General features: G+C 36.7%; 1 protein-coding gene across 2 annotated transcripts; it reads left to right on the top strand.

The window, feature by feature from the left end:
- Nucleotides 1–9816: 9816 nt before the first annotated feature.
- On the top strand, nt 9817–99947 carry rps6kc1 (ribosomal protein S6 kinase polypeptide 1). Of its 2 annotated transcripts, XM_006626078.3 has the most exons (16): nt 9817–9989; nt 15097–15132; nt 19836–19956; nt 20709–20824; nt 22958–23051; nt 33566–33625; nt 36720–37100; nt 45161–45285; nt 47652–47744; nt 56099–56146; nt 59650–59782; nt 66261–67871; nt 68143–68232; nt 93818–93900; nt 97877–97972; nt 99587–99947. In XM_006626078.3, exons 1-16 carry the CDS (start codon nt 9888–9890, stop codon nt 99686–99688), a joined length of 3291 nt encoding a protein of 1096 aa, XP_006626141.3. In that variant the 5' UTR covers nt 9817–9887; the 3' UTR covers nt 99689–99947. The 2 variants fall into 2 exon arrangements, with proteins under 2 accessions (XP_006626141.3, XP_015207296.2); XM_015351810.2 differs by lacking the exon at nt 36720–37100.
- Nucleotides 99948–107188: the final 7241 nt, after the last annotated feature.

Here is a 107188-nt window from a genome sequence, read left to right as displayed (position 1 = left end):
TGTATTAAATGTTTTAAATTTTGATCATAGCATTTCTAGCCTTAACCCAATGTATGTATTATGTAATTGATACGTGTTGGTTTCTACCCCCAAGTCATGCACACCGAATTGAAATGTTGCTCCTTTCCTAGATGTGTGCTTCGGGACCTTTGGATGAAATTCAGTATTTGCCAAGCGCTTAGCTTACGTTCTTGAAATCCCCTTTTGACAACAAAAGGAATTCAAGTTTTGATAAATACAGGACCTTGATTCCTTTAACGTTATTTAAAATAGAGCGTTAAATTAGGGGGAACCGCAGCGGACCTGCCATTTCACTATTGTAACCGTATAATATACAGCTTGTAACGTAATTAAAATAGTATATGGATATCATAAACCATACTAATATTAAATTATTTTATATAATAATGTAACATTTGCCTGGTGTTAAACGTCTCTTTGACCTTCCACCCGTCACCTTTAGCTCACGTGCTTCTCTATCCCCACCCTGTATAAGGAGGGGAGGCCTCTCTCTATACCTCATGCACTGCTAGCAGAAGCTTCGCTCATTCTCCACACCCAACCCCCTTGTGTTTACAGTTACAGTACCTGTAATCTTTAAGGACAATAAGTCTTAGTGAACCTGCTCTCCTACTGTACTAGCCTACACTGCTGGGGAATTGTCAGTATAGGAGAAATCTCCTCACCTGTCTAAGCAAAGGCATAAAAGACGAATGGAAAGCAGACTCCTGATGCAGGCCAAGAGGGAGACAGGACCTCTCACCAGGGATGAAGCTCGGAGAAACATGCTGGAGATAGGCCAAGTCTTGTCTGGGCAAGAAAAAATGCCAAAAGAAGTGCGAAACCTGTTTAAAGTCTTTAGATGCGTTCATCTCTATGGAAGCGTGGTGACCATGCTGGTGCTACAGACACTACCCGAGTGTTGTGTGTCACAGCCCAGTGAGAATCTTGAGATCTTTGCTGCTGACCTCCACTACCTTGTGCAAATATCCTACCTGTGCCACCCCTGCTTAAAATGTCACTAGAAGTGTCTTTATCATGTAAATCAACAAAGAAAACAGTTATTCAAATGGTTCTTAGGCTGACATTGAGGCAGCTGTCAGGAGAGCTTTGTAGAAAGGAAGAAAGTTTAGAGAATGTCAAAACCCGATAATATTTATTTGAAAAATACCTTTTCAGCAGACAGGGTATACTTCACATTCAGTAATAATTCCCCAATTCCCCAATTTACATTAACCACATTTGCGGGCCCGTCTTTTGGATGATACGTTAAACCGAGGTCCTGATTCTCAGTGGTCATTTAAGATCCCCAGGCATTTCTCAATAAGAGTAGGGAGTTATCCCGGAGTCCGGGCCAGATTTCTGCCCTCTGCCTTTACCGTGGTCTCCAAATTGTCCACATGTATGATTGGCTTGCACTTCCCCTGTGATTGACTGGCGCCCCATCCAGGGTGTACCCTGCCTTGCACATGTTGCTTGCCAGGTAGGCTCCGGCTTCCTATGACATCATATGGTAAAAAGCGGTTTGGCAAATGACGTGACATGACATTTGTAGGCTCCTATTCTCTTTTTGCATGGATCTTTCAACCCTCCACTGGCTTCTCTCCCACACAGAGCCCAAGGGGAAGTTGGCCCACTGGATCACAAAACTACAGTACAACCAACCAGATGAGCACCATCTGAATGGAGATTCCTTATTCTGGAGATCGTGTGCAGAGGAAGGCTTTGCGCACTGAGGAGCAAGAGCTGGGGCGCTACCCTCACCAACCACAAGCTGCCTGAACCCGCTGCCTGATCTCACACCCTCAGGGAACACCAGTCAAGAGGCCAACCCACATACAGTAGCTGGTCTGTCAGTGGCAAAGGCTGAAAGGTGACCTACATACAAGATGGCTAGACAAACTCCTTTAACAAAAGCTCTATGGCCACAGTGCCTGCGTCTTCGGACTCTTCATGGCACTGGGTTCATCCTGGCTCCAGTTTAAGCATGTGGCAGGTTTTGGTTCCTTAACTGCTATGACCCAAGTTGCCACAAGCCCACCTCGTGGAGTAAGCCACTTTTGGGTAACCAAGAATCTCCAACAACTCTAAAATATATTTCTTTATATTTTTCCCTTTTATTCTATTCTCTGTTTATGCATTTTAGTTGCACTCTTCAGTTTTTACCTCCCTATCAAGTTCTTTCCAAATTTTTTTCAACAGAACGTTTAGGTCAGGGGGAATTGTGAAACCAGTACAGCAATTTCACAATTTAATTTTCACGTTCAGTGCAGATTTGCTTTCTTTACTGTTACAAAGTACACAAGGATAGCAAATTCACTTAAAGGCCCAAAGCACAAAGCAAAGCTAAACATGACTTACTATACTCCTGAGCAAAAAACAGCAGGTGTTGCAATCGATACACTGGCATCCCCTGTCCCCTGAACCTTCAAATTGTCTTTTCTGTCTCTCATGGTCTTAAGGTCTTTGCACAATTGCCCCTTCGGCCTGGAATCAGGGTTGGGTCTAAAAGGCAAATGTTTCTGCATTTCTTAGCCCTGGGCCAAGCTCTGAATCCCGGTGAAAGGCCACTGACAGAATAGTCAGTGTAATCATGGTAAGGAGAGGTAAAATGAGGAACTATTGCAGTCTGTATGCTTTCAAAGAAATTCAAAGTCTGCTGTATCAGAAAGACATCAAAAGGTAAAATGATCCTTAAACTTAGTTGACATCTTCTTCCCCACTCAGTGATTTACTTATTTACTTTTCAGATGTTTTGTCTGACATTTGTTACCCAACACACTTGAAGGAGGTTATGCAGCTGAAATATATATATATATTTTACTTTTTACTTCTCCTTCAGCTTTTGTTAATATCACAAATGGCTAGTACGAACAGAAAAACAGAAGAGGTACTGTATATCATAAAGAACATTGCCCCCTCTTGCGTTCTGTGACACTGCCCTGTAACAGGGATTATATGTAAAGTACCTAAGTGTATCATTCTCTTCTTTTTCTATCTTTAATATGGCCAATGCTGACAGATATCACTAAAAACAAGTTAACTGCGAGTTGCCGTCTTGCAATCATTAAATAATACAATAAATAAACCTTGATTACATGAATACATGAAGGTTTACATTTAATGAATCAAGAAATTACAGATAAGTATATCAGTTCAGAAGACTATGACTGTTTTTAATTGTGAGTAATGCGTAGTGTTTAAAAATATATCTATATAGGTTTATTTTACTGAACAAAATATTTTTGTATATAAAGAAGAAAGTTCATAACCAAGATAGGAGCAAAGAGTCAAGAAAGTCACATCAGTTCAAAGGAGTTCTCAGCAAAGGAAACTGAACTGTCTCCTTTGGAAGGCTCCATATCCAACAGGGGTCTCCAACTCAGTTCCTGGAGGACTGAATATCTTCTGTTTTCTGTTCCAACTAGTCTCAGTTACTTAATTGTTCTGATAATGTAATTCACTCCATAATTGTAACACTTCTAACCAGACTCCCACACAGTTATAGCTCCACACAGAGTTATAGCAGCTGACATTTTACAGAACATTTTAGGTGGTTTCAGGTTGTAGGTAAGGATGTGATTTCTGTCGTTCTAACAGGAAGAATAACTGCTAAAAACAAATGGAAATTAGTTTTATAATGGTAAACCAATATAACAAAATTTAAGAACAATTAGACAAAATGTTAATTAAGAATTTAGAATTCAAAATTGTAGTATTTCAGGTGAAACATCAACTCAAACGTTTATACCTGTGTTCTAGAACTAATGCAGATTTGCAGATTTATTTTTTCTGTGTAGAACTTGTGAATTTCCATTACATTACCTCCACCTAGTGGACCACAAGAATATAAAAAAAGGTACCGTTCTGTATGTTTTCTACAGTTGTAAATGACAATTGACAACGTCATACCAGAAGAGCTAATTTAGACAAAAAATAAGTTTTAAAGAAATAACTTAGTGAAGGGTAAGTTATACAGTAGCTTGCCACAATAATTTAACTGGAACACGATAAAAGATACATTTTAAGTACAGTATCTTAAGTAGACATTTTAAGTATACCTTCAGCTGTATTTCAATATATTTGCTGTATTTTCAGCCTGAAAACAGGATTGAAAGAATAGAGGGAAACAACTTTTTACAAAATAATCAGGTTTTTCAGACGTTGTTTGAAGACTATGAAAAGAATTCAACAGACAGACTGCAGCACATTAAAAAGTTTACAATTCTGTATTTCATACATGCATATTACTCTTAATGCTCTGATTAAAATAATTCTTGATTCTTTTTTTCTTAATAACTCAATGGTTAAGTATCTATGAACTGCAGAGGGAAGAGAAGGAGAACATAAGGGGACACCACACCTCCTGCTGCACTGCACACCAATAGAACCTGGATTTGGGGATTATACTGAAGATATTGCAAAAAGCACCAGCTGAACAAACTTAAATCATGTTCTCTGGTTGGGACTGTTAATTCTCTGCCCATGACCATCAATAGACAATCTGTCAATTAGAAAATGCCACTCTTTGATTCCTAAGATTAGGAATTAGTTGTTTCCAACCTTGGAGAGTGAGATGAATTTCACTCTGTTGTGGTTGAATGGGATAGCCGTGGACAGACTATTTGGCTGTTATTTTTTCTTTTCTGGATTCTCTGAGGGGTGGATAGACGGAGGGTCACAACCAAACTTTCTGTTTGGTATTTTTTTTTTCGAGAGTGGCAGAGCACAAAAACACAGCACATTATTCAAATTTTCAGTGGCAGCACAGTAAGGTGTCCATGACCCTAAGCATTAGAGTAAGTATCATACTTATAATATTTCACGATAACTTCTGTTTTTAGGCTTTTTGTAGGACACATTAAGACACTGTACAATCAATGTCCATTTCCCTTTATTTTTATGTACCTCTATAGAATTTGGACCCGAGTTGGTTTGTGGGTTCCCGCCATCCAGGTTAATGGACACATGTCATGGCTCGATCAAACAGGGTGAGGCTCCATTAATCCACAGTCAAACGCTTATTGAAAATCACAATAACTCTGAGCAGGACTGAGTGTTCTGCCAAGATATCCCCAATAGAATAACCCAAGAAGCCACAAAGAACCCAAGAGTAACATCTAAGGAGCATCAGGCCTGTCTGCAGCAAATGTAAGTGTTTATGTCACAACCATCAGAAGAAGAGTGAAATGAGATGATTTTTGTGGGAAAATAGCCAGGAAGAAACCATTGCTGTATTCCAAAAGAAGAACTTCATGCCTGCTGTCAAATATTGTGGCGAGAGTATCTTCTTTTGGGGCTGCTTTGCTGCTTCAGGTCCTGGATGCCATCTCTGACAGAAACATAAATTTAGCATTGTTCACAACTGATAACAGCAGTGTTTTTACTATTACTATTAAATTTGACTATTTACAAGAATTAAATACATTAATTGTATAATAAGAAAACTTATTAACCAGTTTGAAGAACATATAATTGGTTGCAAACAAGAACAAGATGCTCAGATCTACAAGAATAACATGTCCTTTAACATTGAAAGTCATAACTCTCGGGTTCACTTGGGTATGCGCCCTCGCCACTGCCACCTCAGGTTGGCCCCCCCACCGCTGGGGACTCAAACCCGGGCCTCCAGCATCACTCAACAGGGACCCAGCCAGTTGAGCTAAAGGGAAATCTCCTGTCAGCCCGGCGGCTAAGGTACCTGCTGCTCACAGGGAAGGGCGGTGACGTCACCGCGCTGGTAAGCCGGCTCGCACAACCTGCAAAGTCGGCCATATGTATTACAATAGGAACATTTATTACAGTTAATAATAACATTAACAACAATAAATAACGATAAACAAGATCTGTTACTTCAAAATTATAGCAAATCATAACTTAGAAATTACTGCATTGAAACCTTTGCAGAAAGAAATTGTAGAAATAAATATGTAATTAATAAATAAGTGCACTTAATAACAAGGGAGGGGAGATCAGGAAGTCTGAGCAGATGGGAAAAGTTTATAAAAAACGATCAAGAAATCAGTTTGGCTAGATTTCAGAAGGAAAAAACATCAATTACATTTTCATACGATAGTATTGGACTAACTGCGTGATTGATGCTCATGATGGCCAGTTCACTGAGTCGTTCTTATGCCATGCCTGAACTCTGGTTTGTTTCTATCAACTTGAGCTATGAAAAGCTCTCTGCACCCGCTCACTAGGAAAGTCACTGCAACCGGAAGGGGTACTTATTAACCAGTTTGAAGAACACATACTGTAATAGATTTTACAAACCCCTATTTATTAAAAATGAGGATAAACCGCAAAGGAAAACAATGTTTTAATGCAGATTACATATAATGTACTGTACATTTTCCTTCACCGTTTTGTTTGGCCGTGCAGTGTCGATTTTTAGCCAGGACTCTTATACGGGCCATACAGTATGTACAGTACACAATTGTGGGAAATGTGTTAATTTCTAGCGAAACACCGCCAGTAGTCTACGTGTCTTGGTTGAAAATGTGGGTTTTTACCAATCGCTAGTTACATGGACCTGACAGACTCACAATCAAATTTAATACAAATGCATTATTAAAGTGACTTGATTTGGCATATCTCTGTTTTGAGATCTATTCCGCTCTTCCTTTCGCGCTACAGAAGCCTATTACGTACTCGATTATGATTGGTCAGTTTTTCATCGGGCTTTCATTAGGATAACAGCTAAAGAAAGGTAACAGCTAAAGAAAGAGATGCTATAGTGAATTTTTCGTTCATATTTGAACATGGTAGTTTATAAATGTGTTGTACATTGAAGGGGAAGTCAGCAGCTATATCACCCTGCAGCTCTCAACTGGCTACCCACTGAAGCTAAGATGGGTTGAGCCTGGCCAGTACCTGAATGAGAGACCTCCTGGGAAGTTATGGTTGCTGCTGGAAGTGATGTTAGTGGGACCAGCAGAGGGCACTCACCCTGTGGTCTGTGTGGGTCCTAATGCCCCTGTATAGTGGAGGGGACACTATACTGAAAAGGGTGCCGTCTTTCGGATGAGACGTTAAACCGAGGTCCTGATTCTGATTCAGGTCGTTAAAGATCCCCAGGCATTTTTCGTCAGGAGTAGGAAGTTATCCTGCTGTCCTGGCCAAATTTCCCCCCTCGGCCTTTACCATGGCTTCCAAATTGTCCCCATGTATGATTGGCTTGCACTTGCCCTGTGTTGGACTGGCGCCCTGTCCAGGGTGTACCCCGCCTTGCGCTCATTGCTTGCTGGGTAGGCTTCCCATGACGTTGTATGGTATAAAGCGGTTTGACAAACGACATCATGACATGACATTGAGGGGGGCCATTGAGGGGGCCCCCTAGCGGCCTCGGAGCCCTAGGCAGTCAACTAGTTCGCATATACCAGGGGCCAGCCCTGTTGAGGATTGAAGTCTAGGGTTAGGGTTGAAGTGGATAATACTGTAAGATAATGATCCTAAACATACATGCAAATCTACAACAGAATGAAAGAAGACAAAAAATTGCATTTTGGATTGGTCAAGCAAAAGTCCTAAACCACATTGAAATATTTCAACAGGATGTGGAGTGAACTATTCAGACGATGAAGCCCTCAAATATCACCTTGAAGCAGTTCTGTAAGGAAGAATGTGCCATGTGAAAGACTGATGAACAGTTCCAAGAAAGGTCTAATGATATTTGAAGTTGTATTTCTATGTTAAATAGTATAATATATGTTATGTCTTTGTGCTATATGTTTAATCAGGTTATATTTGAATATTACACAAATTGTGTAATTGTGTTTTACTATACAGTATGTCTAATATATAAATATAAGAATAAAGATACATTTTTTTTCTTGGGACCATAGATGCTACTGTGATCTTTGACAAAAATATGTTTACAAATTTGATTATAAATATTATCCTGCTGCTTTTGCTTTTGCTAACAATAAAATATAGGGTGTTGTGGTTATTTTACACAGTAACTCTCCCTTTTAGATTTTGGGTAGTGGGAATATAAGTGAAGGGAGTGCTGCATTTTTGTAAACATACTTATGGGCTAAAATTGCTTTTGTTTCAGGCTCTAATATATTTTTTGAAAATCAATTATACATCTGTACAAAGATTTACACAAATGTTACAGACAGCTAAAGACAGCTACAATTAAAAGTGCAACACTAAAGTGAAAATGATCATTTTTGAAATGTATTGAAATTTACATTTCAGATCAAAAAACAAATATGGCAGTTAACATTACAGAACATCAGCTTTTATTTATTTATATGAGATTTTAGTACATAGATGTTAAACCATGCTAGAACAGTTTTTGTGTTCAGTTCTCCCAATTTCAGGGCAGCATTGGAACAAATTATCTTAAAGTAAATTAAATTAATGTAAAGTTGGTATTTTGTCACATACCTCTTGCATGCAATGACTGCTTTAAAGTGTGTGACCCATCAACATCACCAGACTCTTGATATGTTTCTTTGAAATGGTCTGAGCCACTTTCAGTTGTTGTTTTTGGGTTTTTCTGACTTTAGTTTCCTCTTTAACAGGTAAAAGGCATACTAAATAGTATCCAAATCAGGAGATTGACATGGCCAGTTAAAAATTTCCCACTTCTTCTTCCTCATAAACTCTTTGGTTAAGTGTGTTTTGGGTCGTTGTCTTGTTGCAGGGTGAATTGACATAGAACGTGTTTGGGGGTACTTTTTGCACCTGGGCAGACAATTCAGGAGTCATTCTGCTGCTGCTGCCACCATCAGTTACATTATCAATAAAGATTAGTGAGCCAGTTCCATGACATAACCTCCACCATGCTTCACAGGTGAGGTGTTGTGCTTAGAATCATATGAAGTTCCTCTCCTTCTCCACAACTTTGCCTTTCCATCATTTAGATAAAGGTTTATCTTCATCTCACCTGTCCATTAAAATTCGGTCCAGAAATGTTGTGGCTCATCGTTGTACTTTGCAAATTCTTATCTGGCCTTTCTGCTTTTAGTAATGATGAGAGGTTCATATCTTGCAGTGTAACAGATTGAATTTAAATACTTTCACACCTCTCTGGAAAATATAGCAGTTTTCTTCACAGCCCTAATGGTTTTTCTGTCATAACTTACCGTTTTCTTACTTTGATAACCTAGTTTTGCTGATTTCTTACTTAGTGTTTTTTTTTTTTATTTTCAAGACGTTCCATAGTGTTGATTTTGGAATGCCCAATCTCTCTACATTTGAGACTCTTCACTTCACAGCTCTCTAGTCTTCATCTTGGTTTATGCCTTCTGACTCAAGAGGCAGACCAAAATGTAAACTGCAAAGGCTGGAACCAAGGCCGTACATCAGTTTTTTTTTGTTTTCACTATTAATGCAATATGGAGCACATGCGCAATTTGAAACACCTGTTGTCCCAATACTTATGTAAGTATGTATAAGTATATATATTAGGATCAAATATTCATATAAATAAAATAAATGTTTAAACCATAACCAATCACCAATTGGCATTACATTCTGCCACTGTGCATTGTAAGTACAGTATGCACAGTTCGGTTATTTTTATTAAGCTTGACAGAAATGTTACATTGTTAAGAGTGTAATATAAAGCACATTCATTGGTAATCTGTGAAAAGACAGTATAACATTATCGTTTCACGAAGCAAAATCTTATTTCTGTTTCAGTCTCATCCGCTTTCGTGGGCACTACAGGCCTTTCCGTTGTGCGTCGTCCTGTATAACTGTATTTACACACTAGGCGTTTCCAAGCGGGGTAATTTTTGATAGACCAATAAAAACTCTCCGAGGGCAGGTCCTGGACTATTCCGGAAAACAAAGGGCGGACCTTCCGGTAGTATCTACAGTACCTGATTATCCCAAGTAATAAGAAATGTGATGGCTTTGCTTTAACCAGAATGATATCTCAGAGGGATAAGGGAGACCTCGCTCGATTTTACACTGTAACCGACCCCAAAAAACACCAGAAAGGATACACCGTTTACAAAGTCACAGCACGGGTAAGTGTAGTTCTGCGGCTGAATTTTGATACGAACGCTGAGGCGTGGGGAGCTCCTTTGCAATGTCATTTCAATGTACTGTTGATGTTTTCCACGTAAAAAAATAGGAATAAAATAAAATGTTTTAAGCAAAACGACACTTTTGATATTGTGATTTGGTGAATGATGCAAATTTCGAATTCGAGCTATCAAAGTCTTTTTTTTTTCGCGTTGTCATTTACTGTGATGCTGTTTTTAGTGTCAAGTACCTTGACACGTCCAGGACAATGTATGAAGGATGCTCATTTGTACCCAACTGAAGCTATAGACTTCTTTATTTTTCTCAGAGAAGTATTGAACATGTTTTTGTACGAGACACTGCGTTTTAAATAAAGTAAAGCAAGTAATAACGACGTTTTTCAGTAATACAGAATGTACATTGTAAGTGAGAAAGAAAATAATGTGACAAGAATTAATGAAATACTCAATAAATTCAAATTGAATGTTGCCGTTCTCGGTATGACCAAAAGATGTTTGTGAAACCCGACGAACCAGGAACACAACAACATCTGGTTAAATATGGAAAGAGGGATTCTTGAACCATAGTGTCACAAGTCGTCTAGGTGTAACCCTGCACTGGTTGTTTCGAAGTGAATCTTACAATAATATCACAGGAATTAATGTACAGTAAAAAATACAGGAAAAGATAATCTACTGTGGTGTAATTTACTGTTGAGCCAAAAGAACACAATCATAATATTGATATCAGTAGCAACAGGATACATTTCCTGTTGACTTTTAATGACATTTTTTTGCACCAATAGGAAGTTAAAATTTCTCCAGAATTTTAGTCTGAGGGGTTTCTTATCGAAAATGTCCACTCTGTATGGAAACCTACTAATTCCATCGATCCATCCATTTTCTAACATCTTCATCCAATTCATGTTTGAGGGGGAACCATAGCCTATCCTGCCCAACAGTGGGCGCATGGCAAGACACACTCTGGACGAATCGCCAGGCCAGCACATCACACTCACACCAGGGCCAGTTTTCCCTGAAGCCAATTAACTTACCGGTATGTCTTTGGACTGTGGAAGTATACCATGGTGAAAACCCATGTGAGCAAGGGGAGAACATACAGACTCCACACAGATAGCAGCCCAGGTCCAGAATTGAACCCAGGCCCCTGCATTGTAAGGCAGCAATACTAACTAATGTGTCACTGTGCTCCCCAGACTTACTACGTAAAACATATAATAAAATACTAGCCGAACTTTCGTAAACATTGCTTATATTAAAATCAAACCTGCCGGCCAACAGATCTACGAACAGCTCTGTCCCATGTGTGTAAAACCAGCACTTACAGCACTACTAGGCTTAGATGAAATGTTAACCTTTCTGTTTTGTGGATACCTTGGATATTGTCTGATAATCCCTTGGCATCACTGGTTAAAATTCCCCTGGTGTATTGACGGAAAAAAAAAAAACTACTGTTCATATAAGGTGTCCATTTTAGAGAGACGTGTGATGTGCTGTACTTCTGTAGGTTTTTTAAGTGATTTGCTTTGATGTGTGACTTACAGTTTTAAGAACAGCTACAACATGTATTCTTTCTTTCCATCTTTTAAAAGTACAGTAATTACTTGGCTTCTGCATCAGAATGGGTGTGAGGAGATAGAGATAAACAGAGTTTAATTGCAACATATGGGCTGGTTTTGACTGGTGAGAGAATCTTCATTGTAATCTTGTGTTTTTTTTTCATGTAGCTTTTTGCACAAAACATTGTATCTGACTTTATGGGGGAAAAGGCGTCAGTAAATCAGCTTCTGCAGTGTGCTTTCAACCAATCTGATTCTTGCACTGAAGCTAAATATTTTTTTTTTAATCTGTACATTTTCAAAGCTTTAGTTGGACACATTCCATATAAGTATTCATTAAAATAAAGTAGAGTTCTCACAGCATATTCTTGTTTTTCCTGTGTAGAAAGGGTTAAAAGGGCTAGTGTCTTTTACTACTGTGCAGTTATTAGTGACGTAAGACTTTTGTATTTTGAGTTTAAAAGATTACCAGATGTAGTCAAACCTTTGCTTTTATGGTTTGCAAGGAACGAATTTACACTGCTTAACAGAGTGACCTATTTTTCTGTGTTTTTTTTTGTTAGAATTCGTCTTTCATTTTGGTGACTGTAATAAATCACTAAACAAAATACCAGCACATCCCTAAAAGCAGAAGATATACAAGATATACAGTAATTTTTTCAGCCTGTCACCTCTCTTTTGTCAGAGGTTTTGTACAGCATGGTGAATTTCCTCTCAGATTCAGCAGACACGGGGTTGAATTTGCAAGCTGTATTCTTACCCTGCAATCTCTCATTTTAGTGAAAAGTTACTCTGACTAAAAGGCTAACAGGAGAAGATTTTATCAATGCACACGTAGCATACAGCCTATTCAAACTCAGCGTCCCCTAGCCCCCTAGGTTTGAGGCTTTCATGTCACAGGGTCTTGGCCACTCAGCTCAGATGAGTGTGAAACTGCTGTGCCCGTGGGTCAGTCCTTTAACATGATAGGTGTGAGCCACCTGCGACACGGAGGCGAATGATGCCACTGTTCCATATCGAGTCTGTACTTGTGCACTCCCCTTGCTTTTGATTAGGGCAGTGGCTCTTAACCTTTCTCCAAATATGTTCTCCCTTTTTAAAAAATCGTTGAAGTAGGTAAGTGCTTTCTACCTACGATATATTGTAGCTATACAGTAATAATTTTTTTTTGTTCATTTAAATTTAGAGTACATGGAAAAAATTACATGTTTTTAATGTTTTAATTAAGATACCTAGACTTGATGAAATAAAGTAGTTGCACTTACGTGCATGTGGTTCATTTGTGTTTTTAACGATTTATACCTTCTATTAACATCTGACATTTGGCATCCTCAGGGGGTGCATGCGCCCCAGATTACGAACGACTGGAGAAAACTAATGTATAATTGCAATAATGTCCTGAATGTTATAGCTTTTATAACAAATACAGAAACTGTTGTCTTTAAAGTAATAATATGGTGGAACAAATCTGGGAACAAGACAGTCATTCTGAAATATTAAAAGAAATAGGTATAGAACACTGTTGAAACACTGGCATGTGAAGGTATGCTATTGGCTCAGTAATTTAAAAGTATTAATAAGTAATACTGGGTGGCAGGGTGGTGCAGTGGTTTGTAGTGGTGCTATCTGTGTCGAGTTTGTATGTTATCTCTCTGTTTGTGTGGGTATCCACTGGGTGTCCAGTTTCTTCCCACAGTCCAAAGGCATACTGATAATTGGCTTCCAGGAAAATGTGCCCTGGAGTGAGTGTTGTGTTTGTTTGGGGTCCTGTCCGGTGCGTGTCCTGCCTTGTGTCTGTTGTTTGTTGGATAAAATGGCTAGAAATGGATGGAATGGAATATACTTCTGGTTGAAGTCGTAGACCAAAAAGATCTAAAACACCAATTTTATGAGAAGCCAATACACAAGCCAAACAATCTCCATGTATTGCTCTAAACAATTCAACATTTGTGGGACTTTTAGCCAGTTGCGATAGACCTTGCTGTGGATAGACCTGAACGAAGTAGTAGCAGAGCGTCATGGAGAGGTGAAAAGAACTGAATCTTTTTAATCTTGAGCAGAGAAGACTGCAAGAAGGACTGATTGTAGTACTCAAAATCCTCATAGTGATTGTCATAAAACACAAAATAGGCACAAGTGGAAATAATTGGGAAAAGCAGGTGTTTAGAACAAGTCGATATGCACAGCTCCTGCGAAGTGGTATAGAACCTTGTTTTTAACTAGAGGGTTTTGGAGTTCATTACTTTTCTAAGGGTTTATCTAGTTCCGCTTAATGCCAGCCTTTTCTGGAAAGAATTGTACAATGGACTGGAGAGATGATAGGTGCCATTTGCCATCTTTTGGTAATCTTACGAACTACCCTGTCATTCCATCTCTTCTGCAGTAGTACATTAAATAAAAAAAAAAGGATGGAAAGGCATTACAGTGCCTTAAAATGATACTACTGGTTTATCACCCATCCTAAACTTCACCTACTGTACATAACTGACCTAACTGTGTGTACAGCTAGGTTTATATAACAGTGTTGTCTTAACCTTTTTGATACCAGGGACTGGCTGGCTGCCTTGCAAGACATTTTTGGAGAGCTTAGTTCTCTTAAGTTCCAGTCCTTTTTGGAACATTGCATAACAGCCAGTTTATTATTATTTGCATAGTACACATCTGGGGCTTCATTACGTAATATATTACTGACACATACCTGAACAAACAACAAACATACTGGATGTAAAATTGTCATTTTGTACACTCTTTATAGAGTGCATTAAAAATGAAATGTCTAATTCAGAAAATTAATTTTAGGTATTTCAGGTAAAATACGGTAGAGGCAGATGGATATTGTAATTATGCCTCATGGGATTTGTTTGGCTGCATAATCGAGCAATTCTAGTATTTTACCTTATTCTAAAATAAAGTACATTTGTTCTAAATTACCATATTTTAAAATAAATAAATTATAGTATTGTAATTTGGTTCTTTTTTACTTTTTTTCCCACTCTCTCTTCTTGTTTGCAACATCTTTTGTGGAGCTATCTCTTGTCCATAGCAAAGACACTCTCATTTTAGTCTATATTTTACGTTTATTGGTTTAATTGAACCTAATAACATTACATTTCTTAAACAGAAAGGCCCATCCTGTGTTTTTGTTTTGGAATGGTTAATATGAGCTGAGTATTGTCTGTCTGACCACCTTGGCCTTTAATTGAGCCCTCTATTTTGATGCTACTTTTACTGTTAAATATGAAGTTTGTGTTGGTGCCAACACTTCTCCAAAGACTAGTGAATATCTACTATGTTTAAATAGATATTTAATTTAGCCTGCTTGTGATTGTCTAGAAACTAAGGGGAGTGGAAATAACTTTTGAATTGGCAGGAAGGAGAACGTGTCTGATTACATGAGTGGAATATGTTTCTTCCCTCTATTCTGGGTATGCAGTATTCTCCTTGGAAATGAATGACTTTCTGTGAATTTACATGGGATTTCAGGGCAGCAGCTGTTCCTCACTGATTGCCTTCTCTTTTGTTCTTTCTAGATAATCTCCAGGAGGAACCCTGAAGATGTCCAAGAGGTAATGGATCCTTACACACTGGATTACTTACAATAGTTTTGGGGAAAATGATCTCTGAGATTGAGAAGATTTACACCAGGGTTCTCAAACTAAAATCCCAGAGGGCCTAGTAATTTCTTAGTTAGATATGAAGGATTTTTCTTAGGTTATTTTACAGTTGTTTTTTCAAATCATTCACATCATTAAAGATACATTTACCTGTAAAATGCCTCAGATGCTGTTTAAAAGAATTACAGTTGTGGGGGTGATTATGTAAATTGATTAGTTATGTATGATCTGAGATCTGTGGTGGAACAAAGACCGGTTTCCTGAACTAGATGGGTTTAATGGATTTGTCTCATTTAGTAGATTTATATGACTTCTTGTCTTGAAGATTTATGATATCTTTCAAAAGCGTGGAAACACTTGGTACAGAGAGGCTAGGAGAGAACTATTTTTTATTCTTCATTGCTGTAATTTCTACGTAGTAAAAAATGTTTCAGTAACATCCTGTAAGTTCAGAAACATATTGTAAGACCTTAGTAAACCCAAATCTACAGAATTCTTCAATAATTAAAGGCTTCATAAAGAAGCTAAGGTTAAAAACCCCTGGAATGGATTTCGTTGTCTTTATAGTATAAATGCTGGGAACTGAGAAAGGTTAATGTTTTTGTCCAATGTCGTCTTGTTTAATTTTGGAAATAGCTGCTATTCTGTTTCAGCGCTTCTATCATACATTTTACTATTATTGATGGTTAACATGTGACAATGTCACAGTAATAAGGGTATATAGCCAGGTATGGGGCAGTTAAAGTGTCATCAAAAGGATGTAAAAGAAAATGATAGTAACTTAATGACAATTTAAAACATCATCCTAAGATATTTAACAATTTGTAGCCGTTTTAGGCCGTTTGTCTTCCCTCTGACTGTGTCTCCAGGTAGTAATCTGGAATATTGAATATTGCAGTGTTACTCTATTGATATCTGCTGTTTTTAACAAACATTTGATACAAAGTATATTCAATATCCCAGTATCAGCAGTTCCAGAAAGATGTTACCAAAAATGATGATAAAAGTGAACGTATTTAACCAAAGCTTTTGCCTAGAGTATCGATGATCTTGGACATTGATGCTAAATTTAGCAGTCTTCCGGGATCTGTGGAAACTCTGCTGAGAATTATCTCCGTATTGGTAGACTATAGTTTTGCAGAGCCTTCCTAGTCCAGGTTGTGTTAGACATTGTGAGAGAACAGTGTCCCAAATGCTGCTGAAGAAACTTATGGTAGTAATTTCTGCTTTATAAAGATTTATATAAAGATGTACAATGGAGATTTTCAGGTTTTGCTTTGTTATTTTTTTTTATTTCTTTCTTTAGCTGTAAGTGAAGTTAAATAATCACTTTGATAAGACCATGGAAACCAATGACAGGCATAATCACAAACATGATGTGATGCATTCCTAAGATGATGCTTAATAATTACTAGTTATTCATGCTTTAGACAGCACATTCTATTTGGCATTTTCAAGTCATTCATTACTTTAGGTTTGGGTTTTGTTGTGTGGTGTTATTTAGTGTTTTAAAAGCCAATAAATAAATCCTGAAAAGGTCTGTTCTTCAGTTTTAAACTTTAATCACTGAGGTTAGCCACCATCTATCCTCCTCTGAGAAACAGTCTGAAGAACATAATAAAAACAATGAAACAATTTTTGAGTGCTTTTAAAAAAACAACTCAAAGCATTGTGTAATTGGCCACACTTAGTAGCCATAATCTCTTTTGTGTGTTATTTCCAAGACACACAGGGATACTTTGGGAACTGGACTGAGAAACTGTGTTCTACAATGTGCAGGAAAGAAAAAATAAAACTAAATACTAATTAGTATTTAAAATGTATTAAATAAACTAATAAGTAATAAACTAGGACATGTAGTTAAGTGTAGAATTTGAATCAAGATTAACAGTTCTCGGTGTACTAGTAAAATCTCATTAAGGTATTGCTACTCTAGAGCCAGTCCAAAGAAAATCATTGTGTTTAAGAGCAATTTTATCACTTTTTTTAGCCAAATCTTTTCATACTGTATCTCAGAAATTAAGCAAGGTTGAATCAATACTGGAAGATCTCCAGGAACTGGAAATGAAAAACCTCCAGAGAACACTTACAGCTACCATGTACCTGTAGCTGTGTTTGTCAACCAGTAAGTTGCATACTTCCTCTTCCAGACCAGAACTGCCATACCTGCGCCTCAGTATGGTGACTGGGGACATTGTTCTGTCCTTCATGTGAGATGTTAGGTCAAAATCCTAGTTATGTGTTATTGAAGGTTATATACTGTAGCACCGTTTGTTTGTAAGAGTACGAGGGGTAAACCCGGTACCCTGACTAAGTTCCTTTCTGAAATGGTAAAATCTGGTTACCTAGAAGTTCACAGTTAAATTAAAATGGGAAAAGCAATTTCTCAGTTCTAAAACTGATCTTCTCTGCAGTGGAACTGTCAATATGGTATTATGACTGCTTCTGATCTCCCAGGTGGGTGCTGTTCTTCAGCTGTAGAGGAAATAGGTGGGGACATGTTTTACTGGCGTGGTTTGGGTGCACATATGAGTATGGCACTGTTGATATCCATTTCAAAGCCTTCTCAGTTGTAAGCCTGTTTAGCAGTACAGGGAATGCTCAAAGGTGATCAGAATATGTTGGTGTTTGTACACAGACCCAGGATTAAAATCTCGGAGCTTTCAAACCAGTGTGTGTTTCAGGGGAGCTACATATAATTCTGCATGTGATTATCTATGGGGGCATCTATCAAAAGTTTTCTAGTCTTGCCATACCTAAAAAAAAAAAAGAAGCCATACCTCAATCCATTGCAGTCGGTAATGTTTGCGAATAGAAATAGGTATGTCTGTAACAAGTATAATCTGTGACTGCATCTGTGATGTTTTCTTATTGGGTGTTGCAGGCTATGCAGCCAATTAGCATGCATGAGAAAGTAATACGTCATATGATTTGTATCCTAGCAGCAGTTTTTTTATACATAGCCTGTATAAGTATTTTTATTTTTAATTCATATCTGCACTTTTACATAACTTACATTGTGTAGAAATACACAGAAAAACAGTGAACAGAATGTTCCAAATTGAGGGTAGAAATTAATTCAGAAAGGTTTTTTTTTATTTTGCATATAGGTAATGTTGTCACAATTATGCTTCGGGCTTTTGTGGTTTCCATGAATATGTGCTGTAGAACCTCCAGTTTGTTTTCTACAGATGTATCTATTCTATATCCTTTAATCATTTAAATGTGATATGGGGATGGTGATGAGTTGCTCTGCCAACACAAGTTCTTCTGTCTGTGTAAATGTATTATTTTCTGATTGGTGGGTGGTGCATTGTGACTGTTGCTTGCAGGGATAGGCTCTGGCCCCCCTGTGACCCTGGATTGGATAAAACTGCTTGAAAATGGATGATTGGATGTGTCAGGTGGTAGAAATCTTGGTAAAAATACAATTCGGGAGTCTCCTGAAAGACTCGACTGATAACGGGGATTCTGTGATCTCAGGTTGGAGTCTGGGTTAGGATTAAGATCAAGTCGGTAATTGATTGAGGATTAGTCGCCCGGAATTCTCCCAGCTCTTGACCCCTGCCGTCTCCTGGGGGTTGTAGGCATGTGGTGCTGTCAGTGAGGGATGCATCTCTCCTTCAGTTGGCATTAAAGCGCTGGCAGGGGCTGCACAGCCTGTGACGTGTTACATGAAGACGTATCTCAAAGTGGGGCGGCTTATTAGAGGAGTGTCCTCACACTTCCTCACTTCCTCATTCTTGTTGGTCGTTGTGAGCCGAGACCTGATAAACACACAACTGGCTATCCCCAATCAGGGTAAAACAAAGGTAATGCATGATTCTACATGTAAAGATAGCTCCAGGCTACATATTTTATTCTTGGGTTTCCCATACTTCAGGAACTTAAGACAATTGTTTGAAGATGTTTTTTTTTTAGGTTTACAACAACTAAAATGAATTATGTTTCAAAATAAAACTTACAATTCTATCAAAATGTATGGTACTTCCATCTTAACCTTAAACCTATTAAACATTTATTCTGATTCCAGCTAATAGATTTAACATTTTGCTTTGACCTATTTTAATGCTTTATTAACTTGCTTAGCTTTAGTTTAACAGTACAATAATAGTGTTAACTGTAGTAGTAGTTAACCACAAAATGAAAATTAGTGTTAGAATTAAACCAAACCCACCAAACATAATCATATCACTTGGCAAACTGTAAATCTGCACACATGCTGAAAGTAAATCAGAAAGAGCTGTAAATTTGATGTACAGTTTATTTGAAAGAATTGCAGTCTTAATCTTTTTCTTTTCATTCTTAAGCAAAGATGCTGATGCTGGGAGAAAAAAAAAGCTGAAAATGCTGAAAGCATGATATCAATTACAGCAGTTCACATGGGCAGTTGGTCTTGAAAACACACCACTGTTTTGTTAGGCTCCGTCTTTGCAGTTAAATATCTCAGGCTGATACTGCCTTCAATTTTGAGAAAAAGTACAGTAATTACCTTAGTATCTCTTTGTAACTTAAACTTGGAAGGGGGATGTCTAAGTTAATGCCACATAGCATTCGTGGACAGGGCAGTTGAGTGCAGTTGGAGATCTAGGCAAAGCTACAGTGTGGGGACCCATCTTGGCCTGACAAGAAGGACGTCTCTCTTTCTCTTTCAGATAACTGTATGGAAAAGATACAGCGATTTCAGGAAACTGCACAAGGAGCTCTGGCAGATTCACAAAAATCTCTACAGGCAGTCGGAACTGTTTCCTCCCTTTGCTAAGGCCAAGGTGTTCGGTAAGACTCGGGCTTGGATTTTCTTCTTTTCATGGCTTTGAAACTGCAAAAGCAGGAGGTAGTCAACATTAAAGTGATATATATGCATAATTAATCAAGGAGAGGGAAGCTGCTTCAGCATGTGAGATGCAACGGAGTGAGTAGAGGTTAATTTCTTGCTGACATGGGGAAAAGAAAAACATTTTTGATAATTTTTACTCATTCCTTATGCTGATGTAGTAATACAGTATACTGCAACATTGATTATTTCATTGACAGTATATAATAATAGATATTAAAGTTACTTTTTTGTCTTACAACACACTGGAACAAATATTTTTCCATGACTGTTCTTTTGTTTGTTCATGATCTATCTTGACTTATTGAATGGTTTAGCTCCTGATCACCAAAAGGACATATTTTATGAGTTGTGTGTGCAACTCCGCAACTGTGGAACTCATTGACCAATACAGTATTTTTCAAAAACATTGTAGTTTGCTACAGAGCTTGTTATATTTGAATTAAAGTTAAAAACTGAAGAAGGAGGTGAACAAGCGGACAAAGAGACATGTTACTAATAAAGAGCTGTTGTGGACCACCTTTTAGCTGTCCAAGCTTGTTTGTTGTGCTCCAAATGTGATACTCGGTGATAGAAAAGCTGATCATCTTTTTCTTTTGTTCAGCATGCCACATTAAATATTGGTTGACTCAAGTTTAACTTCTAGTCTTGCCCAGCAGAAAGACCAGATCTTTGCTTTTTTGTCACTTGCCAGGCCGGTTTGATGATTCTGTAATCGAAGAAAGGCGACAGTGTTCTGAAGATCTGCTCCAGTTCTCTGCCAACATCCCCGCTCTCTATAACAGCCAACAGTTTGAAGATTTTTTCAAGGTACTTTCAGACTCCGTTATTGCATATGCGTGCAATAAATACATTTTTAAGTTTTGAATTGCCCAGACTTTTCTAAAGGTTTTAAAAGTGGTTACCTGTCTATTTGTCTTGGTGTTACTGAAATGGCATGTCCCATGCTGTTTGAAACGTAAACTTATCTCGCACATTTATTTAATATGTTTATGGTCTTCCTAATTGAATAAGTAGCTTTATTACCTCGCAACTCACAATTGGCAGCCCACTGAACCTCAGCAGGTGTCAGCCTGGTCAGTACCTGGATGGGGACATCCTGGGAAAGCTAAGGTTGCTGCTTGACGAGGTGTTCCAGTAGGGAGCGCTCACACTGCAGTCTGTGTGTCCTCATGCCCCCATTGTAATAGCTGCACTATACTGTAAAAAAGATGATGACCTTTAGATGTGATGTAATACTTTTCCTATGGTCATTAAAAATCTGGGGGTGTTTCTCGAAAAAAGAAAAGGTGTTACCCCGGTGTCCTGGCCACATTTCCACTTAGCATTTAACAATCATGGCCACCTGTTCTCCTCTACACTGATAACTGATGACTGGTGAGTGTACTGCTGCACTTTGGCTGCCGTCTCATTGTCCAGGTGGAAACTACACATTGGTGGTGGAGGGGAGTTTCCATTGCCTATAAAGTAGTTTGAGTGAAGTGTCCAGAAAAGCGTTATATAAGTGTAACAAATTATTGTTGTTTAAAATATCTTGTCCATGCTTTCCTACATTTTGTTTTATGAGGAATGTTCTTAAAAATGCTCTCCCTATCTTCTACATTACAGGCCCTTTTAATACACTCTCTTTATTAATCATCATTTTACTGTACATAAATGGTATTCCATCATGGTCATGTGTCATTATTAGAGTTTTTATCATAAGGCAAATTTTGAATCCACAGCACTGTCATTCTTAAAAGACACAAAATCACATTTCTCAGGCAAGGCAACAGGCAAGCTGGACAAGAACGGAAACGAATGCATCGACATCAGTGTGTACACAGTTGTGTATGGTGTGATGTGGAAGAAGTGCCTTTTATGTTCTGTGTGGAGAAAGAAAGATGTGTCTTGACATGTTTGCAGCCTAACTTGTTTGGTTACTGGTAGGTAATTAGGATCTCATTGATCTTGGGTATTAATCAGCATTACTTAACCCCTGCTAGTCTGATCTTGTCAGAAGTGCAGTAGGCCTGGACTTGATCAATACTAGGATAGGAGAACTCGAAAGAAAAGTTTCTGTAGGTGGTGCTTTTCTCTCTGGTCTACAAATTTAAAAACATTGGTCTAACATAGTTACAGGGGACGTTGAGCTATAAAAGGTTCTGTCCTTCAGATGAGCTGTTAAACCAATGTCTTGACTACTTGTCATTAAAGAAGAATAAAGACTATTGCACAAAGTGGACACAAGAGACCAACTAATATCTACAACTGGAGACTAATCTTAGAGTTAGCCCAGTACCTTACATCTAGCCTTCTCCACTATATTGGGGAGCTAGGCACTATGTATTTAAATTAGTTTTTAAAAAATAATCATGCACCTGCAGTTGAAACTGCTCTCAAAACTGGTTAGAAATGAAACATCTTTTGTTTCCAAACAAAAAAGCCGAGTTACAGGAAATAATTCTTCCTGATGGATTTAAGAAGAAAACTTGAAATCGTTCTACAAACATATACATTTAGAAAAAGAGGTGAGTATTTCCTTAGTTCCTTAGTTTAGGCAGTACCTCATTTCAGTTTATTGAGGATAAATCCTGTGGTGAACATGGATTATAAAGCTGTCACCCACATACTCCTTTTCAGCTTTAGATCTCCCCTTTTTACTTATGTTATGTCACATGAGCTGTTGGTCATGTTTTAGAAATTCCAACCTATTAAGCAGAGGAGCCATCTGGTCTCTATTGAATTAGAGTTTGCTTATCTAAGTTGATATCCAGGGGATTTGTAGGCAGATTATCTGATCGTGTTCCTCAGTTCCTCAGCTGTCCAAACACCTCAACAGATATCCTGCCTGTCACTAGCCAGTGAGTAGCTCTACAAGATGAGGGACCCTTAATTCCCTAGCCTACACATACATGTGTCAAGTCATGATTTATTTCCCAACGAAATGTCTTTTTGTTTTAGGGCGGAGAAGTACATGATGGATCAGAGCTGATTGGCCCTGCTGAGCCCTTCTCTGATTTTCTTGCAGACAGTTTATCTGACTGCAGTTCTGAAGGTATGCTAACATTTGTGTTTACTCACTACGGAAAATGCACTATTTTGTCCGTTTTACTTTGTCCTCCATAGTATCTATTTTCACTGGACATGATATTTCACTCTGTAATTGAGATGTTGATCTCGCATTCCAATTATTTTGTGCCTGCTGTTACCCATTACAGCAAAGATCTAGTTGTAATGAAGTGAGGATGTGGTTCCCATTTCCCATATAATGTAAGTTGGCTACAATACTGTATTTCAGATTGACAGTACAAAACTAAGCTGAAAATTTCTCTGCTGAAATTAGGTGAAATGATCTCGACTAGCAATTTTCAAAAATATGCATATTGCAGAATCTATTGCTTAGAAGTCAAAATGACAGACAAAAAGACATTTTCTTTCTGAAGTGCAAAGTGGTGCGTAAAAATAGTGCTGTGCTTAAGACAGCCAGCTTGTCTATTTTATTTGTTTGGTTTCTACAGGAACATCAGAAGGGAATCACAAGTCTGGTTATAATATTGCAAATGCTGGTATTGAAATTTTACAAGATTTAAGAAATAAACATAAGTTTAATTCAGACATAGGTTTGCTTTGTCACTTTGAAAGAAATCCTGGTGGTAATCTGGTATATATTTGTATAGAAAATGTTTGATCATAAAGCTGCAGAATGATCTGTTGAGTTTTTCTATTCAAAGTAGTAATATATTCATAAATGAATATTTTTAGTTGCATTTGCTGTAGATTAAAACTTGAATATAACTACTGGTATGACCGCTGCAGCTTATTCTGTTAAGAGGCATCAATGTTTTTGCTTTGCACAAAGTGCTGTGGGGAACCACGATTTTTGAGTGTGATTGCTTAACACTTTAAAATGTTCTTCAGCTTTTAAAATTTATAGAACAGCTGTGATGCATCTGTTTTATAGAAGAACCTCTGTTTTTCTAAAGAGGCACCTCTCCCACTGTGACTGAATAATGTAATGAAGTGCTAATAAAGTTATTTCAAAATGGAAAACCTTTTAGTAGATTATGAAGACATTATCAGTCAATGTTGTTTTAAATAAAACAGGTTGAAGACAGCTAAAAAGTGAGTTTAATTAAGATTGTGTCCAGTCAAAACATGACATAATATTAACAGAGCCCCTGTTGCTCTGCCTTTTCCAGATGAATGTAAGTGTTGATTTTACAAAAGATTTTCAAATCTGTTTTGTGTAGTTTGTGACATTTCTAAACATTTTTCAACCACTTTATCCAGTACAGGGTCACAGTGGACACCAGAGCCTAACCCGGCAAGCAACGGGTGCAAGGCAGGGTACACCCTGGATGTGACACCAGTCCAGCATTGGACACACACACACATACAGACACCCACACTCGCACCAGGACCACATTTCCAGAAGCCATTTAACCTACCAGTACGTCTTTGGACTGGGGGAGGAAACTCAGACCAACACAGGGAGACCATACAAACTCCATGCAGGTAGCACCCCGGGAATTGAACCCAGGACCCTAGCATTGCAAACCAACATTGCTAACTAATGTCCCTAATGTGTCACCCTTACTAGCGAATCTGAGGATATTTGTATATAGAGGATATTCATTTATCATTGCACAGGATGGCAATATACACCATAATGCAAACAGTATAGCACTGTATATTATTATAATTTGCAGACACAAGAATGAAGGAGTTTTTTGCAAACATTTATTTAGGATGGCGTTGTGCAGTTCTTGGACTGTGCTGCCTCCCGTATTGGGTAAATCAGTTTTCAGTGGGTTTTCACATGGATTTGGACCTCATTGAATGGACCTTATGAAAATTATCTATTTTGTGTATGTGATAAGTAACATTATTTTCCCTTGACTCTTCGATGTTTTACTTGCCAGCTCAACCTGTCAGTGGTTTATTGTGTAGCGTCTATAAATGTATTAAACAGGGAAAAATCTTATCCTTTGCATGTACAAAGCAACTGTATAAAAATATTCAGGAAGTAAAACTGGAAAAATATCAAATTGGTGTGAAAATATCTTAGCAAATATCTTTATCTCAATGGGTAATGAGATCAATACACAAACATTAATAGTACCACACTGGACTAGATTTCAATTAAAATATTTCCTTCCATACTGTAACTACATTTATCTGTAGCTTGAGAGCATTGATCATTTTAGTGGAAAACATATGAGCAGCTTCTTTAATTCAGAGCTCAGATGGTGCTGAGAACATAATGTGCATTTCCCAGAGTAGGCCTGCAGGTGTCTCTCCAGAATCATTTATCATTTTACAAATAGATCAATGAGGGATTTCCATGCCTGCATAATCAGACATTCTTTGGCATTTCAGTATTACTTTTGTAGATAGGCTTATGGCCATGCTTTTTAAAATTTCACATTATAAGGCAAAATTGGGGTTAGTTTGTTCATGCAATTGTAGTTAGATGTCATTGTTCTCTGAAACATTCTATTTTGCAAATAGAACCAGACAAAAGCAAATAAATCACACACCTGAAGAAGGCTCCACAGCCGAAACGTTGTGTTCTCTTTCTTCTTTTTTTCAGCATGGAATAAACCTATTACTTGTTCCTTTGCAGCCTACGCATGCTGACGCAGCTACCCACCTGAACTACTAAAAGCAAATAAATACTAATACTAATAAATGCTTTCAATATTTCCTCGGTTTATTTACCGTAAGTGCTATTGCATTTCAACAGATGTGTGTTACTTTCGAATCTGAGGAGGCAAAATTAGGAATATAAAGTGCATTTGTAATCGGTTAGTTGTACTGGAAGGCTGAGTCTGGCTGTCATTTTACGAAATGCAGGATTTCACACATCATTAAAGCCAAATAAATTATTAAAGCCACATCATTAAAGAAATATGTGTTGTAGGACTAACTGTGTAAAGGTGTAATATTACTTGCAAATTATTAGCAAACATACATCTGAATTAAAGTTTGACGTTATTTAAACCAAATGAATATGTATGCAGTAACAAGGTTCAATGTAATAACATCTAGACTAAATTTTAAAAGCTACAGTGTGATACAGTAGCCTGTCTATCTCGACAGTAGCTGCATTCTGTCAGCTCACCTCTCAGATTTCATTCACCACACTTCACTTACTACTTCCTTGCATGCACACAATAACAATAATCAGAATAACAATAATCGATAATTCCTTGCTTTCAGTATGCACCTTTCATAACGAAGTATCCTAAAACACTTGACACAAGAAGGGGAACTATTTCATCCACCACACATTAGTGCTTGATAGAAAATAGAAAAAAAAACGATTTTACATGATTGAAGTGATCCTTTTTATTATCATTCTTCAGATTAAAAGAAGTATTCACAAATCTGCTTGTTGACAATGTAATAGGGCCGCTTCGCTTCACCGGAAGTTGTGTTGCCTCTTTCAGAATGAAAGAAAATTTATGGCACTGTGGGGTTTTGCATACCTGGAAATGTTGTCTATTTTGTGACATAAATCAAAGCTTTTACATGTTTCCGTGTACTTTGTACCTTCACCAATGCCAATTCTTTATCACCTGAAATGTAAAAATAACATTGCAGTTCCCATTTAAGAGTGGCAGAGTGGAATTTACAGGACACTGGGATTGCAAAATCCCACCACCGCTCTTAAAATGGTGCTATGGGGGTCCTTAATGACCCAGTAGTGAGGACCTTGGTTTAACATCTCATCTGAAGCGTGATACCTCCAATAGCAAGCTGTGACCGTTGTCACTATATTGGGATAACAGTTTATAAATTCTGGTTTAGAGGGACAAATGCCTCCTACTGGCCCACCGACACCACTTGGTGTTCAACAAATCTGGAAAGGTCGTTCACTAAAATTAAAATAAAAATGGAAGAGCGGTTAGATTATGGAAAGTAGAAGCAAACTAGTATGGAAAGCACAAATGGGGAGTCGGATTATAATTCTGATGATGCGGGCCTGGTCCTGGCAAAACCCATGAGGATGCCACTTGCTATTTTGATATAAGCCCTCTGTAAACATAAGGCAACAAGAAGATCATCCTCATTTAAAGATGAATCTGGTGATCTCTTCCAGAAAATGTCAAATCGGTTACAAAACGTAATAGCCAATTTTAATGGTTCTAATGCAGGAGCTATAGCAGCATCTTACATAGTAACCTTAAGTGCTGTTCAGACTGGAAGTAGAACTTAGAATAGTGGAGACACTTGTCTCTTGTATTTGGACATTTTTCCTCTAGCAATACCATATCAAGACAAATTGAAGAGTTTTTCAGGTTAAAGAAAGCTAATTGAAAGCATATTGAGTAATAAATACATCTCTATGCAATTAGATGAGCATATGGATGCAAGCACACTACGGAACTACAGTTCACTAAGTCATAGTAGGCAGTGGAACTGTGCTCAACTGCTTTCATATTTGCTCTTTACATCATGTGTGACAGATGAAATATTTGATTTGTAAAGCTTTGACCTCCTATGCTAAAGAAATATTTTAAACAAATAGCAAATTTCATTAGTTTGTGTACTGAATGGGATTGGATCATGAAATGATAAATCTCGAGGTATTTTTGCAAAAGTAAAGTCTCTCCTGATGCCAAATGAATGCACTGCAGTGTACACTGTAAGGCTAATCTTGTATTACATCAAGCTGTCAAATTGCTTACAATTAATTATACTTATTAATCATTTTATAAAGCGATTTCTTTTCCCTTAAATTTTACATAATTGATTTGTTGAACCATTTGGGATGCTGTTTTTAGCTTTTGATTTGCTCACCTTTGGGATAAATGTGTTCTTTCCTTTAAGCAGAATCTGTTTAAACTGTTGCCATCCATCCCTCACTGATTTCGTATCAGTTGTGTCCCATTCTGCTTCTTTTACGCTTTGTCTTGTTCCTTCAAAGTCTCCATTTCTGAAATTGTAAACTTTTGATTTGTACTCAGACTGGACAGTTCCAAAGTATACTTCAAAGCATACTGTGTTATGATCGCACTTCCCTAATGGTTCTCTTACTTTTCTTTCACTCATTCTGTCTTGATTGTTTGAAAACACAAGATCAGTACAAGCACATCCTTTTGTAGATTCACTGACAAACTGAGTAAGAAAGAAGCCATTAATCATGTCTACCGATTCAGCTTCTGACATTCGTAGAGGTGTTTTCTAGTTTTTTGGGGGGAAGGTGGAAGTCTCCCATAAAAATAAATTATTCTTTAAAAATATAATGTTGTAATTATCATACAATATTGTGAATTATTATTAATTATAATCAATATATACCTTTGCTAGTCTGTATATACCTTTAACACTATTGTTTTAAGTTGGGTTTTTGACTAATCTGACTTGTAAAGTATATATTCAGCAACTCTTGATTTCTCTAGATTTAGTTTCTGGATTTGAATACCATTTTCAATATATAGTTTTTCTTCACCCCTTGTTCTGTCTTAACTGTGTTTCTGTGATTGCTATCACACCATGGTTTCCTTTTAACAGGTTAGTTTCTGTCATATATATTGTTTCCAGTACTCCTAACTCCAATTAGATAGAAGCGCTAAATTACCGGTTTCTTTTTTCCCTTTAGCTCTCCTTTTGTCTTTGCTCTCAGTGTAATATCCTTTTGAATTTTCATTGGCTTCTACCTCATTGCATTCTAATTGAAATGCTTCTGGATTTCTTTCTGGATCCTTGTGCCTAGACTATTGATGCCGTCTGATTTAGATGTATTCCATCACATCTATACAGATGTGCTATGCCGTTGAAAGGTTTCCAGTGGCAAAGAAAGCTGAAATCGTCTTCTGCATACCACGTCCTTATCTGTGTATTATGTTAATAGATTAACATATGTAATTGCTCTCCCTTGTTCGCTGCTGGTAGAATTCTTGTTCTTCAGTTTGTTACTAAATTGTTTGAATTTGTTTTTGATGGCCAGTGTGCCCTTATACTGTACCAAATGAAATTGGTATATTATAGCAATTTAAGTTGTGCCCACATGGACAACAGCTGGGTCATCTTGTGTCCTATGTGGGAGCCTGTCAACACTGTGTATCCACCTTACCTCCAGGGAGACAGCAAACTGTCATCTCATGGTCCCTGATGCAAATCCCCGTTGCAGTGTTTTAGAGAATGGAATCTCCCACAACGATCACTTCTCATTTTGCTTTTTTGACGGGACTGGCAGTAATCGTAGTTGAGAGGATATATGTTAACTTGTGCCTTTTTTATGTATAGTGCTACACCCCCATCTCTTCCTTTTTTCCTGCCTTTACTGAATGCTGCATTTGTGCTTGTGTTGTACTCGCCACTCTTTGTTAGCCATGTTTCAGTGACTCCAATTACATCGTAATTGAACGCTAATGCAGTAGCTTTTATTTTTTTGTATTCTGCTCATAATACTCCTGGCATTTAGATATAAGAATTTAATTACCCGATAATGTTTTGTTTTTGACTAGAGTATTTTTGGGGTTTACTCCCCTTGTTTGTATATCCAGATTTTTTCCATAGTTGCTTGCCCCGTGCCGGCTGATACCCATCTCATTTTGATGTGATCCATCGTGTCTGTATCAATAACCTTTGCCCTTGAGAAGGATTCCAGTGACCAAGAACATTTACTTGTTCTTCACCACATCTCATTATCAGCCCTCTTGTGTTTCCAGGTTAACATTTTCAGTTGACATTTATATGGTAACTGAGAGAACCACTCATTTTGTTTTACTCGTTGTATTTATTTCAAGGTTTTGAATTTAATAACGCCTAGAAAATGTGTGTTTTGTTTTCATTGGTGTTTGCTAGGAGCCCAGCCGTTGAATTATGTCTATTAGTGCGTGTATACTAGGTTTTGCATTTTTATGGCCTTTCCATTGTCTGAATTCTACACTTACATTTTGATGGCAAAGCCAGAATTGGAGAGGACTTGCTTTGCACAAAACTATATCTACTATGTACCTTGTCTTTGGCCTACACATACAGAAATAGTTTTAATACAGTACAATACTTTTGTTGCATGTTTTTGAATTATTTTTCATGTCTTTTCAACCTGTTTGTGTTTGATAATCCCAGGATGCCTTTAACATGCTGAGCACATGATTTAGGCGTCCAGCTGAAGTAGATTTCTCTTCTGCAGCTGTGACCAACAAATAAGGACAATGTCATACTTCAGTGACTCCCAGGCTCATATATTAATTGTTCACATTCACTGTTTCATATCTTTTTAATAGAGATTCTCAACAGTCTCCACTTGGGGGCAATGTTGATTGCACCTCGAATAAAATCCTGTTAAAATCACGCATAAAGATAATGGTTTTGAATACTGAATTTTTCTTTCTTGGGAGGAAGACAGCACAAACTATTGACATGTAAAGTATGCATTGCCATTAAAAAGAGATTCTGAATGTTTTGCCTGTTTTTGTACATTTTTCAAAAATACATCGTAGCTTAGCTGTAGGAATTTTTTTTTTTTAGAAAATGAAAGTGGTGCCTGAAATCTCACAACTTTAATGTTTTGCATTTGCAATTCAAGCACAGGGCATCAAAATCAATTTGAAGTGATAAGGTACTTAATTTGCTAAATAGGCTTAATTATACTATTTTCACTCCCCAACACAATTGGCTCTGTAACATGTAATCATATTAAAGTATTTTATTGTAGAATATTTTACAAGAATCTGTTCATTTTCAGTTATCCCGCTGTTCTCCTGAAATACAGTTTAATTAAATACTTAGACAGCTCTGAGATGTTAACTGATTGCAGGTTTCTCTGTGTATACCAGCCCCTGTTAAATTCATGCTAGAAAAAACAATATTCTGCATTCACAACAGGAAACTAAAAATTGAAAGCAATCAACCAAAAGGAAGAAATGGGTTGAAATCTATGATTACAAAAAGCTTACACAAAGCATTTATTTTCAATAAGATTTTTCCTTTATAGAAAAATCTGTTTAACTGTTAAAACATTCATTTGAAACAAAAACATGGATTTATATTTCAGTAGTTTAAATCATTTGTTCTGTATCTGAATTTTTGATATGCTGTTATTCCAGCACCTTCTAGAGGGCAGTCAGACTTAATCGAATGTGTAAAATAAGCTATTAACACTACCTTTTTAAGGCAGTAAATATTATACTACATTATACTACAAGTTAATTATATTACCTTGCTATTTTAATGTTGTTTTCACTGTAACAGTGTAAAAATCACTTCCTTAGCTTTTGGATTCCTAATTGAATCATCTAAACCCGACATGTCTGTGAGGCGAGTGACATTGATTAGATGATTGCTGAGAAAATCAGCAACCTGATTTCAGAAATAGCTTCATATTTGAATCTCAAATGTAGTGAGACCACAGAATCACCTGTATATTCATGCCAAATACGATAATGGCTACACCAAAAGACTGGGTTCTTGCTGTATGAGAGTTTAAGCATGGGGGGGGGTTGAATAGCTAACATTAACAGTAGACATTGTTACTTTTTTTCTTTTTGATATTAGGTAGCTGGATTACACTAATAGCTGACAAATGTTTAGAAGAGCACAAACACATTATTGAAAAAATATTTAGAAGGATACAAGTAACCATAATATCCGTTGTATCACCTGTGACTTAATGATAGAAGGAGACCTCCATCTCTGTCTTGCCCCCTCCTGTGATTCTGCCCTGCACCTTTTCTGTCTTTTTTGTCACATATGTAACTTTAGGTTTTAAAGTTAAAGACCATCCTTCCTTTATCAGAAGGTCTCTTATACCTGTTAAGAGTGAAGCTGGAGCCTATCCTGGAAGCATAGGGGGCTTGGTAGGACTGAACCCTAGAAGGATCTGTTCAAGCACACGGGCAGTTTAGAGGCACCCTCTAACCTACAGAGCATGGCTTTGGAATGTGGGAACATACTAAATCACCAGTAGAAATCTTCCACAGATACAGCGGGCGAAACATGCAAACTCATTTTTGCATGGGGAAAGAGCAAATGTCGGGCAGCGCGGACTTTAAAGTAGCAGTGTTTGTGGCTAAGAATGTAAATGTAGTTCACACAAAAAAACATGTAAATGCACATTAACATTTCAATAACATTGATGCCAGAAGGAATTTGTTTAAAGGTAGAAGCCTTCATAAGAGCACACCACACAAATGCTTCGATACTGTACTTTGGGCCTCTGTATGGTAATTTTCCTTCAAGCACCCCGTCTGTTTTTTTTCCACTGAAATCGGGCATACTCCTTAATAGATGGTTGTATAGATTAGTGATTAGGACTTGATCAAGTTCCTGTTGTGGACACAGCTGTTGTACCGTGAAGTAAAGTACTGTACTTTATTTCAGTTGCTTCAATCCACCTACATTATTTAAATGAGTTCCAGCATTGCTGGGGTTAGACCTGCTAATGGACTAGTATCACATCCAGAGGAGTATTGAGTATTCTCACACCTTGTAATGCTGTGGAAACAAGGATAAGCTCTGGACTGATGGCTTCTAGACTGAAAAAAAAAACACAACAGCCTGTGTGCTTAAGTCCTTTATATGACGTGTAAGTAGGTCTGCTGGTAAAGCAGGTTGTTTTTAAAAAAAAACATGTAAGGCAACTGGCTTCATAACTTAATTTTAAAGTAACCATAACACTAATCATTCCAGGTATGGAGGAAGTTGAAAAATGTTCATTTGCAGGCTTACAGTGAAATGGATTGACAGTAGTACAGCACTATTATACAAGTCGCGATGACTGTCTCTTAAAATGTCAAGAGCTGAAGATGCTTATACCGAAGTGACTTAAGATTTAACTGAGGAGTTACTGTATGTTACCCGCAGAATTTTAAGTTAAATTCTAAGAACCTGAATGTAATTTGAAACTTTGTCAAGTGAAAAGTATTTTAATACCTGTGGTTCAGTCTTTGGAAACATGAATGCATCCATTTTCTATCATTGCTTAATTCAATAGAGGGTCGCATTGAGTCAGAGCCTAACCTGGCTGATATTAAGCACAAGGTAGGATACTCCATAGAGAGGATGCCAGAACTTTTCAGTGCACACACATAGGAAAGTGGAGGCTCCATTTAACCTAGACTTCATGTTTTTTGGACTGTGAAAGGAAACTGGAACACCCAGCGAAAACCCATTAATCTTTGTGGAGAATGTGTACAACTCCTCATAGCGGGTGCTAATGACTGGCATAAAAGACAAAATGTGGAAAACTGCATCCCGAGACCAAAACCTAGGCTCACTGTGTTGTTATAAGGGTCATTATAATTTTCACCTAGCATGTTCCGATATGGATATTTGTCGAACCACTTCAAAGTATTCTGCCCCAGTAAAATTTGGAGACCATTTTTTTTTCAGAACAGAACCCATTTTACAGTACTTCACAAACCTATGTTTAAGTGAAAGCAAGCTTTCCCCCATCTATTCTATCTTTTGCTTTCACACTTATGTTATTTTTTTAAAGTAAGAATAAAATGAGCAAATTCTATTTTGGAATAAAAAGTTTAAAAAACGCTCACCTCTCTGTTAAGTTTTGTTTGTATATGTGTCACTGAATTTTACTTATTTTCACATTTTCAGTTCAGAAAGACCTAATTGGCATTGATGATTTGACATTCACTAGCCAATCTGAATATGGAGGTAAGTTCTTTCATTTGTTATTCTGTTTTTTTCTCCTGTCCTGTGTGTAATTTTTTTTTTCAGAACAGAACCCATTTTACAGTACATCACAAACCTATGTTTAAGTGAAAGCAAGCTTTCCCCCATCTATTCTAGGGAAATTGATGTGTTACAGCAGTCTTGGGCTGGACTGCTGTAACACATCAATTTCCCTACGGGATTAATAAAGTATTATCTATCTATCTAAATATGTAAAGTGTTTTTGGTTTCTCATCATCCGAGATTTGCATTTAAACAACCTTATCCACTATTGTAGGCAAGGTATCATGTGATGTGTTTTCTATCTCTTTATATTAACTAAAGAGAATCTCCTATGTGCATGATGCTATCTGGTACATTATAACTTTGAATATTGCAACTCATACTGTACATTAGAGCATTGTTTGTGATCAGTGTATAGTATGTAAGAACCAAAGTCAATGGTATTTTTTAAATAGCCATCTCATTGTAAGGGTTAATTTAAAAACTACATAAAGTACTTCACACCTCTTTATTTCAACATAGGCTTTTCAGCTTCCTTAAATATTATGTTTCTCCCAAAATGTTGTTATTGTTGTACTGCTCCTTCTACTTCATTGTATCATCAGAGCACGTTTTGTGTACCTGCTTAATATATTAAGCCCTGTTCATTGCTGTTGACCTCCACTTGAATGTTAAAACATAAATAATTGTGTTTGGCATGAGCCTGCATTAAATGGGCCTCGCCCTGAATCCTTGTGCTTTTAATGGATTGTGAAATTTACAAGTGCACACTGGCTTAACGGATATAACATCGTTACGTCGGTAATGTCATGCAGTGTAATCTTCAAGGAAAAAAAAAATCTTGTAGTTATTTGGATTTTCTTGCAGAATTGTTTCTTAAAAATACTGTATATTTGCAGCAAGATAAGCACCACCTGGTTCCAAAAGCCTTTGTCTGTCTCTTTTGCTTTGTAATATTTAAGTCATTGAAACTATTTATCAGAAACCTGTTTGTATATAATGGTCTCTTTGTAAACTGCTTCAACAAGGACATGAAATGTGGGTGAGGGGGTTGGGGCAATCCTATCCATGAGCAGGCTAGAAGAAAATGGTTTGGCAGCAAGTTCGGGATTATAACAAATTATGGACAGAATGTTTATCGTGGTGTTATTTGTAAAGGTTAGGTTAATTCCTAATAGACCTGTCCTAGAGGTCTTGTGAACCCTTTTTGTAATCTGTTAATTTCTTCTTCAGAATAAGGATGCACTGGTAGTAAAAGAAAGCTAAGAATCGGATCAATTAGATTATTTTCTTTTCTCTTAAAATTGTATGATAAAAAAGATTGCATAGAACCATCCAGATTAGTTTATGATCTTTCAGTTTTACTCTGCTGTTTCTCAGCAACTGTATCAAGGTCTGCACTTTTGAATTACCAATATACTGTACATCTCCATTAACTGATTAACCCTGTTTGAAAATTATATTTTTAGATGAGTAATAAAAAGGAGTCACGTGATTGTTTTCCATTTATTTGTGTTAATTTAACGTTTCAGTAGAAACCTTATTGTATCTAGGAATCTGAAACATGATGAAAAAAAAGTTTTTAAACTTTAAGGAAACTTGAAAATTTCAGACTGCATCTTATGATGTATAATATATTTTTAAAATTGGTTCCATGTTTTCTAATCTTAAAGATCAGCAATTCATATATTACAGCTAATGTTAGTGATTTTAAATGTTCTGCAGTTAATCACAGTGGAACCAGTTTCAAGATAAATGCTGTCCATTTCAAGAAAGAAAATAGGTTAGAGGAGATGTGACAACAAAGTGTTAACCAGTTGATCCCAGTCGAACAAGCAAAGTTAGCACTCCTGCCCCAGTAGCATTCAATTTGTCCTTTTTATTGATATTTACAAGACTTTACCTTTTACCCTCAACACTGACAAGACTTTGCTGTCTACTTCAAAACCAGAATTGCCATTCCATACTGCATGCTGAATATTTTTATGGAAGAGTCGGATTGCCCTCAACTGGAGACAAGTCCTTGTGCAAAAATGCAGAACCTTAGTTTGCTCCTCTCCTATCTGTGGAGTGTTCAGTGCCCTTACACTGGCCTCTAGTGGCACAAACTATATCTGACAGGTCAGTTCCAGCTGCTCAGTTACATGTACAGTATAAATATGATGGAACAAGTAAAGGTTTATTCCATGCTGGAAAGAGAAGAAAAGAAACACAACTTCAGGTCCCGAAGAAGGCTCCACAGCTGAAACGTTGTTTCTTTTTTTCTCTTTCCAGCATGGAATAAACCTTTACTTGTTCCTTTACAGCCTACACATGCTGATGCAGCTACCTACTTGAACTACTGTAGTATAAATAGAATGTTACTTTATCCTATTTGATTTGTTAATGGTTAATTATTGAGAAAGCTGTTAAAAATGGTTACAAATATCACTATGCAATATTGAAGCCTGTAAGTTCTTAGCTGCTTTAAGGTTTGGAGCGTACTAACAAAAGGGGGATGTGACTGCAGAACTACAGAGTGAAAACTGATGATATTGTTCTGTGACAGTGTGACAGCACTGGACATAGGCACCACAACTGGGTAAAGGCAGAGAACCAAAGATCAGCACTGTGTATGTATGATATGACTGCACTAACATCAAAGCGTCATAAGTGCACTTGATTTTTGTGTGAGTTATACATGTTCTGACAAGATACCAATAGAACCAAGGCCAGTGGCTCTGACCACAGTTGCCATCCTGATCAAACAAATGGACTTGGAGGGCTGGACTTTGCCCACAGGCCATGCGTTTATCATGCTTGGTGTAGGACATGCCCAGGAACATATCTAGTTGCTCGTTTATGGACAGGTTTCAGAGTAATTTCATTTATAAATCATATAAAAATGAATATTAAAAAAATCAATCATACAGGTATTTGATGTATTGATAAAGTACATTGAACTCTTTCTGTATGATGGTCTGGTATTTGCAAACAAACAGACTATAAAAAAAATCAAGGTGGTGCTCTATTGGCCGTCTTAAAAAAAAAACACAGAGCGTTGCAAGTTTGTGGCTTGCGTTTTGTCCCTCAGGGCTCTCAAGTGAAAGTGATCTGATATCGTTGGTGGTGGACGAAGACTCCCTCACTGAACTCGACGATGGAATGGCTTCAGCCGGGAACTCGCCGAACAAGCTGCTGGGAGGTCTCGGCCCGTCCCCGGAGCCCACGTGGAGGAAGGACTCTGCTGGCCAGGATCCCGAGGCAGCCAGGAACGGTGGTGCGGAGGGGGGAAGCCGAGGAACATTTTTCCCCAGCCCCAGGGACCTAAGACCCAAACAGGGAAAGAAGGACTACCTGGAGAGGGCAGGAGAACAGATCAAGATGGCTGTGCAGAAGGAAACGGAACTGGATTATGAGGCCGCCTTCTCTTTCTACAGAACTGGTGTCGACCTGCTTCTCCAAGGAGTGCAAGGTACTATATTTCTTCAGGCTTTTTCTGTGTAAAGTATAGCCGGATCAAGCCTATTAGAAATAAAATGCTTTTGTGGTTTTGTTTTCATATAGTTCATTAAATGTAAAGAGCTTAACATAAACTGATTTAATTATTTTTTTCTGCTTGCCACTGTTAAAAAAAAAAAAAGGAAATTGCTTGTCCATAGATTTGGGCCATATTGCTTTTGGTTAAATACTGGAGGGTTATTTTCATACTGCATTTGTATTGAAATGAAACATACTTCCTTAGATTTCTCACGGCCATCCCTGAGGATTGCCTTTGGTTATTGTTCTTTTTCTTGTAAATTTATTCTACGTATGTTTTTCCATACACTGGTGTTTTCCACAGCTATTTGCTTACCCTATTATCTGCTTACATTGCTGTAAATTGAATGGTCCTCTCTTCATCTCCGTATTTATGCACTCTTTTGCAAATTTATATGACATTAGCTCTGTATGTATGTCATAGTTGTCGAGGGGGCAAGTAAAGCTAAGAAAGCCTGCAAGAGTAAGATGCGTTATTGTGAAATGCCCTTATCTTCTGCTGTAAGAAAATATGGTAAAAAGACATTCCTCAGATTGTAAATTTGTGAAGTTTAAGAAATACTGCTTCAGAGAAATTGTTACAGTGAGTAATGTGAAACTGGTATATTTACATAATCAGACACCCCCAAAGCCATAAGATGTAGCTTTAGATATTCATTCTTTCTAGACTTAGGCTTCTTGTGTAGATAATAGTACCATATATTAAAAAAAAACCTCTATTTCTCACTTTCTTCTGAAGGCAAACTGTTTTAAAGTGCTTTTTATTTTTTTTAGGCTTCCAAAACTTAAACATTTCACTGCAGGAATATTAATATTATTTAATATTTAAATGTAGCATTACACATACACAGCCATGTTTTAGTGAAGATATTGTTTCTATCTAATTAGTCCAAAGAATATCAACCAGTTAAACTGTTGGGTCAAAGGTATGTTACACTGAAGGAACTGAAGCTTGTTAAGGGACCTGCTCCAAGTATTCAGAATCCTGAACAGCATTACAAATATCCAAAGGACTGTCAGAAAATTGAGTAAACTCCCCAACCATGTTGTTAAAGCAGATACCCTGGCTTTCAAGAAATGAGTGAATGAGATCCTTTTATCAATTAGATACTATCAAATGCGCAACATGTGCTGGGTGGCCTCCTCTTATTTGTAAGTTTTCATCTGTTCTCAGCATTGGGTTCCTGTCTGTGAAATAAAGTATTCCATAGCAGCTATTGTGCATTTTTTTTTAATTAGTTGTCATGTTTAAGGAATAATCAAATGGAAATGGTGGACCACTAGGTGCACTCTTCCTTCTAGACGAGAAGGTTCAAGCCATTGCCTTGGTATTGAGAGTGGGGCCTTTTCATTATAAAAATAATGCATACATGTTTTCACCAATACAGGATATAGGATATAGGAGGTGGTGGAAATAGAAAATAGACTGGAAAGTAGAAATTCTAGGATTTTAATAATAGGTATACTGACAGACTACCTAATGCCGACATGGAGACAAGTATCTTACTGTATGATGAGATCAAGAAATTAGAGCACAAAATATATATACTGAGAGATTTCAACTTTCCATAGATAGTGTTTTGTGATTGGGATAATCAAAGCTGAAATTTATATTGTTGAAATGAACCTCAATGACAAATTAGGGTTTATCATCTTAAAAAACATTTTATGAAGAAATGAGGCAGTTCTTACATGTGGTGAAACAGAATCAGATGGATACTGAGTCGGTAGAAGAAGGATTGTCATACTTAGTAATAGGGCTGCAACAAACAGATATTTTGATCATCGATTATTCAGGCAACTATCACAATGATTAATCGATTTAATCGGTTAAGCTGAGAATTATGGCTTGTAAATGAGAAAGGCGGTGACAAATGATGTTTGGCATTGTTCAGTAGCCATATACATTTATTCAACAAAACAATGAGAAACACAAAACTTTGAAAAAGTTTCAACTTAACTTCATTAACATCTTACTTCTTACTGAATCGTCTTTCACTCTTAAATTTCAAGAAAAAAATCTTCTTTAGTACAAAAATAAAACTCAAAATATTGTTCAGAGTTAAATATAAAAAGTTAAACAAAACAGGATTCAAATAAGTTCAAAGTTAAAAAATAAACTTCACTTGAAATCCAACTGTAAACTAAGAACAGCAGCAAGTAATGTAAATGTTTTGATTGACTGTAGGGTTTGCTAACGTGATCTGTGGTGATAAATAATAAACATGTAGATTATATCTCTCTCGGCTGCAGTATCATTTAACCGGGTTATTACCGTAGTCTATTCTGATCGTATTTTTATTTTACGAGATGAGCAATATATGACGGCAGTTCACAAGACAAGCGATGTATGAATAGGTTTACAGGGTGAGCTATTTGTTTTTAGGCTAAACAATTTTATGTAACCCGATCGATGAAACACTAAGGCAGGGCGAGCTGCTGGTTGTAAAATAAACAATTTTTCAAAGTAACCCACATTTATTTCTGATAGGAGGACAAACTTTATCTGTTTTCTTGTATAGTTCTTTGAAAAGACCATCCGTACGGAGAGGGTTAAGCAAACCGAAAATATGCTGCACTAGCATATTAAGTTGACCTGCAACTTTGCTAACTTTAGGCTAATAGACAAACGAGTGGGAGCTTGTGGTATTTTGCCATTGCTAAATACTTCGAATTATTCAGAAACCTATTCTAATTACTTGTATAATTTGATAGGATATGGTGAGCTTCAGTGATTTTGGTAAGGGTAGCTCATTCTGATAAACTACTCTTGACCGTTCGAACTATGGGTAGCTCATCCTGAGTGGGTAGCTCAGTTTGTCAGAACACCGCCCATGCCACCGAACGCCATGCATTTGCTCAAGCATGCACGTTGTACTGCCATGGAATGCTAAATCAATTTATCTTTTGTTTTAAGAAAATGTTCCCACACTTTGCTTCTTTTTGAACTTTCTGCCATTATTGTTTTTTTTTTCCTTCAACCTGTTTTATAGTTACGATGCTACAGCAGCATGGCTGCCCTCTTCAAGTCATTACCTCGCTGGAGGTTGGAGGCCCATTTGAAAATGTAAACAAAAAATGGACAACAGAAATATTTGTAGACAATTTTTTTTTGTCGATATTGTCGACAATATTGAATAATTGTTTCAGCCCTCCTTCGTAATAACAAAAAAAAGTTTTAATGGTTCAAAATAAATTCATCCCTGAACAGTGAAGTCTCTTTTTTGCAAATAAGGGACTAGATGATTTCATGGACATAATAATAAAAAAAGAATCCCTCATAAAAGCGATTCTTAAATGAAAAACCACAGGAATCCACAGCAATGTATTAACATGGATTGAAATATGCTCAAGGAACAGGAAATGTTGTGTCATTATAAGAAATGGTGTATCTCAGGGGTCCATTTTAGTAACACTTATTTTCCTGATTTACGGTATTGGCAAACTAGCTTGCATACATCTGATTCATAAATTGGGGAATGGCAAACAGATATAGCAGCAGGGGAATTATAAGAGACTTAGAAAGTCATGGATTGGTCAAGCACAATACAAATGTAATCTAAGACTAACAAGTGCAATGTAATCCTCAATGGTATTATGAATTATTCTTAAGTATTACAGTGCATTTCTAAAAGTCTATTCTAGCTTTAAAAAGATTCAAAGATGAACAACCTGAATTATTCCTTGTCTTGGGGATTGTCATAAAGTGAGAAGTTAAGGGAGATACATCTTTTACTTTGAATAAGGGAGACTGAAAGAGCATTTGATTTTAGTATATAATGTGGACCTAATGGGCATAGATAAGGCTACCCCTAGGTCAGTATTTCATACCTGGTAGCAAGGAATGCTGGGATACAATTGAAGACTAAATGGAAATTAATTTATGAGGTATAATAGGACACAAAAGGACATGGATTTCTGGAACAGACTTTCCATCCTGGTCGTTGTGTCCTACACTATGGGCTCTTTTAAATTTAAATTTTATTTAGCAATACATTGCCAAACAAGGCAATTCATCTCATATTGTTGATATTAGTGTACTATTATCATATGACACATCAATTTATCATTAATTCAAATGGCTTACATTACTTTCGCAGCACAGTGGGAATCTCTGAGCAGAGTCAAACTATGATACGTTTAAAAGTCTTTGGAGTCATTTTCCCAGGAGAAGATTTTTAAAACTGGTTTCCATTTTTTATTAATATTGTATATGTATACAGCTTTATATTAATTTAGATCATTAGTAAATAACTAATGAGAGGAGGCCATTGTAGTCCATGGTAACTTGTTTGATAATAGCCATTCAAGGATCTCATCCAGCCATTTATTGCAGTTTCTAATAACCTGGCAGGATAGCTTTCTCCAAACTCCCACAACCCTCATTCCTTCTGTTCTCAGATTTAAGATGGCACTGCCATTTAATTTTAACTTATATTCATTTATTTTACTTGGCTGATCCTTTTATCCACTTTTACAACTTACATTTGTACCCACAACCTTCTAATTACAAGTCCAAAGACCCACAGCTTCACACTGCTTTACGTGTGTCCTCAATTTTGTGCTTTACTGTACATTATGAAAAAGCCTAGTTTTCACTCCTCCTATGTTGGTATCATCTGCAAACTAGTTTGCTAGCTGTATTAAGCCAATGTAACACTACAGGACTAGACACGACTTCTAGTTGGTAAATTCCTTACCAAATTACTTAAAAGTAACTTTCAAAAACCCTCTGAAAATCTACATATTCCTTACCTAATACTTTGTGTGTCCATTACAGCTGTCGCTTGTTCAAAGAACGAATTTGATGACTTTGCTAAGCCAGACCTGCAGTAACTTTTCAGTTTTGGATCAGTTTTGAACTAAATCTTAAACTGGGCTGTTTTAGTTCTAATGTATCAGGTAACCAAGCTTTAACAAAGCTGCGCTTCAGCTAGATGGTAGCAGTCCTGTCCTTATACAGTATGTTTACTGTTTTTTCCCCATAAAAAACAAATGGAGGAATTCTCTAATTTATATTTCATACTTGAAAACTCAGACATATTTGAATGACTGCTAATTTTGATCATATTTAAATAAACCATGTTTAAAGAAACACATCTTGGTGCTGCTAATGGATGTTAGAATTCAGTTTTATTTATTTTTAAATCAGCCCTTTAGACAGAAGGATGCAAATGACTGATCAGCGAATACTGAAGGAAGGCCACTTTTGATCGGTTTAACAAGCATTTGCAATGAAAAATAATGCATCTAAATACATACTTTTGAAATAACCAAATAACCACTTACATGTTACATGAAGCATCATCCAACAAATAATCATTTGCTTAGAAAAAATGTGTTATAATTACAGTTGACGAAGCATAGTCTCCATATAAAATGCATTAGTTTGGCTTGACACATTAATTACCTGTTTTTGCAGATGTTTTCCTGTATTGTTGTGCAAACAGTTTACCGAATAATTACAGGAAAGTGAGACGAAAATAAAATAAGTGGGAGGTTTCTTGCCGCTGTACTTTCATTCATGCAGATCGGTATGAGATGCAGCTGCAGCCCTGCAAATGGATGGGAACGAGGGACAAGCCCATCAAGGTTGTCATTAAGACTGTTTTTTTCTTTATTTTGGTCCGAGCAATATGTTTATTAGGGTTTCAAATCGCATATTTGTTTTGGAAAATGAAGCGAATAAAGCTTTGCATTCAAGCATCACAAAGGCCGTAATCGGGTAGATAAAGAAATAACACATTATAAATTTCAAAGGAGAATGTGGTCTTGTAGCAAAATAGCAGCATCCATTCAGTGATCACAATGTTTCAGAGATGTATCTATATTATTATTTATTTTCAAGAGATCTTAATTGTAGAACAGGCTGCCTGCTCTTTGTTTGTGGAGGTTCGCTTGAGCTGCTAATCCTTGAGTGTTTTTGTATTACTCTTCACAAAGGATGTAGACCGCAAAGTGTAGAATATGCCTTTTCACCTTTGTCTATTTTTTAGATCCCCCAAATTTTTATTACACATGCTGAAAAAAAAGGAAATCATAATTTAACTGGCACCCAGTAACTGGTACAGGTGTGCTTAGCCATAGACAATGGAAGAGCATGTTCTCAACTTTGAATTAAAATCAGACACTCTCTTGACAGAAGTGTTTTTTCAGATTGATTTACAAATCTGAAAAGGCGATGCGTTTGCAGTACTGTACATACACCAAAGCGTAGTGGTTAACATTTATGATGAAACAGATCCTCATCATAATCAAGCTAGACAAGTGTCATTTTTATTTAGAAAATGTCTGGATTGGAGCATATATAGAAGTACAGTATCTGAGATGTAATATCTTGTATCTGAATGTGTATAAGATTCTTTTAACCACCTGGGAAAATGAATAATATTTTAGATTTGTGCCAATTGTTCATAAATTAGCATTATACACTAAAGTAGTCAAGCAAGCTTGTCTGTGTAGCAGCATTACCATAATACATGGTTCAGCATTTCTTGTATGCATATGTACAAGACACAAAACATAAGGGGCAACACTGGTAGCTACAAGGAAATGTATTTAGGACTAAGAGCAAATTATACATACAAACAAAGGGTGGTAAGTATCGAGAGCAAGCTGCCAAACCACATTGTTGACATCAGTTCCCTTGAAACCTCCAAGAGCTGAATGTGATTCTTGGCTTAACACGTTATTGTAGCCGAATGAGCGCGATAGCTTGAATGGCCACTTCTGGATTATAACCTTCCTATGTTACGGTTTTTCAATTTTCTTGTTTTCAAACCTTCATCTATGGCCAGTATTTGCATACAAACAAATATGATCAAATTAAGATTTCACAGTAAGGCATGTCATTCTGTTTTGCATCATCTCAAATCTTCACAGCATATTGTGTCTCTTCTGTGGTTTTCACTGTTGACTTTAACACAGTCTGGAGCCAGCTCAGCTACTGTTGACTGTAAATAGGAGGGATAAAAAGGATGCTACAAAACTCAGCTGGCTCAGTCAGTTGTGTATTTCATAGAGTTGTTGTGCAAGTTATCCGCTGTAGATGGAGCAAATGAAATTAATTGCAGTTAATGAAAATAGAGAATTAGGATCTGAACTTAAGTAATCTGTAAATTTAAGAGAGTACGTATAGTGGCTAGTTGTTCTTATATGATTTTCTAATTGTGCCTTCTCTGCTGCTGATTAGTGTGACTTAAGACTAACAGAATTGCTTATTATTTCTGAAAGTTTCTCAAATAAAATCTTAGCGTGCCGTAACCATAGCCTTGGCTTTTCATTTAAAAGCAACATATACTGTACCAATGACATTTGGTGTTAGAGTTATTCTGTAGCTGAGCGTTTCACAAAAGGCTTCTATTACGTGGCAGCTGAGTCTGCTGCTCTTAAAGGTTTGTTGGAAATAAGGCGAGGGGCTTGATCTATCCAGTACTTGAATTTACAAAGCCTGAAATGGTTCAGGTGCTACAAATTGGATTTATTTTCCTGTAATTGAAAATTGGTGTCTTTACCAATAGATTTAGATAGACTTAGATTCTGAACAAAGCATGTTTTGTTTTAATTTTTGTAAGAGAAATGATGAAATGTATAGCTGCAGTTATGTAAGTTTATCATCATCCACAGCATTATTTTTCTGTGCTGCAGCTCTGGGTTTCCGATTCTGTCCTTAATAGGCAGCGAAGGAGGAATTCTGCAGCTGCAAAGCATTCCTGAAACAGGCATTATAAGTAGCTTCCCAGCACCGTGGGCCTTTTCTTCCATTAGTGCAATCAGGTGCTGACTGCCATCCATTGCCTTCCAGTGTTCCCTTTTTCTTTCCCCTTATTCAAGGAATCATTCCGGCTTTGGTGCTTTCATAGTTACTGGCTGCTTGTTGGTTTGCTGCACAGCCGGCCAGATTTCTCAGTCCGCGTGGCTTGTGTGGGAATCCATTTACAGAGCAAAAGCTCAGCGTTGCCATGTGCTCTGACCGAAGTCCTTATACCGCTCCAGGTGAGCCCAGCCCCACCCGGCGGGAAGCTGTGAAGAAGAAAACGGCAGAATACCTGATGCGTGCTGAACAAATATCCAGTCTGTATCTGAAAGCGACGGGGGACAACGACTCCGTACAGTCTGAGGTTCGAGTTTCTCTCATTTTATTAGCCCCAGTTCCTCTCTTTGGTTTGTATGAATCTTGGGAGAAATATTTCTTGCACTTTTCTTGCATTTCTTACTTTAAAATCCCTTTTGAGGAACTTTAGAGCCCTTTAAAAAAGCTTGCTCTTTAATTGAAAGCAATATATTTTAGTGTGCGTCAGCCTTGTTGATGCTAATAAAGCAAAAGATTAGATTTAATTCAAATCTTGTTCAGTGTACAGTATTTGAATGTCCGTTTTATGTCTTCGGTCCATCAGTCTGTCCAGGTCCACCATTACCTTACAAAAATATTTTTATGTGCAGTAAGTGTAATTTTGGAAGTTACTGTACAAAATGGATGGACAAAGTTAGCAATAATACAGGTTCAAGTTGTTGTCTGGTGTTATTCAGTTGTTAAACTAGTATGAGGAAGAGATTTCAAAAAGGTAAATAACTAGACCCTCCCACAGGACAGGAAATACTAAGTGGGGTCACATGACTTCATGTGAATAGTTCGATGTTAGGGAATTGCTTAAAAGAAATAATTATTGCACAGCACTGCAAACACAAAATGTTTAACACTCAAATTTTATGCTAATTACAACAATTAAAATTTGCTAATTGGAGTGAGTTCTAAAGCCTAACATTATCCACCCCAGTAAACTTATTTTATAAAGGTAAGTAAGACTGCTTCCATCAAATTACTGATTCTCCACAGGTATGCCTGTCCTCTAAATTCATGCCAAGAATGAGAAAACCTTCAGTCCCTAATGAAAATGCATCCAAAAAGCAATTCTCTGCCTGTAGAATTTAAAAAAAGGAAGCTCCAAAAAATGGAAAAAAAACAGCTTCTACTTTTAGGGAGAGGCCTGACTAGTTAAGAAGAAATCAGTGGTGTAGATGAAGAGAAAGACAGTTGAGGATGCATTGAAGCTTTACAGTTTACCTGTCCTGCTAAGTGTTATCTGCTTTCTTTTTTGGGTTGGGTTCAGGGGAAATTCTAGCCTTATAAATTGTCCAGCTATCTGGTCTCCACTAGTTTTTAGTTATCTGTACAAACACCCTTAAACAGCTGTATATCTACTGAGCAGCCAGGATTACAATAGGAGAGATGATAAAATGGAGAAGCATTGATGAAAGATCACAGTTTGTAAAGTGTTTGATTTTATTGATTTTATTTGATTTGTCAATTTCTTACGAACTGACAGGATTATTGTAAATTGAGTAAAAACGAACTGCTTTCACATTGACCAGATTCTTCGGTATGAATCTAAACATTTCTCTGAGTCCTTTTATTGTTTCAGTTGTAATGTTCTCTTTTTATTTACTGATATAAAATCTATATATAATAATTGCAGTATTGCCATAATCTGGTTAAAGTATTGAGTTGGGAGTGAAAGCAGCTATTGTTTCATGGAAAAGCCAACTGTTCTTTTGATATTACTATACCTGATCTGCCACTTGGTCATGATATTCTGAGACATGGACCTATGTACATCAGCGTTAAAGGCTGTCCTCATTAGGATCTGGCACATCAAGTTTAACTGAGTGCTTCTGTATTTTTTTCTTCAGTATGGTGCAATACCGCAGTGTGGACATTCTGTATTAGGTTTTATCTAATACCATTTATCTTATGTCTTTCATAAGATATTGCTGCTCTGGCATCAGTCCAGAGAAGAACAACCGGATAATCCAAGGCTTAACTGAATGTCCTACAAACAGGTTGTGAAGAGAACAGGAGGCACTTCTTAACGCAAAGTTTTATGGCTGTAAGAAAAAAGCTTCCCAGTCATTTTGTTGAGGCTGATACCTTGGCTTCTTTCAATAAATGGCTGGATGGGATTCTAGTTCAGTTAGCTACTTACTACCACACAGGCTAGATGAGCTTGCATGAATATGAAATACAAAATCATGATGTTTGGTTTGTAATTGAGGATTGGTTTGGGGTGGGGGGGCTAACAAGATTCATATTCTATGCAATTAAATGTTTTTTTTTTTTCAAAAAGCACAATGATAAAATGTCTTCATTTTAGAACAATGCTTAGTTATTTTACAGCGTTGTTAAAATACATGCAGTAGTGTTTTTATAAAACATGTGTAGTAATCCAGGCCATTTTATTTCTTAAAAGAAGGAGTTGGTGGTAATAAGATGGATTTAGAATCCCTTGGTAAAATTATAATATGGTTTAAATTTAAATAAACAAAAGCAAAAACAAAACTGTAAAAAAAGCTGCCCAGCCTTAACCTTTTATCTCTGCCTTGATTTATGATAAATATAGTTCTTCTTCAGTCTGGCATTTGCTGCGGCAGGCTATCTTCCTTCAAGTGGCTTTGTGATTGATGTTTAATCTTTGATATCTTCCATTAGCCTCCAGGGCTGCTAAGTTCAAGGCCCTCTTGGAACCTGAGGAGTCCTGCGGAGGAGCTGAAGGTCTTCAGGGTCCTTGGGGTGATTGACAAGGTAATTCTTGAGCAGCTCTTAGAGAGTTCAGTCACAAATCAGCCTCATGCTGGCTGTCTGTCTTTGAAGTGGCGGATCTTTAGGATATGAAACAAAAGCAAAAGGATTGAAATGCATCTGCTTTTAGGGAGAAAAGGGGAGGGGGCAAGATGAGCACCCACAAAAATAGACAAAAGAAGCCTTTAATCTAAGCACGTCTTGTAAGGTCATGCAAAGTTTGTGAGCTTAAAAGGTCAGGCCAAAGGTTATATCGATTTAAATTTTTTTTTAAGTGTCCTATGTTTTATTGCAGCTCATTCAAAACTGTAACAAATGCACAAGGTTGGTTTCATGATTAAAAAGGTAAAATCATTTAAATAAAGAATTTTTTAAATATTTTTCAAAATTGTTTTATATAAAATAACTACAATGCATATGCCTTTTTTTTCTAAGAGCGTGACTGTCTTGAATGGCACAGATGTGAAAGAAAAGTGAAAATGTTTTGCAGTATAGAATATGCATTGTAGACTAGACAAAAACGAGACCCAGACTCAGATGTTATAAAATATCGTATTAACTAGAAAATCAGTTTTTTTTTCCCCCATGATTAATTTTTTGCTTTTTTGTTTTGGGAGGGGAAAAACAACATCTTTTTAATTGCAGTCATTTTATGTTTGGGTGTTTAACAAGAAATACTGTATTTGAGCACATTTCTGTTCTTTGGATTGCCATACAAGTAGTGAATATTTGAATGTTTCATCCAAAATGAAAACTATTAGCTATTAGATGAATAATGCTATTAAAATAATTGTATACAATTACAATAAGAATGACTAATAGTCTTATAATAATCTTAACAGTGGTTTGGCACTCAAGCAATGTCATTAAAAAACAAATATAACAGGACTAAGTAAAATGTGAAAAATATTGTCTTCCTATTTTAAGGAAACGATTACTTGAGATAATGTGATTCCTTTACCTAAACAGTAATCACAGTAATCTTTCTTTTTTACCTTCTGGTGTATAGGCTTGTACTTCATTTTAACTCTTGTTGAAAAGTATGAAACAGCACAAATTCTCTTTAACTGTTTCATAGTCATGTAAAGGTTTCAGATTGACGTCTGCTGTTTATGAAACTGATACCAACTCTTGTTGTCTTTACAAAGCCCGGTATGTAAAGGCAGATCCTGACTGAAATTCAGGGTCAACCCTAAAATTTAAAGCGTTTGTGGTTTCTGTCGTGGTTTCAAGCAGAAATCCGCCACCCAGAAATATCCATCTGTCTCTGAGGATATGCTCCAAGTTGCAGCATCTCCAACAATACAAAGATGAAGGAATGGGTAGGAATGCAGTGCTGTAGTCTCAGTACCAGTCATTTTCACCTATCTTATTGTATAGTAAGTGATTATGGTAGTATTCATTAAATGCAAGAGTGAATTTCTTAATGAATCTTTTTAAATAATTATTTTTTGGTATTGGTTTAACATTCTGAAAGCATAATAAGCTCTGTTCTATAGAATATGAATGGGCTAAAGCAGTATAAAAGAAATCACATTTTTGTCAGCTTCTTTTAGTGTCATTTAACTTTTTTGTTTTATCATTGGTGTGCCTTTCTCTGTTTTAAATAAGATGGTCACATTTTTGCTTTGTTGATAGCTGTTAGTAAGTACTGCTTTTTAAATAGTTTCAGATGTTGCAACAATTATAAATGTTAATCAAATAGCAGCACAAACATTATCCCTCTGTAGTTATGAACAGTGCTATTTTCTTTTTAACCTATTGCCATTCTGATTTTTAAAGTTTTGTTTTATACAAATGTGGTATTGATAGTCAAAATAATAAATTCCTTTATTGTAAGTTTGTTAATGCCACTTTTTTCACCTTCAGGCTGGGATATTTGTTCTGCCATCTGTCTCCTTTCCTTTCTCAAGGGATATTCTTGATGTTACATGTCAGTCCGCAGCTTCATGTTAAAATAATTTGAACTAAATATTTTCACCCTTTTCAAAACGCAGTGTCGGGAAGTGCTTTCTTGTACAGTCCCTAGAAGTAACAGAACCCCCCAGAAAAATGTTGAAGGTGAGATAACCCTATAACTATGAAAACAATTCCCATTGGATCAATACGATTGCTTTGTAACTCAAGTATCCAGTCCAGTAAAGACTGTACTAGCGATTTTACAGCATCTGTAAAAGCAATCTGCTGTTCTGCTTTTTAAGTTGCCTGTGAAAGATGCCCAGAGCGATAGCACTGAGTACAGTGCACTGTCCACACTACTCGTCTTCCCCGCCTTTACAGCACACCCCGTTGCTCCAATTTCAGCTGCTGGTGTCTCTGGCGACCTTGGTGATTCTGTGTGAGGGAACTCTAAAGGGTCACCAGGTTTTCTTCTGGTGGCTGGCAGGTACCCGCCTCTGGGCCTGCAGTTTGCCTTCTGCTGACTTCTGCGGGACTCCTTCATTCTGTTCACTCAGGGCTTTGATGCATATGTTCTGAAGGTGGCCACTGTGACTTTGGACTGCAGCAGATGGCAGACCTTCAGGCTTCCACTGGCCAAACTGGTGTTCATTTCCTAACTTCATGTTTGATGAAGACTCAGCAGTGCAGAAGAGTGTCTTCTGCTAGGAAGGAACAGACAGATGAAATTAACCGGTGCGGTGCTGGATTTAACTCGGGCCGCTGAGTTATTCCCCAGCCACTTAAGGCACCAGCAGATGCTCAGGCCTTCAGGCTGGCCCACCAAGACTGGCCTTTTGGGTTGTTATTGTTGAAGCAATTTGGGAGCAATAGATTAGATTAACAAATTAGTGAGTGACAGATTAGTGATTTATGACTCTACAGTTAAGAGAATAAGAAGAAGCCCATGAAGATTTCCTTGCTGTTCATCATATTACTTGCAGTAGCAGAGGTACTGTAGCAATGTTCTGTTTATTTTCACATTGAATAACAAACAAGTTATTTATTGTGCATAATGAGTCATGTTAAGTTTATAATAGCAGTGGCAAGAATGGAAATATTGTATTCATTTATTTTATTAAATTTATTTTTATCGAATAAAAATCTGTTTCCAACTTCTTTCAATATTTTGAAGATTTTCACAATACTTGTGATATAGCAATTGAGAAGGTATTTTGATGGGGCATTTAAAGACTGCCTATTCATATACTTTATCTGATAGAAACTAGGAGCAGTTTCAAATCAAAAGTTAATTGCTTCATCATACAGTAGCTTTGCTGTTATGAGTTGTCATCGTTGTTGGCAGCACAAGGCATATCACTTAAAATTGCTGATTTTGACATGCCCTGTGCAAGAAGTAGAAATTTTTCTTCCTTTGTCAAATGATCTCAGATGGCCATTTATACAGTGTATCTATATCCAAGTTATTTGTATTTGTCAAAGCATGTTTGAGAAAGCTTAGCCTGAATGTTCCTTATTTTTAAATATACATTTGTATTGATTATTACAGAACTGACAAAATATTTTTATGACAGAAGGGGTCAAAAAACAAATTAAGGCACATTTATACTTCCCTGCTTGGTTGCCATTCTCAGTTTGGAACAAAGTGTATTTTTTGTTTTCGTTTTGCTTTTTGTGGGTTGGGGAACAAATACCTTAGAGTATGTCATAGATGATCACAGGTTATTCTTATTGATTTATTGTAGATAAATAACTTCACAGTAAATCATTTAGACTGCGATATCAAAGAAGGGCAACATTAACTTGCCATTCCTAGGGAGGTAATTGAAATAAATACATGGAAGACAGACACAGAAGAAAAGATAAAAAGGAAGGGGGAGCATCATTCTCTTTCACCAAGGCTTGAGCCATATCACAGATGCATGTTCTTATCAGTCTTGGAACTGGCTAGGTCATTTGGGCATTATGTGGAAGAGAGCATGCTATTCTGTTTATTTAAATTTAGGAAATTCTGATGTCCTTTATTGTGAAATCCTTAGTGTTAAAACATTCTCTACTACAGTGTATTAATGATGCATTGAGAGAATAGGGAAAAGGAAGGTTTAGTCTTGCATAGGACTCGGTTTGTTCCCCCTTTCACATGTTTTAAGTATTTTGTTGTGTTCTTGGATTAAAGGCATAGAATCCCCAATTTTCTAGTTTCTACTAAGATTCTAGATCCCATTGATTGTACATTGTGCTACATTGTAACCATTGCATAGTTGGGTTATTGTTAGTAATAATGTTTGCTTGTTTTGTCTATATTACAGCCTTAATATTTACTGAATAGTTACAGCTGAACTGGAGAATAAAATAAAACAGTTTTATGTAATACCCGATTCTTTCCTCCCCTCCTGCTCTTTTGTAGCAATATAGTAATATAATCGTGGACTGAATTATTTTTTTACCTCTAAACTACCTTTTACTTATGCATTCTCTTCTTTAGCTGAAGCAGAATCACTAAATGCAGTTGTGAGTTGGTCTGTCGTTCGTTACTTTAATTTATTTTAAGTACTTCAGTAGCATGGAATGAAGCAAAATCATTTAGAGGAAGGTTTCAGGACCAGGTAGAAGTGATGAGATTTAATCAGGACAAGTGTAATGTGTTCTGCCAGTTTTGTCCTTGAAATGAAAGGGAGAATAAAAGACTTTGGTGATTCCTTCAGGGATTGTGTCTCCTTCATGACTTAAAAAGGCAAGGAAGTTTTTCTCTCTCTCCTAGGTAATTACAGACATTCTCAAACATGCTTGCAGGTACTAGCCAGCTGTACTGACTGCATTAACTGTGGTATCAGATGACTTGGCAGGGGAGGCAGACACGTTTTTCTTAAAGTTCCTCCTTGCCGGCCTGCAAGAGATAACTAAATGGGATTGTCAAACAGATGGAAAGCTTTCACTGGCCTGATGTTTGTGTTCTAATTATATTAGTGCCGGCCCTGCTTGGCTCGTCAATGAATGTTTATCCAGGGGCCGATTTATAATCATTTAGCCAACACCTGTTTGGGAAAAAACAGGGGTCAGGGGCCATGCTAGAAAAAAAGACAGTCACATATGTTCTGTACTATAGTGTCTCTTTGTGAGGAACCGCTCCATGAGGGGAAAATTAAAGAATTTCTAATGTTTCAGTGTAGTGTGAGGATGACACGAACTTTGCCGTTGCTGGTTCAATCTTTTACTAATAGAGGTACAGTATCACCCCTCTATTAGTTTTGTACTCTGCTTGAGACCAAAAGGAAACGTTAAAACATTTCAGAACCCAGTTTAAATCTATACTTTAAAATCATATGTAACTGGTTGTTTATGCTACAAATTGCTGTTTTATTGAAGACTCAGCAGTATTTCATGCTTTAAAAGTAGGTATTGATTTTTATTTTCTTAAATTGCCTTATTTGTTGTGCTCATTTCTATAAAATGAGGTGTTTTTCATTTTGTGGTGTTTTTATCTACCTTTGTGTATTAGAATTAAAATAGTGTCAGCTTCATGGAGGCAGAATGTGATTTTTTCATATAGTAAAGGGTTTTGGAAGTATGGAACAACTTACCCAGTCAATACCCCGGCTTATTTATAGAACCGTGGCCGAGATCATTGAATCAGTTAGCTCCCAACTGCCAAGCAGGCTGGGTGGGCCTCATGACTTCCTCTCATTTGTAGGTTTTCTTATATTCTATTAGAATATAGATATAGTGGTATTCATCTACTGCAAATATTGTATCTTCATAAAAGACTGTGCAGAGGTCGGAAAGAGTTTGTGAATCCCCACTATCATTATTGGAATTGATAACCCTGATACCCTTGTTTAATTAAAACCAAACCACATATTTACTGTTTCAGTATGTTTTGAGATGCTGCGGTGTGTGAAGTAGAAAAAATAAATAAAGAATCAGCATATACGTAATAATAAGTAAAACCCTATATTACAGTTAAGGGGGTAATGAGAAACCGATTAATTGCATCGTGGGTAACAAACGAGGACTGAGTTTGGGCAGCCTTGTGCTATATAATGGTCAGAAATGTTGTGTGTTGAAACACATCATGCTATGATCAAAAGAGAGGACCTTAGAAAAAGACTAGTTAATTCTCATCAGTCTGTAGAGGATTACAAATTTATTTTTAAATTTTAGGGTGCAATGGCTGCATCCATACACTATCAGATAGTCTACTGATGAAGCATATTCAGGATCTGGATGATTCTACTCAGATCCTGCCAAGATCTCCTCAAGAGGAGCCTGGGGATTTATCCAGAAAATCTCAAAGTACCCCAAGAGCACCTGGACAATCCCCAAGGCTACGGGAAAAATGTTCTCTGGACTGATTATAAATATTTTGCTTAAAAGCAAACAAAATACTTTTAAACACCAATTTAATTGTATACTTTTTAAATCATATGTAACTGGTTAGTTTTACACCTGGTAAAATGTTTTTCACGAAATTGAATTGAGTGCAAGGCAAACTTTGGGAAGGTAAAAATTGTTTTGGGGATGACAAAATTCAATTTTAAATACTGTTTGCTAAAAGCACGTTTCACATCCAAACATTCGTCTTTCAGACATCATTGACATCACCTTTCAAGAAAAGGGTGCATCTGTCTTTATATTTTACTGCGATAAGAGTGGACAGCCTCCAACAGCGCCTCCTGTGGGCAGTTCTTTTTTCTTTTTATTGTAGACCTCTAGGTTTTTACTTGAGTACTGTGGTGGCTTCCAGCAACTGAAAGGTCAAAATCTAAATACATCCGTTTGAAGCAGCCCTGCTGCTGTGCCTGTAGCATCAAGAACGCAGGAAGGGGATTTTTCTTAAGATACAGAAGCTGACATTGATGATGAAAGAAGTTATTTGCTTTTGTTGATCTGATCTGGGCTTCTTCAGTGGAGAAAATTACTGAATGACCTCCTGAGCAACATGGTTAAAGGTAACAAGACCATGAACTGTAATATGTAAAAAAAAAGAAAACTTTTATATTTCAGATCTTCACAATGTCCACTTTTCACCTTTTAGAGCTCATGATTACTTTTGTAAAATGGCACAAATATTCTACATGAGCACGTTAGTAGTTTTACATTTGAACATAACAACAAAATGCTAAAGTGGTATTTTTATTAATTTACATATACCATATTATCAGTTTAGGTGACAACCTTATTAAGGGAGTTTTTGTTTTTGCAAGTGATAGGTCTGATGCCTTGTAGTATTATGCTCTTCAATTGAGCTACCTCAATTTCTGGTTTGAGCTGTGATTTGAGCAGAGAGCTAATTAAAGATGGGCTCAAAATCAAATGAAGTGTTTGATAATTGGTAAGGGATGTGGTGATTAGGTCAGTTGTTTTCAGCATATTTTAAATAGTTGCTTGCTAGACAGTCTTCATTTTTAGCCAAATGAAAATTCTAGTATGCTTCCTTAGGTTGATAAGGTGTATTAAAGCCTTGTAATGTTTCCATGAGATAAATTACACATTGGGATGAGATTTTCAAAATCTTGAAATAAAATAACAACAAAAATACATCAAAAATATTTATTAACAATCTTTAATTTAACATGTATAGTAAGGCTTAGGAGAGATAAACATTTTCAAATTGTATTTTGGTTTCAAAGTTGTTACTTCAACATTTACTGAGTAGCAGTGAAATTGATGATGTTTTGTAAGGTTTTGGAGACCTTTTGGAGACATCTGTTCTCTTGATGTCTGACAAATCTACAGAGCAGCACTTTAAGAACAGCTTACTGCATTTTGGAGTTCTGTCATCTAATTCATAGTGTAGTGCACATGTATTAAATCATCTTTCTGTTTGTTTATGGAATTTTACACATAAATTAATTGAATGCTTATTTTGTCAGAGCATGTTTAATTAAACTTAAATATTTAATATTTCTGAGATCTGCTTTAGGTTCTTTAGGTTCATTTTGTGAATATTAAGGATGTTTAACTTCTTTCTAGTTAGGTTGGCATGATGGAATTAAATGTTGGTATATACTGTTTGGCATTCTGCAGTCTATGTAGTTTTTGAAGATTGCTATCACTAAGTGTCCCTCTGACTTTGTTATACATGTCAAAGTGTTTATTTTCTATATCTTCAGTGAATTACATCTGTTGTATTAAAGGTGTTTAACGTTTTTGTTCCTCTTGACGTTTTGAGAGTTTTCAGTAACAGTGGGGTTTGACTTCACATGTGCAGAAGAAACTGTTCGTTCTGCAGCACAACTGTATGTCTACTCCAAACCACATAAATAACGTTTCAAATACATCAATCTTAAGTTTATGCTTTACATTTTATTGACTTGCATTGTTTATTTGTGATTTCAAAATGATAAACCTTTCATTTTGTGTTCTCCTTACCCTTTTGTGTAGATGTACTGAGCTACATAGTCAAGCACTTAGGGACTGCGCTGTTTGCTTTCTCATGACTCTTTTTTTATCTTCAGGTGCTGCTGGTTATAGATAAAAGGACACAGGAGACATTCATTTTGAAAGTAAGTGACAGAAACGGTGACTGTTGTATATATAAATCACTGGTGCAAATAACATTTTCATACAGTGCAAAATTTGTTCCCTTCCAATGACATCCCTTTTTGTGCTTTACAAATGATGTGTTACATGTTTACATGAGTGAATGTTTAACTTATTTTATAGATGAAAGAAGTTAAATGTTAGCACAAATCTCAAAGAAAAATCAAAGCCTAAAATGCACATGCACTATGTTTATGTGCTTAAGTATTCACACATTTTACTAAGGCAAGCATAAATAAATTCAGATGCTCCAAATTACTTTGACAAATCACATAATAAGTTGAGTGGCCTCTGTCAGTGTGAGGACAGAATAAATACACCAGTCCCTTAATCCCTTAATCAAGTAGTGAATTTCTACCATGAAGACTAAGGCACTTTAAAATCAAATCATCGATGAAATTGTAGAAAGGTGTAGGTCAGGAGAGGGGTATAAAAATCTAAAAGCCACTGAACTTCCTGTTGTGCATCAAGAAGTGGAAGATGGAGGTGGATGGCTTATCATGCCATCCTGGCATTGCCTAGATCTGAATTCCTCTCCAGGTGCTTCGAGTTAGGCAAGGATGAAACTATATGCAACTGTGTAACATACCGTTGTTAGTTAGATATGGAACTCAAAAGACTAATGGTGACTTTGAAAGAGCTATGGAGTTCATGGCTGAAATGAGAGGAAGTTGTGATGTCCCAGTTGCTCCATAAAGCTGGCCTATAAGAGAGGCAGACCTTTGCAAATCATGCATGATATTTGCAATAAAACATTTATGTGATTATGCAAATGTTGCAACCGGTTTTGATGGTCAAATGAGACAAAATTGTAATATTTTGGTGTAAATGCAAACTTTGTCTGATGCAGATCCAAAACTGCATCACCCAGTTAGCACCACCCCTACTGTCAAGGGTAGTGATAGAATTATGTTATGGGGTTCTTTCTAATCAGCAGACACTGGGAAGCTTGTCAAGATCAAGGGAAATAGATGGAACAAAATATAGGCAAATCTTAGAGAAACACTTCATTCAGTCTACTAAAGACCAAAAATGGAAAGAAAAATCATTTTGTACAAAACAGTGACCCAAATCTGAGAGATCTCAATCTGATACACAATCTTTGGTAAGACTTGACGATTGCTGTCCACCAATTTGATAGAGATTGAGCAAGTTTGCACGGAAGAATAGATGAAAACTTCACCATCCAATTTCCATGCAGTCCAAAGTGAATAGAGACTTATAGAAAAAAAACCTCTCAAGCTGTAATTGCCGACAAACATTTTTCTACAAAGTACTGTCTCAGGGGGTGAATAGTTATGCCATTAACATTTTAGGTTTATTATTTTTATTTGCAGTTTATCCTGACTTTTAACTTTTTCACCCATGAAAAGCATTCAGTTTTAGCATTCAGATTTTGATTACAGTTGTTTACTTTGAATAAAAATTGCATACCCATTTGTAATTGAACTAAATGAGAGGTTATTGGAAGGGAGCGAATACTTTTGCATGACACTCTAAATGTGATCCAAAGATAATGGGTGAGAAAATGGATAAAATGTTTGTAATTATATGTAACAGCAGCTAAACATATTGACATTTTTTATATTTTTTATTAATTTTAATAGAGAGATCTGTGATGCTGGGAACAGAATTGTAGTCAGTGTAATTTTTAAAATATTTTTAAATGGTTGTAAATTTGTGGAATGAATCTAGTAAAAATGAAAAATTATGTAAGGTTCTCATTTTTATTCCCTTTAAAAATTACACCCAGTATTTTTTTTTATTTACTTTTCTTCACAACTTTAAAGTCCCTCAGTATGATAAAGCATTTAGTCTTATCTCTCCATTCACTGCAACATACCAAAGCATGTCATGGGAAACCTGGTTCCAGAGGTTCAAACCTCAGGACTGCTCAGCTGAGACAGGCTTCTCAACATGGCTAAAACTCTAAAACATGCTTGGCTTGCCTTGCACATACTGTAGCAGGCTACCTCTGCTTATCCCTGCTCCCATCCTGTCCGTTTACGTTTAAAACCTCTGTATTACCTGTGCTTCCTTAACCCTGAATTAAGATGCCAGATTTTTCATATCTTTTTCACACGTAAGATATGCAGTATACGTGCAACACACATTTTATGGATTTAAGTTACCCACATTGCTGTTAATGTTACTAATAAACCATGTGAATTACAACTTCTGATGCCTTTAAGGTTAGCTTGTTGAAACGGGTAATTTATTTCGTTGGAAACGATAATAACATTGAAATTGTCTGAAAAATTCAAAATGTCATGTGATGTGCAAGACCTAAGTAAAATATGCTGTATGTTTAGTGGCACATTGGTTTATTTTTCTGATATAAAGCTATATGTATTATATGTAAATGAAGATGTGTCTATGCACAATATATACACATTTTGTATGTGTGGCATTTAATAATGTATTTTAAAATAATAAACAGGGAATTGTTTTTCAAAGCTTAGTTGTATTTGGCATAAAATAAAATCATGATTTTGTCTGTGACAGCCTTACTTCAAAATAATCTGCATTGCCAGTACTGTTACTCAGAGTGCACACTGCCTTTAATTTGTGATCGGTCCCTCTGATTAGAATACATTTGTAAAAAGGCTTGGTTCCATCTTCCTTCATTTGTTACTTAACATTCAAAGTATAGTGATAGACTTTTCTTTGAGACATTTTTCTTCTCCTTAACAAAATTGGGTTTAAACAAAGAGAAATAGCATGTGTCATTCGAGTTTTTTTTCTTTTTATTGAACAGCCTATTCAAACATAATCACTGCAGTGTTCCATGAAAATTATATCAGGACTGCAAAAAAATAAAATACTTAGCGCCGCTTAAAATATTGTGGTAAAATGGCAGAAATCAGTTATAAAAAGGATTCGAATTAGCCTGTTAAATGAGTACATCACTTCTTGATGTACATCATTTAGAGACTGAAATAATACATTTGCACAACTGCATGCATGGATTGGTGTTTGTGTTCGCCGCAGATGTAGTGTAGGTTATGTACAGAATAGCAATAACCAACACATCTCATGATAAAGTCATACGGATGCCCTTTTCCCCCTCTCGCTAGAGCAGTAGTTAAAACAATAAAACTGTGACCTTTAATGGCCTTGGATCTTCCTCTCCTTAAACTTTGCAATTTAACAAGGTCTTTGTGCAGAAAGGTCGCAGGAAAATAACAGCAAGTGCCATCCTGATGACTTAGTTTGAGAAATACTCTAATAAAAACATTGACCCATGTAATTGATTTTAATGGCAGCTTTGTGCCATCTTCTGTACGCTGGATACCCGCCAGATGCCATCAGCAGGGCCTCGGGGGACTGGGGGCATGGTGCAGCAGATGAGTGGTTTCTCTGAAGTCGAGAGTAACAAGAATAGATTAGTTTGGTTGATAAACACAGAGCGCAGCATGCACCAAAGGCAACTGAGGGTACAACTGACCTTTTTGTTCTCTGTCAGGGTCTGAGGAAAAGTAGCGAGTGCGGCAGGAACAAAAAGACCATCATCCCCCGCTGTGTGCCCAACATGGTGCGTCTGCACAAGTACATCATCTCTGAGGATTCCATTTTCCTTGTACTGCAGCACGCAGAAGGTCTGTCAGTTGTTTTAAGCACTGTTTTATTTTTTTATCCTATTATTCCATGGTCGTTAGGGGTTGTTTGATCCGGTGGGGTTTAGTTACACCTCTGTTATTGAAGGAATAGGGACTGACTTTTATTTATTGGCTTCTCTCCTGATACTTCCAGAATCTTGGCAGCTTTTAGCCAAAGGGGCTGGCAGCCTACCTTGAAATGTGCTCCTGTTTTAAGTGTTTCATACTGCTTTTTTAATTTATTATTGTTTTTTGTTCCATTACACCTGGTAAACTTACTAAAACGCACTTCAATACAGTACATACAGGGCAAATGAAGGGTAAAGGCTGTAGGAGTATGTCAAAATGCTGCAGTTAAAGGTACCGATGATTTATTTTAAATCTGGTAAATGACTTATGATAAATTAGGCCTTGTAAGTGGAAAAATGTTAAAATCCTGAACTATTTATACTTTCTAAAAACTGTCATTTTGCTCAGTTCTAGTTTTTAACGTAAACAGTTTCAAAGTGATATTAGCTGGCAGCATGATGGAAATCTAGGGCATTAAGATTCTAAAAATGGTCTATTGTTTTTTTTTCCCCCATATAATCATGTAGAGTTATGCAGAAGTGCCTCACGCTAAACAGAAACACGTAATAGAAGACTAGAGCCGTATGACAGTGGAAAGTGGAAGTGGTCCTAGGTTGTGACTTTAAATACTCGTTTCATAGATGGAAGCACAGATGCACTCCTGGCATTTTACCCTTCCTCTGAGGGTAACCCTAGGTAACCATAGTGTTTAATGGGACTAGGGCAGCAACAGAAAGGTTTTCATTAACCACTGCCTGGCAGTTGAGAACCTTCATCACAAAACTTCATCAGTGAATGGAGGGCATTTTCCCAGCTCAAACAGTGACCTAGCATTGTATTATTTTTTTCTTCTCTATGTCTTTAAAAGATATTTTGTAATTTAAGTTTGAAAGTGCCGTTTTTAAATTGCCCCCATTGTTAATTATGCGCCCGATGTTTATTTACTTAGAATAAACCAATAAGTATGGAACCTTTAATACCCAACTGATAAATGAATGTGTTTGTGCCACACTGGAAAATAACAGCTGGCCTCATTACAAAACCTTACAGTCTTTTCTTGCATGTGAGGCGCTGGATTAAGGTTTCGGTGAGCGCAAGCAGAACAATACCCTTTGCGGTGAAACTGTGCTTAATTGTTTTAATTTACTGCATCAACAGCACAGAGGCAATAGGGGGGAAAAACAATGCCAGACTATCTGACAGAAGTGGTTTCTTTCTGCAGAAGTGCTGCAGTGTTATTTCAGTTTTCCTTATTCCAGGCTAATGGCTCTTTATTGCTGCCCTTCACACAGCCAGATGTTGCAGAAGAATGCATTGTGTCACAGGTCATTATTTTCTACAGCAGGTGATGCTGCAGGTCATTATTAGCAACAACACATGGGGTTCTTATTATCTGCTGTGAAAACGAGTGTGTATTTCAACACCCTAATTAGAAGTCAGGTATGTGTTGATAAGATTTCTTGCAAGAATACCTACACTGTGCTGTGCAGTGATTCATCTGGAAGATGGAATCAAGGGCATAAAAGCCCTGGCACAAGCAAAATGGTGATGTGATCCTTTCTTCTCCGTTAGAATCCCTGCACATTAACACGCGAGTGGAACGTCAGTATCTTGCATTATTTTCCTCGTGCAGATCAGTGTAACTTACTAGTTTTTTCAAAACTAGTTCAAAATAAAAACAGAAGTGCGGATGGTAGATAAAGTAAATGTGCATGTACATATTGCAAACGGGAACCATAAGGTTTTAAAAATGAGATTAAGAATGCTGTGTAAATTAGCCTCCCTGATGTCTGTGGGGTTGGATTTCGAAGAGTGTAGGGGCTTTAAGGCTGGATTTGTGATCACCAAAGCACCTCCAAATGGAGGAATGTAAAGTAGACATGGATCTAAGGAACCTAGAATACTGGGCACTGGTAAATCATTGTAATGAGGAATGATTTATTCCAGGCTGAGCCATTTACTAACCTCGCTCAGATTACATATGTCATGTTTTAGCTCTCAAGCACCATTAGAATGATTTTATTATTTTTGTGACTCCCAGGTGGTTGATTTAGGAAATCAGGTGCAAAGTTTTAGTAATTTTTTTTATCTAACTCTTGTACAATTTTTGCCATTTTCCATTCTTTACCAAGATACATTTTGGACGCAACTGGAAAAAGAAACTGTGTTAAAGTTTATTACAACACAAAATAATTTATTTTACTTGTTGCTTGAGCATATACAAAATGTTAAAAATAGCTCTTGATTTGTTTCTGTAGACACTCAAAAATTACACTTCAATATAAAATCCAAACTCCCATTGCATTTAGGCTTTTTGAAACAGCACCAGTGCACAACTGGCATGATGTAGTACTGCTGATTTAGGATAAGTTGACCAGGGTTTTCTGGGATTTAGGTGAAGCAGAGACCACTGTGATTTGATTGGGCACTTTCAGACTTGCAGTATCATCACCAAGAGAAAATGTCACTCCTTCAGACAGTTCTATCACAGTCACAGTAGTTTATTTGTATCTATTTGTAGTTTATATTGCGTATCAAATAGATCAGCAGCTAAGTGAATCTAAAGTCTATTCATTATGTTCTTCAAGGAACCTGGAGTTTGGGCATCAACCACCACATTGGGATACTTATTCCAGATACCCACAGTTCTTAAGAACTTTTTCGTGTCCCTAGTCTAAAATAATTCCCTTTTAGTTTCCAATTGTATTCAGGTATAACTTTTATGCTTAACCCACTGAAGCTCAGCAGTGTGAGCCTGGCCATTACCTAGATGGGAGACCTCCTGGGAAAACCTAAGGTTGCTGCTGGAAGAGGTGTTAGTGGGGCCAGCAGGGGGGGCTCACCCTGAGGTCTGTGTGGGTCCTAATGCCCCAGTATAGTGACGGGAACACTGTACTGTAAAAAGGCATCATCGGATGGGACATAAAACCAAGGTCCTGACTCTCTGTGGTCGTTAAAAATCCCAGGGTGTTTCTCAAAAAGAGTAGGGGTGTTACCCAGGCGTCCTTGTCAAATTTACCATTGGCCCTTACCGATCATGGCCTCCTAATAATCCCCATTTCTGAATTGGTTTCATCTCTATGTTCTCCTCTTTACTATTAGCTGATGTATGGTGAGTGTACTGTGTACTACATCATCCAGCTGCTCATTGGTGGTGGAGGAGAGTTCCCATTACCTGTAAAGCGCTTTGAGTTTAGCATACAGAAAAGTGCTATATAAGTGTAAGCAATTATATAGCAATTATGTGTTATGAATTTGTTCCCTGGGTTGGTCCTACCTGTACTACACTTGAGAATTTTATATACCTTGACCAAGAACTAAATAAAAGCTTTAAGTCTACTACATACTGTACAACAATCTCATAAAACCAGGAATCATTCTTTGTACTCTTTAATGACTACTTTGTCATTAAAAGTCCTATGCCACTATGCATAAAAATAAGGGTGTTAGCTCCAGTGTCCTTACTTAATTGAGCCCCGGCTTGCACCAATCTGGCCTACTTAATTTTCTCCCTTGATTCAGTTGGCCTGCTGATGTGCTGCATGTTACCGATGTAGATGATGCTGTACAGTCCTGGATGAAATTGGTTAGATTAAAGCAATTTCTGTGTGTGGTAAAACGTGCAGTATAAATGTAAGGAACTTGGTAAGTACATAGAACAGTTTTCATTAATACTCCCTTATATGCATAGCTTCCTGCAGCTCATAATTACCTGTATGTACAGTATACTTAAGGTTTGGAGTTTTCTTAAGCAGATCACATTAAGAACATTTTTATTTACTTTTTAGAATGTTTGAGCATTAGTTTTTCACTTGGAAGTTGTGTGTTACAATGTTTAAAGGATTTGAGGAAATGAAATGTGTTACTTTGGGAAGGGTGTGGAGACATTCTATAGGCACTTTAGTTTTAGTATGATTTCAAAGCAGCTAATATGACTTGAATGCTTACTCTGGGCAGGGCCTTACTCCAGTCAGTCTTAAAATGCAATTGTATACAGTAGGTATGCAAACAATATGTACTGTGCATGTATTTTTTCAAAGGCAGCTGCAAGGCATTTTAAGAAGTAGGCTTAAGATTAGATTTGGGTGTGAGGTTATTTAGATTTTATTCACATTATTTTAGAATATTAAGAGGGATTCCAACAGGGGACAAAATATTATTTGCTAACACAAGGGATTGCCTGTAGCTGGTATAGGTATAACTTGATGTTTAAAGACTAAAACTAGTGAGAGGGTCAGCAAAATTATTGTCTTTATACTGTCTTCAATATACAGTTTAATATTTCTTTCTTCATTGATTTACTGTTTGGGAATAAGATCCGTTGAATTGAAGAAAGGGGTTTAAGAATTATAATTAAGATACTGGTCGGGTGACTACACTTGTAATAATATTTAATAATAGAGTCATTTTAATGCAAGTCAATACAACTAAGGCAAAAAAAACATCTTTAAGAATCCTGAGCTGAATACCAAAATAATCAAAGAAATTAGTCTTAATAGATTTACATAGTTATGTACACAGTATTAATTCAACTATTATTATAGAGTGATTTTGGAACACAATTGATGCATGAAAATAATGTATAGTGCACCAGCCCTATTTTGTTAAATTGCATTAATGATTATTTGCATATGACTGCATAAGTATTAAAGGTTTAGGGTGTCTTAATGAAAGCAAAGTGCTAATAGCTTTTGACTGATAGAATGCAATACAGTAAGAAGATTAAATTGAAATTTAAAGTTATGCCTGTATGTATCAGGTTGGTATTTTAATAGATTTGTCTCATTGTGATAAGCTAAAGACACATCAGAAAAGAGTCTGACTGCTGTATTAGGCTTCACAGCTACAGTACCATCACATTTACATAAAGTTGCATTTCTTAATTACATGCATTTTGATTATTCTCTATGTCATACATAATATTAAGTGTGAATTAACACTTTTTTTCTCAAACTTTGAAAGCCATTAAATTTTCTCCTTTTGTAGTGCTTGTCCTTTGTTATCTGGCTGTTGAATGTTTTCATTTCTACACTGCTATTCCAGTAAAACAATCTTGAAGCCAGTCCTAAAGAACTGAGCTTGAGGCAAACCCTTCCACTTGATCCAGCAAGGGTCACAGGGGAGCTGGAGCCTACCCGGCAAGAAACAGCTGCAAGACAGGATACACCCTGGACAGAATGCCAGTCCATTACAGGGACAAACAGGGCGGAGCGGTGGCTCTGTGGCTAAGGATCTGCGCCTGTGGCTGGAAGTTTGCCGGTTCAAATTCCGCAGCCGGCAGAGGAATCTTACTCCGTTCGGCCCCTGAGCAAGGCCCTTAACCGAACTGCTCAGGGGCCCCATATAAATGGCTGACCCCGCACTCTGACCCCAAGCTTCTCTCTCCCTGTCTGTGTGCCTGTGTGTCTCATGGAGAGCAAGCTGGGGCTTGCGAAAAGACAAATTCCTAATGCAAGAAATTGTATATGGCCAATAAAGTGGTCTAAAAAATCAAATCAAACCAGGGCCAATTTTTCCCAGAAACCGGTTAACCTACCAATAAGTTTTTGGACTGGGGGAGCATACCGGCTTACCCGGCTGAAACCCATGTAAACACAGTGTGAACATACAATTCACACAGAAAGCACTCCAGGAATTGAACTCGGGACCCCAGGGTTGCAAAGCAAGAAAACTACCCACTGTGCCACCATGTCATCCATTAAGGCTAACCACCCTAAAAATTTGACATTATGTTCTTACAACCACCTGTAAATACTGTACATTATCAGCTTCTATTTTCTTACTGTATATCCTTTTGTCTTTGTTATATTTATTTTCACTTCAGCAAAGTTTTGCCTCCTACTCAGCAATGTTTAGTGGCTTATAAGTATGCTTGAGATAAGCAAGTATGCATTGCATTTTGAGCTGCATTACTGCAGTGAGTGCCATCTTCACTAATCATACTTTACAAATCTCTAGTGCACAAGACGGACATTGATATATTTCAAAATGATTTAAAATTGTAATCCTGGATGTAGACCTTTGATAAAATTTGCATGATATGAAAACAAACATTAAATGCTTGTAAGCACTGACACGGTTGTCTGTCTTTCCTGTCTTGTCTTATTTGCAGAAACCACTTTAGCTGGAGTTGTTGGTGTTGTAATCTACATGTTCTTATTTTAAAAAAATTGTTAGAGCTACAGTATAACAGTGTAATCTGGGGGGAAACTAACTCTTGAAACAAATGTATCTTAATTTAAAAAAGTAATAGCAAATATTAAAAATGGACCAAGTGAGGACGAAATATTCTGTGAGCTATCCCTGAAGATTTAGTTTTTTTTTCTGTTATTTGTTTTGAAGTTTAATCATTAGTGGTATATTCAGTATCACTGTTGTGAATGTTTTTCTTGTATTTTTATGTATTTAGGTGGAAAACTATGGTCCTATGTGAGCAAGTTCCTGAACAAAAGCCCGGAAGAATGCTTTGACATCCCTTTCATTCAGAAGTCGCACATTACATCAGTTCACACAGATGGACACTTCGTGTCTGGAACAGAGGATGCAGGCAGTAGCATTGAATCCGGGGAACAGGGGAACATCAAAACACTACAAGTCCTGCCTTTGAAGACCAGCCTCACCCCAAGTTCCCAAGATGATAGCAGCACTCAGGATGATGATGGACAGGATAGCTCTCGTGCACTGTTTGATTCTGGTGCTACTTCCGAAGAAGAGTGCACCAACAGCTACTTGACCTTATGCAATGAGTATGAGCAGGAGAAGATTGAGCCTGGCTCCCTGACTGAGGATCCTCTGTTGAAAGTGGAAGTTGAACAGACTGGGGCTTGTGAGGTAATACCATCATCAAGACCACATTCCCTGCTCAGCAATGACAGCCTCTGTTCCCCCATCACTACTCAGGAGCTGAAGTTCTTCACAGAAGATGTCAGTTCTGAGGTCTTCAGTCCCTCCAAAACTGTAGATTCTCTAGACCAGTCAAAAAAGAGCCCTATGGAGTTCTTCAGGATAGACAGCAAAGACAGTGCAAGTGATGTCTTGGGTGTTGAGGTAGGTGACAAGGTCTCAGGGCTAAAGATCGAGCCCCCCAAGCCTTTTCAATCTGCCACAGTTGTAGAGACATATCCTTTAGACAATGTGGCAGTCAAAGGAAGCAAAATGGACTTTGCAGCCTTTGATAGTGACAGAGGATCCAATGAGTCAGTCCCTGTTATTTCTTTCAAAGATGCAGTTGTTGAAGACACAGGTGATGAAGGACGACCACCTGACCTTCTGGTAAACTTGCCTGGAATTTCAGATTCATCCTCAGATTCATCTGTTTCGGTTCATGTGGAAGAGACTAAAGGATCCCCAAGGTTTGGAAAGCCAGATGTTCTACAGCTCAATAACAGCACAGGGCAAGACACCCTCTTCACTCAGTTTCTTGGGGATGACCTCTTGGTGTCTAGAGGTGCCATTTCAAATACCTCAGCTGCCAGTCATGAAAAGCACCTCCTTGATCAATTTAGCAGTGCACTACACAAAGACAGTTGTCTAGCTTTAAGTTTGGAAGTAGCTGAAAGTGACACAGTGCCTGATGAGTCTGCAGATTTCTCTCAGGAACTCTTTGCTCCAGAGTCTTTAAGTTTACATGCATCACAGAAAACAGAGACTCCAAATATGACCAAAAGTGAGTCTTCAGCAGAGGCAGAGCAGAGTTTACACAGAGTAGGTGTCTTGGGAGAGGCTGAATCAAATACCAATGAGCAGGTTCTGCTTTTTGAACAGGACAGCCAAGATGACAAGGAAGACAAAGAGAGCAAAGCTCAATGTCTCGGTGAGGAAGAAGGGACAGAAGACAAAGATATTTCTCAGCTTTTCAAGGACTTAGATGAACTTTTAGTCCTGGCGTCCCAAGCTCACATCCCTGAAGTGTACATTCAGCGCTGGGCGGTGGAGCTGGTTCTTGCCCTTGAGGCACTTCACCAAGAAGGAATTGTGTGTCGTGATTTGAACCCAAACAACATCTTATTGAATGATAGAGGTCAGGAACTTTTGCAAATGCATTTCTTTTTATTCGCTGTTGCTTCCAATTAACTGAGTAGGCGTTTTATCCCGTAATTAGTATCTTCATTTCCTGTCTAAAGCCTCATTATCAATGCGGCAAATTCACCCGCAGTAATAGCTTCTAGTACTTAATGATGCCATTATTCTTAATGATACTGTTTTTAGCTACAAAGGAATAATTACAGTTCACTTCTGCTAGAAATGCAAGGGAAAAAATGTTTTGATTTCTCCTGTCGTTTTGTTTTTAGGACACATTCAGCTAACATATTTCTGCAGGTGGACTGAGGTTGAAGACTCCTACGACAGCGAAGCAGTTGCCAGAATGTACTGTGCCCCAGGTTTGAACAATCAGCTCAGATGTTTTGTTCAGTATATTCACTGAAAGGATTATACTCATTCTTTTTATGTGTCCCACATGTTACATTTCATTTACTGACTTCATAACTATGACAGTTTTATTTGTTTTCTGAAGTATAAGGTACAGTATAATATATATGTGGATCATAGCTGTCTACCTCCTGTTTTTATTAACTGCTGTTTAAATGCAGTATTGATGAAAGTGCCTTTTTAAAAAGGTTGGTTGCTTTTGTCATGTTTTTCTTTCATTTCTGTGTAGATTGCTTGGATATATGATATCTAAATACAAAGTAAAGACTTTTTATTCATAATTTAGATTTTTTAGTCATATCTATCAATTGTTTTTTCTTGTACATGATGAGAGACCATCTGTTTTTAAAGTTGTAATTGCCCAAACTGTCAAAGTTGTAAAACACTAGAAGTGAGGCTAGTAATGAAAGGTGTATACTGTAGGACATGCTGTAGAAGGCTGTGAATCACATTGCCTAACTGTTAATTGTATTCAAGAAACATTTTGCCATATATAGAGTATGTCATTATGCCTAACAGTGGCTTCTTTTATCTTAAATTTTGTCAGAATGATACAGCAATCATACTGTTTACCTAAAATAGTTTTTTAAATGCAGAAACGTTTTAGGGAGAGCTGGAAAACACAGATGAAGAAGGTGCACAGTATAAACAAGCTCCATGTCTTCTAACCTAGTTTCTCTCTTAAAGACACTTTGGGAAGTGACTTTTATACTTGTTTTAGACTAACTCATAAATATGACCTCTCTCGCTGTGACTGGTGAAATGAGTTTGTTAGCGTCTAAAATTGCTTACATAGCTCACAAGTTTTATGTAACACAGTTTGCTGTATGTTTAACTGCACCAGGAGAAATGTTACCGTATATTAATATACAGAAAAAATATCTTTGTAAAGTGTGAGTTAACTATTAACAAAATCAGTATATATTTTTTTAAACTTCTGGACAGTGAATATCAATAAAAGGCAGTTTCAGTATTTTAGAAAAGTTTTTCTTCTTGCACATTTGGGACAAGAAAGCTAAAGAAGCTATTTTTGAAAGCTGCCATCGTGCCTTTACCTGACATATCTTCTTTCAAGGATTTGCAGAATACAGTATAAACAGTAGGGTCAAGAGGAAGGTGGGTTCACATCACGACAGACTTTAGTTACTATGCAGGTCACTACAATTATTCTTAACAAAATAGGAGTCATTTATCGGAAAAACCTGATAGAGCATAAAATCGGAGTAGCTCTGGCCTGCAGTAAGACAGAATGTAGTAGTGTTCCTGTGGATTTACATTTTCAAGTACTCCATTCCTACACCTGCTTGATGAGGATGAACAAATATTATGTAAAGAGAGATTGTAAAGATAGTATATTTCTCACTATAAAGAAAAATAAGGCTGCTATCAGAGCAAATGTTGCCAGTCGCATGCTGTTTTCACTTAACTTTTGGTGATATGAACATTGAAAAACACCTATGAGTATGCATATAATATGTAAAAAAGACTTTACAAGCATTGTGTGGAACATTAGGAGAGGGAGACTGAAAAGCTTCTTGACTGTAATGCTTTAAAAAGTATCCAGGTTTCTTGCTGAAATGAAATGAAATGAAGAAAGTGATTAATGAAAGAAGCTATATGACCAGGTCTTCAGCATTAATGTAACCAGGCTATTTTGGAAGCCTATGCTTGATTGATAAGAATATAAAAAAATAACAACTTTCCTAGCATTTTTTACAATTTATTCTTAGGATATGATGGTGTTGTGTTGTAATGTATTTTTCATTGAAATCTATTGTATTTCACTTCAGTCTGGTGTTTTTGTGTTTCTACTGTATATTAGAGGTGAAAAAATGTTTTCATAGGGCTTTCGTAGGTTCATTTGCGTACAATAAATTAACCTTGGAAACAGTCATATTCAGTAGCTACTGAAACATTTCTGCTTTACTTTATTTTGACTTTTTGTTTAAAAGGACCCACACATTTAGAGATCACAATTATCTTTGTTTTATTTGAATCCGATTCTAACAACAGCCAGCGGCCATATCACTCTGCAACTCACAACTGGCAGCCCACTGAAGCTAAGCAGGTGTGAGCCTGGCCAGTACCTGGATGGGAGACCTCCTGCGAAAAACTAAGGTTGCTGCTGGAAGAGGTGTTAGTGGAGCCAGCAGGGGGCGCTCACCCTGCGGTCCATGTGGGTCCTAATGCCCCAGTATAGTGACGGGGACACTATACTGTAAACAGGGGCCGTCCTTTGGATGAGACGTAAAACAGAGTTCCTGACTCTCTGTGGTCAATAAAAATCCCAGGGTGTTACTCTAAAAGAGTATCCCCATCTATGAATTGGCTACATTACTCTGCTCTCCTCCCCACTGCGTTCTGGCGCACTATGGCTGCCGTCGCATCAGCCAGGTAAACCTGTAAAGTGCTTTGAGTGGAGTGTCCAGAAAAGCTCTAAATAAGTGTAGGCAATACACAGTTAATTATGAAATACACAGTTGCTTATTTTTCTTCTCTCTTGGATACTGGAGTTTCAATTTGAAATAGGTAAAGCCTGTTGATCAGTTACTCCTAGGGTATGTATAATCTCATTGTGTTTGACAGAACAAACCCCCCTCCCCCAACACTTCAGCCCATAAGTATGCTGCACTAGTAATCAAATTATTAATGTATCTGGATGTGCTTCTCAATATTCTTTAACCTACAGACTTGATGAACCCTTAGCATATCAATATAAGTAGGAATAACAATGTACTAAAGAGAAGTTGAACAGAATAACATAAACGGGACAAATTAAAGTAATAATAGTAAAAAGTAATCTTTTATATCTCTAATTGTTATTTCATACCGAGACGCCTTAAAAATGCAGCAAATGAGTTTTGCTTCAAATTTTATTATTAAATTGTCTCTTATGTGAGAAAAAAGGACTGCATGTAATAGCAGGGCACTTATGGTACTTTAATATTGAGGCTCATTATTAATAAAAGGAGCTTAAATACAGTGCTTATAGAAAGTCTACACCCCCCTTGGACTTTTTCACATTTTATTGTGTTACAGCATGTAACCCTGATTTATTATTGTATTAAACTGAGGATTTTTGCCACTCATTAACACAGAGTACTCTATAATGTCAAAGTGAAAATTTTACTAAATTAATTAAAAATTAGGAAAGAATCGAATGTATAAGTATTCACCCCATTGCTTTGACACACCTAAATTACCTTTGAAGTAACCAAATCTCTTCTCCAAGTCACATAATTACTTGACTGGAGTCCACCTGTGGCAGTTGAGGTGTTTCACATGATTTCAGAATCAAAACACCTGTGTTGTACTATTAAATTTAATCTTATCTGTCAATAATGACAGTATGAGGAACATAACATATTCACATTAAACAGGATTGATTCAAAGTGGGCAAAGTAATCACATGAGGTAAACTTATTAAATAAGGTATAGGGAATACCTCTCTATGTATTCAGAGGTTTGTACCATTGAATAACTCTCTCTATTCAAAGGTTTGAACCATTTAATACTTTGTCTTCCCATGTACAAAATACACTGGTAAATAAATACTCATCAGTTGAAATTGGGTAACAAAATAATAGCTTTACGTAAACACTTCATGCCTAGAATACATACAGGATTAATGTAATATTTTCCGAGTTTTAAAACTCTGAAAAGTTCAGTTTAACTAACACGTGAATATTTTCTTCTTCATGGCATCATCACACTGCTTTGATAGGCTAGAACATGAAACATCACTATTCCACAAGGAGTTGAGGGTGATTCCCTTCAGCCAAGTCTGCTCTGAAGCAGACTTCCGAGAGGGGTGCATAAAGGACATATGGAGCACTTGTGATCACCCCTGTGAACCACAAATTAGAAGAGGGCCACCTTAAGTCTTTGCAAAAACAAACAGAGTTGTGTAGATATCGGGAGATGGCCGATCTTGCATTGAGTGAGAAAGACTGCATGTAGGAAAGCGAAGGTACATGGTAGTAGGTCCCAACGAGATGTCATTCCAGTGCATCCCAGGGGCTGCATAGGGAGGCCATTTCTTATACACCTAAAGCAGCAGCAGAAAAATCCCATAAATGTGAGAGCATTATTTTGCACACAGTACAGTGCAGGTTTTGGAGCAAGAACATCTTTTCTGTAGCCTTGCATAGTCAAGGAGCCATTAATTAACACTAACAGCACTCCAGGTGTGCAGTGCAACATGGATGGTATCACTGCTCACGTCTGCAGTGCACTTGCTGTCTAGCTTTGTGTAATAGCAGGTTAAACACAGCAGTGCTCCAAATTTAAATCGGTCAGTTCTTAGAAGAGTGTGTTTGTGTCCTGGCATGATGTGTGACCCAATGTTAGTCATTCAGCTCCAAGCTGAAGTGTGTGGTAGGCTCTAATGCCTGTACACGTGCTGATGTGGGCATGACATCTGTACAGCAGTTTGCTATGCAGGACAATGTCAGTTCTGGAGATGCTTCAATCAAATATATTGATATTGCACAAAGTTGTTTGTTGGGCAGTTTGAAGGGATTTGTGCAGAAACGTTTTTCTGCTCTTCAGCACATTTATTTTTAGTTTTTCATTAAGCTATTGCTCATTGTTGCTTTATTACTGCAACTTTATTTCCAGTTTTTACAAGTGGCTTGCATACATTTTTTAAAATGTAGCTAGAGCTGTGATTTGGATATTACCTTTTTTAGATGTATTTGTTTATTGTTTTTATGGACTTTTATGTTGTAAAATGTGTCAAAAATTGTCACAAAGTTATCTTTTTCTTATTAATGATTATTTTTAGCTCTTTATCTCTGCTTTTATATCGTATGTTTTAATATGCAGTCCAACTTTGGTATTGTTTGGATTAAATAATACTGATATCATGAATGTAAAAATAGAATATCCATGCAGTATGATTAGGGTGTGGATTAGAGACAGCTTTTTTTTAGCACGATAGTGAAGCATACAGGCATAGGGGAAGGAATTAATCTTACATATGGAGTATAATTAATTATTAGTAATAATCATTGTTATACTGAATTTCTTTGATTCCTACATACCTTGTGTCCAAAATATTCCAATGTATTGTATAAGGAATCCTTTTATCATCCTGTAAAATGCTTAAGTAGAGTGTGTGTGCTTGATTGATAGCATTATAAAATTGTATCTCAAGGGAATTCTGTTATTGAATTGCCATTACATTAAAATCAGAATAATATAGATCTTTTTTATTTTAAGTCAATATACAGTATAATACATTTTACTGTCATATAGACGTCACAACAGAAAGTTAAATTGTTTCTTTAATGGTAAATACATGTTATTACATGAATTGCAAGGTGGATGGGATTTATCCTCGTTTAACTTTGTTTTTTATTTTATTACTGTTTTGTTTTGTGTAATTATAGATAGAATCTTGAAAGTAAAAGTATGTTTTCCTAATTCATTAAAACAGGCTGTAGTGGGAAAAGAAAGGGAAGATATGATTAAACATCTAAAGAAGCACTTTTCAAATTAGTAGTCATAATGAAAATGACTGCATTCTGTGAAAAAGCTCCTGGCAAATAAGGTTTAATATGAGACTTGCAGGTTAAAGGGGATCGGGAAGTACTGTAGCTATAACATGTCACTTTTTAATAATTTGAAAGGATGTTTTCTTCGAGTACAAAATCCAAAGACTAATGTTAAAGTATATTACTAATGTGTTGTCATTGATCCTCTTTGTTCTTTGCTGGGGACATTCAATTAATGTCTACATTTGCTGTAGGTTAGGACACTGTAGATGTAAAATGTGTTGCATTTATATACATGAACAAATTACTGTTAGGAGTAACAGAAAGCATTGTGTATATTGTCCCATTTTGCATGATTTCTTATTATTCATTGTCTAGGTATGTCTCATTTGTGCATTATTTTCTTCTGACATCTATAAACACCACAGGTTCTTTTCGGCAGTTCAAAGTTAACACCGTAAATTTAATAGTGAACTGCTGATTTAGCAAAAGAACAAGTAAAGGTTTATTCCATGCTGAAAAGAGAAGAAAAGAAACAATGTTTCGGCTCCGGTGCCCTTGTCAGGTGTGAAAGAGAGAGGAAAATATGCTTTTGATAAAGCATGGGAAAACAAAAGCCGGGAGTGGAGAGGTGGCGGGAAGCAGGAGAGAATCAGAATCAGCACTCAGGTGGTGTGAAGTCAAGAGAGGTGTGAAGTCAAAACCTGCAAATGAATAGAAAGAATTAGAAGGAACCACCTCTGTCGTTGAGAGAAGGGAAAGGTACAGTTCTAGTGTAAGGATACTTTTGTTTTTGGATGTCTTTCTGCGATAGGAGTTCCGAAACCCCTCTTTGAGAATGCAGACTGAGGGATCAGTATGATCATGGCTGTTAGAGGTGAAATGGGAAACTATGGGCTTGGAGAAATCTTTGATCCTCACAGCCTTGACATGTTACCTGAAATGGTCTCCCAGTCTCCTTCCGGTTTCACCAATATAGATAGCTGGGCATTTTCTGTGAGAGATGCAGTAAATAATGTTGCTGGAAATACAAGATATTGCCTGGGTGATCCAGAATTGTTCAGAAGGGCCTTGAATGTACGTGGTGTTGAATATATATTTAAAGGTGATGCAGCGAGATCTGTTGCAGGGGAAGTCCCTGGTGTGGATGATTGCTGAGGGCAGTCAAGGGAGCTGTGAAAAAGGAAGTTATGTAGATTCAGTGGTCTGCGATATGAGATGATGGTGGTCCAGTGGAGGGATCATCCTGTAAGATAGGGAAATTGTCATGAATGGTCCTGGGGATAAAAAGGGTGTTGGGATGGTAGGGAAGCACCAATAGAATGCTGTTGTGAGGCTTGGAGTTCCTAATTGAGTTGATGATCTGGGGGCTATTTGTGGCTTGGGAAATGGGCCCTGTGAGTAACATGGGTGGGGTATCCTCTATTAATGAAAAAAGATTTTGAGGGTTTTGGAAGTCCATGTTGACCCTGCAAAGTCATCGGAGCCTGAGGAATTGTGGAAAAGGGTTAGAATTTGTAGAATGTGTGAGGTGAAATGAGCTGTACAGGAGGTAGCTGTGTGAATCCGTGGGTTTGTAACAGACAGAAGTAGAGAATCGTCAATGGTTAATGGATAGGTTTATGTCCAGAAATGGAAGAGTAGTGGAAGACATGTTAACTGTATAATTGAGAAATGGGTGGAAGTTTGTGAAGTGATGCAGAAAGTGCTCTAGCTAGTTGTTAGAGCATGTGGCAGTACCGACGCAGTCATCAATGTATTGCCTGTAGAGGTCAGGGACAAAGCCAGTGTAGGAAGAGTTCTTCTACCCAGCTGACAAAATATTAGCATAGCTGGGTCCCATCTTGTTGCCCATGGCAACTCCACTAACCCGCTGATAAAAAAGGTTATCGAATGAGAAAACATTCAGTGTGAGGAAGTATTCCGTAAGACGTACAAGAGTGTGGGTAGGTGGATCAAGCACTGTGTGTTTGTCCAGCGTGTGCTTAAGCTTTGAGGGCTTGTGGATTAAGCAAGTCAGTTGCTGGTGGACATTACAATTTTTCCAACGTTTTTGAATTAAAATTTGATAAAACGTCTTGCAAAGCAGTTCTAGATCTTTCAATAACACAATTGTCAATCTATATTTAAAAATACACAATACACAGAATATACAATATTCTGAATTTATCCATACCATATGAATAATGGTGAAAATAAATGCTGACAGTTTAAATTTAGAGATATCCTTAATTTAATAGTGATATCCTACATTGCCTTAAAAAGATTAAATAAGGCAATACACTAGTCATACTTTTTGTCAAGAGTTCTTAATTAAAATTTAAATTAACATTAAAGTACTGTAAACGATATAAGGAAAACAGATTTGTTTTAGAAAACAGCGATTTTAGCGCAGTTTTGTAGAAATGATATTTTATGCAACTTGAAAACTTTACAATATGTCTCACCAGCTACATGTGTAAAGTTAGTTCTCAGATGCATGCTTTTAATTTGCATGTTTCTGGTTCAGTGTGTCAACAACATGCAGAAAACCTAAATATTTGTGAGGCTTATGTACCTTGAAGTCTCTGTGGATGGTGAATCCACAAGCGCGGGGTTTAATACCTATATAGTATTGTTCCACGGTTCATGAAACAAGCATTTCTGTAGTAATAGTTCAGGTGGGTAGCTGCGTCAGCATGCGTAGGCTGCAAAGGAACAAGTAATTGGTTTATTCCATGCTGAAAAAAAAAAAGAAGAAAGAGAACACAACGTTTCGGCCGTGGAGCTTTCTTCAGGTGTGAGAGAGACAGGGCAGTCACCTTTGCCTACTGCCCTGTCTCTCTCACACCTGAAGAAGGCTCCACGGCCGAAACGTTGTGTTCTCTTTCTTCTTATTTTCAGCATGGAATAAACCTATTACTTGTTCCATTTCTGTAGTAATATTTTTATAACCGTAATCTGTTGTGGAATGTGTTTGTTGGTGTTTGCTGGTAGTAAGTGTTTTTAATTAAAATGAATGCTGGAAATTAAAAAAAAAACATTGTTATTCCCTATAATTCAAGTCATTGCTTCTGCAAACACTATTTGTACTGTAATAAAATTCATTTCTTCACAGTAATAACAAAGTACTTTAAATCACTCCCTTCCCACTCAACCATCTCATTTTCTTGCTCCTGCAGCTGATTTAATCTCTTTCTTCTAATTTCTTTGATTATCCTTTTCCACGAGACTTAGAAAGAGCCAAGACTGTGCTAACTTAATTAATCTCTGAGATTTTTTATGATTTAATGTTTTTTTTTCCGTAAAACCCCATTTACTTCTTTAAAAAAAGGGGCGGAGGGATGGCTCTGTGGCTAAGATCTGCACCTGTGACTGGAAGGTTGCTGGTTTAAATCTCACGGCCAGCAGAGGAATCCTACTCTGTTGGGCCCCTGAGCAAGGCCCTTAACCCCAGCTGCTCCAGGGGTGCTGTACAATGGCTGACCCTGCGCTCTGACCCCCAGCTGCTCTCCCTGTCTGTGTGTCTCATGGAGAGCAAGCTGGCTTATGCGAAAAAGACAAATTCCTAATGCAAGAATTTGTATATGGCTAATAAAGTGATCTCTTACTGTACATACATATAGACATTACACTGCGACTAGTCTACACATAACCTACTGTATATCTGAATAACTATAGCATACCCATAGCTATGCTTTTATCACAGAAGCTGATGCAGGTCAGGTGAAGTAGATCTGCAAGTGGTTTCCCTCCTTTACTCTCCCACTACATGCAAACAGGGGAGTTTGGTCTGCAAATCTGCAAAAAGTGATCACTACATGTTTTGTGCAAATAATAAATATTGAGCTTGTGAACACAGGTGACTTACTGTATAGTACCTCATAATTTAGGACAAATCATTTTTCACTTCAATGCTCTTTGGCATGGCCAGCAACAAGCAACAAAACGGAGTGTTAGAAACAATACAATATGTACCGTGTATGTCCATTGGTGCTCTGGATGAACAGTGATGCACAAACAGCTGGGCAATCTTTGTCTTGGTCTTTTACCAGCTGCCCATTCATCTCCCATTGCAAAATAAATCAGGAAAATGCCTTTACTATCTCAGTTTTCACCTGATATTTGTGCTTTGTAAAATCTAAAATTAAATGCATAAAGCTAAACTCAAACTGCTGCAGAAAAATTCAAAAAACAAAACTCAATGGAAATAATTTGTGAATTTTCTAAAAGGAAAACAAAAATTTGTTAACCTTAACATTTAGTAAAGAAGACTATTAGATAAAACAGCATAAAATTAATACTGTAATTTGGTTGAACCATAAATATAGAAAATATATTTACAATGTTATTTATGAGGCTTTAAAATAAATTAAATTTAAAGCCTCTCTGTGTGTTAAATGACTGAAGGTAGTAGTCCAGTGCAGATGCATCTCTGGGCACATGACTCATATATTTTCCACATCATTCGCCAGCCACCACTAACAACAGCTGTCCCTTCGCTTGTTACATGAAATTCATAAGCATAGGTTATCGTTTAGTGTAAAATTACTTTTCAGACGTCTGTATAAATGTCTTACATGAATAAATGCACAGAATTATTTATGTTTGAAAGTTAAATTATAAAGAATTATTTCAAGTAATTGTAGACCCAATACTCCAAAGATGTCCAAGATGGATATCGGATATTTCCACAACAATTAAGATGTCAGTGGCATGTGTACTTTAAAATTTTAATTTATCTTGGATGTGTAATCTTCCCTCTCAATGAATATTTCAGTAATATGATTACTTCTTATGCCTAAGCAGGGCCATGGTTTTGTATCGCTGTAGGCAAACTGATCTCGGTAATCTTTATGTAATCAGCATAGAAACTAAGGACAATTGTCCAGTCCAATGACAATCTAATACCAGCAAACAAACGTTTATTCGTTTGAAATGTTTAAATGCTTTTGAGTTTTTTTCTAAAAATGTGAGCGGTTTGTCTGATAATGCTTGTTATGTGATCAAGGCATACAATGGCATTTTTCAGTTAATTCAGTTCAACTTATAATGACTGCATACTAGTCCTTTCAAGTAATAAAAAAAGATTTAATCAATTTCCCTATGGGATTAATAAAGTATTATCTATCAATCTAATACTGTATACTGTATGTGCAAATAATATTCTGAAAGCTTGTTGCAGTCATGAAACAAGTTTATAAGGATTGTCCCAGTAGGGAACTGCATTTTAAGCAAAATATGAGAGATTTGATGGGGAAAAAAAGGCTGAACTCTACGCCATAAAGCGGTCTCTTTATCTACTGTAGGTAAAGCACAATGTAACACTTCACTTCTGCTGCACAAGACCATTCCAAGCACAAATCTTGTGGAAAAAGAAATTGATATTCACTGAATACAGTGGTGTTAAAGGTGTAAAAACATTTGTGAAGGATGATTAAGATTTGGAAACTTAGCTCTCTGTAATTGTGACAACTCATGAGTCTGGCTCAGCTAATACAATGATGTCAAAATTGAATATGCACAAAACTTACAATAAAAGTGGCACAACGCATGCATGGTCAGACAACTCAATAAAAATGTTTTGTATTAAAACCCTCATTGAAGTTGCTGAAAACGTAAGTGCATAGTATAACCAGTTAACAAAGAAACCCTACTGCTAACCCTAACTAGCTCACAAAGTTTGCAAGGCAATATATTTGACAAAAACATGCATGCAGTTTGGATGTAGATTCTGTACCAGGCTTTGAAGATTAATCTAAATCTTCTGAAATGGTGGTGGAATGTCTTTGGGTGAATTTTTTAAATATTTTATTAATAATTGCTAAGCACCTGTGCTTTAACAAACCTTTGATATGAATTTTTTGGCATTTTATTAGGATATTCTATGTGTAAGAATAATATGAATTTCAAAAGTAAGCAAACCTAGTTATAGCATATTTATTTTTAACTAGTCAGCAGCTATGTATGCAAACTTCCTCAATCTTAGCATGGAGGGTATTTTCCAGAAATGGGAGCAGAAGATAGTGATGACCAGTAATTTGACGTAGTGTATATTGGATTTTTCCGTGAAACAATATATCTAATTTTTGTTAAGACTTCCATCTCTCTCTCTCGTGCTAACAATTGAGAAAAACAAACTCCTATACAGTAAATATTTCTCAGAGTAATTTGGGTCACATCTGTGTTTTTTGTAGTCCTTCGTGTTTAGGTTGTAGTCAGAATTTGTGCTATTTAGTATGAGTTTTGATCTTTGAATTGTTTATCAGGTGATGTGTTTTAAGAGATGACTGAAATTTACACTCCTGACTTTGCTCTTGAAATATAGAGGTGTGTGTGTATATTAAAATATTGTGGCTGGTTTTACTTTTAATAGCAAGTATTAGGTTTATTCCATGCTGAAAAAAGAAGAAAGGAAACACAACAACTCGGATGTGGAGCCTTCTTACACACGAAAAAGCTCCACGGATGAAACCTTGTGCTTTCCTACTTCTCTTTTCAGTATGGAATAAACCTATTACTTGTTCCTTTGCAGCCTACTCATGCTGACGCAGCTACCCACCTGAACTACTTTTAGTGTAACTTTATCATATTTTTTCCCCACTATTTCCTGTGTCCATTCTCAAGAAGCTCCATCTCTTTTTGTGAGAATTATTGATGAAAATAATATTTTTGCTATAGAGAAATCTGCTCCAAATCAAAAATACTTCACATTTCCAAATATTTATAGCACATACACTTTTCAGTGATCAAAACAGGCCTTAAATATGTAGGTATTAATATCCAACATAAATTCAAAGCATGAAATCCTTAACCTCTTATCTCAAAAGGGTCTCTCTCTCCCCCCCCCCATTCTGTAACACTTCTGTACTCCTGTAACACTTCTGTATTCTCTTCCCTTTTGATAATGTGGATTGTCATTGTGTTGTGTTTGACTGTGCCGTAAGACACATTTCCCCTAGGGGACAATACAGCTTGAATTGATGCAGTCTTTCAGAGGAATAAGTGTTTTAAATGTTCAGTTTCCTTTACTTTATTTACCTGTAATCATAGCATTTGAAGTGTGTTAGATCAGCATGAAAGTGCGACAGTAATGCTACGGCAAATCGCAGCTCTTAAATCCTAGGTTTGATGCCGAACAGCGGAGCCATCTGTACAGAGTATGCCTATTCTCCCTGTGTAAGGACTTTAACTAGATGCCCTGGTTTCCTCTCTCTCCTTCTAAAGGTGTGCTGACTAGGTTAATTGGTGCCTATAATTTGTCTTTGTGCATGTGAGTCATGCTATGTACTAGCATCCCATCCAGAGTGTAGTCCTGCCTTGTGCCATACATTTCCAGGAGAGATTATCGGTTATCATGACTTTTAATAGAAATGGCTTTCTTATAAGGAATGGATGAAAAACTCAGTGATAAAAAACAGGTCTATGGAAACAATAATGCTAGTTTAAAATTAAAAATATCTCAATGACTTCTAGATTAATGCCAGTGTTAGTGTGATTAATGCATTTTTATCTCTAAATCCTTCGGTCATTTAAGTATACTGCAACTCATTTGTATATATACATATTAAACCTGCTTGTTCCAACCCATATTATAAAAAAACTTGTCACCCACAAGTCATCAAGTTGGAGCTATTATTATCTCATTCTGAGATTTCACCTAGAATTTTTTTTGTATTATATCAGTTGTTTCAGAATAGTCACAGTGCCTCTGATGATTCCTTTAAGCCTTAATTGCAAAGGAGTTCTAGCAATTGTAACTTAGAGATTGATTAATTCGAATTAATACATCAACCAATTAATTCTACTTAAAAAGCTGCTCTGTGTAGTTCGAAGGACATTGAAACTATATTATTGTTGTTTAAAATTGGCACGAGAAGCATTAATTCATGAAAAAATTCATTTCCTTTGTTTGGGAAAAATTCCAGAATTCTCCAGTCTCGGTCATGAAGTAATTATTTATCAATAAATTAGAGGTCATTACATGTATTCTTATATGTATGTATTCTTTTTTTCCATTAATTAAATAATTATAAATACATTGTATCTCATTGTAGTTAGAAATTCTGCCGTTGTTCCTTTGAAACACTTGACTAAATATGAATGGGCTGATGCAAAGGAAGACCTCTCCACTTCTAGAACATTGTGGAAATTATCCAGTTTGCTATGGCTAAACTATATGAACAGATAATGTGGAATTGAATGTGTCCCAGATGTGTTTAGAATGGTTAAGATCAGGGGACCTTGTAGTGCATCCTATAGACGGTATTCTTCTCCAGACGCTGTTTAACAACCTATCTGCTTGGAGATGGGTATTATTGCCTGTCACCTATTGCACCTGCAAAACATCTTGCCTGATGGTCAGTGATCTGTTCTGTAAAGCACACAGCTCCATTTTGCCTTTCTCATCAATCCTACCCTGACTCATAATTAACCCCCCTTTCCGTCTGACATGCTCTACAACATTTTACTCCAGAAATGTGTGTCTGACTCTTCTTCAGCTCCTCTCCCTTCTGTCTGTGTAGTCTAGACAGAAAATGAATTTATTTGTGAAGTGAGCTGATTTATAGTTATTCAAGGTCGATCTTAATTTTCTGTGTCCCAATTCAGCCAGTTTTGTAGAGATACCTGTAGAGCCAGACTCCTTTATTTCTGCATCAGAAAGTTTTCAAAACATGAGAGAGGTTACAAACAAGAAAAGGGTATTCATCACATCTGAGGTTAGCGATTAGTGGCTAATTAATCTCATCTCATCTAGCTGTTCCATGAACAAAAATGTCAGTACCGCCTGCATCTGGTGTTTTCTGTTTATTTCTCAGTTAAGTAGCAGTATTGGGAAAAGTAGGCGGACATTATACAACCACGAAACAATCCTGTCAAAGGGTTTTTGAGCTAGCGTGAATTCCCCTGTGTTGCATTTTGACTTCACCAGTGGTTTATCATTCCTGCCAAATCCAGGTAGCCATTATCAGCAATTTGTTATCGCTGTAAGTTTTATAATGTTTGTCTGACAAGCTGTCTGTCTGATATGCACTTTTCATATGACAACCTTGGTGGTCTGTAATGAAGTTCAACAGTGGAGAATCCTGGAATGCACAAATAAAAGGCAGTTAGTTACTAAGCATCAGTTCACTGATAAAACATCCCTGTGTGCTGTGGGACTCCTGCTGTGTCAATATAAAAATAGCAATTTACTCTAGCTACCGTATTTAGGTTAGAGATGTCATATCTGGAGGAGCATGCAGCGGTTAGCATTGCTGCCTTGCAGCATGGGAAGCACTTGGTTCAATTCTGGAACTGAGGTGCTGCATGTGTGGAGTTTGTATGTTCTCCCAGTGTTTGTGGGGGTTTCTTTTCTCCCACATTCCAAAGACGTACAGTAATGATAGGCTAATGGTTGGCGTCTGGGAAAATTGCCCTGTTGTGAGTGTGTGCTTGTCTGTGTTTGTCTTTGCGTGTGCCCTGCAGTGGACTGCCGTCTTGTTTGGGAGTGTATCCTGCCTTGTACATGTACCTGTTGCTTGCCTGCATGGGCTCCTGCTTCCCCACAACCCTGTATTGGATAAAGCACCTAGAATGTGGATGGATATCTTAGCTGACTTACTCCTAGCTAATGCTGAGGATATAGTTTGAAAAAGAATCCTAAATAGTTTAACCTGAAAAATGTTGTCCATCTGACATTTTTTGTGTCTTCCCTCTCCTAATTATTGATTACTGAGATACCGTACAGTAAATTGGTTGCTCTCGTAGCTTGCTATTCTTAAGATGTTTGAAATATAAATAACCTTTTCTAGAAGTACAGTAAATGAAATGGAATTTGAAACACAAAATTGGTGCTTTTTAACAAGCTGACCATTTATTCTTTTCCCTTGCAAGTTTAAGTTTTACTTGCTCCTTAATTGTATAATTGTATTGTTTTAAACTTCATTAAGCGTTCTTTTACTGTGCTCTGCCAGGGAGAGGTGATATTACAAGCAGTTCAGCACTATATCTGTACCAAGGATTTGTGAAGTTTGATATGTTATCCGAGTGTTATGATTTGATCTTAATTTACTCATTTAATTAAAAAGATGCATTGCATAGAAAGTGATAAACTTGAGAATATAAGGTGTTGGAAGATCAACCTTTCTTCCTACCATTCATGTCCAAAACATTTTAATTACACCCTTAGAAGATGTAATCACATGTTTCAGAAGAAACACATTTGTTATTATAATATAGCATCAATTAGGGTCTTATGCCATGTCTTAGAAAGTCAGTCTTGTGTTGTACATGATTTTACAGGTACAGTATAATACAGATGTTGAGGTATACAGGATTGCTTCAACATGTGGTAACGCACTGTACAATGTACTATACAGATTAAAAGTTATCTGATTTGTTTAGTTAGATTGCTGAACCACAGCATTGTTTTATGTCATATGGCCATGATCTTAGTAAGTGTATAGCATTGCAAGTGTAACAGGTATTAAAGTTAACCACATTGACCAAAGATGTCCCTTGGTAGCTGGTGATGCACTTCAAGCAAATAACCAGCAGGTGATGTAGTGTGCCATCAATGTTTCATTGTTTCTTAGAGCATTCACAGTTAGATGTTCGTGTGCATTTGTTTTCTTTCTCATGGCTGTTGGATGTATGTTCCTTCAATAGATAAGGCTTAAGAAGATATCTGTGAAAGTAGATCTAAAGTAGATATTTTTTCAAATCATAATTTATTGTGTATAGTGTAATGCTTTGTACCTAAGTTGGATTGATTGTCAATAGACACAGCTTTGCATGCAATATCCTGCCAATTTGTGTTTGAACATTTTTATATTCTATCTGTTGTAGAATTAATATGCGTCAATGTTATTTTTATGTAGTGTGAATTCACATTATTTTCCACAATTATCCCTTTATTCCAAGTAGTATGCAAGTTTTGATTCACAACTGCACATAAATATATAACAGTGACATTTGGCTGTTTACAACTGTGCTTAGTAACTCCCAGGGATTGGTTGGAGTATCGCTGCAAACTGATCCACATTTTGATCAGAAATCCAAACAGTGATAGAAAGCACTATCATCCTCTCACCAGTTAGAAAATTGGCATGAAAAAAGTAAACTGACATAAAGATTTAAAGACTGGAAGTAAACACTTGAACCCAACAGCTAAACTAACAAATTTCTGATTTGCAGGATTATCCCATGCAAAAATTAGTAAAGAGCAAATTTAAAATCTAAATAAGAAGTTGCTCTTGCATGATTGTAGTGACATCAGTAGAGTTCATGGAGAAAAAAGGACACTTTCTCCATTCTGTTACATTAGTGCTAGGTGACTTGATGGAGATTTAAAACAAAACAAAAAAAAATGTAAATACAATATGTTGGGATTGCTCCCTTGTGGGAGGCCTAGCCCTAAAAGTCCTATTGGGAGCTGCTTTTGTTGCTCATTAAGCATTTCAATCTTCAAGTGTAACATCCACACTTCGCTGGAGTCTGCAGATGGGCAATATTTTGATGAGGAATTATCACCAGTGTGTGACAAAAATGATTCACTTCTGTTTGAACAGGCCTTTGCTCTCAGTAGCCCTTGGGGAATGCTTATCATATTTATGTCCTAAAAACATTACCCACCTGCTCAGCACTTTGCATTATCAACAGCGTATCTTCTTATCTCCTTCTACTTTAACGTCCTCCTGTATTTTGAGAAAGAAATTCCAGTAACAACCTCATTTGTGATGACAGATATATGAACTCATGCCAGAAGCTAGCAGGGTGCCTGTTGCCATCAGTCTATAAATAAAGGGCCATGAAACAACATGTTTTCAGCAAGATCTAAAAACAAAGTAAAAAGCCTAGAAATTGCAAAATTTTATTCTCACTTTTTATTCACATATGTGTGTTTGAAATACTCATTGGAACATTGTAGATTTTTACAGCCATATGAATATTAACAAGCCTGTCGGTTACCTTATTTTATACAATGACACTGGACTCTTCTAACTTTATAACTATGTTTGAAGTTTCACTTTCAAAGCCATCTTGTAGTAGCCAAATTGACTACAATCTCAATGATCGAGATTTTGCAATAAATGTTTATTGAAAATCAGTTTGAAAATTACACATTTTTCCTTATATATTGAATACATGCTTCTTTAATGTGTATGCTAAAATACATATAAAACTTTTGTCATATTTTAATCCATATCCCTTATTTTTTATGACAGTGCAAGAAGGACTTTTTGACAGTCCAGTTTACTGAGACGGATTAGAAATGTCCTTTGAAAATTGAAAGTATTGGCGCTTCTGTATGAGTGGTTTGTTAAAAAAAAGGGCAGTAAATATCAGTAGCCCCTAAATACAACAATATTGGTTATATTTTTAAATATGCAATTCATTACTGGATTCTGCCAGTTAAGATTGATTTGGTAACATTTTCCAATGAGGTTTGTATTCTATATCATGTTCATACAATATCTTACAGAATATTAGCTCCGTGGCAGCACGTGCTTTTTTGCTTATTTGATTTTAATGTATATATTAAAAAGTTAGAAATATTTTACTGTTAATAATGCCAAGGTTTGTTTGTTTCTTAATGAATGTTGTCCTGCCAATTCTTAAATGTTTTTGTTCATTGTGTCCTTTAAGGCATTATGGAAATGTTGTGTTATTGTCAGTGCAGTTAAATGGGACAATTTGCCAGTATATTTTGCAAGGAGTTCATTGTCTTTGTAGTATCTATAAGATTGTCTCAGTATTTGTCCTTAGAAACAGAATGCTTAAGTATTGCACTCCTAACTCGGACAGCCTCTTGTTGAAGTGTCCGACTGTCTACTTTCAAGGAGCTGCAGAAACAAGTCTCGATAGACCAGATCCTTGTCACATTCTCTGACTTGCTCTTGTAATGAAATGCGTGGCCTTAGTGTTCATCTCCAATTGTGCAGAAAAATGTCCTTCATGTAAGTTCAGTGAATGTACAAATGCACAACTGTTTACTTGCGAAATCAGATGGAGGTGGCGGGGGAGGGGGTTCTGTGAATTTCAAAGTGTGTCCATAAGGGGATGGGGAGGGGGTATTGGTGGGGGCTTGGCGTCAAAGTGTTTGAGTTACAGTGACATAAAGCAAGCACCTGAGCCCAGGGTCTAAAGAGACACGTCTCTTGTGGGATATGAGGGTAATTCACTTCCATGCTCATTAAACTTGAGTGATCTTTCCATCGAATGATGACTTTATTCAGCCACATATTCTGTTGAGGGTTAGTGACTGTATAGTGCTGTCATCAAGGGAGCTTGAACCAACAACAGGAATGCCTCCCTTGAGCTGAAATTTAAAATACAAGATCAGACGGCAGCCCACTTCTTCTGACCCCCTTGCTCCTTAACAATTAGTCTCTTTTATGTTTGATACATAAGAAAGACAGTACAGCCCTTTGTATTCCTTAAGATTCTAGCAGTTTACCAATCCAAGAATCCTGAAGGAAATCAATATTATTAAAGTGGCTGGGCTCTTCTAGGTACTGCTTTATTATAACCATTTGCATACGGGGCTAACTGGTCTGACTGCTATTCAAATTCCCCCCGGCTGTGTGACTTCACAATTTTATTTTTGTCAAGAAAAGTGCCAAATAAGTTTATATATCATAATAAGTCTTCAGAATGTAGAACAGGAGTTCCTATACAGAGTTTATAAAATATTTTGGATTTTGTAATGTGATTAGTTTATTGTATTTATTGCAAATATGTGCTACATATGGCATCGCAAATAGAGCTTTATATGACCCTAAAGTGTACATTAAGCTGTCATAGCATTCTCTGCCACAGTTAAAGTGAAAATCTTTCACAAGGGAGCGTTTCTTCTTCTTTCACAGCTGATACCATCAATAGCTTTCCTTACAAACAATGCCTTTTAGTCACTTTGGGGAAGCTTAATGTGCCCTTAGTATCTTAGAGGGAAGAAAGATAGTTCCCTTCATTACTTAAACCTATTTTTCTTAAAGGACAGGGGAACTCCTTCACTTCCAAAAGAGGAAGAGCGGATTCAGTCATTTGTAAACTTAAACGTATCACTTCACATAAACACCTTCCCCTTTCACTCTTTGCTGGTGACTGTTTTTTTTGGCTCAGTTATCACAAAGAATGTGAAGTGAAGCTATGCTAACTAAATATTACCTGTTGAGACTTTTCCCCTTTCATGTTTTCAAGATAGAACTGCCGTTTTTCAGTTATTTGAAAGTGACCTGCTTATGATTAACAGGACGTGAAGACAAAAGACCTCTGTTTATCGTCAGAGGTGCTAAGGCACAGCCAGTGGTGATTCTTAGGTTCCTTTACATGGTCTTGTCAGTGAGTCTCCTACATGCCCTGAAGGGGCAGTCGGTCTTCATGCACATTTACTCTGACAAGAATGAAAACGAAGCCACCGTTTTTTTTGCTAGTAATAGTGGTTTTCCCTTAAGCTCTTCAAAAGGATTTCTTCGTGATGACTGCTGACCTTGCTACAAGACAGTGTATGTCCTATTATCTTTATATTAAAAAAAAAACAAAATACAGGTACCACAGGTTAAATTGATATAAACAAATTTATAGATTTAAAACAGGCATTTATTGTGCATCTGTGTATGAATTTGCATGTAACGTGTATTACTGTCAAAGTGGAGACAGAATTTATCCTCATAAAAAATAGTACCAGTAACACCTGAAAATGGATGATGTGGAGATGTCTGCACTTTGTAAAATGCTTTTTTTTTAAGTCCAAGTGGCATCTACCTTTTAAACTAAAGTGCCAAAAATATGTTCACGTGATTTCACACCAAATGTGTGGAGTCACATTTAAGCAGAGCTTGGAATGGTAATTAAAAATAGCATGAAAGTCAGTGGGATGTCCACATAGATATAGGAATACAAATGTGTTTGTATTAGGGGAAGATGGTGGGGGTGAATTTCTTTTTAGATCAAGCTGCTCCCCTGTAACAGTGTAATGCATTTCAGATTTCTTCTGACCTTGGCTGGAAGAGAACCACCAACCTCCAAGGCAAAGGACTTCATTGCTAATCAGCTGACCCACACAGCTCTTAACCACACATGGAAAGTTTGAATGCTGAAACTTAATGACTTCGAGCAATTGCCTTTTTTTCGTTGTTTTATTTCTCTTCAAAAAAAAAGAGGAAAAAAAACAGGGGCCATCTGGTGGCCCGAGGAGTCTCAGCACTGACCTCCTTGTCACTCTCACTGTCTGTCCTGTCTCCCTAAACAGTTATGCAAGACTAAACCCCAGGCACAGAGCCAGAGGAAGACTGTCCTTTCACCTTGGGAAATTATAGGCAATGAGACCTGACAGTTTGAGGGTTAATTCCTACCTCTGTTTGCAAAAGAAAACGTGCATTCATGTACGCAAGGAGGGCGATTGTCCTTCTAAACAAATAGAGCTCACTGCAAGATCTGTGAAATATATTAAGCAACAAAGACAAACAGCCTACAAACAGCTCTTGGAAAGGAATTAGTCTTTTCTTTGCCTCTCCTTTTGTGCATTGTGAAGGGCATGAATATGTACAATGTACAATTTTCAAGAAGTCTGGGCAGGTCACGCAGATGGCACTGCAATGTTTCTATCCATCCCCCTTTTGCATTTTTTTGATTTGACTATATTTTATCATGCAAATGATGCATTGACAAGACAGCCACTTTGCTCCTTACTGCTATGGTCTATCTTGTTCTATTGGCAAAGGTATTGATGCCAACAAGATTAATTTGGGTAACTGTATTTACCGTTAAAAGTCGTTGTATGAGCTTAGTCAGAAGCATAAGGTGCCCATCCCATTTTAAAAAAGAAACAATAGAAAGATAAAAGAGCTCATTGATGAATCTGAAAGTAATTGACAGCCTCTCTAGTCATGAACATTTTCTACACAACATGTATGGGGCACTTTGGAAGCGATCTATTAGCATTGATTCTGAGCTTTATGGATGTTGACGAGGATGTAATATCAATAAATGAACAAGAATGTAATGTTGAAAAGGCCACAGGTACTGTATATCAAGGGTCTGTATTTGGAGCAATAAATGTAATAGACCTTTATGAATACATATCGTGTAACTAAGCCATGTTCACAGGTAAAATAAATGAATATTTGTAAGAGGACAGACAGTAAATGGTAATAAAAGTGTATTAAAGCTGAGGACATAGAGCTGACATTAATGCAACTGTATCTGGTACCTTGAACTTGTGTGTCAAGCAATGCCTGTTGCAGATGATCTACAGAAGACTAATATGGACTGAAGCACTGTGGGGAAATCAGAACATTATTTTAGAGGTCTCCTCCTTTCAATATGATGGTTGACTGCCTCCTAATGGTCATTAACTAAAATATCCAAAGAAACCTGTCCTACATTTCATCCCAGTAATTTGCAATTGCATTCAACTAGGAAACAATAAGTAGTCTACTAATGCATTTATCTTTAGTGTACCAGACACAGCTGGGTTTCAGATAAGAAATGAGTCTTGACTTGACAGGCTTTTTCTGGTAATGGGGTGAAGTGCTGGGAATTTTATATGTCTGCTTTTGTGGTTATTTATTTTTATTATGCATGTTTGCTTTGACTTTTTGAAAATTATAATTCTTGTCAAGTGTTTTCAGATCTGAAGGTTGGAATATTATCAGCTCCTGCTAGGGAAAAACTGTTATGAGTGTGGAGGTACCTGTAGAGGTTCCCAGAGCACATATCACAATGTAACGTTACAGAGTTCTGGTGAGGGTCAGGAACTAGAATGGAAAGATCTCTCTGCTGCTACTTGCTGTGTATTATTTTGTGAAGGTGAGGTGATTTACTACTAAGTTACTATATCAGACAGAGGGCTGGAATCTTTTAATGTGTGTACTGTGTTTGAGGCTACGTTTCAAATGCGCATGGGTTTCAATACACATTCAAACAACACCAATTGTGTTCTAGCTTGTATAAGTGGCTTTGTTCAATGCTTCATGTATATAACTGAAATATTGCATGTTGCCATATTAAAAATGTGTTGATGGCAGGTTCCCCCGGTACTTTAAATTGTAAACTTTCTCAGAATAGTTCTAGGAGATGTGCATAAGTTATTTTTTATTTTTTAGTATTTTTTTTTATTTTTTTATTTTATGTAATTAATAGGTAGAATTTGGGTTCCCTCCTTCATGTTCTGTTTAGTTTTTGAGTTGTATAATTTTGCTTCTTAATCATCCCAGCTTTTGAAAGTAGTAGTTAAATTTCACTTCTACTACAAAATTCTGCACACCTGGCCATCATAACTTTCCTCAGAAGATCTATAATGCATTTCTGTTTCTTCAATTTTTAAAATAATTTGGAAATGTTTTTAGATTGTCTTGTCTCATTTTTCTAACTGCTTTATCCAATACAGGGTTTTTGGGGAGCTGAAACTGATCCCAGCAAGCAACGGGAGCAAAGCAGGGTATACCCTGCGTGGGTTGCTAGTCCATTAAAAGACACAAGGGCCAAATTTCACAGAAGCCAATTAATCTGTCTGTGGGAGAAAACACACACAAACATAGGGATAACATAAATTCCACACAGATAGCACCAAGAAATTGAATCGATGCAAATCGGCAATGCTAACCACTGTGTCACCATGCTGTTCCAGTGTTATTTTAATAAAACATTTTTTTAGGTTGCTCCGTTTAAGAAATAAATACTCCACTACATTTTTTGTGTAAAGACACACTTTGTCACTTTTGTTTTTTTACTTCAATTTGTTTACTTCCACTTGTTTTTAAAGAATGAACAGATTGATTGTGACAATCTTAACAGTTAAGAGTTAAGAAAAGCCCTTCCGGTGATTAAAAACAAAAACAAAATAGTGTTTTGATGCACAAAATACAAATTGTTTTTTTTTTCTTTGCTTCTCGGATTCAAGGGATTTGTGTGAAGAAAAACAATTGCTGTTCACCTGACCTCTAAAATACAAAGTGCTGCCTCAGTCTGACCCTTTTTTCCCTGACTCTACAGAGTGATGGTGCCATTTTGGCGGGCTGAGGGTTTCAGATAGGAAAGTGTTACAGTTCTTTCATTTCCTTTCTTTCTTTTTGAAGAAATGCTTCATGCTGTCTGCACATTCCTACCTCTTAAGATTTAATCGTGCTTTTGAATAGCGGAGGCTGACTGATACTTGACTCTTTGGCACTGGATTGCCAGTGCTATTTAAATTCTTTTACAACATTATGTTAAGTGTTACAGTGCTATATCTCAGCATTTGTTTTTTCTAAATAATGCTTTGTTAGCTTGCAAGGATTTGGTTTTTATAGTGGTGTTTTACGGCATGTTTAGTCTAAGGAGTGGCACGCTATATTTAAACTATCAAATCAATTCTGAAAACAAAATTGTTTTCCCTAGGAGTACTCATGTTACAAAAAACAGTGATGTGGTATTTTGCTAGTCAGTCTATGTAAAGACTGCAGTGCAGAGCAAAGATCAGAAGAAAAATAATTAAGATTACCTGGATCTGTCTGCATACCCATTAACAGCAGGCTGTATTAGATTTGTTGGCAAATGTTGGTGTAATTATCTCGCCATCTCCAATTCCCTAGAAAGGGAAGCTGATTGCTGTTAATTTTCCTTAGAGAGGAAGACTGAGCCACTAGAGTAAAGCAGTATTACTTTCTCAAGGCTCTCCTTTAGTACCAAAGCTTCTTGTGCTGCACCTGTAAAAGATTTCATGGAGAGATTTTAATGGTGCAGATGAATTTAAGGAATTCATCTGCACCATTAAGTGCAGTTTGTCCTATTTAGATTTTAGTCGTGTAAAGACACATTTGACCCATATGAATCATTGTGGCTGTCTGTCCTTTTACTGTTTTTGTTTTTTTGGATACACTTACTGTATATTCTACTAAAGATCTTGGAAATTAAGGATTTTAAGGATTTCAGATTGTTAACTTGATCACATCTTTTCAGATAATCTGTTTCAGTAGAAGATATTACCTTACAGATCCCTTTTTCATCATGAATGCTATGTTAGGACACTAGGCAGTTAGTCATGTCATTTTAGAGCCTAGTAGAAGGACTACAGTGAGGTTACAAGTTATGTGTCAAGCACAATGGAGTAAACCGCTGAAAAGCAGAAAAAATAAGCCATAAGTAAAGGATTTTTTTTGTGTTCATACAAAACTATTCTAAGATTTAAGCATTATTTCACAAAACATTGATTTTTAAAAAAAATAATTGGTAAGCAAATGTTTTCATACAAAAAGAAAAATGAGACAAGAACTCAGCAGTGGTTAAAAAGAAGAAATCGTGTGAGAGCATACAACGTTACAGGTGGAAAAAAAGGTGGATGGCGAATGGACAGCTTGAGGCATCTTCTGTGAACATTCATACAAAGCCATGCTAGTAGCCTCTAACAATAACAGTCTGGAATAAGGAGCCACATGAGTCACAAGAAGTTTTCATACTTTATAAACACCTCCAATGTGTTTATTCACATTATATCTCTCTCAGGAGCCATGTAAAGGCCAACAATGAATGCCCTTAATGTCTGCTGCAGATCCTCCTGTTTTATGTCTTTTTAGCCTGACTTATTTACCCATTGTTTATCAGTGGGGTGCCAGAAATTTCCATTACATTTTTGCAAGTATAATGTTTAATGTACACGATTGTTTAAATATTTTCAGAAAATTTCATGTACGCCAAAGTTAAAAATGTAAATGTGTTTTTGTGACGAGTCAGATCCTCAGACATACAATTCAGTATCAAGGCCTTTGCACCAAAGTGTCAGTGGCAAGAGATTTTAAGATTATTACCAAAATTGTGATAATTCCATGCCTTTCAGACTAAAACAGGATCTCCACTCAAACATATTGAACATGATATAAAATTGAATATTTTTAATAGTTTTTTCCACTTTTTGTTGATATGCAGATATGCTACAGTATAAAACCTTTTTTTGGGCGTTTTTGTGTTGTAATGTTGATGCCTTTTTCTGTTTTAGTTTGCTTAGTAAGATTTTTTAAAACAAGCTGTGTGAATGGGACACATGCATAAATGTATTATGTATATATGAATGTTTTATTTCTTCTGTGTCTTTATTTAGAAGTTGGAGGCATTTGTGAAGAGACTGAAGCCTGTGACTGGTGGAGTTTGGGTGCCATCCTGTTTGAGCTCCTCACTGGGAAGGTACGCAGAGCGTAGGAAATGGGTTTGTAACGATAAAGCCTTCCAGCCCTATCTGCTTGAGCCTGAATGCATCGCCAGGTGTCTGGCCTCACCACTGGCGTTCCTTCTCTCAAAAAACAGCTGATTGAAGAATCAAGAAAGTAATAGGAGACCCAGTAAGGCCCCCCCTGCCAATGAATGTGTACTGATTTCCTTTCACACTGGCACCAACACCCAGCTCTGGCTAATGTGTTTCTGGAATTAACTGGTGCTTGTCACAGTCCTCTACAGAAATGTACAGCTGGCAGCTTTATAGACAGGTGGGTTGGCAAGTTGTTGTTTCCAAAGAAATCCTACTCTTGCAAATGTCAACTTTTATTAAATACTGTATAAGCAGAATGCACCAAGAAGACTCAGAAGAAGAAGATGAAACATCTTGGTGTCTAACGTATCTGACAACATATCTTAGCTTTTCGTCCTGAATGCTTGTCATCTGTCTAGTTAGTGCTACCCCTTTTCATTGTGGAATACTAAGGGGGGAAAAGTCGATGCATGAAATTAGGCTATTCTAATGAGCACCACGCAGGTGTAGTGTGATTGAAGGAGAAACATAAACCTTTTGTTTTAAACCCTTCCCTGAAATTAACACATTTATTCTTTTATCACCATTACACATAGGTTAATGTAGTGGGCGTTGTAGCATGTAGTGAATGTCTTTATTGTTGTGGGACAGCTGAAAATAAGAATATTATTTAAGATATGCAGTGATAGACGTAGACTGGAAATTTCATTTTTAAGATGAAACCAAATGCATAATCCTCTTTTGTTGTTGTTAAGATCGTATTTTATGACCTAAGAGTTCCTAAGACACCTTTAAGTTCATGAGAAGCTTAGAGAAGCATTTAAAGTTTTGGAAATACTGTATAGATTTTTAGTTTTTCAACAAAACAGTTAATTTGAAAAAAACATATATATTTGAAGATTTGGATTTGTTTTTAATGAAGCTATAAACCCTTTGTAATTTCCATACTTTATTGTGGTAGTTCTTTGCAATCAGTGCTACAAGTAATTCATATAAACAAGTAAAAGGGCATATTGTTTTAATATAGAAGAGTAATATTAATATGTGCATTATAAATAAACCTTGTGATGTAACCAGAGTCAGTGCTGCTATCAGAGTACAGTATTCTTGCATTGCCAATGTTTGGTACCCAAGTGAAAACACTAATTGCAAAAGATGGAAGAGAGAAACACTAACACAGCACATGGTATCACCCTGTACAATTTGATGTAGATTAAGAATTTGTTAAGCATACTAATGATGTGAGAAATCAAAACCCTCTAATTCAATTAATAAATGTACTAAATGTGGGTTTTTCTTAGCAAAGTTTGTTCAAACTGTTAGATGAAATTCTGGGCGTTTAGATGATTTGAGGTTACACATATTGGTGTCTGTGCTAATCTGGCACTTTCCAGTTATGCCAAGATATTTCTGAGCCAGACATCTTGGTAAAGGCTTCCATCCAGTAGGGTGAAAGAGTACAGAAGAAGGCCAGATGTATAGGTTATTTCACAGGGCTGGCATTTGATGGTCAGAGTTGGCGCTGCCACACAAAAAATGTTCATTAGGATGTGGAAAGTTCTTCATTGGATAATGCAGCACTGTGAAGGTGACAGGGTGCTGCAGCAGATTTGAGTGCTGATTGTTCTGGGCCGTTCTAGTTTGAAGGACAATAACTCTGATCTAAATCGGAAGACTGATGTCTGGATGTTCTTCTTGGCATGACAATGAGCAACAGAGAAAATAACTTCAAGACATACACTTTAATACAGACTCTCTGTCGGTTAGCTTTGTTGTTGATTTTTTAAAACATTTTTTGGTAGCTTTACTATACCAGTCTCGCCAGTTTTAGAATTTCCCATATTTTCATGATTATTTAACATAGCCTTATTTTTTCAGAAACTTTGATTTTTAGAAATAGTAATTTTCGTTTATACTATGTTTTTAAATAAAAACAACATATTTGCATTCTTATGTTTTATTATTATTTTGCTTTATTGCTTATCAGACATTAAAACACTTAAAATATCTTTCATTCTTCTTTCATTTTGGTGTAACAATCTCAATAACTCTATAGCATGTCAACAGCAGGAAAAAACACAAAAGCACATTCCACACATCTTAAGACACATCCTTTTGCCTCAAACCATCTTAACTAATTTAGAAACACAGACATATTCTAAACAATGACTTAATGTTCTAGATTATTATTTAAGACATACACTAACTGAATATATTAAACCATTTTAGATATTTTTAGTATGTCCTGTACCTACCATTGCATATACTGGACGACACTATTCCTGGAGTTTCATTATTTTTTACGTTTTATCAGTGCTGCTCTGTATTTAGAAATTTTGTGACCAGCTTATGTTACAGTATGAGAACATGCTGTTGCATTATAATTTATATTCGGGAATGTAATAATAATAAATTATATTTTTATGTTGCAAAGCATCAGTCTTCAGATATCTACAGTACGTTTAATTTTATTTGAAAAAAGGCACATTGCATTGGATGATTTATTTGAACAAAAATGTAATACATTTACTAAATAAGGAAAGTTTAACAAAGAAAGTAAACATTTCTATCATATATAAAATGTAAATAATATGCATCCATTAAGAGCTCAGCATTTCTTTTATGTAATTAGTAATATTACTGTATTACTCCTTTTTAAAAACCTTACAAGATTGAAAATGCTTTTCCAGAGCAAAAGTTTATAGATTTTGTTTTTCTGTGTCCTTTAAAATTTTACCTTAAGCTATTGATTTTGAGAAAGTTAGAAAAATCAATTGATATTTGATAGTAAGCAGCACTACAAATGCTGGTATGTGTATATTGTATATTCATGCTTAGATAATGATGAAGCTCTTCTGAGGTCTGTTAATGATTTTTTATTAATGTTGATTTACCAGAAAATTAGGCCAGAGTTTTAAACGGAAATGTATTGTATTTTGACATAAACATTCTTGATGCTTCAGAAAACACAAGGGCTTTCAAAAGTTGTTTTGTGTATGATATCCAAGCGTGTAGAAGATCTCTTAGCATTTTGTTTTAACACATTTCTTCTTCCACATTTAATCTCTTGAACGTCTTACTTGCTGCATCGGCTCACAGTTATGCTGGCAGATTGGAGGTTTATTAAATTTCTGCCAAAACCAGTCTTCTGCAGGCCCTCAGGCTGCCCAGTCAGCTGTCACCACACTAACGCAGCTCGTCAGTGCCCTTAGCGTCTGTCGAGGCCTGCCCTTGTCAGGCACTCTTTAAGACAATTATCAAGAACAGCAGTCTTCAGATATGCAGTCGATTTTAGACTTTATCCCTCCGCATTCTAACAACACTGCCTAAAGTTCAGTTTATGAGCATTCAAAATGATCTTGCCTATTCTGACCATTTTTTAAAATCTTGCTGTTATCACTGATACATTGGGCAACCTTTAATCTCTCAAAGTACAAGTGAAGAATGGAACATTTAGAAATATGGTTGTCTCTTTTTTAGAGTGGTAATCAAATTAAACTGTTTTCATCACGCTGCTTAGGCATGTTTCCCTTTAATGCTACAAACATTAACTTCCACGATTGTTTCAAAACAATTCCCAACAGATGCACAAATCACGTTTACCTTAGTTTCCAGTGAGCTTGCCAATGGTTTACCTAATTAAATCCGTCCTTTAGGTTACAGAAGTGAACTGATATATTAATCATCAGTTACAATAATAATTTTGAAGGGATATGTTGCATTAAGCTAGGCTTATCATGCAGCCTTTGTGCCAGCCTAGCATTTCTGCTTTTTGGTTTAAATGGCAACAGTTGATAGAACAATGAATACCTTGTGCTGGTGTTCTACATTTTAAGAAAAGAAGAGCACACAGACTTTCAGAACTGTGTTTCAGGGAGCTTTAAAATAATTCTGTGTCTTTGTTTCTTTTTCCAGTCACTGTATCAGTGCCATCCTGCAGGAATCAATCGGCACACCTCCCTCAACATGCCAGACTACGTATCAGAGGAAGCCAAATCCTTAGTACAGCAGGTAGAAAACATTTTGCAAAACAAAAAGTACAAAAGGAAAAGCAGTTTTGTTTTTCTTTTTGCATCTTTATTTAAGAAGTTTATAGCTGATCATTTTTCCAACAAAATGTCTTATAGAAAAATTCTACTGTAGCTCATTGTACAGTAGGTACTACATTTCCTGAAAGATCTGCATTTAGGTGACTAAAGCTCATTAAGAATTGAGATATACCTGGTGAAAACAACTGGGATTGCATACAGTACATGCATATTATTCTCATTTTGCTGTTGTGAGACTTTGCATATTCTGAAGTGAATTTATTTAAAAAAAGTGAATTTGAACATATACACTAGTATAGAGGTCGTACATAATGTTTAGTCCTGACTAACATTTTAAATAATGATAATTTACCTCGTACTGTATGTACCATTGATGTTTTTTGAATGTCTCATCTTGCACTTTATCTAAAAATTGGTTTAAACTGAGAAGTCAAACATTTAGCATTTATTTTGAGCATGTCATGTGAGAACAGAGGAATAAAAAGATACTGCTAGTTTTGTCAATAAAAACTAAAATATTTAGGTTTTAGGCTGCATCACCTCAATGTACTGTATGATGTATGAAGCCGATTTCATAAAGCCAGTGACACCAAGTACAGTACATACAGACTGTTAAACAAAATCAAGACAATCTTTGTAACAAATTGTATTATGAATACCCTCTTGGTAATTGCAAATAAAATCCCCAAGGACCAGACATTTAACTGAAATGAAATCTGTATACTTATAAAATGTATCTCATTAATAAGCAAGAAAATTATTTAATATGGATGGTAGTCAGTGGGGAGAATGTAATGAAAACAAAGCCTCTGCTTTTTTAATAAATGAAGATTTGCGTATTAAAGATGATGTATAAGTTAATGATCTGCAAATACAGAATAATACGTATAATGTTGAACTTTTATGGATAAATGTGTGAAGTACATTCATTTTTTGTCACACAGATTACAACTAGCATCCGTGTGATAGTGGCTGTATATGAGCTGATACTTAACCAGACATATTCAGCAAATTGATCTGGTTTTAGAAAATGTATTTAGAAAATGTATTTTTGACAGTATATTTTGCCACAACTATGAGTTGAATAAGGAAAGAAATATTGTAATTCTTTATCAAAAATTAAGTCAAACTGGGGGATGGAATTAATACAGTGAAATCTATCTAAATATTGTGATAATGTAACACTATACATTTTAGAGTTCTTGTGTGATGAAAAAAGCTAATGAGCAAAGGTCTGTTACACATGACCTGGTTGTGATGCAGAAGGTTTCCTTGACCTTTTGAAATTCACAGCTTAATTTATTTTAAGATGTTTCATGGCAAACTTTGCAGCTTACTTTCTGAATTTGTCCACACCAGTCTTAACTTTCCCCTTACGGACTGAGTTCCTTTAAATGAAATTCCATACAGAAAGACTGTTTTATTTACAGGCAGAGGGCCAGAGTTCATAAACGAATAAACCAAGGCTTAGTGATGTACAGTATGACTAACATGGTGAAGCAGGAGTGATCCCCAAAGCCAGATCTTCATAGCACATAAAAATGCTTTCTGCTGAAATGAGTTTCTGTTACTGCAGCTTCTACAGTTCAACCCCGTTGAGAGGCTGGGTGCTGGAGTAGGTGGTGTGGAGGACATTAAATCACATCCATTCTTCTCTAAAGTGGACTGGACCAAGTAGACCATTGACTTTCAAGCGCATGGATGGCACTGGTGTCCACCTCTTATCTCTGGACAGTGGAACAGAAGAATAAGACCCCGGCATAGACACAGCTTTCAGGGGTATGAGTGTCTTCTGCATCATCACCAAAAACTGATAAGTTTGTATTGAGTTTTTGTGCAGTTTAAGTTGCTTGCTGAAATAGCGTGAGGTGCAACATAGGTGTACTGAATGTCTTGCACAATTCACAGTACTGCAAATAAAACTGTATACAATAAAAGGTGCAGCTTTTTTACTAATTTTTTTAGATGAAAAGCCATATGAAATATTTTAGCAGGTACACTAATATAAAGATAACAACAAAAGCTATTAATGCTTCGCCATTCATTGTGGATTAAGTAATGTATGATTCAAGACTCAATTAACTCATTAGCTGCCACAAATTTCCAGAATACTGACCCTCACCCCATCCCTCTTCCAGTCTGCAAAACCAATATGGCCACCAATGTTTTAAATTTTCACAATCTCACTGATTTAGCTAAATGGTGAGAGTACTTGTTTTTTTATTGCTTTAATCACATTTTTTTCATATATTAAGCAATTTTAGCAGGCTTCCAATGTTTGTTTCTGCCTCTGTACTACAACTCTCATACCTGTTTCAAGACCAGATGTACTGTACTGTAGCGTAGTAGCTTAAAGTATAGGCCAGTATATCTAAGCGCAATGAAATGGTTATGATAGAGCAAAACCAGTAATTGGATTAACACTTTATACACTGAGTTTTGTTTCCATCTATTTCTTACATAAGATTAGAGATCATTTGTCAATAAAAAGCCTTTTGAGTAACAATGTTATAATATATTGAATACTAACAATAAGATAAGGGAAGTTTAGTATAATTCATAAATAAATGTTGAATGGATTAGTGTTACTCCTGCTACTCCCACACATAAATACATTTAGAGTCACAACCAAGAGAACTTTACATGTACAGATAATCATTATTCACAATTGCTGTTTACATAATTACTAAATTCTCAGTGAGAAGGTTATCCCATTTTTATTTTATCACATTGCAGTACATTTCATGAAATTAAAGTTTCGAACGTATCCAAGTTGAAACTCCTGCAACATTTTCAGGATAATGCAGAAGCAGATCCCATGCTTTCTCCCTTTCTTTTTGTGTTTTGTTGTTAAAATGTACTAATGACATCGACACATGAAAGCAGCTGCAGGACGTGACTTTAGGGGAATTAGGGATCCAGTACTTGGGGATTTTAGGCTTAGCCACTAGAACCATGGCTATTCTGACTCCCAGAACATTTTCAGTCTCCTTGCTGTCTAGGGGCTTCTAGCCATTCAGAAAAGAAATCCAGTCTGGACAATTGCCTCAACATATTTATTTGTTTCCGTGACAATAGTTGTGATTACATCAGGGAAAAAAATGGGGAAAAAAGCATCTGTGCTACTCCATACCTTTTGAGGACCTAATGGAATGTCATCATAGTCTCCCCTGCTGCTGCAAAGCACACTCTCCCTGCCTGTCAGTTCATGCCACCCCCCATATTATGTCTCTTTTCTGTTTGTTCGCCCACTCATTTCAGTCACGTCAACAAATGTGTTTTTTTAACTCCTTGTATCACTGCTCTTTCTGTACATTTTCAAACCCCTCTAGGTCCTCACTAACGAATTTCTCTTCACTCTCGATGTCCCAATCAAACACTAGTTCTCCACCACCACTCTCCACACTTATTAGCCTTTTTTTTCTCTCAACTCACTCTTCACCTCGTTACACGGCAGTGTTAGCGTCTAACTAACTCAAATAACTTTTAGTAAAAGGCATAGTCTGTTGCCATTAGGGAATGCAAAATGTAGAAACAAGCATTTAATTGCGTATAAAACATTATTTTCCTTCATAAAACCCTTCCAACAATCATTTTATTGGGTAGAAAATATTTTCCTTAAGTATTTCTGTTGACAATAGCCAACCTTAACATTCTGGATCATTAATCGTTTGGGAAAATACAGTATAGTCACTGAGGGCAGTTAATGAGTTAAGCTGCTCTTATTGCAGACAGGGGTCAGATTAATTTTAAATGCCTAATTAAAAACTATTTATATTTTTGACATATAAATGATCAATGGACTACCTTATAATGAAGGATTACAGACACTTAAAATATTTCTACCTTTTCCTGATTCTTGCTTTTCCATCTGTGTTGCACTGCTTTTTGATTTTTCATGTGATGTTTTTCCTGTTAGCAGCCAGTTTTGGGGAAATATAAGACATTTTCAACAGTAATAATCAACTCTAAACAAAGTCCCCATAGCTTTGAGCAGCAACTCAAGTAAAGCTTACTTTAATTTAGTTCAATATTTATAATATCATCTATTGCAGTTCAGATCAAGAGTACTATTAGGTGGAACTAAATGAATTAGCATTTTTTTCTTCATAAACTGTGCTACATAAACCCAGAGTCCTGGGTTGTCTCTAACACTTATACCAGACAAACTGTTAAAACCTTCATTTTCATATAATGTTCTCAGTATGAAAGCTCAGTATATAATCTGTATGAAAATATGGAAAGGCTGCCTGGGTACTCACTTATAGAGTACATCTTTGAGAATTGAAAAACTAGATGCATTAAACTTGGGTGCAATATGTTCCTGTTTTCAAATACTATAAATATCAGTTACAGTATGTTCCCTAACTTTTAGATGCCTTCTGTTTAGAAGTGCTCACCTGATATTGTGCAGAAACCTCCACATTCCTGTGCTAGAACTTTGATACAATTTGATGATGAAGACAACATCTGCACATCTGCAGGTGGATTTTGCCAAGCTTCCCTTTTCTGTGCTGCATGACCAGATAGGACACTTTTTGCTTAGGACATGTGGGGCCTTGCAGAACTATTCATAAGCTTACTACAAAGTCCCATTTTGTGATATTACAAATTGATGCATATGATTTTTAAAAAACTTAATATTTTCAAAACCTGAATGCTCAAACTGAAAATTTCTAACTAAACTAAACTAAAAGGAAAAGTAATAAAATATGATGATTGCTTAAGTATTCAGACCTGTAAACTCGATATTTCATGGAAGCACCTTTGGCCGCAGTTACAGATACAAGTGTTTTTGCATAAGTCTACACTAACCCTGCACACCATTCAGAAGATTTGCTCAGACTCTCTCAAGTTGCATGAGGTTTGTATATGGAAAGACGTTTTCAACTTCTCAATAGGATTGAAGTCAGGACTTTACTTTGTGCCATTCAAAGACATTTCTTATTTTTAACTCACTTCAGTGTAGTTTCGGCCTTGTGCTGTGGGTTTCCACCTCCTGGAAAGTGAATTTTATTGTCCAGTTTTACATCATTAGCACTCGGAAGAAGGCTTTCCTTTTTGATTTGCCTGTACTTTTTTCCATCTATTTTTCCCATCTCTGCTGAGGAAAAGCATCCCCATAGCATGAAATAGCCATGTTTGACTGTTGGGATGTTGTTGACTGAGGATATTGCTGTTTTGGGTCGGTACCAAATGTAGCTCTTGGCATTTAGACCTTAAGTTTACAATTTGAACTCAGCTGACCAGCTTTTGCTACATTTTTGAAGAATTACTCAGGTTCTCTGTTACAAACATCATGTTGGATATGAGATGAGTTTTCCTCTTTGCCTTACAGGTGCACTTTGTGGAGTGACCAGGGTATAGATATTGAACCTGTAATAATTTAACTTCTATTTCATGATACTTGAGGAGACTGTGCTCACAGGGATATTTAGATACTTTGATATTTTTGTACCCTTCTCCTGATCTGTGCTTTTCAGTGACTTTATGGCTAATTTGCTTCGTGGAAGCTTCTTACCTCTTGGGAACTACTAGCCACAGAACAGTGGTCCCATAGCCTGTATTTTAACTGTTAATCTCTAGGCTACAAGGCATATCCTAGACTCCTGTTTTAGTGTTTTGTAGAACAAAGATCATTATTGGAAAAGAGTGATGATTAACACTGTATTTATACTACATTGGTACCTTTCTCCATTTTACATACAATTATGAAAATATGATTTTATATAGAAATAAACCCCAGTGTGACATGTTTTTTCTGCAAAGAAATTCTGTACTGAAATCTGGCCACTTTAAAGCAGAGATGTATTGTGCAAAGGAATAGGTAACACTGCCACAAATTTCTACATATGAAGACTGACGTGTTTAAGCCAGTCTATTAGACTTTTTACAGTAGTCAGTAATCCTTAAAGTCAAGGGTTTATGAAAAAGTAGGCATTCCTGGGAAGTAAAAACTAATTTAAAGCATTCACAATCATAGCAGCTTCTAGGAGGGAGCAAAAACTAGTGAAGAGTGTGAGGAATAGTGCAGACGTTATACTGGATGATTACAATATTACGTTTTGTAATATACATCGTGGTGAGTACTCCTCAAGTGAATATCTTCAATTATCAAATTACTCTGACAATGTATGGATTTTACAGTATGATTTCATTTCAATTATTAACAGTCATTCATTGACCATTCAGGATACCTTTATTAGACTGCAAGGGTTCACACAGAGGTTGTGGTTATGCATCTTGTGAAGCACAGTGTTTTCAGATACCAGCAGTGCACCATTGTGGAAGTTTCTGAACAAAAGAGATGCATTCTCAGACATGTAGGATCATAAATCTCTTCTGTAATGAATAAAGAGATGGTACCTCAGTCTGTGTGTGGTCCAATTAAACAAAAATGGGTTATAGAGTCCTCTTTATCTATTGATGCTTCAGGTCAGTTGGTCTCTGTAAGGATGCTAAAAACTCAGCAAAGGATCTCAGAGCACTGTGCAAATTGGTCAGCTATTGATGTGTGTGACTCTTAATGTAGAATCATGTTCAAGGTTTTAAAAAATGTTAAAAAAATTAAGCCAAATTTGCTTCATTTTACGGGTTATATTACTTGTTTCAGTACACCTTTCAAAAATGTTGGACGGGAAGGGGTTCCCTCAGAGTAAAAAATCCATTATCTTGTGTCCATAAATTACAAAAAAGGCTAACCTTGGATGTTTCTTCCTTTTGTATAAAACTAACATTAGCTGCATGTTTTGGAGACTGTCACTGTATACAGTCCATGGATCATTTGTAAAAAGAAATACGTGCACGTTGTGCCAAGGAAATGTTTAAAAAAGAGCAGCTATGTTCCACTGCTGAACTATGTGCAATCCCTACATACAAATGAGAAAGAAAACATCCTGATTAACACAAACTATTATTAACGAAACTAATAAACACTAGAAATGATGTTAGTGTGATTTTTTTGTATCTTGATAGTTGTTTTAGCCTTGATGTATGAAGCTGTATCATTTGAAGTCCAGACTACATCTCAATAAATTTTATGAATGGGAAAAAAATGCTGTATTGATTGATTTGGACTTGTGAATGGGAAGCAAGAAAGCAATGGCCATCAGGTGACGAAGAGTATTTAATCGGGGAGTCTTGTGATCTTGCCTGTATGCTGACTTGAATCACAGTGACACTGACACTCACAGCGGGTGACAGGAGCACTTTGGAGTATCATTGCTTCACAGTTGAGCAGAGCTACTCTCCAGCCACTCTCCAGCCAGTTAGACTGTGCTGGGGGCTTGTCAAGTTGTCCAGGACAATGATCCTTATATTATTCTTGCTGTGGACCCCCTTTGTCCTGTTATAGCCGCTGGACGAAAGACCATTTGGAACTGTCAGCAATTTCAGCATCAGTATTCACTGATTTGCAGCATGTAAATTGTTTGTAACATGCATCCAAGGCCCTGAAGTGTTTGGTCTACGTAGAAGATAAAGCAGAAAAGCAGATTTTAACATGGCAATTAAAGAAACCTGCATCTCTTTGTAGCTCACGTTTAAAAAAATAGAGAAAATCTTTCATAGCTTTTACTTCAGCTCATTATTTATGTGATTACATCTCAATACATTGATTTTAATTTATTTTCAAAAACAAGTTTACACAATTCTTCCAAATGGGCAGGGTGTATCCTATCCTACAGAGCATAATAAATACTTTGGAGTTTAAAAGTTGTTTGGAAATTGTAATTGAATTCAAAACATTTTCACCTATATGAAATAATATTTGTCACTCTGCCCTATTGAAGAACAGTTTTGTGGCTTAAATATAATCTTCAGCATAGTGCTGTATTGCAAAACGAAGTCTCACTAACTGAAGCATGTCTTACATGCCTTACATTCAACTGCGTTTGCAGTCTGGGGGTTAGGAAACAACACTCACAGAAGCAAGAAAGCAATATCACTATATTTTACACAACCTGAATTAATCTCAGAAGATTCTGACTTTAATCTCATTCTCATTGCAATTGCTCCTGTATTTTGCATTTATACAGTGATCTACTCCTGATGAGATGAATGGCTGGGATATCAGAATATGTTTTTTTTCTACACCAATCCTTGCTATTATGTAAAATGAAAAATAGAATAGCATTGTCCTTTGCCATTCATCAGCTTCCATTTTTTTCAGGAACATGCAAGCAAGAGTGATTGATAATGTATCACCATGACTCAAGTTGGAACACGCGGTTTGTATGAAAATACTGTATACTAACTTCAAAAGAAAGTGCACATATGATAAATTTATTGCAATTCTTAGATGACCAATTTTACCAAATTTCTCTGTAATTATTATCACCTTTCAGCATATTTTGTCTCTTCATAGCCATATCAGACATTTCTAGCCTGATTAAACTGATTTTTAGGTCACATACTGTAACTCATCCTCCCATTGATATTTCAGTTTATGCTGTTTGTTAACTACTATTCTACTTCATCTCCTTCTTAGGGGAACTGTATTCTAGCTCCTTGAAAACTTTTGGGGTGTTATGTTCTAAATACTTGTGTGAAAATACATTCATGTAGTAAATTCAGGTGTACAGTATACAGTCTGATATTGCATTGTACTCAATACAATGTATTGATACTTTCAGAAAATGTTTTAAAGTTTTTAGTATAAAGCTACTGTACATACTGTAGATTGATGTAAACAATCTGATCTGTACAGTTCTATAAAATAAAGTTTGATTTTTTTAGCTTTAGCTTTGAATTCAGAGGGACATTATATAGACTGAAATATTTCCCTAAGTTCTCTGTGTGAGGGTTTCTCTCTATATTAATAGCTTTCTGGAGAAGCATTGAGACAACCTGGATGTTATCTGAAAAGCTTTAGTAAACCCTGTTATCTAACGTTTGCAGAGGGTAATGATCAAATTGTTTTTAAAAAAAACTGCCTCCCGCACAATACCACTCCTAAGAAAGAAGAAAAGTCTGAGTTTTTTAAATACATTTCCAGTGGTATCTGAGGGCAGGGACAGATTCCAACTAGGGGAGGCTCAAACCTGTTTGAATAGTGCCACAACAGACAACAGCTCCTCACTGAAGTGCCTTGTTTAGCATGCTATCATATGGCTGGTGAAGAGCACAGTCAACCAATCCTTAAGCAGGTTTGTCGGACCTGTGACCTTGTTCAGGGAGC

The sequence above is a fragment of the Lepisosteus oculatus genome, chromosome 2 (genome assembly GCF_040954835.1).
Source record: "Lepisosteus oculatus isolate fLepOcu1 chromosome 2, fLepOcu1.hap2, whole genome shotgun sequence".
In the NCBI taxonomy this organism is placed as follows: domain Eukaryota; kingdom Metazoa; phylum Chordata; class Actinopteri; order Semionotiformes; family Lepisosteidae; genus Lepisosteus; species Lepisosteus oculatus.
The sequence above is the reverse complement of the archived record's forward strand: the minus strand, read 5'-3'. Positions and strand labels throughout refer to the sequence as shown.

Coding starts and splice junctions, on each gene's coding strand:
- rps6kc1 (XM_006626078.3), top strand. CDS start 9,888: ATGATATCTCAGAGGGATAAGGGAGACCTCGCTCGATTTTACACTGTA. Junction 47,745..56,098: donor TCCTTGGGGTGATTGACAAG/GTAATTCTTGAG, acceptor TTTTATCTTCAG/GTGCTGCTGGTTATAGATAA. Junction 56,147..59,649: donor AGGAGACATTCATTTTGAAA/GTAAGTGACAGA, acceptor GTTCTCTGTCAG/GGTCTGAGGAAAAGTAGCGA.